Below are 144,179 nucleotides of genomic sequence, written 5' to 3' on the forward strand. Positions count from 1 at the left end.
GCTATTTAAGTCTTGTATTTCCTTATTAATCTCCTATCTAATTGTATGTGTTATTGAAAGTGGGGTTCTGACAGAGGATTAATATCTAGAATGCATAAATAACTCAAAAACTTTACACCAAAAACAAACCAAATTACCAAATTAATAAATGAACAAATGAATTAAACAGATGCTTCTCAAAAGAAGAAATGCAAACAGCCAACAAATAGATGAAAACATGTTCAACATCATTAGTAATTAGAGAAATACAAGTCAAACCTATACCGAGTTTTCATTTCACACCAGTCAGAATGGCAGTTATCAAGAATACAAATAATAATAAATGCTGGAGAGGATGTAGAGAATTATTGAACACTTTTACACTAACACAGTTAGAGGGATTGTAAATTAGTACAACCACTATGGAAACCCAATATGGAGGTTCCTCCATATACTAGGCATGGTACAACCATAGGACCCAGCTACACCACTCTTCAGTATTTATCACAAGGAATGAAACTCATCATACTACAGTGAGACATGCATACCCATATTTATAGCAGCACAATTCACAATAGCTAAATTATGAAACTAGCCTAAGTATTCATCAATGAAAAAAGAATAAAGTAAATGTGGTATAGATAGTCACAGTAGAATTTTTATTCAGTTATAAAGAAAAATAAAAATTAGGTTTACTGTAGATAACACTTCTGTCTTGTAGGTCAAACTAATACTAGTTGCCTAAGTTGTTTTTCTGGAACTTGAAGGTAGCTAAAATATGTTGAAACACACACCTTCCACTCAGCCTTGCAGAGTATAAGAGAGGAGCCCCATTCGCTAGAATGGCACCACTTAAGAATTTGTTCAGAATTTCATGCTTTCTAAATTGAGCAGGGTGGGCATATTATTGGACAGCTGAAATAGATAACATTCCAAATGTACATAGTAGGGGGGATATTATTCCTCTACACTTCCTCTGGCAAGCAGATTCTAATGACTGCAGCTGGCTCTGCCCTGAGAGGTGGGGAGAGAAGGCCACAGAAGGCAGGAAATGATTTCTCTCTATCTTTCCTTGGATTATCTTATTTTTATTTCTCTTCTCCCTTTTTTTCTTTGTTGTCAAACATTGCATACTGGATTTCAAGAGGTTAACAGAATCCCTTAAAGAATAACCTCTTAAACAACATGTAAGCCAGCTTTAAGGAAAAGACTAGTGGTAAATCTGGGGCAAAAAAAACAACTAGCAGTCTTAGCTGTCCCTCACTTTTTAACCAATGGACTGGAAATGTACTGGCCAATCCACAAAGCTTTCAGTCAGAGCCAGGAGAGGGCTGGAAATAGGGTAAGGAAAGTGAGGTACCCTATTTGTACCCTATTGTAAAGGAATACAATGTTGAGCAAATGCTCCTAGGTTCCCTTGTCCCCCCCAGGTCCCTCTCTTACCCAACCCTAGTCCAACCCTTTATGGTCCTGGGTCATAGGACTCTCTCAAGTTTCCCTGGGGAAGTCTACGTGAATTCCCTTTCCTTCAAGGCATCATAAAAAGACCAGAATTGTTCAAGTGGAACTAAAGTTAGCAAATGACAAGAAGGAAAGAGAAAAACAAGTAACAAAAACACCTAGAGAAAACAGCTTAAACACATCTGTGTCAAAACTCACCCTTATTTTTAAATAAGCATTTCCTGGAATTCAGATGAGAGTTGTAAATCAAACTGAAAGTCTGTTTTCAGTGTTGGGGGTAGACCAGCCTTATAGGACATTGTCAAACTGTGGCAGGGCTTTACCAACTTCATTGCTTGATATAACACATAACAAAATCCTCCAATGTACATACAGTGTGCTCTCACTCTGAAGAATTCTCAGGGTGATCAGACACAGACTATCATCTGTGGACTCTTAGCATAGCAACAGAGAACACAGGAACCAGTACACATCTCAGCACAAGAGGACAAGACAATTCTCCCAAGACCTGTATAGAGGCAATGGGAAATTTCCCCTCCGCCCTCATGACAATCACTGGAATGAAACAGACAAAGATTGAACAGGAGAAAAGGCATATGAACTTATTTTCATGCAAAATGGGAAAATCACAGCATGAGGGACAATAATAGGAGTATGATTATCCACCTCTTTAACATTACACACAAACTTACATATCCCATTTTCTATGAGGGAAGGAGAGGTTGGGACAGGTAGATAATTTTGAGAGCTTATAAATTTTTATTAGTCATGAAGGTACTCTCAGAACCATGCCTTTGAATTTTGAGTGAGCTCATGAGTCAAAATCTTGTAAGGAAATTTCATGCAAATGTGGTTATATTTCTCAGTCCTCTTTGAGATAGATAATGGGAATTCAAGGTGGCTATAAAAAGGAATCATTCCCTTTTGCAGTCTGGTCTTAATGCAGATAAAAAGAATTCCAGAGAGGCTTCTCCCTTTACATCAAGTTTCTCAGCATGCCAAAAATTCCATTTTTCAGGAATGTCATTTTCTGAGCCCCGAAAACCAAAAGATTCTGGCAGTCACAGACAAACTCTCAGATATTCAAATTATACTCTTAGAATATTGTAACTGGAATGATCCTTCTCAGTACCTCCTTTTGTGACACATTTGATCTTCAAAGCCAATTCTGTGCTGGGGAGAAAAGAATTCATATTTGAGCATGTGCTTTAGGCCAAGCACTAGGTGAGAGTCACCTACGTGATCTCATTTTGTCCTCACCACTATTATTGATGTAGATAATACTCTGCCACTACAAATGCATATACCATCTAGCTGCTTCTTATTACTTAGGTTGCCTTCTTCCTATATACAGGTAGTGGAAGGAAGCTTTAAATTTATTCTTTTTCCTCCAAAGGTTTTAATAATTGAGTAACATATATACTGTGAGAAATAAATGCAAACAAATTATTAATATGCTTAAGCATGGAATTCATATCAAAGTGTGAGACTCAAAGCAGGCAAGATGGATGAACTTTATGCAAAGCTAAACAAAGTAATGGGGACCTGGACTTTTGGAAGGGAGGGTGACATACATGCTGGAAGGACTGGCAAGGAGAAGCACAGTGAGCCACTCCTGTCAATTTGTTATGTATGTGAAGTTTCCCAGGGATAATCTCTGTCTGGGCCTGGTACCAGACTCCCAATCTCTTCTTTCTGTGAAAAGATATTTCAGAGGTAGGGAGTATCAGATACAAAAGCATCTACCTGCATCCAAAGTGTACTTTACTAGTGCAGTTAGATATAGATTTCGTTTTGCTAAAGGAAAGCTTTCCAGAGGCCTTCCTTTGTCTAAGAGATTTACAGTCTCTCTGAATAACCAACTCAGACTATGCAAAATCAATATGTATTTTGAATCAGATATTTTGTTCTCCCTCAATAGTAACTGTTGAATCCTGGGCTCAGACTTTGACTAATACTAAAACTCTTGCTCATTGAAAAATGTCTATGCTCTCCCTCAAAGAGAAAATATTAGCCTTCTGGTAAGAAACTGGGTCAACAGCCTTATACCCCCTGTGCTCCTTGAGTCAATTCTTGAAATAGCCATTATCATCCCCTAAAGGCACCTTAGGAAAGCAGCTCAGATTCACTCGTTTCCTTATTCAATCATCACACATTGCTTGAACATCCACATATTTAATGTTCTTTGTCTGGTACTCAAGAAATAAACATGAGTAAGATAGAAACTCCCACTAGAGGAAGGAAAACTTGGAATTGTCCTGCTCTGAGGTAAAGTTCAGTCCCTTATCTCACTAAAGAACCCAGAACTGACTGCAGCTGTGAAATCTCTGCCTCCCACACTTGGACAAGGAACCTGCTCTTGGTGGTGCACTTTTCTCTGGAGCAACCTGAAGATAGGCTCTTGGACTTAAAAAGACAAGTAGGTGAACAAGAAGTTAAGAATTGGGGTAGACAGAGAGACATAGCAACAGGCCATGATGGTTCTGAAATCCAGATGGGAAACTGCAGTTAGAGTTCTTTGATTGGGTTTCCAGATTCGAGGGCAATAATGGCTTCTGCTTTGGTTCCCTGGGCACTTGGTTCTGCCCTCAGTGTCATCCTCCTTTTTCATGGAAAGTAATAAATTCTCACAGTTGAGCAGTTTTGTCAGCTTGCTTCCTGCCAGTAGAATTTGGAGGTGGGTGAAAGGGATATATAGCCTCCTTTTATTTTGTTCTCACTGTGTCTCTTTGGGTTCAAGTTGGCAGACTCTCTGTTGTACTAATGATATGGGTCTTGGAGTTTCCCTGGTGTTAAATATTAAACACCCAAGAACTGCCAAGGCAAGCCTAGAAAGCAAATTTTATTTAAGAAAATGATAGAGACAGATTTCTCCTAAGAGACATGGCCCCGGAGCTGAGTATCCATGGGAGGAAGTGTGTCTTGTTCTTATATAGACCCCCAAATTCCCTTTCTCTTCCTTCTCCATGTAAGTGCCTGGGACCAGGGAGGTGGGGGTTAGTTATTAGCAACCCAGAGTGCCCAGAAGCATGATCATAGAGGTTAACAACCCATTGTCCTCTGTGTAATAGCCAGTCCTCATCCTCTGGACCACCATCATTCCTTACCTACACTGACTGCCTGACCTTTGCCCCATGCCTCAGTTTAAGGAAGAATGTGACATAGCCTATTCATTCAGGCCAGGTGAAGCACTAGGCAGATTGCTTTTTGACAAAGAAAGCATGTGTGGTGGGATGATCAGCACCATGGGCCCATATTATAGAATTCTCATCTATCTGTCCCCTTAATGCTAATATTCTCAAGAACTTGTGATATATTCCATTGGGTCCCCACTCCATCAGACTCAAGCCACATCCATCGATTACTTTCAGATAAACTCTCCTATTCATTGGTTTTATGATAGATTTTTAAAGGATGGTATCCCTAAGGCTTCCTCTGAGACTTCTGGTTCGATTGTTAGTACTGTGCTAAATTCTTATTCTCTTAAAAGAATTCTTTATATACTTGATTTCACCAATCTTTTGATATTTTTGAGGTTTTCGCATAATATTGTAAAATCATACCTGTTTTGAATAGCTTAGTCCTTTTTTCTCATACCAATGAAACAATGAGATCATGGTTTTGAGAAAAAGAAAAAAGTTTTTGTTTGTTTGTTTCTTTTTGTTTGTTTTTGTTTTTGTTTTTTTTTTTTTTTTTTTGCTTTGCAAGCAAAGAAGAAGGGCAGGGGTTTCTGTCCTAGAATCTGTGACTCTTCCCTTCAGGGGTAACAGAGGGCTTTTTAAAGAGGTGATTCAAAGGATTCATTTTAGGTGTTCCTTGTCAGTGGTCATAATTCACTTTGGCCTCGAAATATAGCCATTTCTTAGGTCTTCTGTTTCTTCATTCCTGTGGTGTGTGTGACGAAGGATAGATAACTCTGCTTAGGATGGAAGGAATGATAATCTCGCTTTCCCAAAGTCAGGAAGGGAGAGAAAGAGAAGAGAAAGAAAGAGAATTTAAAAATAAGCTGCACTGATAGAGAACTAAGGGTTATGTTCAAAGCATGAAGAAGACCACTGCTTCATACCCAGCAGAGGTTCAAGACCAAATATCTTAATTCTAATGTTCTTTGCCTTTTAGAGAGAATTAGAAATTCAACATTATGCAGTCCTGCTGTCTTTTAGTTTAACAACTCCTTGCTTAGTTTATCTCTCTCCATTCACATTTTAGTAAAACCAGCAAGAAGAAATCAGGAGACCTCTTCAAAATTTTTCCTTGGAGGATCCTTACCTACATAATCAATTTTATTCATTCTGCTGTATACATAACCCCAGGACATAATTTTGCGAGGCTTTCTGCTACACATAACAAGAATCTCCTTTCTTCTGGTTGCAATGCCACTTTCCTCAATTTTTTCCCAAGTTCTTCCTTTTTTCTATAGTTCCTCTCTATAGCAACTTTAGAATCTAGATTTCTATTTATAGTCTATTCAAGGTAATTTCAATTTTCATGCTCTTCCAAATTTTTCTAGTCTCCAGGCATTCACCTGACTACAAATATTTTGCCTTGTTTCTAGGTATTTGTTTAGCAGTACCCAACTGTTTGGTGCTAAAAGTATGTATTTTATAATGCTTTATAACAAGTTATCACAACTTAATATCTTAACACAATAATTTTCTATCTATTTGTCAATCATAATTTCATTCTGGAGTCCAAACACTGTTGAAGATTGGTGCCGAGGAACCCAGAAAGATGAGAAACAGGTCACAGGGAACCCAGAATTGTGGAAAGCTAAGGATTTTTATTTTAAGCAACCCAGCCATTATATTTCCCTTGCGTTATCCTTATGGTTCAGCAAGTTCTTTGAGGTTAACATAAGCAAGATAATAAGAGTAACATTAAAATAATGCAATGTTCATAAGCCACTTCCTTAATCTCTGTCTTAGATCTAAGCCCAATGATTAAGCAAAATTCAAGGGGACTAATCAACAAGAATATCCTCAAAATAAGTTTAGCCACAGGGAAATGCAGTCTCAAGGGGAACTTGTGGCAAGTCTGACCTTGTCAGCAGAGTGTGTCCTGAGAACAGTGTGCTGTTCTTGTTCTCTTGCATGCCTAGAGCTCAGAGGACTTTAACCCTCAGACAGGTGCAGAGCTTCCACAGGCCTTGAGACTTAAACTACTCCATCAAGACACTGCTTAACTGAGTCTTCTACTCAGGGTCTCACAAGGCTGTAATACAAGAGAGAACTAAGCTATGTTCTTTCCTACAGGTTTAACTGTTGGTACAATTCAATTTTTTGTTGTTGTGAGACTGAGGTTCCCATTCACTTAGTTTCTTCATCATTTCCTAGATATTTCTTTGGATTTGAGTTTCTAGCTGGACATGTGGAATTAATATATACAATGGCTTGTTCGTTTACAAAATTGTTCTACTCCACCTCTAGCCATTTGCCCAAATTTTCTTATAGAAAACCTGATAAAGAAAATTTTTAGTTTAACACCTATCTTCCACTAGCTTTTATATTCCACTCCCACAGTACTTTGTGACATCCCTAGAATTTACTACTCTATTTCAGAAATCCAGTTTCCTGTCATTTCTTCACAAATTTATTATTCTTTTTTTAAAAAATATAAAAGCATCTTGCTTTGTTCATTTCTTCAGATTTCTCTCTCTTGTGAGGATACCTACGCCCATGTAAGCTTAATAAAACTTGCAGGCTTTTTAGTTATTCAGTCTTGTGTGATTTTGGTTCCTAGATGTAGCCAAAGAACCCACAAAAGAGACAAAAGTTTCTCTTAGTAGAAGAGATTTCTCCCTGTCTTACATTCCTGAAGAAAAACTGTCCCTAACCTCTTTGGAACAAAAACTCTGCTCTAAATCCTTTTCTTCCTTATTTCTCCTTGGGTTTTGTTTCCCGTGGTTTCAGCACCTGACTTTACTAGTTGTTTCACTTTAAAAAAGAAAATATGCTCAAATCTTCCCATTCTGTTTAAATTCAAGTCAATACGCTCAAGTCTTCCCTTCTTCATATTTCCAATATTGCCAGATTTCTTGCCTTATAATTTATATTAACAGAGACCAGAAAAAATCAATACTTATAAATATTCACATATTGGATAATAGAAATAAGAATGATATTCATTATTACTATTCTTGTCCTATTTCTAGTTAGAAATTTCCCTGTAAGTATAGGGGAAGGCAAAATCTTAACCTTTCTATGGGTTCATATCTAGAGAGTTTTCATTAAGACACATTTTCAAAACAACCCTGGCATTTTATTAAACAGCATAAAATAAAGCAGGCTTTATGTATACTTATAGATTTTTAAAATTTGTTCTTTTTAAAGCTACATGACAGTAGAGTTTAGTTTGATGTATACATACATGAAGTATAACTTACTCTAACTAGTATCCCATTCTTGTGGTTTACATGATGTGAAGTTTCACTGGTGGTGTACTCATATATGAACATAGGAAAGTTATATCTGATTAATTCTACTATCTTTTCTATTTCCATTTCTCTCCCTTACCTTCATTGCCCTCTGTCAAATCCAATGAATTTATATTCCTCCCACTCCCCCTGTCTTGTGTTAGCATCATTCAATCTTTGGATTTTGTGTTTGGCTTATTGCACTTAGAATGAGAGTCTCAAGATCCATCCATTTACTGGCAAAAGTCAAAAAGTCATTCTTTTTTGTGGTTGAGTAAGATTCCATTGTGTATATATACCAGTTTCTTAATCCATTCATCTATCGAAGGGCACTTAGGTTGGTTCCAGAGTTAACTATTGTAAATTAAGCTGCTATAAATATTGATGTGGCTACATCACTATAGTAAGCTGATTTTAAGTCCTTTGGGAATATGCCAAGGAGTAGGATAACTAGGTCAAATGGTCCTTCCATTCCAACTTTTCTAAGTAATCTCTGTACTGCTTTCCATGGTGGTTGCACCAATTTGCAGTCCAAACAACAATTTATGAGTCTACCTTTTTCCAAAGATGCTAATCAACATTGTTATTTTTATTCTTGATAATTGCCATTCTGATCAGAATAAAATGGAATCTCAGTGTATGTTAAATTTATTTTCTCCAATTGCTAGAGATGTTGAACATTTTTTCATATATTTGTTGACCATTCATATTTCTTCTTCTTTGAAGTACCTGTTCAGTTTGTTTATTGGTTTTTTTAATTAGGTTTTTTAAAAAAATTTTTATTGTTTTGATTTTTTCAAATATATTTTTAGTTGTAGATGGACACAATACCTTTATTTTTTATTTATTTACTTTTATGTGGTGTTGAGGATCAAACCCAGTGCCTCACACATGCTAGGCAAGTGCGCTGCCTCAGCTACAACCTCAGCCCTGTGAGTTCTTTATATATCCTGGAGATTAATGCTGTATCTGAGGTATAGGTGGGAAAGATTTTCTCACATCCTGTAGGCTTTCTCTTTATATTGTTTCCTTTGCTGTGAAGAAGCTTTTTCATTTGATATCATTGAAAGTCTGGTAAATTAATTAGTTCTTGATTTTACTTCTTGTGCTTTAGGAGTCGGTTGAGAAAGTTGATTGGTAAGCCAACATGATAGAAAGTTGGGCCTACATTTTCTTCTAGTAGGTGTAGGGTCTCTTGTCTAATGCCTGGATCCTTAATTCACTTTGAGTTTTGGGAAGGGTGAGAGATAGGGATTCAATTTCATTCTGCTATATATGGATTTCAAGTTTTCCTAGCACCATTGGTTGAAGGGGCTATCTTTTCTCCAATGTATGTTTATGGTGAAATTGTCTAGTATGAGATAACCTTATTTATGTGGCTTTGTCTCTGTGTCTTTTATTCTGTTCCATGGTTCTTCATGTTTGTTTTTCTGCCAATATCATGCTGTTTTGTTACTATAGTTCTATAGTATAATTTAAGGTCTGGTATTATGATGTCTTTGTCTTAACCTTTCACATTAAGAATTGCTTTGGCTAGTTTGAGCTTTTTATTTCTCCAAATAAATTTCATGACTGCTTTTTCTATTTCTATGAAGAACATCATTGGCATTTTAATAGGAATTACTATCTGTATAGTGCTTTCAATACTATGGAAATTTTGACAATGTTCATTCTGTCTATGGAAGAACATGGGAGATCTTTTCATTTTCTAAGCTCTTCTTCAATACCTTTATTTAGTATTCTGCAATTTTCACTATAGAGACCTTTCAAATATTCTGTTAGACTGATTCCCAAGTATTTTATTTTCTTTGAGGATTTTGTGAATGGGATAGTTTTCCTAATTTCTCTTCCAGCTGATTGGTCTGTGATATATAGGAATACAATTGATTTTGGGATGTTAATTTTATATCCTGCTACTTTGCTATACTCATTTATGAGTTCTATAACATTTCTGGTGGAGCTTTGGAGACCTTCGAATATAGAACCATGACCTTGGTAAATAGTGATAGTTTGAGCCCTTCTTTTTCTATTCATATCATTTAATTTCTTTGTTTGGTCTAATTGCCCTGGCTAGTGTTTCAAGAACTATGTTGAATACAAGTGGTGAAAGAGGGCATCTCTGTCTTGTTTTAGGTTTTAGAGGGACTGATTTCAAGTTTTCATCATTTACAATAATGTGGACCTTGGGTTTAACAAATAGTTTTTGCAATGTTGAAGTATGTTCCTACTATCCATAGTTTTTCTAATGTTTTGAACATGAATGAATGCTGTACTTTGTCAAATGCTTTTTCTGCATATATTGAGATAACATGTGAGTCTTATCTACATAAGTCAATATATTGATGCGGTGAATTACTCTTGTTGATTTACATATGTTGAAACAACCTTGCATCCCTGGGATAAGCCCCACTTGATCATGGTGCACTAACTGTTTAATATTTTTTGTATATTATTTTTCAGCATTTTATTAAAAATTTTGCATCTATGTTCATCAGAGATTTTGGTCTGAAGTTTTCTTTCCTTGATGTGTCTTTGTCTGGTTTTGGTATCAGGGTGATACTAACTTTATTAAATGAGTTTAAATGGGCTCCCTCCTTTCATATTCCATGGAATGATTGGAGTAGAATGTGTTAGTTCTTCTTTGAAAGTCTGGTAGAACTAGAAACAAAAGTGTAGAAAAAACTTAAGCAGAATTTTCCCATTTTTTTAATGGTCCATGAAATATATTTTATACTTTTCTTTTGTAGCTCAGAAAGAAAGTTGGTTTTCAGCAGAGGTCAACTGCTTTCCTAGAAAGGAATATTTCTCTACAGCTTAAGGGAAAATCTGAAAGAACCTCCAGAGGAAGAGAACAATCATCACAGCTGCCATCTGACATTGCCTCTCTATCCCACAGTTCCAAACACCATTTAGTCCAAGCTGGGGAGGGCTTCCTAGATCATTGGTTCTTGTTCTTCTCCCAGGGGAAAAAAAAAACAATAAAAATGTATACACACACACACACACACACACACACACACAACTTCACAACTTCTCTTAGGGTTATGAAAGAATACAGCTAGAATTCTTCCAAAGGAACTACAACTAGAAACAGGGAAAGAAGCAGTAGAACCCTAGGGACAGAAAAGTTTACAGAGCACATTCTTTGATTCTTGAAAGTTCTCCATCTTTGCTAGCCACTATTTTCTGTCCTCAGGGCTGAAAGTTGAATAAGGCATAGTCTCTACTTCCTGGAAACACAGTCAGTGGTCTAAGGGAAGCATACAGGACCATGAAAGTTCCAATTAATGATGTGTAGTAAATGTTTAACTCTCAGGAAAAGAAAGCTTCTGGTTTGGAATTTTGCTATTGCTGGGGATCAAACCCAGGACCTTATACATGATAGATAGGTAAATACTCTACCACTGAGTTATATTCCCAGCCCAAAATTTCTGGCTCAATGAATAAATAAGTAAATAAAAAATATTTCTGATTCATAGCATTTTCCATTACATAATACATCCTCTGTGGCCAATTTTAAGTGACTGATGCCAACTAAAAATTGGGAAGAGATGCATAGTAACACATCATTATGAAGTACGTCCTCTATACATAGAGAGAGAGAAAAGTAGACTTTATAGCATAAATAATAGTACAATATAATACAATAATTTAGAATATTATCCTTTTTTCATATTGAATTGCTTTTGGTTTCCATATACTTCATTTAATTGGAAATCTACACAATCATATAATACCAAATGAACCATTTTAAATTATACAGGTCACTATCATTTAGTTCATTCACAATGTTATATATCAAGTACCTCCATCAAGTTTCAAACTAATTTTATTATCACAAAAGACAGCCCCATGTTCATTCAGCAATCACTCCTCCTTCCAACCTTCCCTAGACCTCAGAAACCATCAATCTGCCTTCAGTCTCTATAGATTTACTTATTTTGAATATTTCTTATAAAGGAATGACATAATATTTCATTTTTCCCTGTATGGTTCCTCTCACTTAGCATAATGCTTTCAACTTTCATCACACTCAGGTGATGAAGGCTTACCATTTTAAAGTATTTTAACTCTTAAATTTATGTCTTTGATCCATTTGGAGTTAATTTTCATATATTATATAAGTTAGGGTTCTGACTTCATTTGTTTGCATGTGAATATCTAGTTTACTTAATATAACTCATAAAGGAGACTTTTTTTCCCCATTGACTTATTTTGGTACCCTTGTCAAAAATATTGGCTCTACTTGTATAATTTATTTTCTGATCTCTTCATTCCATTTCACTGATCTACATGTCTATTCTCATCATGGTACCACACTGTTATGATATCTGTGGTTTTGTTGTGTTTTGAAATTAAGACATATGAATCTGTTTGAATCCATTAACTATGTTCTTCATTTTAAGTATTGTTTAAGTTAGTTGAGGTCCTCTGCTATTCCACATGAATTTATCATGTTTCTAATTTCTGCAAAAAAAAATTGCCATTGGGTGACATCTCTGTCTGACTTTGGTATCAAGCTAATGTTGGCTATATGGGTGTTAATTTTTTAGTAAAGCCATCTGGTCATATGTAATTTGTTGAGTTACATATTTTCACAATGTCCTTCTAAACTCCTTTTAATTTTATCTCTAAAAAGTTGGTAGTATGCCACAGTTTCATATCTCACTTTGGTCATCTGAGTCCCCACAATTCCTGTCTGTTTGGGTTTTTTTCATAAAGCTATATTTTAGTTGTGTTGATTTTCTCTATTTTCCATTCAATTCATCTCCATTCTAATCTTTATTATTTTCTTCCTTCTGCATTCTTTGTGTTAATTTTACTCTTCTGTTTCTATTTTCTTAAGGCCTGATTTGTTTTACCGATTTGAGATCTTTTATAATTTAGAAATTTACAAGTGTTAGTTTCATGGTATCTTATAAGTTTCAGCATGTTACATTTTAATTTCCAATTATCTCAAAGTATTTTCTAATTTCTATGTAATTTATACTTTAAAATTTTCTTTACTATTAGTGCATTATAGTTAAACCTAATATTGAGGTTCATTTTGAGATAATTACACAAGCATGAAATATAATTTGCTCCATGTCCGTCACCAGTACTTCCCCTTTCCTTCCAATACTCCCTCCCCATTTCCCTTCCTCTATAGGTCTTTCTTATATTTATTTTTAATGTTTTAAAAATTAGTGTTTTATAGTTTTAAAGGTGAAATTCACTGTGGTATATTGATGTATATGCATAGTATATTTTGGTCGATTTAATTCCATATTTCTTCACTGTGCTCTTCCCTCCTCACTCCTCCTCAGTCACAGTTCAGTGATCCACTGATATTCCTTCTCATTTTCATGAGATTCCCCCCATTTTTCCCCTTATTTTGTCAAGCTTCTACATATTAGAGAATATATATTCAACCTTTGATACTCTGAGTCTAGCTTATTTCACTCAGCATAATGGTCTCCAGTTCCATACATTTACAACCAAATGACATAATTTCACTGTTCTTTATGGTGAGTAAAACTTCATTGTATATATATACAACATATATGCAATGGCTTTATCCATTCATCTACTCATGGGCACCTGGGCTGGGGACAAAATTTGGCTATTGTGAATTGTGGTGCTATAAACACTGCTGTGGCTGTATCACCAAATTATGCTGACTTTTGGGGGACACCTTATATTTAACCACAACAGAGAGGATCACAAAACCAGGACCAGAAGATTGGAAACCTTTAAAACATATGACTATATTGGGACATAGGTTCCCTAATCTCACTCAACCATGGTTTCTACAACAGTGAACCTACAGAGGTTGCCACAAAGAGGGATCTGATTTTCCCATCAAGAATAACTAGATGGAGAGAAATGAGAGTCTTGGCATATAAACCACAGGAATTACCAGATGACCAAGGTGTTGCAAATATACCCCTCTGAATTTCTTTTTGTGAGACAGACTAGATGTCAAATTGCACCACACTGTTCAGGGAAAGAAAGTACATGCTCCCTTAAGCCAAAGAAGCCTTGGCTGCTGCTAGGATGGTCCCTCAGTTGCTCCCTTTTACTTATGGGAACAACTACTTTAGTCTTCCCGGAGGCAAATTTATTTACCTCCCATTTCTCTAGTGGTGTTCTCAACCAGCTCACACTTGAAGTGCCACACCTAAACAACCTACAAAGGCTGTTCTCAGGTCCCACCTGAGTTGCAAAATTTGATACCAAAACTCAGTCCTTGTTTTTGATGCACATCCAATAATGAAGACAACGTTTTGAGAAAAAAGAAAAAGGTTTTTAATTTGTTAGCAAAAGATAAATGCAAGAGACTCACATCACAAAGGCAACCATTCTAACTCCCAGGGGAAAAAGAGAGGTTGAAAAGGAAGGCACACCAGGGTTTTTTTCTAAGTATTATTTTCAGTATATCTAATAAATTATATCCCTAAAAGATCTTTTGTTCCAGTTTCAAGTACAGTTTCTTTATTATTATGGAATAATTTGGCTGATAATTTGGCTTAGCACAAAAAGATTATTAATCCTGCTTCCCCCACAGTTGGTGAGGAGAGGAAGAAGAAGAACATGTTATTTTTAAAGTATGCCACTAGTGGTCAAACAATAAGATTTGTATTCAATGCATAAATTGGACCTAGTGACTTGAAATGAACCCTGCATATATTGACTGACAGTTCTAGAGGCTGGAATGTCCAAAATCAAGGCACATATATACAAACAGAGCCTTCTTGCTCTGTTCACGCAAAAAGAAAGCAAAAGTACAAAAAAGACAAAAGAGGTTTGAAATAATCCATTTATAATGGAGTTATTCCCATCGATGAAGGTGCAGGCTTCATGCCAAAATCACCTCTCAAGAGTACCAATGCATAATACTGCTAAATTGCAAATTTAAACAAGAGTATTAGAGGATACGAACATTCAAACCATAGCGGCTAATTCACTGAAGACAAGTGAAGGAAAAATCTAAAAGACAGTGTGTGGGGGTGAAGAGAAATAAGAACAAAGAGAGTTTAAACATCAAGAGTACAAATAACAATAATTGCAAGTGAGAATGTGAAGGAAAAGAAAATTAAACTTACATGTATTTGTTGGTACTACAAATTGTTATATCTACTTTAGAAAGCAGTATGAAGAGTCCTACAAAGACTAACAATAGAACAATTACATGACTGCACTATACTACAACTTTGTATTTATCCCAAATGGCTAAAACCAGCATATTAGGAATAAGCATCCCAATGTTTATAGCAGTGGTATTCATGATAAACAAATTATTGCATCAGGGTAGGTACTGTCAACAGACAAAAGGGTAAAGAAAATATTATTTTATATATATATATATATATATATATATATATATACACACACATACATTACATCATGAGTTTTACTGAGCCATAAAGAACAACAAAATTATATCATTTGCTGAAAAGTAGACAGAACTAGAGTTCATGCTAAGTGAAATAAAGAAAAACAAAGGTTGAATGTTTCTCTCATTGGAGAAAGCCAGAGAGAAAAAAAATGGAAGAAATTTTTAAAAAGTATCTCATGAAAATGGAAAGGAGAATAATAGGGTAGATAAAGGGTATCAAGAAGAAGGGAAGAGGGGATGGTATGGGGAAGTACTGGAGAGCAAAATCTATCAAAGTATGCTACAACTGGATATGATTATTCCACAAAGGATCCCAATTTTATATATTCTACTAATTAAAATTATAATAACAGCAATCATAATAATAATAATAGAAGGGAGATTAGTAGAGTAGAGCAAGTGGATCAGTAGAGGAGTGATGGGAACAAAACGGTATCACAGAATGAGATTGACCAAATTATGTTATGTGCATGTTTGAATGTGGCAGAATGAATCTCGCTATTATGTATAAATATAATGTACCAATAAAATTTTTAAATCAAAAAAGTTAATTAAAAAAATGTTTAAGAGAGATGGTAGCCAGGTGCGGTGGCACACACCATAATCCCAGTGGCTCGGAAGGCTGAGGCATGAGGCTCATGAGTTCAATCCAGCCTCAGCAACAGTGAGGTACTAAGCAACTCAGTGAGATCCTGTCTCTAAATAAAATACAAAATAGGTCTGGGATGTGGCTCAGCGGCTGAAGATCCCTAATTTCAAACCCCAGTACCCCCAAAAAAATAAAAGATAGGTGCTGCAATATGGATGAATCTTGAAAACATTGTCATGAGTGAAATAAACTAATCACAAAAAACCAAGTATTGTATCAATCCATTTATATGAAATGTACAAAAGAGGAAAATTCATAGAGACAGAGAATAGATGCTGAGGCAAGTAGGACTGGATATTGAGTACTGGTTGCCCAAGCTGCAGGAAGGTCTGGGCTTGACCTGTACTCAAGTCATACAACACTTAACAGAAAAAGACCTCCAGAAACTGAAATCCCAGGTACAACATCCATGGGAGAAAAGGGCCCTGGAGAAGCTGGTTGTCCTGTCACACTCAAATAGTCTTCCAGAGTTTCAGGAGTCACCAGTGGAGATGATAATGAAAAAGCAGAAGCAGGCAGAACAATCGCTGCAGGAGCAGGGAAACTTCTTATTAGAAGGGAGGCAGAGACAGGAAGAGGCAGTGAGGAAAAAAGAAGCAGAGCTGAGGCAAGCCATGAAGATCCCTAAAGAATACTGGCCAGTGCCTGAAAAGCACTTAAGGGAAGTCATGGAAATCATGCAGAGACAACTCAGTCCCAAGGAGCAGACACTGTCCCACAGGCAAAACCTCCCAGATAAAGACCTAATAAGATGGGCATCTGGAGGGCTAGCTCTGCAAGGGGTTTACCAAACATGCAACCAAATGGACCTGATACAGAAGAGGGAGGAGCTAATCAGTGTCCCCAGGGATTTCTCCCTCTTTGGCCCTCAGCAAAGCACAAGAATGGAAACAGAACAATTTACATCTTTTCAAGAAGAATCCATGTTCACCCAGACAATAGAAAAGATGGGCTTCAGTGTAAGTGCCTCTGCCTATGGTGGAGGCTGGGGAATTCCAATGGAGACTGGAATGAATAAAAGCAAGCATTCAAAAGGTAGCAGAATACAACAGTCACTAATATGGCATTATGTAAAAATGTGGATGTGTAACTGATGTGATTCTGCAATCGGTATTTGGGGTAAAAATGGGAGTTCAAAACCCACTTGAATCTAATGTATGAAATATTATATGTCAAGAGCTTTGTAATGTTTTGAACAACCAATTAAAAAATGTCAAAAAAATAAAAATAAAAATAAATAAAAGCAAGCATTCAGAATCCAAGGAAATGCAACAAGCAAATTCTGAGTGAACATATTTTTGCTCAACTAAGTTCTGCTGTGTCCCGCTGGCCTCTTGCTACTTTCACATGAATAAGCTTCAGTTATCCATGCCTGCCCTTCAGGAATTGAAATACATGGAAGAAGTCTTAGGTCAGATGGCAGACACAGATAACATCCCCTTATTAAAGGAGAGGACTGAAATTTTCTTCCATAGGTTTGGCTCTAATGTAAACAAAGGCCCTATGCACCTAGGAGGATTCTGGATGGAAGGCTACTTCAGAGGGATTCCAAAGTGACCAGCTGGCTTATGTGAAGCAGCAGGCAGCAGAGGCCCTGGATATTTGTATAAGGGGAAGCTACAAGGGCTATGCAGTAAAAGATGCTTGGGATATGAGTGTGTCAGACTCACATTGCAAAACAGTCTCCCAAAGCCAAATTTTACAAAATCTTCAAACCAAAATCCAACTATCTGTAGCCCAGGTAGGTGGCCCAACAGAAGCAGATGGCCTTGTCCAGTGGAAAGCTGGCCTTAGTTCCAGCAATCAAACCTGGTGTGTCATTGACCAGGGAGTTCAGCTGGTGCCCGTTTGGGACATCATCCTCTCTAGTCACAGAAGTGACATTAAAGATCCCCTTAAGATAGCTAACTGCCTGAAAGACAACTACACTGCTCTGACTGGCCTCAGTGCACAGATCCAGGAGGGAAGTGGATTGTTGAGTGCTGGGAAGGAGGCAAGAGTTTTCCTAGAGGAGGTAAAATCCTGGGAGGTAACTGATCCTGAAGTGTAGCTTCAAGAACTGATAGGATTCATGCAAACACTGAATCAAAAAATAAATGGTTATGACACTTGGATTAACTAATGCCTCACAGACTGGGACCTATAAAATTTTCTAGTAAACACTGTCAATTTTAGCAAAAATTCTTCCAGACATAAAATTACTTTTATTGAATCACAATTGTGCCCTCTTCTGGATCCCTACGTCTACAAAGTGACAAATTTTCCTCAGACTCGCTCCATCACGCAATAGATCTACCTGTCAGAGTCAGAGCAAGAGCAGCTCAACATCTCCCAATTTTCTCAGTTTATTAAAATCTTAAAGGAAACCCAGAATGAACTCTTTAAAGTGAATGTGAAGTGTGAATCCCGAGAAAAGAGAAAGAAGCTCAAAGAAAGGCCACCTATAAGGTCAGCTTAGCTCTCAGCAGCTTCCTGAATCACCTCGAAGCAACAGAGCAGACAGACACATACCTCTTGATACTTTCCATTGCAGCTGGTGCAGGATATCAGGTGGTAAGCAATATTTTTTGGTATCTCCTGGGTCATAATGAGCTAAACTTCCTACTGGATGAAATGCAAACTGCCTTCAATAAATACCAGGAGCTCAAAAATATTTCCAGCTACAAACCTAATACATTCCTCATGATCACAGGTCTGATACCCAAAGCTGGAGTAGTAGCTGTTTCTCCAGAAGAGAAGATACAACACATGGAGTTTATGAGAAAACATATGGGACAATTTATTTCTGAAGAAGTTGTACATGTCCTCACCAAACTTGGGGCAGATCATGATTGGGAAAACCTAGAAAGAAATATGAGGTTGCACATTGATGGGGATTATGGAGCCACCATCTCTTCTTTGAAAATGAATGAGGTCAAAAGACAGCTACAAAGTCTTCTCCATGAAAGAAAACAGCCCTGTGAATCAAATATTAATGCAAATAACACAAGTGAAGTGATAGAAAACAGAGCCTTTCTAGATTTACTCCAGTGTCTTGGCCTAGAACATTACTACCCAAAAAGGATGAGTAGAGCTGACTTCCATTTGATCTACAAGACTTCTGTGTACAACACCCAGCCCAAATCTGAACAGGAACTTCCTTCTATTTCCTTCAGAAGCTACTGATGCTAGATTATGGACTGAGGTACCAGGTCTTCAAAGATGATGAAAACATAGAATATCAGGTCTCTCCAAATGCCTGCAAACAGGAAAATGAGGCTATAGATCCTCATGAAGACTTTTTTGAAGATGGTGATAGTCTTACTAATCCTTTGAGAACAGAGTCCAGGCCCCACATTCACCCCATGGATATTCAGATGGCCATTTTTCACTGTGCAGATGATTTTGCCCGACAATGTATTTTGACCAAATTATCCATCTATCAATTTGCCCTGCCATCTTGCTGCCAAATCCCTGCACTTCTCAAATTGAATTCTCTCACTGGTCTCTCAAACAAATTAGGAGAAATTGGCAGCAAGGAAAGAAATCCCCCCATGGGAAGAACACTCACAAGAATCTTCACATATGTCATGTCTCCACTCCCATTGTGTCCTTCATTAGAGTAGGCAATGGCCTGTCTGCTTTCAAATCTCAGATCATGAACTGTCTTCTCAGTGAACATAAACATGATGTGTTTTTCCACCGACACTGCAGAGAAAGCAGCAAGAATTGCCTCTTGATGCCGGTGTGGTGGAAATCTGCTGATTCTGCCCTGGAGGGGAAGAGGACAGGTTTGACAAGTGTGTGACCTTCGTGAACCTTCATGGAGATGCAAAGGAACATAAGGGGCAACTCACCTTCCTGCAGGAGGTCTCTTCTCTCATTGTGGTCCTCATGTCTGCGTATGGTGAAAATAAAGAAAACAAAAAAATAGTCCATATTCATCAAGTTTAATGTCAACACCATGTGTACTACTTTGCTCATCTCTGGGATGGCAATCCTCCTATGGCCCCTCCCATTCTTAGATATAGCCACAATTTCCAGGAACTGAAAAGTAGAATCCTTTTGCCTGACAAACAGGAATTCAGAGGAAGTATCATGAGGATATCGGACTTACAATTCAGAGTTCAAGATTTGTGGAGAGTCCTGGTAAGTGAGAACTTCATTTTCAGTTTTAGGAACACATGACAGGTCATGGCCCTGTGCAAACTGGAAACCATGTATAACCAGTGGACCTGGGAGCTCCGGAGTCACATGTTGGACTTAACAGAACCAGCTTCACAATCAGATTCAGAATAGAAAAATTCTGACACTTACAACAAGCATGATTGAATATCCAGTTGTAAAGAAATATGAAACCATCAAGCAAGAATTTGAAAAATATTTTACTGAAGAAACAGAGAGTTATATACTCATCCAGTGGAAATCCCATTTTGAAAATAAGCTGCTAGTCTTTAAAGGCTTACTTATTTCAGACACTAGAAGAAAAGCCAATGAGCTTATTAGTCTCAAAAATAGCCAAGAACAATTGGAACGGAAAAAGAAGGTATATCAAAATAAATTATTTGAGAGGAGCCAAAAATTGGCTTTTAGTGTAAAAGGAAAAGAATTGAGTGATGAAGATTTACGTGAGAAACTCAACCAAGTTTGGAGAAAATGGGTCTGTGAAGTGTCCTTAAATGTCCCTCAAGCCATGGAGCCTTGATGTGGACACTGAAAACATCCTTTTGGATTATTTCAAAAAGGAGAAAAACATAATGGAAAAACTAAAGAGAAATACTGGAGAAGATTTTCAAATAGATTTTGGAAAACATGTCAAGATGTGTACAGAATATTGCACTTTTTCAAAGAACTTAGAGGCCTGTGATAAAGTGTCCATTAATATGACTACTGAACTTATTTTTTCAAGATTTGATGAAACGATTAACAGCATTTGGAGTCAACAACGTGATTATGATCAAAGTTACTTCCATAAAATCCTGAGAGTAATAGAAATTAAGTGAATTCTGTACTCACTAAAGACAGATATATATTTACCAGTAAATACAAAATCAAATTATGTTGGTGTTTATTTCGTAGAGTGTCAAAACATTTTAAGAAAATGCACAGAGCATCTAAGACAGAAAATGATCCTGTAAACTATTTAGAAAGCAAGAAAAATGATTTTTTCATGAGTTTCAAGATATCCTGCCAAGGTGCAACCTCTATCACGTCTTTTGTTGATTTTCTGTGGCACAATCTCACCCTGTCTCAAAATAAAATACAAAATAGGGCTGGGGAGGTGGCTCAGTGGTTGAATGCCCTTGACTTTAATCCCCAGTACCTTAAAAAAATAAATAAAAATGTTTGTTATTGAAAAATGATGGAAAATTGCTCTGAGAAGATTTGGAGGAGACCTCTTTTTCTTAGAGACAGTTAACCCAGTAACTTGTAGGGAATGGGGTATGTCCAAATATTGACATCCTTATGTTTTGGGTGCTTTTCTTTTGGACACTAGAGAAAGGTATATGAAATGTACAATTGTCATTTTTCTCCTTCCCTCAGAATGCTCATTCTCTTGATTCCAACTCTTTAGTAAGTTCTGAACAATGAGTCAACCTTTGATATTAGTGCTGTAGTATATGAGTGTGAAATGCAAAGAGTAGGAATATTAAATTATATTATACCATACCATACTTTTGTGATGACTACCAATAGTGCTATCTTTGTAGTAGCAGTTCCTGTGAGAACTCAGATTTATAATTTAGCCATTCATTTATTTAATGAGAACTTTATTGTTGTACTTTTAGGGTACCTGAGCAAACAGAGGCTATCTACAAGGCATGAAGGACAATGCTATACATGGAGTAAGTACTCTGTGTCATTTATGTTATGTCATGTTATGCTGCCTATCCCAAGTTCCCTATTCCTTTGCCTTGAATAAAGTTTTACTAGAAAAACACTAATAGCTGAAGTAGTCTCATCAGAAGTTCGTTGACAATCAGATTCAACTTGGACACTGCGGGAATTTACATTTGAAAATATAGTCTTCAGGATGTGTAATTATGTGACTAAGTCAACTGTTTTAATAAATTGATTATCAGTTGTTAAAAAAAAAAAATTAAGCGTGTGAACCACCATATATCCTTACCAGCAATGTGTGACAGTTCTAGTTTCTACTTTTATTACCAGCATTTGGTTTTATTCCTTATAATTTTTGCCATTCTGATGTAGAAAACATCATTTTAATATGGTTTTGATATGCATTTCCTTCTTCAAAATGAAGTTGTGCATTTTAAATACTCTTGACTGTTTAGATAGTCACTTTTGTAAAATGCTTGCTTGTCTCATCCACTTTAATTTTGTGTTGATTTTATAGGAGTTCTTTACATATCTGTTCACAAGACACTTGAGAGTTTTATGTCTTGTATATGTGCTTTCTCTGTCACTAAAATAATTACATAAAATTAAAATTAAATGTCAATTGATTTATATAGGTTCATTTGTCATTTAACTTTTGTTATATATGACAGAGCAATACAAATTATTTTACAAATATGTGATAATCCTTAAAAACAAAATGTAAATATTTTATTGAAAAATAGATCTTATAAAAACATGGGTAGGGCATAATTTTAACTAGTTCATTTATCCTTCCATAAAAATAATCTCCCATACTAAAATGAGACTGAGTTCAGTTGAGATTAACAACAAAAACAAAACTTACTTAGTCACTTGAAATAAAGGGTTTCTTAAAGGCCACATATAAAGGCTACATATTGTTCTTGAATGCTGGTATCATCTGGTATCTGGGAGCTCCCAGTGGCACTCCTATTGATGAGACTACCCAAATACATATGAATACCTATCCAGCTGTGTCCCAGGTTCCACACAGCACTAGAGATCCAGTCACTTACTGGAACCACAAAGCCACCCAGCCTCTCAAGAGAAAATGGGTGTGGCTTGCCAAGATGCCAAACACCCTGTAGACTCTAAGACATCATGAAGCAAGACTTTACCCACTGAAACCTTATCTTTGCCTTTGATATAGTCTCCCTTAAATAAAGGACTGGAGCCTTGTTTTCAGGTGTTCAGTTCCAGCTATGTGGACTGGATCTATCAGACACTCCGCTTCCTTTTGAAACGATTTTTCTGACTCTGCCTCTTATTCTTCACTATTTCAGATTTTCATTTTCTCAGGTGGCTCATCCCCTTCTGAGCAGAAAACTGCCCAGGTAGGGTGCTGGCCACCTCCTAATATCTGGCGCCTGAACAGGAGGAAATACAAAAGCCATCCCCTCTCAAAGTATAAGAAGGATCCCAATTTGGAAAGAGTGTGGAGGGGGTTAAAGTGAATTTTTACATAGCCTCATATTAAACTGGGGCAAACTCCTTAAAAGAGAAAATTCTATCAAACTCTACTTCAAATCTTTGTTAGAATAACTTCATAGAGAGAAGGCACACCTTCTGCAGTTCTCAAAAGTATGGTGACAAACTTGATGGATTCAAGCTGAGGCAGGTCTCCCACCAGGGATATTGTCAGCATCTCCTTGTGTCCTAGGAATGCTGCAGGAGAGATGGCAGTACTACCTAACTTTAGTAACAGATGCAACCTAAAGGAACTCTTGCTGTGACTGGCATTCCGCTGACTAGAGCCTGCCTTTCGGGTGGGGATTATTTACTGTGGGAATAAAAATTAAATAAAATATTGCCCCAAACAGACAGAAACAAACCAATTGTGTGGAGTCAATATTACCTTAATTCTAACCCCAGACGAAGCAAATAGCAACCACAGGCGGCCCCAAGGAGACAGGGCAACTCCCGTGTTGGAAAGCCCCAGAGCTGCCAGTGTTGTAACTTGCAGCAGGCAGCCCCAGCTGCGGGAAAACTCAGGGGAAAAAGAGGCAAATCGAAGGCGCCCGTGCCACCAGGGAAATTTTAGAACCCGCAGAACAGCTCAGACCACGCACCTTTCAGCTGTCCAAAACAAAAGAAATTCAATTGCCCAGGGTTTCTTCCCAGTCCGGTTCCCGGCGCCCCTCCCCCAGCGGCCAAGGCAGGGCCTTTCCAAACAGGAACTTCCTTCTCCTGGCCCCTGCTCCTCCACGCCTGCGTCAAACAGCTAACTTTTTTTTTTCCTTCCTAATTCAATAACACTCTGCCACACTTTTACTTTCCCAGTTAAATACTCGCTAGTCAAAAGATAACTTTACAGACTAAAGGTCGAACCAACAAACTCCTGCGTGTACAGTAAAACTCAATAGCCACAATCGCTCTCCCCCAATTTCTCTACAGATAAACTAGAGCCAGAATTAAAGGAAAAATTGAAAGGTCAATAAGAGGTATTCTAATTACGCTTTTTAATAGATTTGGGGGGATGTTATTAAAGATAAATCTGACAATTACTAAGACAGAAAGCCTGCAGTCTAAAATAATTTAATTTCACAGTGTTTTCATCATTGCCAGGTTTTATTTATCCATTAAAGCAGGCCTGCCTTTTAATTAAATCTCATAAAAATTTAATTAAAATATAAATAAATAAAAAAATTTAATAAAAATATAAATATATTTTTACTCTTGTATTTTAAATTCCTCAACTCGTTAAATCCAATAGAAATTTTAACATGTTTTTGAACCACCTCTTACAACCATTGGAAATCCACTTAAAAAAGGGTTATAAAGATTTTTCTTTTTTTTATTTGCCTGATTTATGAACGGGTATACACAATGGCTATATTTACATTATGATTACATGACATGATATCAAAATTGGCATAAATTAATGAGTGCACTCATAATTTAAAATTAAAATAAAAAATTGATCCAAATACCTCTAATTCATGTGATTTAATAAGATTCAATTTAAATTGGGTAATGAAATGGAAATAAAGATGTCTTCAACTTATTAATACAGTTTTTTTCAGCTGTTTAATTAGTAAGATTACTAATTTTTAATAGTTAAATTAGATAATGTTTAAAATTTATGTCCATTTGCTTCTAGAGATTTTCTTCAACAGCAAAAGCATAACTAATATTGTTATCTACATTTGTTTGTCACCCTTGTTCAATTAAAAATTAATAAATTAAATTTTAGGTAAATGGAATCAATTACATAGATCTATATTACAGGAGATGCTTATTGAATTACAACATTAAGATGCTAACATCAAGTAATCTTAACTCCTTAAATTTCAGGTGATAACATACTGAAACATTGGTGTTTTCATAAATTGATAAAAAAGAGAGATTTAAAACTGCTTTATGGGCTGGGGATATGATATGCTCGCCTAGCATGCATGAGGCACTGGGTTCGATTCTCAGTACCACATAAAAATAAAATAAAGATATTGTGTCCACCTAAAAGTAAAAAATAAATATTAATAAAAATAAAAAATAAAACAGTTTTATGTCATCACTAAAAACAGAGTTACTAAGATTTTAAAGTCCCAACAAATATAATTCTGTAGACTTGAAAACTGTGTTTTCATAAAATGATAAACAAGTATAATTCTCTATACAGTTAAAAATGTTAACTTCATTTCAATTGGAATATTTCTTCTTATTAAAGTGGAATAATTGGGGCTGGGATTATGGCTCAGCCTTAGAGCACTCATGTAGCACAGGCGGGCCCCGGGTTCGATTCTCAGAATCGAACATAAAAAAATAAATAATAAATAAAGGCATTGTGTTGTGTCCATCTACAAAAAAGATATTCTCTCTCTCTCTCTCTCTCTCTCTCTCTCTCTCTCTCTCTCTCTCTCTCTCTCTCTCTTAAAAAAAAAATGGAATAGTTTGTCTAGATTCAGAGATTTACCAGGATTGTTTCAGAATATGGTCAAAGAGAAGTTTCTACAGATAAGAAAGAGGAATTAGGGGATTCTAGAAGGAAAAAAAGGAAATGTTTCTGGATGGAAAAGTCTTTGATGAAGATTCTAGTGGAAGGAAGGAGAAGATGTCTCTGGATGGGAAAAATCTTTGTATAATATTATACATGAAGGTCTTAAGTAAGTGATAAGGAAGGTTTGAGTGGATAGAGAATAAGTTTGTATGTAACTAAGTTGGTTATGAATATATGGAACAATCAATTAAAATATTTGAGGCTTTTCCTTAAGATCAAATATTGATGTGCTACTATAAACCAAAGTTTAATCCATGCATTGAAATGATAAGAACTTCTTAAAACATTAATCTACTCTCATTCTAATAGAATAATTTCTTATGTTTAGTGAGTTTTACTATTTAAAAAGGCCTAATTTTAATATAATTTGGATTAAACAACTATTATTTAAAGTAGCACCTACATTCCAGATTTCAAATTTTTCTTTAAAAGACAAACCTGATAAATATGAAAGCATCAATGTAATTATGATAATTATTACTAACAATTCATGTATCAATTGTATCTCTGTATCCTAAATATATGTCTTTAAAGTATAAGATTTAAATGAACATTTTATTAACCTGATGCTCTCCAAACTAAAAGTGTACTACAAAGCTCTCTTACAAACTTATATAAAAATTAATCAATTAATTGAAAACTTAATTATATCATTTAATATTCTATAATTAAATAGCTATATTATAAAATTTTTATATTACTATCTACACTGAGAAAGAAATTCAATTGTATTTCTAAAAGGTAATGAAGAGACACTAGCTTATTTAAAGGGTAACAATAAGAAATATAAAAATGTTTTAAAATCTTCCCTCAAGAAAGGATTAAAAGTTCTCTTGTCTGTTTCATGTTTCAGATATAATATTAAATTATATCACTAGTTTATATTAATCCAAAATTATATACAAAAGTTTATAAAATAATATTCAAGTAAGAAACCAAAATTAGTTTCAAAATTAAAACACATTACCTAACTTTTGCCATTTTAGAAAAATTAAGAAGCATATATAAAAATCTTTTAAAATTCTACTATCATAGATAACTACTATTAACATCTAGCCCATAGCCTTCTAAACTGTTTTCTACACATATACTTCGAGTATACATATTTTATAAATATAAAATCATATTAATATTTTTAAAATTCATAAAATTATTTTAAATTACACATAATTAAAGTTCTTTTACAATAACATTTAAATTATTTGCTACCTTAAAAACAGAATTATTAAGAATATTGGGCTGGGGCTGTAGCTCAGTGGTAGAGTGCTTGCCTTGCACATGTGAGGCACTGGGTTCAATCCTCAGTACCACATAAAAGGGAACAAATTAAATAGAGGCATGCTGTCCATCTACAACTACAATAAAATGAAGAATATTTATACAGCTATATCTTTATACATGAAAATTATTTTGGCATAAATCCCTTAAGATATCATTGCTGAATCAATACCATATAAAATTCTAAGTTTTTAAAATAATTTATTAAATTTCTGTCCTGAAAGATTCTGCCAATTCACATCTACCCAACAATATTTGAAAGTACTAATTCCTCATACATGGATCAATATTTGATTTGAAGATAATGGAAATTTTTCCTAAATTGGTAGGTAAAAAGCTATTTCTTCTTCTATTACATTTTTTTATTATTAATAGTAATAGATAAAAGATTTTTTCCTGTGCTCACAGACATATATATTTCTTATTCTGGAAAGGCATCTATTTATATTTTCTGTATCATTGTAGTGACCACCTCTCCTAAGTTAAAAGGTCTGCTTTCATCTCATTTCAAATTAAGATAATCATTCAAGTTTATTTAAAGTTAAGCTCAAAAGATAAATTTTTATTATACAAGTTATATTCCTAAAATCAACAAAAATGTCATATACAACAAAATAAGTATTTAAAATTAGACACAATTATATTGCTTAATTTATAGCTATTATAATCATTAAATATATTTTCACTCTTGTTAATTTTATATTATATTTTCCCTACAAACCTTACAACTATTGTTTGTTATTGCATTACACATGTACCAATTCTAATATAACAACTTAAGTCAATTTAAGATATTAAGGCTATTATCTATAGAACAAACAAGTTGAAAAACTGACTTTTAACATCTATGCTGGCTTCATTTTATAATTTTGTTAGTGTATTACTAGAGACAAACTCAAATCATACATATGGTAAAAACTAGGCTTTCTTTTACTGTAACATCCTTTTCAACTTAATAACATGGACTTGAACAGTCTTCACATGCTTAACAAAGTAACTTTTGCCAATATTTTTGTCCAAATAAAAATATTTATTAAGTTACTTTTTATTGTTTAAATACTTATACAATACTAGATCATTGTCTACATTTAAGGCTAATGATGCTCCTGCTTATATCAACTTTTTCTTTAATTTAAATAATAAAGGGGGGAAAACATAATCCTACATAATCCCATTAACCTCACAAAGTTATTTTTTAAAAATTTCTTTATTGTGATATTAAAAGTCTCACTGCCATTAAGCAACACACAGAGCAATAGAATAAACCAAATTCCATAGAGCACAGGCTATATTTTCAGAAACAACAACTTGTCATCCTGGAAAAACTGAAGAACCTGACACTTCAAGCTGAATAGATAGCTCAACAACAGAGAGGAAATAAGACACCAACCACAATGTTTACAGTCATTCTGGCTTTGTTGAGCTCTTGGGTAAGTAGAATCTATGGAAAGACTCATTGGACCCATTTCCCAGATCCCATGTACCTAGCAATGTGGACTAGGGAATCCATCCCAGTATTTACTAATGATACTTACATGATGGGAGATTTTACAGATTCATGCTACTAGATTTAATTATATTGGCTACAGTAGAAACCTATCTATGTCAGTCCTATAATAAACATGCTGGCTATTTAAAGGTAACTTTTGAGGAAAAGACAACATAGCAAGGACCTAAATCAGCCAATCATATTTGCCCTTAGAACTTATAATTATATATCTGGATGATTATTAAAGTGGAACATTCTCATAGTAAGCCACTTATTTCCAAAGAATATCCACAAATATTTTATTGCCCTAATCATTCTGCAATAAAATTTGACATCTTTTCTGAATGTATGAAATATACAAATGCCTTGCCAAAGCAACATAAAATCTCTAGAAGTGAATATGTTTTGGATTGATCTGCAAAACTTTTAAAAGACAGCTATATTAAGATGCCACTTTCTACAGAAAGTCCAAAGCCAGAAGGGCTTAAGGTGGTAACACTGCCACTAAATGTGTTTCACTTTTACTTCTTGAAAGGAATTTACAGGCAACCATGTCTAATTTGAATTTTTAATATAGTAAAAAATCTAAGAAGCTAGGAAAATAATTGAGGTATCCAGAACTATTTTCAGAACACAAAAATAAGATTTAGATTTGCAAACATTCTGATTTTTTTTTTGAAACTGTGATTTAGATTACTCCCTTTTGCTGGGTATTATTTTGCAACCATGTGATGAAGTCCAGATTAAAGCCTGGCAAAGGGTTGATGTTGCACTATAAAGCTCAGTAATTCACAGCAGCTGCCTGCTCCTCAGCCCACCTCCCCAGCCAGCCAGCCTAGCCATGGATCACCCATAGAGCAACAGCTTGCTTCAGAGTCTGTCTGAGGCCTTGAAGGAGGCCACCAAGGAGGTGCACACTCAGGCAGAGAATGTCGAGTTCATGAGGAACTTCCAGAGGGGCGAGGTGACCCTAAAGGCTTCAAGCTGGTGTTGAGGTCCCTGTACCACGTCTACATGGCCCTGGAGGAGGAGATGGATCACAACAAGGACATCCCAGTCTTCCCCCCTCTACTTCTACGAGGAACTGCAGGGCTGCACTGGAGCAGGACATGGCCTTCTGGTAGGAGCCAAGCTGGCAGGAGGCCGTCCCCTACATGGCTATGCACCCCTATGTGGATGGGCTCCAGCAGGTGGGGCGCAGGGAGCAAGATTTTACCCACTGAAACCTTATCTTTGTCTTTGATGTAGTCTTTCTTAAATAAAAGACTGGAGCCATGTTTTTAGGTGTTCAGTTCTAGCTCCTACATGAACTGAGTCCATCAGACACTTTGCTTCCCTTTGAAACTATTTTTCTCACTCTGCCTTTTATTTCTTCACTAACCATTTCAGACTTTCATTTTCTCAAGTGGCTCATACCCTCCTGAACAGAAAACTTTGCTGGCAGAGTGCTGGATGCCCTGTGATACTTGAACACATTATTTTCAGTAGAATTAAAAATACATGCACTTTTTTTTCTGGCTTTGTTGGTCAATATATGGTGATATACTATCCTGTTCATACTCCTGAATTTCCACCACTCCATTGTGTTCATTATAGCAGCAGAAGCATTTGTTGTAGCTGTAGATAAAACTGCATCACTTACTCATAAAAGGCTACCATGGTTTCATATCTCATGTTGATTTGGCCATTGTTTATATCTTTGAACTGACTCGTACAATTCAATAGTTAATGACAGGCAGCTAAAGATTACTCTTCACTTACAGTGACATCACAATGAATTACCTATGAGACTGGAATGGGAAGAAATCGGGTAGTTACACACTGGGTTAGGTTATAACTAGGCTAGATTATAACAGAATATATGCACTGATAAATATAAATATTGTGATATATGGTGGATCTGTTAATTATGTTTTAGTTCCATCAAGGCCATTTTTGAGAAATATGGATGGAAAGTGATGAGTATCTGTTTCCTCTTTTCCTGTTCCCAAATAGATGGTTCAGAGTCCTGTTTTGCAAGGCATTGCACATGGATTCCAAATAAGTGATCCTGTAGTAGCCAATTCAATGATGGCTCTTCCTTCATTTCTTGCTTCTCTTATACTTTATTCTTTCTTTCTAAGTTTATATATGAAGAGCTTAAGTATAAGTTTGTATTTTGTTTTTAGCCAGAGCAATTAAACAAGAAAAGGAAAAAATAGAAGGGATAAAAATAGGAAGAAGCCAAATCATTGTTTGCAGATGATTTGAATCTTGGATAGTTCGAAGATTCAAACAGCACACCAGATGACTGCTAGAGCTAATAAATTCAGCAAAGAACAAAGGTCCAATATCAGCATACAAAATGCAATAATTTTTCTATATACCAGTAATAAATCTGCTAAGAATAAAATTAGGAAAATAATCCCATTCACAATAGTCTCCACAAAACAAAAAATAGCCTAAGAATAAACCTAATTAAAGAGGTGAAAGTTCTCTACAATAAAAACTGTAAAATATTAAAGAAAGAATCCAAAGAACACATAATAAGATCAAAAGACTTCCCATTTTTATGCATAGGAAGAATTAATAGTGTTAACATGGCCATACAACCCAAAGCTACATACAGATTCAGTGAAAATTCTGTCAAAATATCAGTATCATTCCTCACCGCAGTAGGGGGAAAAAGTCTAAAGATATTTAAAAAAAAAGTCTGAAGTTCATTTGGAAGAATAAAAAATTTAGAATAGCCCAAGCAATTCTATGCCAAAATAGCAATGTTAGAGACATCAATACACTTACTTGCAAATTATACCACAGAGTTATAGCTCCATGGTACCAATATAAAAACAGACACATGGACCAATGTTACAGAATAAAAAGGACAGAGACAAATCCACATAGATATAGTCACCTGATCATTGACAAAGGTGCCATAAGTAAGTAACTTTTTCACAAATGGTGCCAGGACAACTTGTTATCCTTCTGTAGAAGAATGAAACTAGATCCTTATTTCTCACCTGCCCCCAAAATCAACTCAGGATTGATCAAAGACCTATAAATTAGACCAGAAACTGTGCAAGTCTTAGAAGAAAATATAGGGTCACAGCTCCCGATTTGAGGCACAGACAACAATTTTCTCTATAGGACTCTGAAAGCTCAGGAAATAATTCCAAATGTTAATAAAACCAAAAATCTTCTGTATAGCAGAGGGGAAAAATTAAGAACGAGAAGAGAGAACCTGCAGAATAGGAAAATAATCTTTTCTAGTTATGCTTCTGACAGAGAATTAATATCCAGAAAATATAAAGAACTCAAAACACCAAAAAACCCCAGTTAATGAATAGACAAATGGACTCAATAGATACTTCCCATTAGAAAAATTACAAATCACTTAAAATGTATAAAAAAATATTTAACATCGTTACTATTTAGAAAACTACATGTCAAACTACACTAAGATTTCATTGATCTCCAGTCAGAATGGCAGTCATCAAGACATACATACAATAATAAGTGCTATATAATAATAATAAGAGGAGGTGGAAGGAAAGGAACATTTTCACACTGTTAGTAGGATTGCAAATTAGTACAATCACTGTGGAACTCAGTATGCAGTTTCCTCAGAAGTCTAAGAATGAAAATACCATAAGACCCAGCTATACAACTCCTAATTTTAGAGATTTTTCCTAAAAGTTTAAAGTTGTCATCTTATAATGATATATGTATACACGTGTATATAGAGGCATAGTTTATATTAGCCAAAATATGCAACAAACCCTGTTGTCTGTCAGTGAATGAACAGATAATGAAAATGTGGGACATATACACAATGATGTTTTATTTGGCCATAAAGAAAAATGGTATTATGTCATTTTCAGGAAATTGAATGGAATTTGAGAACATTGTGTTAAGCAAAAGAAGTCAAACTCAGATAGTTAAGGGTTGTTTGATTTCTCTCATATGTAGAACCTAGAAAGAAAAAATAAATAGAAAATGGGTGGTTATTATCATGAAAATCAAAGGGTGACCTTTAGAGTAGAGGCAAGAGGTAAGGGGGAGGGAGGAGAGAACCAAAAGAGGAAATATTGGTGAATGATATTGCTTAGATTATATTGTTATATTGTGTGCTTGTACAAATGTGTAAGAACATCCCACCATTATGTACCAATAAAAATTTGAAAATAAATAAATAAATATGATTTTAGAAGAGTGTGCCAAAGCCAGGAATATTGTATAGTAAAAATTCTATGTCACAAACAGAAAAAAAAATGAAAGAAGGAAAAAGTAAAGGAAACAGAGAAATACCTTAATTTTTGGACTCTACTTAGGATAGAATACAGGTAGGGATACTGAGTAAATTGTACTTGATGATATTTAAAATTAAATTTCTGAGTTTTTTCAATATGGTAGAATAGAGAAGTTTGCTTCCCTGAAACCTCCATGGTGTGATACCAAGAAAGCAGATAGGCAGTTTCTCAGCAAGCTGGGTGGGCAAAAAATGGTGGAAGGACTGTACTGGTATTTAATACTGGACATTCAAAGTAGATTGGGGAGTATCATGAGGTCAAAATTAGGATCAGCAACTTAGCAAGACCCTAAGCAACTTAAGTGTGACTGAACAGTTCATGGGCACATAACCATTTTCATACTTGTTTTCATGAGTATTTTGAGGACTAGGATGTTTGATTAGTATATTTCAGTTTTGGTTTGAATTATTTTATTTTTATTTTATTTTTTAATTAAAAACTTTTAATCTCGGCATTTTTTCCTCTCACTCATCTGTTCCTCTCAAATGAGATTTTTTTAAAAAATTACATGAATGTAGAAGAGGGACTATTATGGGAGGGTAAGGTTTGCCCTGGTTGGGAGAGGGGGATTAGAAATTGTATCCTTCCAACAGTTGATCCACTTCCTCTAAGTTATCAATTTTTTTGGCATATGGTTATCCATAGGCTTGTGTACCCTCTATTATCCTTCTATCCTTCCCTTATTATCTTTTTAATGTCTATAAGATCAGTAGCAATGGACCCTTTATTATTTTTCATATTACTAATTTGTGTCTTCAATTTTGTTTCCTTAAGCTGTTTTACCCATTTTTCTTGGAACTTTTCAAAGACCCAGATTTTGGTTTCATTGATATTCTCTAGTTATTTCCTATTTCCCATATCATTGGTTTCTGCTTTACGTTTTGTCACCCCTTTCCTGATGCTTCTTTGGATATAACTTTCTCTTCATTTCTAATGGAAATGGAGAAATGTTTCCAAGTAGAAGTATAAATTACTATTTTCAGAGGTTTTTTCCCTAATACATATATTTCATGCTATAAAATTCATGCTGACCACTACTTTCACTATATCTCACAAATATTGATTAACTTCTGCTATGATCTGAAAGTGTTCCAATATTTATACATTACAATTTAACCCCCATTGTGGTGATGTGAACCTTAGGGTAGTAATTAAGTGATGCAGGTGCTTCATGAATAGATCAGTGTCATATAAAAGGGCTAGATGGAACAAGTTAGGTACTTTTTCATCAGCACAAGATGAGAATGATTATAAGATGGTATCTTAGTTCATTTTGCATTGCTCTAACAGAATACCTGCAATTGGTCATTCATAATGAACAGAAACATTTGGATCATAGTTCTGGAGGCTGGGATTTTCAAAATCAAGATGCTATCATCTGACAAAGACCATCTTTCTAGGGCATCATGTGGCTGAAAGCAAAAGAAAAAGGAGGCAAAGGGAAACTAAAATCACTCTTTTATAATGACATTAATCCCGCACATGAGGATACAACCATGACTTTGAATTCCCACATGAGTTCTAGAGGACACAAACATTCAAACCACAGCATTTTACCCTGACCTCCTGAAATGCATGTCCTTTAACATACAAAATATGTTTATTTCTTCCCCATAGCTCCCAAAGTCTTAACTCATTCCAACATCAACTCATAAGTACAAAGTCTAGAGTCTCCTCTAAACTGGATATGGGAGAAATTAAAAGCACACTCTATCCTCAGGAAAATTTTCCAGGTGTGAGCCTCTGAAAACAAATAAGTTTTCTACTTAACAAAATGCAATGGTGAGACCAGAAGTCTCATCACACAAGAGAAAAACAAGGAAAGAGAGAGAGAGAGAGAGCGAGAGAGAGAGAGAGAGAGAGAGAAGCAGAAGCCAAGTACATCCTATAAATGTCAGAACCCTCCAACAGGCTGAACAACACTGAATCATGTTACCAAGTGAACGGTTTCTTTATTTTTGTCTCTCTGCAAAAAAGACTTCAGTTAAGAGAGACACACATAGAAAAGGTACAAAAGGTTTATTTAGTGAATGAAAATATGTTTAGGGGTGCATGGAGCAGGCCACCTACAAGAAACAAAACAGCCTGGCGTTTCCCATGAAGTGAAATACTTAGTCTCAGAACTTCCCTGGATAGTGTCATGGCCATTTGGGTACCACCAAGGGGCAGAGCCTAAATTTTCTTTCCCCATCTCCCTTGCTCATATAATTCTGGCTATTTATTCTACAAGGCTTGGGGAAAATCTCCCTTGACTCCATGTCCAGCCTCTGGCTATTATGGTATAGAAAGTGGATGCCGCAGTCTGGCTGCAGCAAAATAACCGGGGGTGACGAACAACTTGTGTACATTGATACAGCAGGAGTAGGAGCCGTTTATTGTAGGACAACAGAGCTATTTATACATTTTGCACAGCTTATCTTAATTAACATAAACTAAATACATCAGTCAACCAATAAGGAATCTCCACACTTAATGGCTCCCTTTTGTTACTTCTCAAACCACTCCCTCTGGCATTTTGCCAGGCACCATCCAGACTTGTTTATGAACTCTAACATTTCTCTGGCAAAATGCCAGGCGCAGTCCTGACTTGTTTACAGACTCTAACAAGTGGATCCCCAAATCTTTGGGCAGTTCTGTTCCTGTGGCTTTGATAGGCTCAGCCCAAAAAGCAGCATTCATTGCCTGGAGTCTCATGCATGAAGCTCCCTCAGGCTGGCATTGCACACTTGTGATGTTACTGGAGGTTTATGCAGTGGATTGATTGCCCTGGCACCTTGAGTGAATGGCCTTAAAATTGCTACCTAGACCCCCAAAACAATGAGGCAGACATGACCATTCAGAGCAGGTTTATTGCAATATGGGAACAAAGGCAAGAGAAATGAAAAATGATGTATGCCTTGGGTGGACTTTAGGTTTTGTTAAAATAGTGCATGGGAACTTGGAGCAGCATGAAACCTAGGTTCATGGATAGCCATGCCTTTCAGAGCCTTGCATGTGCACAGCAGCTGCCCTGTGTGAGAAGTCTCTCTCTCTCTCTCTCTCTCTCTCTCTCTCTCTCTCTCTCTCTCTCTCTCTCCCTCTCTCGCTCTCAAACACACACACACACACACACACACACACAAACTAACTAACACACATTTACAATGTTAAAATGAGAGCACATTCTGCACATTTGTGTCATTTGGCCATGTCTGGCCTAGCACCACAGGCAGAAACTCATATAGTCACCAACTGACCCTTCTGAGCAGCTCATGGGCCAATATAGAAGCTTAGGGTCCTGTTAAGTTCCTGTTAATCTCTCAGTTAACAAGTGGTGGCTCACCTTTTGTGAAATAAGGAGACAGCTGGTGATTCCATTCATAGTTATGAATAATCAGACCAACTTTCCATAATGGATTTCTTCCACGGTGCCACCCACACAAAGGTAGGGCCTATTAATATCTTTATGGGGTTCCCTCCTTAATGATAGTGTCAGTTCATGTTGAGTACTAGTTATTTCATATCAAACAAAAACAAAACAAAACAAACAACAACAACAACAACAACAAAAAGAAACATTACAGGTAAATTATACTATGTATAAAATGGACTTTACAGGCATCTAGCCAGGCTTTAGAGTACACATTCATTTATCTGCTTATGAAACTTATTTGAAAATAGATAATATTTTAGCTCATAAACAAAGTATTTAAAATGATTAAAATAATTTATTACACTTTATTGGATTATAATGGAATGAAATTAGAAAGCAACAGCTAAAGAAACGACAGAAAATATTGGTACACATGCAGATTGCAAAATGCAATTTTGAATGCTCTTTGGGTGTTTAAAGAATTGGGAGGAAGGGATTAGAAAAGTCCTAGTGTCAAATTTAAATTAAAACACAGCATAATAGAGTCTGGGGGATGCAGAGAAATAGATACAAAGAAAAAAGTTCATAACCATGAGTGACTACATTTAAAAAACTGAGAGACATCAAATAACCTATTGATGTACCTCAAGGTCTTAAAAAAATAAGACCAAAACAAAACCAAAATTGGCAGAAAGAAAGAAATATGAGATTTGAACTGAACTAAATGACATAGAGACTAAAAAATTACAATTGATCAATAAATCCAAGAGTTTACTCTTCTAAAAGATAAGTAAGCACGACAGACACTTAGAAGCCATACTACAAAAGAAAGAGAGAAGACCCAAACAACATTGAGTACAGGACACCCAATGGGTTTGAGTTAATGTCACTCTGCTGAACCAAATTGGTTTCTCTAGACAGGTATCCAATCAAGTACAGTGAAATGTCTATGGAGTCCCAGATATAAGAATATGCTGGGGTTTCTAATCCCTATAACAATTCAAACTCAGAAAGCTTCTCCATTTTAAAGATGACTCCTGGCTACAGTACCTGGGGGTTCACTGGGAAATAATGTGAGATCCTTTTTCAAAGTATTTCTAGTTCACAAATTTTACCTAGATACCCATTATACCCATTACCTTAGTCCTTCTCTGTGAAGAGAAGACAAGTACTTACAACCTCTATTCAGTCATCTTGTCCTCCACCCTGATATTCTTCACCAGGGTCTCAGGACAAGATGGTCTAAATAATAGGTTTAAGTCTCAAAAGTATGGAAAAGAAAAGGACTACACTGACAGGTACTCAGCTCTGGAGCTGAGGAAAATATCCTCCCAAGAGAAATGTCAGCAAAGGGAGGAACTACACTAAAGGAAAGGCCAATAATAGAAGCAACTAAGCAAGTTAAAAACCAAAAATAAACAAAAATGACTGGGAATACAAATCATGTTTCCATAATAACCCTGAATATGAATGGCCTAAAATCATCACTTAAAGACATAGAATGGCAGATTGGATGGAACAACAACAACAACAACAACAATATGCTGCCTTCAAGAAACTCATCTCACAGGAAAAGACATCTACAGACTCAAAGTAAAAGGGTGGGAAAAAAACGTACCACTCACATGCACCATGTAAACAACTAGGGTTTCCATCCTCATATAAGATAAAGTAGACTTCAAACTAAAGTTAGTGAAAAGGGAAAAAGAAGGACATTTCATACTGCTTAAGGGATTCATACATCAACAAGACATAACAATCATAAACATCTATGTCCCAAACAATAGGGTATCTATGTATATCAAACAAACTCTTCTCAACTACAAGAATCAAATAGAATAGTACTGGATGACTTTAATACATCTCTCTCACAACTGGATAGATCTTCCAAACAAACACTAAACAAAAAAAAAAAAAACTAGAACTCAATGATACAATCAATAAATTGGACTTAACAGAAATATATAGAATATTCCATCTATCAATGAGAGACTACACTTTCTTCTTAGCAGCACATGTGTTTTTCTCCAAAATAGACTATATGCTATGCCACAAAGTAAATCTTAGCAAGTACAAAGAAATGGAGATACTACCCTGCATTCTCTCAGACCATAATGGACTAAAATTAGAAATCAATGAAAAAATAAAAATAGAAGCTACTCCAACACCTGGAGACTAAATAATGTGCTACTGAATGATGCATGGATAACAGAAGACACCCTGGAGGAGATAAAAAAAATATCTTAGAAGCAAATGAGAAGCCTGATACAAATTATCAACATCTATGTGACACTTTGAGGGCAGGGCTATGAGGTAAGCTCACTGCATGAAGTCCATTCATTAAAAGAAGAAAAAGTTAACAAATAAATGACCTGACATTTACAGCTCAAAGTCATAGAAAAAAGAGGAACAAACCAACACCAAAAGTAGTAGAAGACAGGAAATAATTAAAATCAGGGCAGAAATCAATGAAATAGGAAAAAAGAAACAATTAAAAAATGGATGAAACAAAAATCTGGTTCTTTGAAAAAATAGATAAAATTAACAAACCCTTAGCCACACTAATTAAAAGAAGGAGAGAGAAAACTCAAGTCATTAAAATTCATGATAAAAAAGGAAATATCATGACAGACACTATTTCAATACAGAAGACAGTTAAGAACTATTTTGAAATTTTATATTCCAGTAAAATAGAAAACCTCAAAGACACTGACAATTTCCTGAGACATATGGTCAACACAAACTGTGTCAAGAGAATGTATACATTTTAAAACATCAATTTCAATCAAGGAAATTCAAGACATCATCAAAAACCTATGAACCAAAAAAAACCCAGGACCAGACGTATTCACAGCTAAGTTCTATAAGACCTACAAAGAAGAATTAATATCAACACTCCTCAAATTATCCAATGAACTAGAAAAGGAGGAACCCTTCCAAACTCACTCTGTGAAGCTAGTATTTTAGACAAATATTTCTGATTAGCATTGATAGAAAAATTCTTAATAAAATTCTGGAAAACCGTATACAAAAACATATTTTAAAATATCATGCACTGTGATCAAGTGGGGTTCATTCCAGGAATGCAAGTTTGGTTCAACACACAGAAATCATTAAATATAATTCAGTGCATCAATCAACTTAAAGATAAGAATTATATAATTATATCAATTGATACAGAGAAAGCATTTGACAAAATACAGTACCCTTTCATGTTCAAAAAATATAAAAACCTGGGTTAGTAGCAACATACCTCAACATTTTAAAACCTATCTATGCTTAACCCAAGGCCAGCTTCATCCTAAATGGAGAAAAATTGGAAGCATTCCTTCTAAAAACTGGAACAACAGAGGGATGCCCTCTTTCACCATATCTATTTAACATAATCCTTGAAACTAATCAGAGCAATTAGATGACAAAAATTGAAGGGATATAAATAGGAAAAGAATAACTCAAACTATTATTAATTGCTGATGACATAATTCTATACTTAGTGGATCCAAAGCTCCACCAGAAAATTTCTAGAATTAATAAATGAATTCAGCAAAGTAGCAGGGTATAAAATCAAAACCCATAAATCAAATGCATGTCTAAACATTAGTGATGAATCCTCTGAAAGAAAAATTAGGAAAAGTACCCCATTACAATAGCCTCAAAAATAAATAAGTAAATTAAATACTTGGGAATCAACTTAACAAAAGAGGTGAAAGAAAACTACAGAACACTAAAAAAAAAAGAATTGAAGATTTTAGAAGATGCAAAGATCTTACATGCTCTTGGATAGGCAAAATTAATATTGTCAAAATGGCCATATTACCCAAAGCGCTATACAGATTCAATGCAATTCCAATGAAAATCTCAACATCATTCCTGATAGAAATAGAAAAAGCAATCATGAAATTCATCTGGAAAAAATAAGAGACCCAGAATAGCCAAAGCAATCTTTAGCCAGGAGAGTGAAACATCACCATACAAGACCTTAAACTATACAACAAACCTACACTAAAAAATCAGCATGGTATTGGCACCAAAATAGATATTTAGATGAATGGTACAGAATATAAGACACAGAGACAAACTCACATGAATACAGTTATCTCAGATTAGACAAAGGAGCCAAAAATATACATTGAAGAAAAGACAGTCTCTTCAAGAAATAGTGCTGGGAGAACTGGAAACCCAAGGCAGCAAAATGAATCTAAACCCCTATCTCTGACCATTCACAGAACTCAACTCAAAGTGAATCAAGGACATAGGAATTAGAACAGAGACCCTGCACCTAATGAGAAAAAAAGTAGTTCAAATTTTCATCATGTCAGATTAGGCTCCGACTTCCTTTACAAGACTCCTAAATCAGAAGAAATACAATCAAGAATTAATAAATGGGATGAATTCAAACTAAAAAGCTTCTTCTCAGCAACAAACAATTAATGAGGTGAAGAGAGAGCCTACATTTGCAGAGCAAATTTTTGCCACATGCATGTCACATAGAGCACTAATCTCCAGGGTATATTAAGAACTCAGAAAACAACACCAAAAAACAACAACCCAATGAATAAATGGGCCAAGAAGCTTAAAAAGACACTTCTCAGAAGAAGATATACAATTGATCAACAAATATATGAAAAAAATGTTGAAAATGTCAAGTAATTTGAGAAATGCAAATCAAAACTACTCTAAGATTTCATCTTACACCAGTCAGAATGGCAGTTATCAAGAATACAACATACTTTATATATAAACAGAGATACAAAAATTGTGGAATATATGTGTATTAAGAATTGTAATGCAAAAAAAATAGCATTACCTTAGATTAGCTAGAAGGAAATGAAAGGAGGTGAAGTCAGGGGATGTGGGGATAAGAAAAATAGTAGAACAAAACAGACATTATTACTTTATGTATGTATGTGACTGTATGACCAATGTGATTCTACAATATGTATAATCAGAAAAATGAGAAATTATATCCCATCTATGTATATCAAAGTATATAAGTGCATTCTACTGTCATGTATAACTAATTAAAACAAATAAAAGTTTAAAAAATACAAACAAATATAAATGTTGGTGAGGACATGGGGGGAAAGGCACATGTTGTACCCATAATGAAACTTACACAATGAAAAATTAGCTAGCTTTACTTGTTCCTACAGCTAGCTAATGTTTCATTGTTCAAGTTTGTTCAGCTACATATTGCTGTTGTCTAGTGCTGCCTTTGCATTCATCCAAAATTGTTCTGGCTTGAACAACTCTGAAGCCATGGGAGGGCAAGCCCTGGGGTAAAGATGAAACATTTCCCTCAACAACATCACCCACGGAAGGTCAATATTTGAAAGTGTGCTGCCACCCAGAACAAGGTGTTCTGTTTTGTTCACCTGAGTTCTTGGTAGTGGTCAGAACAGAATTAGATAAGAATTGCAAAATCCTGGTCCCAAGCCAGAGTGGTCACCAATATCATGAAAATCTGTATGCAATTTGCAGGTGATAAAGACATAGGCTACCAGGCTCCAGGGGAGAAGCAAGTCCTCTTTAGTTGGATTAGACTGGGCTTTACAATGTGAGAATTGGAGCCAAGGAGAAAGGATCGAATTGCTTTATCCCAACTTGTGACACCTGAGTTCCTGTGGCACATCCTAAGAATAGGTACTGCTGAGGCAAGCACTTCCTATGCTGCTGCTCTTCTTGCAGCTTTGGTTTCTCATTTGCCAACCACTTGACAAACAACCACTTGAGATATATTGGAAAGGGAAGCAGCAGCCAGTGATATGGGTACAAAAGGTCACACTCAAATCTTTACCAGTAAGAATCGGTAAGGCAAAAAAACAAAAGGCCATTCCATACTACCAGGAGCAGGTCAGGAAAACATCCAGAGAAAGAAAAAAAATGCATATACTATTTTCAGCTGCATAGAAATTCACGTCATCATAAGATTTTCCTAAAGGAAAAAACAAACAAACAAAGTTACAGGACATCTACTCATAGAAGCCTGTCCAAGAGAGAGAGAGCTTACTTCCTAGAAGCACTGGTTTCTTTCCTCTTCCCTCTTTTACCTTTTCACAGAGGCAGAGATTAAGGACTTTGACTTCAGATATTAAAAGTCTAAAAAGAAAAATACACAACAACACATGAACAAATAAATAGGAAAAGAAGAAGAGACAGAGAGCGAAACTACTCCTTTAGGTGATTTTAATATCAAGACCAAAAAAAAGTGAAAGAACTGAGGAAGCCCCAGGTCCAACAAACTTAATGCTAGCTTTAAATGACCAATTGATTTATAAACCAATATAGGAGGAAATAAAAGTAATTAAATAAGATATATATCCAATATTTTTTAAAAATATGTAATAGATTTATAAAATGTATATTTTCCAAAGGTTGATTCAAAATTCATATACTAAATTATATGTTAAAGAACTTACATAAAAATTAAGGCATTGTGCCTCTACAACATAGGTTTTGATTTTATTTTAACATTTGTAAGAGGTACTAAATGACCAAAATTCAGGGATTTAATACCTGAGCTCAAACATTTTTCTTATACCTGGGGATCCCACTAAATTTAAAATACTTTGAATTCACAATCTTGACAAAGGTCATTAAGTGTTTTTTAAATAAGTACAGCTCACTTTAAGTGTAGCTTTGCCTGGGCTTCCTGTAGTCATGCATCCATTGCTATAAAATATCCTAGGTTTTAAGGTTCTGGCACTTGCAATTTGCTTGATGAAATGGAGCCTCATAAGCTTCCAGTGAAGATACATAATCTGGCTCAATGTAAATTAAAGCAAAGCCTTAACTATTATTTTTTAAATGAACCCTTAAAAAGTAACGATTTTCCCTTCTTCTCCATTTAACAGCCCCATTTATACACTATTACTAATTGCAAAAGAAAAATACATATGAAAACACTGAGTGATGGTTACAACAATCTTAACACTATGGTCTCATTCATTATTATAACACTATGGCCTCATTTAATATTATTAAAGCTAATAATTTTTTTCAATTGAGAACTGGTGAATATTTTGCTCCTATATAAATAGATAGCATGGGAAGAAGCGAAGATGGCGGAGTGAGGAGCACCTCAGCCATCTGGCCATTTGGCCTCTAGGCCAGGGATGTGCAGGCCCCCAGGGAAGCCATGTGAGAATTCCTGTCACACAGGATGAATGCTTTCCTGACATTTAGGTGCTTTTATATTCTTCTCAAAACAAAATTCTGAACTCAAGATGTGGCAGTTGTTTCTATGTTGTCTTCTAGAGAGGGTAGCCCTGCTTCTTTTATGCAGCCACTTTCCCTACTGAAATATGGATACCTTTCTATACATTACCTCCAAGGTTTGGATTGGAAAAGACTGCTTTTCTTTTGTTCCACCTTTCAGATTCAATACACAAAGAAGCCCTTAGGGTGCAGTTATCCTGCTGACTTCTCCAGGAAACAAAAAAGCAATTAATGGGTCTTCTGCAATTTGATTAATTATCAAAAAATTATTTTGCAAGCTGAAGGCTGAAGTTTAATTTGAAACAGGTGCTTAGATCGTGGTATTTGTGAATTCTTAGCCTTTTGCTCCAAGCAAGAAGACTAATAAATGGCAAATATGGATAACTTCAGGGTTTTTTAAAAATGTCTTCCAGTTTCGGCCACTATTATGATAAGCACATTTGAGACTGCAGCAATAAATTCCAAATATTTATTGTAATTTGAAAAAAAAAAGATGTTAAAAAGTCACATATATCTCTATATCCTGGTCCATCTTGTGACAGATTTACTGGAGAGAAATGAAGGTCCAGTTTTGCAGCTAACCTTTAGTGTGATAAAGAAGCATAAAGATAAGATGTCAAGATTGATTTCATATCTGGTACCTAAATAGATTCTGTACAAATACATATTTTTACATGTTTAAATCCATATTTTTGGATGAAAGGAGGGGTTTTTCTCCTGGAGACAGAACCTTTTGTTTACTTTTTCAAGTCTTGGAACATTTCCTGTTTTATTTTTTTATTATTTTTTTCAGGTTTTTTTTATTGTTCAAAACATTACAAAGCTCTTGACATATCATATTTCATGCATTAGATTCAAGTGGGTTATGAACTCCCATTTTTACCCCAAATACAGATTGCAGAATCACATCGGTTACACATCCACATTTTTACATAATGCCCTATTAATAACTGTTGTATTCTGATACCTTTCCTATCCTCTACTATCCCCCCTCCCCTCCCCTCCCATCTTCTCTCTCTACCCCATCTACTGTAATTCATTTCTCTCCTTGTTTTTTTTCCCATTCCCCTCACAGAATCTTATATGTAATTTTGTATAACAATGAGGGTCTCCTTCCATTTCCATGCAATTTCCCTTTTCTCTCCCTTTCCCTCCCACCTCATGTCTCTGTTAAATGTTAATCTTTTCCTCCTGGTCTTCCTCCCTGCTCTGTTCTTAGTTGCTCTCATTATATCAAAATAGACATTCGGCATTTATTTTTTAGGGATTGGCTAGCTTCACTTAGCATAATCTACTCTAGTACCATCCATTTCCCTGCAAATTCCATGATTTTGTCATTTTTAGTGCTGCGTAATACTCCATGGTGTATAAATGCCACATTTTTTTTTTATCCATTCATCTATTGAAGGGCACCTGGGTTGGTTCCACAGACTAACTATTGTGAATTGTGCTGCTAGGAACATTGATGTGGCAGTATCCCTGTAGTAGGCTCTTTTAAGGTCTTCAGGGAATAGTCTGAGAAGGGCAATAGCTGGGTCAAATGGTAGTTCCATTCCCAGCTTTACAAGAAATCTCCATAATGCTTTCGAAATTGGCCGCACCAATTTGCAGTCCTACCAGCAATGTACAAGTGTACCCTTTTCCCCACATCCTCGCCATCACTTGTTGTTGTTTGACTTCATAATGGCTGCCAATCTTACTGGAGAGAGATGGTATCTTAGGGTGATCTTGATTTGCATTTCTCTGACTGCTAGAGATGGTGAGCATTTTTCCATGGACTTGTTGATTGATTGTATGTCCTCCTCTGAGAAGTGTCTGTTCAGGTCCTTGGCCCATTTGTTGATTGGGTTATTTGTTATCTTATTGTCTAATTTTTTGAGTTCTTTGTATATTAGGGCTCTATCTGAGCTGTGAGGAGTAAAAATTTGTTCCCATGATTCAGGCTCCCCATTTACCTCTCTTATTGTTTCTCTTCTGAGAAAAAAACTTTTTAGTTTAAGTAAGTCCCATTTGTTGATTCTAGTTATTAACTATTGTGCTATGTGTGTCCTATTAAGGAATTTGGAGCCCGGCCCCACAATAAGTAGATCAGAGCCAAGTTTTTCTTCTATCAGACACAGAGTCTCTGATTAGATATCAAGCTCCTTGATCAATTTGAGTTAACTTTTGTGCATGGCAAGAGGAGGGGATTCAGATTCATTTTGTTGCATATGGATTTCCAGTTTTCCCAGCACCATTTGTTGAAGATGCTATCCTTCCTCCATTGCATGCTTTTAGCCCCTTTATCAAATATAAGATAGTTGTAACTTTGTGGATTAGTCTCTGTGTCCTCTATTCTGTACCATTGGTCCACCCGCCTGTTTTGGTAGCAGTACCATGCTATTTTTGTTACTATTGCTCTGTAATATAGTTTGAAATCTGGTATCGCTATACCACCTGATTCACACTTCCTGCTTAGAATTGCTTTTGCTATTCTGGGTCTTTTATTTTTCCATATGAATTTCATGATTGCTTCATCTATTTCTACAAGAAATGCCATTGGGATTTTGATTGGCATTGCATTAAACCTATAGAGAACTTTTGGTAATATCGCCATTTTGATGATGTTAGTTCTGCCTACCCATGAACAGGGTATATTTTTCCATCTTCTAAGATCTTCTTCTATTTCTCTCTTTAGGGTTCTGTAGTTTTCATTGTATAAGTCTTTCACCTCTTTTGTTAGGTTGATTCCCAAGTATTTTATATTTTTTTGAGGATATTGTGAATGGAGTGTTTTTCCTCATTTCTGTTTCAGAAGTTTTGTCGCTGAGTATTTTTTTTTTGAGGATATTGTGAATGGAGTGTTTTTTCTCATTTCTGTTTCAGAAGTTTTGTCGCTGATATACAGAAATGCCTTTGATTTATGCATGTTGATTTTATATCCTGCCACTTTGCTGAATTCATTTATTAGTTCTAGTAGTTTTTTTGTAAACCCTTTTGGGTCTGCTAGGTATAGAATCATGTCTTCTGCAAATAGTGATAATTTAAGTTCTTCTTTTCCTATTTTTATGCCTTTAATTTCTTTCGTCTGTCTAATTGCTCTGGCCAGTGTTTCGAGAACTATATTGAATAGAAATGGTGATAGAGGGCATCCCTGTCTTGTTCCAGATCTTAGAGGGAATGCCTTCAATTTTTCTCCATTCAGAATGATGCTAGCCTGAAGCTTAGCATAGATAGCTTTTACAATGTTGAGGTAAGTTGCTGTTATCCCTAGTTTTTCTAATGTTTTGAACATAAAGGGATGCTGTACTTTGTCGAATGCTTTTTCTGCGTCTATCGAGATGATCATATGGCTCTTATCTTTAAGTCTATTGATGTGGTGAATAACATTTATTGATTTCCATATATTGAACCATCCTTGCATCCCAGGGATGAATCCTACTTGATCATGGTGCACAATTTTTTTGATGTGTTTTTGTATCCGATTCGCCAGAATTTTATTGAGGATTTTTGCATCTAGGATCATTAGATATTGATCTGTAGTTTTCTTTCTTTGAAGTGTCTTTGTCTGGTTTCAGAATCAGGGTGATGTTGGCCTCATAGAATGAGTTTGGAAGAGCTCCCTCTTTTTCTATTTCCTGAAATAACTTGAAAAGTATTGGTATTAATTCTTCTTTAAAGGTTTTGTAAAACTCTGCTGTATACCCATCCGGTCCTGGACTTTTCTTGGTTGTTAGTCTTTTGATTGCTTCTTCTATTTCATCCATTGATATTGGTCTGTTCAAGTTGTGTGTATCCTCCTGACTCAGTCTGGGCAAATCATATGACTTAAGAAATTTATCGATGTCTTCATTATCTTCTATTTTATTGGAATATAGGTTTTCAAAATAATTTGTAATTGTTTTCTGTACTTCTGTAGCATCTGTTGTGATATTGCCTTTTTCAACCCATATGTTAGTAATTTGAGTTCTCTCTCTTCTTCTCTTCATTAGCATGGCTAAGGGTCTGTCGATCTTATTTATTTTTTCGAAGAACCAACTTTTAGTTTTGTTAATTTTTTCAATAGTTTCTTTTGTTTCAATTTCGTTGATTTCCACTCCGATTTTAATTATTTCTTGCCTTCTGCTACATTTGCTGTTGTTTTGCTCTTCCTTTTCTAGGGCTTTGAGATGAAGTGTGAGCTCATTTATTTGTTGTTTTTTTCTTTTTCTTTTTTTTTTTTTTTGAGGAATGACCTCCAGGCGATGAACTTCCCTCTTAAAACTGCTTTCCTTTTGTCCCATAGATTCTGATATGTTGTGTCTGTATTTTCATTTATCTCTAAGAATTTTTTGATTTCCTCCTTTATGTCTTCTGTAACCCATTGATCATTCAATAACATATTGTTCATTTTCCATGTGATGTAGGATTTTTCCTTCCTTCTTTTATCATTGATTTCCAGTTTCATTCCATTATGATCAGATAAAATGCATGGTATTATCTCCACCCCTTTATATTTACTGAGGGTTGCCCTATGGCATAATATATGGTCTATTTTTGAGAAGGATCCATGTGCTGCTGAGAAAAAAGTATATCCACTTGATGATGGTTGATATATTCTATGTATGCCAGTTAAGTCTAGGTTATTGATTGTGATATTGAGTTCTATAGTTTCTTTATTCAACTTTTGTTTGGAGGATCTGTCCAATGGTGAGAGAGGTGTGTTGAAGTCACCCATAATTATTGTGTTGTGGTCTATTTGATTCTTGGACTTGAGGAGAATTTGTTTTATGAACATTACAGCACCATTATTTGGTGCATAAATATTGATAATTGTTATGTCTTGTTGGTGAATGGTTCCTTTTTCATGCTGATCATGTTACTTCTTGTTCTGTTTGACTGCTGAGTTACTGTTTACTCCTATAAATTTATTTGATGCTTGGGAGGAAAGGTATTAGGAGGGAAGGGAAGAAGTCACTAAAGAGAATAAGAGTAAGCAGGTAGAATTCAAGGAAGGGGGAATAAAAAAATTGAAAAAAATGAAAAGACAAAAGAAAAAAATAGAAAAGAAAAAAAGAAAAAAAATTTAAAAAAATCAAAAAAATAAAAATTAAAATTTAAGAAAAAAATAAAATAAAAATTTAAAAATTTAAAAAACAACAAAAATAATGAAAATGAAAAAAAAAACCCAAATTAAAAAAATAATAATAAATGCAGTATTAGAGTTTGATTACCTTCTCTTCCAGTAGGTGGAGCTGTGCCCACCGGGCCAAGCTTCTCCTCTCAATATGCGGGAACCAATCACTGTGCAGCAGCTCCTCCTCCCGGACTGGGCGGGTCTCCAATCCTGAGTGCCTAGGGCCTTCTCTTGTGTCTAGTCACTTCCCCACTTTTCCTCAAGCCAGGTCCCGCTCACTGGTGACGCTCACCACAATACTGGCTACATGCCAGGTCTGCTGCTCCCAGGAACCTTGTTTTTATGAATGACTGGGCACACTCTCCCTGTTTGCCATTCCCTCAGACCCTACGTTTGTAGAGGTTGGGGCTGAGAACCCTCATGAATTTTGCTTGCCCTCCAGTAGCCACGCCCCCAGTAACTGGTGCAAGAGACCCCAGTTGTCAGCACTGGTGGGAGCAGTAGCCTGGAGTTCCGGGCCTCGGGTCCCGCACCACTCCTGATTCCCTTGGTCTGGCTATGGAGCTCACGGGAGAGCTGGGAGGGGCCCTTAAGGTTTCCCCGCTGAGTGGAGAGGGAAGGCTAGGGGATTACACACCTGTCGCCACAAGTTTCAATGAATTTATCTCCTCCACCGCAATCTGGTGACGTCAGTTCTCTGCCATGGTGGTATCCCATGCAAATGGTGACAGTTCGTTCCCTTTGCTGGGTGACCAATGCAACGGGTGGGTCCTTACTGTCTCTCCCAAACCTCGTTTCAATCCTGTGGCCACTGCCTATGAAGGCTCAGTTGGCATTAACCTCCGTAGGATCCCAAAAGTTGTTTCATCGGGATCCTTTAGTGCTGAGTCACAGCAGTTTGTCTGCCAGAAGCAAGCGAACGGGAGCTTGAATTCAGCTGATCCAGGCTCATATTTGCTTTTTTAAATTTTTTCATTCTTCTACAGAAGGACCAGGTTGTGTAGCAGCTAAGTGAGTACACACTAACATTTAGTTAAAGGAATGGTAAAAGTGAACCCAGTTTGAGTCCATGATGGAACCCTGTTCACCGTCCTAAGATGAGAGGCTGCTGTATTACAGTTTTATTCATCCTGTTTTGTGGAGTCATATAGCACAATAGAATTAGTTTTCCATGTAGCCAAAGCTGGAAGAAAAGTAGGATGAGTAGCTTTTTAGACAAGAAGGTATGATTACCACTAAATAGGGAAGAGAGATGGAAGGGAAATGGAGGGAGAAGGGGAATTGCACGGAAGATTGAAGGAGAACCTCATCTTTATACAGAATACATGTATGATGTTTTGAAGAGGAAAAAAAAGTGTGTCACATTAGATTGGTAGAGAGAACTGATGGGAGGGGAGGGGAGGAGAAGGGAGAATAGGAAGGGAAACAGAATAGAATAGACATCATTATTGCTGTATGTATATAGGTGACTTATGACCAATGTGATTCTGCAACCTGTACAATCAGAAAAATGAGAAATTATACCCCATTTGATTCAAATGTATGAATTGTCAACATCATTGTACTGTCATGTGTAGCTAATAAAAAATATTCATAGCAATTTATTGGTAATAGTCAAAACCTGGAAGTTCACTGTAGGTCAATAAAGTGGTCCCTTAAAATGTTAAAAAAAAAAGGTGTGATGGACCCTATAGTATGACCTGCCTTCAACTTTGGACGTAAAAGAGAAGAAAAAAATACTGAGAAGTTTCCATATAACTCTTTTTTCCTAAGAAAAAGAAAAATGTCTTATGTAGCACCATTTGACTTTTTTGGAATTTAACATTACATAGTTCCATTTTTTATAAAGTCACAAGTAACTCTTTTCCTTCAACCCAGATGGGTACTTGGATTTATTTTTCTAGATGGTAGATGTAATGTTAAACTGAAAAGGCTGGGACTCAGGTAAATTTACCCAGTTGGAATTGGACTTTCTCACTACCAAATGGGTCTATCTCAGAACCAATGTTTCTAATCCACTGGTTGTTTCATTGTAGATTTAGAAGAAATCCAGGGTCTGAATAAAAACCTCAAATAAGAAAAATAGTTCCACTAAGAAATGTGGATTTTGTGTTTCGTTCATTATAGATTGAGAAGAAATTTAGATTGAAAAAAAAAACTCAAGAAATATGGATCTTCCTTTTTCCCCTTTAACAGTTATATGACAAAGACTAGAGTCGAAAACTCTTCTTGCTTCCAAACAAACATGACCATTGTATGATGTCAAGCCTTTTATAAGAAGCATGAACACTTTATTAATGATTCTTAATAGAGAAAGAATTTTAAACTTACTAGATGAAATTAAGAACAGGTAGTATAATTAGATCATCTTTGTTTTCTGGAATGGTTGCTGAGGGCCATGGGTGTGATGATGCTGGGAACACAGGGCAGATTTGCCAAAAATTAAGAGTATTAGAAATTGCCAAAAATGGGAAATGTTGAGCATTGTTATGATAGATTGAACTAATTTGATTTAGAATAAAAAAGCTTTTTCACAATAAAGAGAGAGAGAGAGAGAGAGAGAGAGAGAGAAAGAGAGAGAGAGAGAGAGATAGATAGTGGATAAATAGATAGATAGCATGTTCTTTGCAAAGCGTTTTTCATAGTTGCCCAGCTGCAATTTTCCTCTGCCTTTTAGGACACAGTGCACCTTTCCAGACTCCCAGGGGGATATTCCACAGTTTTGTCATCACACATACATCTTTAAAACAAGATATTAACAACATTCACCTTGTCCAGGAGAATAGCAATGGCATTGTATTGAGACTTCTGCCTCTTCCTCAAAGGAGATTGATTTAATACTTGCATTAAAGACAATTAAGTACAATATTTTCTAGTACTTTTGGATTCCTGGGGCAACGTATTTCTCTTTTACAAATTTTATTTGTATCTTAAAATTAGTGGATAACTTGGTTAATGATCTCAAAACGTTCTCTACTATTGAGGCTTTGGTAACCTTGGTCATGTCTCCTGGAGTCTCTGGGCAACATAGAAAGGCCATTGTTGCCCCAGGGTTTCTGATTTAAAACATTGCCTTCCAGGTCTCATGCAAAAAAGGTCTCATCCTTAAAGCAACAAATGTCTGGATACTGAACTTTCTGGGAAATAGAGAAATCGAGATTCTAACAGACTCTGGGTCTCTGATTCTCCATCTCTAGCAATTCCTTATTTTTGAGTGTTGGAGACAACATTCCACAAGTTCAGCACAACTACTAAGGCCATCCAAATCAGGATGGAGCCAAACCTGTGCCTTTAATATATCCCATCAGCAGGACATAGTGGTTCCCCTTGTCTTCTGTCTCTTGTCAGTCACCAGGGTAATGGAGATGGGAATTCCTCCCTGTGAAGATCCTTGGGACTAACTGAGCAGTAAGGGGGGTATAGGCAATGCAAAGAGCTGAAGCAGGAAATATTCAAGGTTCACAAAAGAATGGAGAACACTCTTCCTTCTGCCCTCCTCTGGCAAGCAGAGTCTTACCCATTGCAGCTGGCACATCCCTAAAAGGTAGGGAGAAAAGTCCTTAGCAGGCTAGAACTGAGGCCTCTGTGTCTTTCCCTGAGTTGTCTGATTTTTATTCCTCTTCTCCTTTCTTTCCTTGTTGACAAGGATCTCTCTAGATTTCAGAAGAGATTAATAGAGTCCCTTGAGGTAAAAAACCTCTTAGACAAATTTTGAGCCTGCTTTAAGGATGGATTAGGGGAAAATTCCAGATAAAAGAAATCCTGCAATTTTGTCAGCCCTTCCTTCTTCAAACAATGCATTTGGGATCTGGGAGTCCTATTCACAAAGCTTGCAGTCAAAGCTGAGCTAGGAGTGGAAATAGAGTGATGCAACTGGTACAATACTGAAGCACTCTCAGGTGTCTCTTTTTCCTCTTACTAGACCTTCCCCTACATGGTCCCTGGGTGACTGGGATCTCTCTAAGGTTCCCTGGGAAATTCAAGAAGAATTTCCATTTATTCAATGTATCATAATAAGGCTAGATTTATTCATATCAAATTTAAGTTAGGAAACTGACAAGAAAAAAGAGAGACACAGGAACACTTAGAGAAGATAGGTGACAAATAACCTTCATTTATCAACAAACATGCCTGTCATCACTCATGCTACAAATAGCATTTCTGGGAATAGAGATTGAGACTGGGAAATGAAACTGAAAGTCTGTTTTCAGTTTTGGGGGTGGTCCAGCATTGCATGACACAGCCAAATGGTGGAATGAAGGGCTTTACCCACTTCATCAATTAAGAAAACACTGAGATTGAACCATGCACAGGCAGTGTGTTCTCACTCTGAAGAAATCTCAGGGAGATCAGACAACAGTCTATCACCTATAGACTCCTAGCATAGCAATGGGAAAAAGGGCACCAGTACAAGCCTCAGCACAAGAGGACAAGACAATCCCCCTAGAGCTGTGCAGGGAAAGATTCCCTTCTAACCTCTCAAGAGTCATAGGAATGAAACCAAGAAAGATTTAATAGGAGAAATGTCATACAGAATTATTTTCACGTAAAATGGGAAAACCACAGTGTGAAGAACAATCACAGGAAAATGTTTAACATTAATCATATATATCATATATGATTATATATTCACATATTCCCTTTTCTATAGAGGAGAACAAAGGAGCTGAGTAGAGAAAAATATTCAATATATATCATATATACCCTTTTGTATATAGGGGAGCAAAAGAGCTAAGTAGAGAAAATATTTAAGGGCTTATAAATTATTATGAGGTGAAAGAAGAGTCTCAGGGATGGTCACTTTTAATTTTGAATGAGCCAAAGGGACAGAACTTTGTAAGAGAAGTTCTTGCAAGTGTAGTTATATTCTTCAGTCCTCTTTTTGAGATAGATTAATGGAATTTCAGGATATGGTGGAAGGCATCCTTTACTTTTGCAGTCTGGGCTTAATGCAGATAACAGGAATTCCAAAGAGTGCTTCTCCCATTACATTAAGTTGGTCAGCATGCCAAAAATAACAGGATATGTAATAAAAATGAATAAGAGAGAACCTCCCACCACATAAAAGGAGAACTGGGAGATGCCTTTATCTCAGTATAAATTCAGCTCCCTCTTGCCTGCAAGGAGCCAAAGCCTGAGCTACAGCTGTGAGTCAGCTGCATACCAGATCTGGGGAAGGAACCTATTCTTGGTGCACTTCTCTCTGAAGTAACCTGAACATAAACACTTGGAGTCAAGGAGATAAGCAGCTGGAACAGAAGGTAAGAAATGGGGCAAACTGAGAGCTACAAGGAGAGGCTCAAGACTGAAATGTGAACAGAAATTGATGGAAACAGGCATCAGAAACTGTAAGTGACACAGAAACTATGACATGCTAAGAACACAAATATAAATTTGGCATCTCAATTGTTCCAAAAAAGAGCTACAAATCTCGGATAAAAGACAAGAAAAATTGGTCATTTGTTTTATCAAATAAAAACAAATCAGATTTAGGTAAAGAGAGACTGTATTTAAAAGGTTGATTGTTGTTACATTGAAAAGTCTTGAATATCAAGTAGTTTTTATTGTACCTTAATAGAATTAATAGAATTGCGTTCACAATTTTACACCCAAGTAGTAAATGATTCAAATATGCAGTTTTGGATGCAATGTGAAAGATGAACCTAAAAAACAGAAGCCAAAAGTAGATTCAAGAGTTATTGCTACACTGAAGTCAAATAGGAAAAACTAATTTCCAATATGTAATAGGTAACAGGGAGCATAGTTATAGGGGAATAAATATGAAAAACCAAGTTCCAAGACATTAAATGTTCTCATTTCACCATTCACCCAATAGATCTGGGGAGATATCTCCATCACCAATTTAAAAAAAAAAATTTAGACATAGAACTAGAACTGGAAATTCAGGATGACTTTCTAAATAAGCCAGGATGAATTTCTAAATAAATCATTCTTAATATTTAATCTGTGACCAGAGAGCAGCTCCAGGTCCAAACACACAATAATATCTTGGATAGGAGACAGTCTAAGAAGCAAACTAAAATTTAAAAGAAACTAGAAAAAACAGAACAGTTTAAACCATCCCATGACAAGCAGTAGAGTCACACCTCCTCAAAGATGGGTTCCCTGACCACACAATCTAATGTCATCTCAAGCTACTTTATTCCATTCCCTGCTTCCTCCTTGCTTAACACTTAAAACATATCTTATATGTTCATGTGTGTGCATGAATATGGAATATAAAATCTCTAAGGGCAAGGAACCAGTTTGTCTTGAACATCAACCAGCAAACAGCACCAAGAACATTTCCCAGTGTATTAAAAGCCCTCTATAAACATGTGTGGAATAAATTCCGGGATTTTTAGAACTTCTTTGTTAAATGTCTAATCCATATTAGTTGTGGAATCAGGATTTCTTATAGACCCATTGTCATGATGGATAAAAGGAAAAAAAAAGATAGCTGACAAATCCCTGTGAATGGACACTATGAAAATGTTGGGGAGAAATCCCAACTTAAAATCTCAAGATATCAGATTTATAGAGAATTTATTTTAGAATAAAGACAGGGCAAAAGTGAGACTAAATAATGAGACTACTACTGGATGCCATCATCATTACATTTCATCAGCAATCATTTGTTGAGCCAGATATACTGACATCAATAGTTTTTTGGGTAAAATTTGTTGTGCAAAGTGAAGTCTCTATGAAATTGAGAGGCTCAATATATAGAAAACAAGACTCAAGTGAAGTAAGCAGGAGAGAAGAGCAGGATTTAGAGGACAGACAGTTAATAATGCCAAGAGGTTAGGAACACTCCCTTGGAGATGTAGGACAGGGAGAAATCCCCTATACAAAAGCCTTACTTTCTATGTGGATTCCTTGACTAGATCTAAGAAACAAATTAATAAAATGCAGATTGAAAAAAGGAAAGCAGAAAGTTTTATTAAACTTACATCAGCATGGAGATCTTCACAAGGGAGTGAAGTACAATGAAATGACCAATTCTTTTCATACTCTTTAAAGAAAAAAATACATTTAGAAGGGATGCCAGGACAAATGGATCTCTGGACTAGGATAGAAATTCTAGGAATATCATGAAGCTTTATGGCAGGAGAATAGAAAAGGTAGTGGAAGATAAGTGTTACTCCAAAGAGTTTCTTTGTCAGGTTCATGACCACCCTAACTACTAGTGTTTGGTGATTAAGGCTATTTTTCCACCTTGGCTTGGTGACAGTTCTCTGAAGACAATTGTTATGGCTTGCTGCATGCAGGAAAAGACAGACCAAGTGGCTCTTTTTTGAAGTCACTGTTTTAAGGCAATTTGAAATAATCAATGTACCAATTCAGCATATTTTGAGATTACCTATTCCTAACTTTTTGAGGGACCAGAGAGAAAAACATAAAAATAGATTGCTGCAATCTTAAATTTGAAGGTGTGAAAGGTCTGGCCAGGTAGCTTCCCCATTACTTAGAATCAGAAAATGAAATCAGCAAAGGTGAGAAAAGCCTCAAGCAATACTTTAGTTGATGTAGCTCTTCCTGTGCCCCTAGCTTCCTTCAGAGCTTCTGGGTTGTAGGTTAAAGGGAACTTTAACCCTCTCAGACCTTTTATAATCTCTCTCCAACTTCACTGAGTAAAAAAGGGGTCAGCACTTAAAGTTCAATAGCTGTATAACTTAGATATTCAATTATGAATATATGAAGTTTAGTGGTGCAGATTAGAAGAATGGGTAAAGTCAAGACATTCTTTGGAATGTCACTCTTTGGAGTCCAAAGAGTGGAAGATGGAGATATTACAAGTTATTTTTTGAAACATTTTTCTGTCTTTATGGAAAAGCATACATTATACATTTTTTGTATTGACTTCAATATTGTGAGTTTAAGCCACATTGTTATGGATAGCTGCGATATTTGTTTTCATTGTTGTGTAACATTTTATTGTATAGATGTGTCACAACTTATGTACTCATCTGGATGTGGATGTACACTTGGGTTGTTTTGTTTGATTTTTATGAATAGTCCTTCCATGGACTTTTTCATGGATGTGTCTTGATGTATATATGCACATATTGGCATATACCAAGAGATAGAAATCTTAGCTATTTATCACAATTTTATTTTATATATATTCATGATTTCTTGATCAATTTGTAATTTTACCTACTTTTGAGGCCCTTACTGAGTTTTATTTCATTTTATTATTCCATTTAGTTTGGATGTATCATTCTTTTTGAATGTGTCATGACTATTCTCCATTGATTTTCAATACATTAAAAATCATTTTCTATCAAATTCACACATATTCACTCTCACCACATGCACACATGTGTGCGCGCATGCACACACACACATACACACACACACACACACACACACACACACACACACACACACAATCCCCATCCGTGCAATACCATATCTTGCATTGAACCAACTGGAATTTTAATAACAGTTTTTAAATTTCCACATTATACAATAATAATTATTCATACTAATAATTTTACTTGTTCTTTTACAAATTTAGTATCTATATAATCTTAAGTTTCTAATCATAGCCATTAAAAATGGTGCTATATTATCATGGAGTAGCCAATACTGGTACTTGCATTCCCATATCAGTCAGCTTTTAAGGTCTCTGAAAATAAGAGTTTGGTCTTTAGTGTATCCACTAAATTTTTTTGTGGAAGAGGATTAAACCCAGTGGCACAAAACCGCTGAGCCACATTCCCAGATCTTTTTTATATTTTGTATAGAGACAGAGTCTCACTAAGTTGCTAAGGGTCTCACTAAGTTTTTGAGGCTGACTTTGAACTTGTTATCTTCCTGCCTCAGCCTACCAAACCACTGGGATTACAATCATGAGCCCCCTTGCTTGACTTCACTCAGCCATTTACTCTAAGATTAGGGAATTTCTATCCGGACATATAAGCAAACTATAAAATCATTGTTGTTATTTATTCTGATCAACATTTGATGCATATTTTTAACATGAAGTATCATACCATTTTGCTCTGGAAAATGTTCTTATACTGTAAATATGATCTTTTTTCCTCCCATTTTCTTACTAATCTCTGCCTCACTCCCAGTGCTGGCTTTATGAAAGAAGGTTTGATTCATAAGTAATTGCTAGGGAGTTTTAAATTAAAGAGACAAGACTCTCATTACCTTTAATACCAGCTCTGGGATAGCTTCTCCTAGCTCCCGCCTCCAGCCACCTAATGAGGTAGCGAGGTTTACAGAAGAAGACTAGTGAGAGAGAGAGAGAGAACACACCAGGGAGTGGGCTTTTATTGGGGAACAAAAAATTCAATGGATAATCCCATCCAATGAGGGTTAAGAGGGGGCAGCATCTGAAAGCCAACAGGGACGATTGGGTCTTCAGGGCAGTGTCCATACACGCCTCTGCATGACAAGGCTTAGGACCTGGGAAGGGGTGGGGAATAGCTTTGTCACAGCTGTGTCTAAGTGCCTCTCACCCAGCCAGGGAGGTAATACAAATCATGTCTGAGGATGGCCTCCCACAATAATGTCTCCTCGGAATCGTAGCACAGTCACTCAGAGTTGACAGCATTGTTGGATCTATGCTGGATGTTTCTTTATAGTTCACATTTTCCATTTCTTTATCCTTGAGTTTAAATTCCAGAACACCCTTCAGTTGAACATTTTAGCACAGTGATTGAAGCCTCAGGTATATTTACACAAATAGTCTGCCAGAAAGAATACTTCAGGATAAACTAGGATAGAAATAATCTCAGATTAGTGGTTTTCATGTCCAGACCATCCAAATGCCAAATATATGTATTTTTACACTGTTATATTTTCTCCACTTAAAATAGCTGCTTAGGACAGCATTTTTTTCAAAATGTAGTTGACCAATTGATAGCATTTCTCAAATGAAATTTTAAATGTTTATGAAAAAATAAATTCCTAAACAGTAGCTAGATCTTCCCTGTCAGAATCTCTCTAAAGATAGGAATTAATTTTTTGAACGTTTTTGAGTTTTTAAGGTATTTTGTTTGTTTGTCCCCGATGCTAATAATAATGAGGACACAGTTTTGGTGAAAAGGAAAAATAAGTTTTATTGCTCTGCTGAAAATAGAAAAAAGGGACCCCTCTCCCAGAGGCTGTGATTTTGATCATCAGTGGGAACAACTTTTAAAAGGATGATTCTAAGACTACTTTACAGGTGTGCCCTGTGAGTGGTCAATAATTCACTTGTAGTTAAATGTTTCTTAGGTTTTATGGCACTATCCCCAAAGTCTCAACTACTTCATTCCTATTGGTGTGCTTATGGAAAAATAACTAAGCCTAGGATGGGAAGAAGGGTAATCTTGCTTCCCTCAAACTTAGGAGGGGGAGAGGGAGAAGAGAAAGGGAAAATTAAAAACATGTTGGTTTTTAAATAAGCCACTGTATCAGAGCAGTAAGCATTAGTTTCAAAGCATGAAATGTGCCCTGGTTACACAAATAAAACTGCTTAGTTGTGAACCTTGTCTACTTTTCATGGAAAAGGAATACTGATACAGAAGGCAGAGTCAAAAGCCCAGGGAGCACAACAATAAACTATTGAGTTTTTCACTCAAACTAGGAAACCTAATTGAGAAACTCCAATTGAAATTTTCCCAGCTAGATTTCAGAACTGTCATGGACAAGTGATTTTTTTTAAATTATTTTATTAGTTGCTCAAAACATGACAATGATCTTGACATATCATACATTTGATTCAAGTGGGGTATGTAATCTTATTTTTCCATGTGTACAGATTGCAGGATCACATTGGTTATACAGCCATATTTATACTTAGGGCCATACTAGTGTCTATTGTATTCTGCTACCCTTCCTATCTCCCCATCCCCTCCCCTCCCCTCCCATCACCTCTTTCTACCCAATCTATTGTGACACATTTCTCTCTCTCTCTTTTTTCCCCCTCACACCATCTTATATGTAATTTTGCATAACAATGAGGGTCTCCTACGATCTTCAGTGCAATTCCCCTTCTCTCTCCTGTTCTCACGCACCTCTCATCCAATTTTAATGGTAATCTTCTTCTCATGCTCTTCCTCCCTGCTCTGTTTTGAGTCACCCTCCTTATATCAAAGAAGACATTCGGCATTTGTTTTTTAGGGATTGGCTAGCTTCACTTAGCATAATCTGTTCTAATGCCATCCATTTCCCTGCAAATGCCATGATTTTGTTATTTTTTAGTGCCGAGTAATATTCCATTGTATATAAATGCCACATTTTTTTATCCATTCATCTATTGAAGGGCATCTGGGTTGGTTCCACAGTCCAGCTATTGTGAATTGTGCTGCTATGAACATTGATGTAGCTGTGTCCCTGTTGTATGCTCTTTTAAGGTCTTTTGAGTATAGTCCAAGAAGGGGAATAGCTGGGTCAAATGGTGGTTCCATTCCCAGCTTTCCAAGGAATCTCCATACTGCTTTCCAAATTGGCTGAACCAATTTGCAGTCTCACCAGCAATGTACAAGTACTCTTTTCCGCACATCCTCGAAAGCACTTGTTATTGTTTGACTTCATAATGGCTGCCATTCTTACTGGAGTGAGATTGTATCTTAGAGAGGTTTTAATTTGCATTTCTCTGATTGCTACAGAGGGTGAGCATTTTTTGTGTATTGGTTGATTGATTGTATATCCTCCTTTGTCTGTTCAGATCTTTGGCCCATTTGTTGATTGGGTTATTTTTTTTCTTGTTGTTTAATTTTTTGAGTTCTTAGTATACTCTGGAGATTAAAGCTCTATCTGAAGTGTGAGGGGTAAATAATTGTTCTCAGGATGTAGGCTCCCTATTTACCTCTCTTATTGTTTCTCTTGCTGAGAAAAAACTTTTTAGTTTGAATACATCCCATTTGTTGATTCATGATTTTAACTCTTGTGCTATAGGTGTCCTATTAAGGAATTTGGAGCCTGATCCCATGAAATGGAGATTAGGGCTAACTTTTTCTTCTATTAGACACAGAGGTTCTGGATTGATTCCTAGCTCCTTGATCCATTTTGAGTTAAATTTTGTGCAAGGTGAGAGAAAGGGATTCAATTTCATTTTGTTGCATATTGATTCCAGTTCTCCCAGTATCATTTGTTGAAGATGCTATCCTTTCTCCATTGCATGCTTTTGGCACCTTTGTCTAATATAAGGTAGTTGTAACTTTGTGGATTGGTCTCTGTGTCCTCTATTCTGTACCATTGGTCTACCCACCTGTTTTGGTACCAGTACCATGCTGTTTTTGTTACTATTGCTCTGTATTATAGTTTAAAGTCTGGTATCGCTATACCACCAGTTTCACTCTTCCTGCTTAGAATTGCTTTTGTTATTCTGGGTCTTTTATTTTTCCAGATGAATTTCATGATTGCTTTTTCTATTTCTGTGAGGAATGCCGTTGGGATTTTGATTGGCATTGCATTAAACCTATAGAGAACTTTTGGTAATATGGCCATTTTAATGATATTAGTTCTGCCTATCCATGAACAAGGTATATCTTTCCATCTTCTAAGGTCTTCTTCTATTTCTCTCTTTAGGGTTCTGTAGTTTTTGTTGTATAGTTCTTTCACCTCTTTTGTTAGGTTGATTCCCAAGTATTTTATTTGTTTTCAGGATATTGTGAATGGGGTGGTTGTTCTCATTACCATTTCAGAGGATTTGTCACTGATATACAGGAATGCCTTTGATTTATGTGTGTTGATTTTATATCCTGCCACTTTGCTGAATTCATTTACTAGCTCTAGAAGTTTCTTGGTAGAACCTTTTGGGTCAGCTATTGGATCATGTCATTTGCGAACAGTGCTAATTTAAGTTTTTCTTTTCCTATCTTTATGCCTTTAATTTCTTTCATCTGTCTAATTGCTCAGGCCACTGTTTTGAGAAGTGCAACACCCAGCCCAAATCTGAACAGGAACTTCCCTTCTATTTCCTTCAGAAGCTACTGATGCTAGATTATGGACTGAGGTACCAGGTCTTCAAAGATGATGAAAACATATAACATCAGGTCTCTCCAAATGCCTCCAAACAGGAAAATGAGGCTATTGATCCTTATGAAGACTTTTTTGAAGATGGTGATAGTCTTACTAACAATCCTTTGAGAACAGAGTCCAGGCCCCACATTCACCCCATGGATATTCAGATGGCCATTTTTCACTGTGCAGATGATTTTGCCCGACAATATATTTTGACCAAATTATCCATCTGTCAATTTGCCCTGCCTCTCCTGGTGCCAAATCCCTGTACGTCTCAAATTGAATTCTCTCTCTGGTCTCTCAGACAAATTAGGAGAAATTGGCAGCAAGGAAAGAAATCACCACAAGGGAAGAACAGTCACAAGAAACTTCATATGTGTCGTGTCTCCACTCCCATTGTGTCCTTCATTAGAGTTGGCAGTGGCCTCTCTGCTTCCAAATCTCAGATCATGAACTGTCTTCTCAGTGAACACAAACATGATGTGTTTTTCCACCTACACTGCAGAGAAAGCAGCAAGAACTGCCTCTTGATGGGGGGTGTGGTGGAAATCTGCTGGTTCTGCCCTGGAGGGGAAGAGGACAGGTTTGACAAGTGTGTGACCTTCATGAACCTTCATGGAGATGCAAAGGAACATAAGAATCAACTCACCTTCCTGCAGGAGGTCTCTTCTCTCATTGTGGTCCTCATGTCAGCTACTGATGACAACAAACAAAACCAAAAAAATAGTCCATGATCTCTGGCAGTCATCAAGATCTCTGATCTTTTTACTTGATGACAAAGAAAAATCCAAAGCCAATAATGGTGGTAGAAGCCTGAGGAATACAAATGAGGCAGAATTGACAGAGGAGCTCATAACTACCATCAGATGTTTGCTAGAGCTCTCTGACACAGCTCTCAGCATGGAGCACTGCTCTCCAATTGCTCGCCAGCAAGGATTTCTTATTGATGAAGACCAGAAAAATTGCAAGGAAGCCAAACAAAAGGCAGGGGCTATCATGACTTCCTAAAAGAAACAGGGTTGTCTCAGATGAAGGAAAGATTTCTACCCCTTCAGGGTCAACTATGGCATCTTTGGTGTAAGAAGGACAAACAACTATATCATTTGAGAGAAAAAGGGAGTAGAAGCATTGAACAACACAAGAGTGATGTTGAGACAGATAAACAAATAATACGACATCAGCAGTTGACAAGAGCCTTTCCTCTTAAAGATATAATGGGATTTGTCCTTCAAATTCTCCATGAATATTCAGAAACTCACACTGTACTCTACTTCTTGCAATGGATGAGTGTGTTTTTGGATAGCCTGACTGCAGAGCATTTGGAAAACTTGCATGAAAAACTAACTCATTTGTGGTCAATTGTGAAAACAGAAAAGCAAAAATCCCAAACCAGCAACTTGAAACTCTGGCAAAATAAAATAGAAGCCATATCTACTGAGATTACTGACTGTACCTTGGGAATTGAGCAATTTCTCAGAGAAGTTGGCCAGATCTATGAAGCTCTGGAAGAAACTTCTGCCAAAAGAGAGACAATTTTTCTCTCCCTTCCCCAAATTGCTGCAGACCTGATGATAGCTGGTGTCCCCATAGAGCTGATGGATGGAGATGCTTCCTATGTGCCCCTAAAGTGGGTGACAGCTGTTCTTGACAAGCTCTCTGAGAAACTTGGAGACAAATTGCTCTTTGTTCTCTCTGTCCTTGGGGAGAATCCATCAGAAATGCAAGACATCCTACAGATAGCTGTCCAAGCCTTTCTGAGGATGAAACAAGTGAAAATATCCTCAACTTGCATATTTGTGCATCAGAATGTAGGAGAAATGACAGCTAAAGACCAAACTACAGAAGGACGAAGGTGGTTACAGCAGAAGCTAGATGAAATGGCAGCACAGGCTGCTAAACAAGAAGAGTGCTCAGATGTAACCAGTTTCAGTGACATCATCAAATTTGATGTCAATACTCACGTGTACTACTTTGCTCACCTCTGGGATGGCAATTCCCCCATGGCCCCTCCCAATCCTCACTATAGCCACAATGTCCAGGAACTGAAAAGTAGAATCCTTTTGACTGACAAACAGGAATCCAGAGGAAGTATCATGAGGATATCAGATGTAAAATTCAGAATTCCAGATTTGTGGAGAGCCCTTGTAAGTGAGAATTTCATTTTCAGTGTCAAGAACACACAAGAGGTCATGGCCATGAGCAAACTGGAAACTATGTATAACCACGGGACCTGGGAGCTCCGGAGTCACATTTTGGACATGCAGAACCAGCTTCATAATCAGATTCAGAATAGAAAAATTCTGACACTTACAGCAAACATGATTGAGGATCCAGTTATAAAGATATATGAAACCATCAAGCAAGAATTTAAAAAATATTTTGCTGAAAACTCAGAGTTATATATTCATCCAGTAGAAATCCCATTTTGAAAATAAGCTGCTAGTCCTTAAAAATTTACTTATTTCAGACACTAGAAGAAAAGCCAATGAACTTATTAGTCTCAAAAAAAGTCAAGAACAATTGGAATGGAAAAAGAAGGTATATCAAAATAAATTATTTGAGAGGAGTCAAAAATTGGCTTTAAGTGTAAATGTTAAAGAATTGAGTGATGAAGATTTATGTGAGAAATTCAACCAACTTTGGGGAAAATAGGTATGTGAAGTGTCCTCAAATATCCCTCAAGCTGTAGAGCCTAACATTGATGTGGACCTGAAAACATCCTTTTGGATTATTTCAAAAAGGAGAAAAACATAGTGGAAAAACTAAAGAGAAATACTGGAGAAGATTTTCAAATAGATTTTGGAAAACAAGTCAAGATGTGTACAGAATATTGCACTTTCTCAAAGAACTTAGATGCCTGTGATAAAGTGTCCATTAATATGACTACTGAACATAGTTTTTCAAGATTTGATGAAACGATTAACAGCATTTGGAGTCAACAACATGATTATGATCAAAGTGACTTCCATAAAATCCTGAGAGTTACAGAAAATGAATTGAATTCTGTACTCACTAAAGACAGATATATATTCACCAGTGAATACAAAATCAAGTTATGTTGGTGTTTATTTTGTAGAGCATAAAAACATTTTAAGGAAATGCACAGTATATTTCAGACAGTAAATGATCCTGTAAACTATCTAGAAAGCAAGAAAAATGATTTTTTTATGAGTTTCAAGATATCCTGCCAAGGTGCAACCTCAATCACATATTTTGTTGACTTTTTGTGGTACAAGCTCACTCCTGCTGTCTCTGACACCATACGGGAAAAAAATCATTATTAAAATAACTGGGGGCATGAGAGTTACATTCCCTGCATTCAATGGAAACAGGTCTAACCTGGAGAAACACATTCTCATCTCTCTCGCAAAAGAAGAAAATTCTGAAAATTACTGGCCATACATTCACAATCCAAAATCATTTTGTAGGAGTTACATTGAGAACTATACCAAAAAGTACTGTTCAGACAACAGAGATAAAAAAAAAATAAAAACTTTTTTCAAAATCTGTTTAGATGACATCAAGAATGGCATTCTCTCTGCCACTCATGAATGCACAGCAGTAGCTAAAGATACAAGCAGCACTGCATCTGAGTGGCTGGATTTGTTCTGTGACTACCTGGGGAACAAGTTGATCTTCCCATGAAGAGACTTGATAAGCATTGAACACCAGGAAATAAAAGATATGGAGTTTCTCAAAGAAGCCATGAGTACAGCTTTGGATCCTGCAATGAAAAAAGTAGAACAAAATTTTTCAAGTAGGAATATAGATGAAATGTTTCCTGAAATTGGAAAAATCCTCTCTAAACATCTCTGTGGCTGCTGGAAACAGTGTCCCTTCTGTAAAGCAATATGTACAAACACAATTCCTAAACATGATGGAGACCACAGTGTTCCATTTCATCGTCTTCAGGCTGTCAATTGATCTAACTGGTATAGAACATGCCACTTTGCCATTGATTACTGTTCTAGTTTAGTTGCAAGTGATCATTTGTTTGCTTTGACAGATGATTGTAATATTTCTTATAAGAACTATCGGCAGGCAGGAAGGAATTATGCCACATGGAGCATCACCCCAGACTCATCCACCCAGCCCATACTGGAAATGGTTTATCTGTAATTTCAGAACAAAATTGGAAGAAAAATATCAGCTAAAATTTGCAAATAGAGGTCAAATCCCTGATGAATGAGCAAAAAATCACAAAGCAGTATGTGCTTTATGAGTCGAAAAAGCAATAATCCCCAATGAACACATAAGAATCTTAGCATCTGAACAAAAATCAGAGTACAAAACCAATTTTAAAACACATCTTCCTTATAACTAGAACTTTAAATAGTCACTTTGTGATTAAAGTATGTAAAAATGGATGCTTAAATTTGGGGAGTTTGAGTGCCTGTAAAATGACTTTATTTTTCTCTGCCTAAATTCCATCTGGATGAGAAAAAAATTACTAAAAGAGGATCATATGACAAAATTGTAAAAAAGTACTTAAAATACCTATGTAATGCTTTGAAATAGTATTCTGAATTTTTAAAAAATCTATCTCAAATAAACATCATTTCACAAGAAACTAAAAGCCATTGTGTGTTTCTACAAATTCCTATAGAGTAACTGCATGGCAGCTGAACAAATATACAGGTCTTGACCGGAAACTATTAATGGACTTTAACTCCTTGATTGAATATTTTTCACTCTTTCAATTTATGAAGAAAATTCACTCTTTTTAAAATCTTTTAAAAATAGCTTTATTAAGATAGAATTCACATATCATAAAATTCACCCAATTAAAGTTGTACAATCTAATGTTTTTTTCCCTTTGTATTGGCACATTATAATTATACATAACAGTGTGATTTGTTATAATGTATTCATATGTGCACACAATAAAACAGTATAATTTGAACAATTTATTCCCTAGTATTTCCCCTTTCCCTCCCCTCCCTCTCTCTAATCCCCTTCCTCTATTTACTGGTCTCCCTTCTATTTATTTTTTAATTTGTTTATACATGACAGTAGAGTGCATTTTGACACATTGTACAGAAATGGAGCAAAACTTCTCATTCCTCTGGGTGTCCATGGTGCAGAGTCACACCAGTATGTTATCATATGTGCATATAGGGTGATAATGTCTGTCACATTCTATTGTCCTTCCCATCCCCACAGCTCCACCCCTCCCCTCACTCCCCACTGCACAATACAAATTTCCTTCATTCTTCCCTACCCTACCCCCTACTATGAATCAGTATCTGCTTATCAGAGAAAATAGTTGGCCTTTGGATTAGGGGGGATTGGCTTATTTCATTTAGCAGGATGTTCTCTAGTTCCATACATTCTCTTGCAAATGCATGATTTCATTTTTTCCATTGTGTATACCTACCACATTTTCTTTATCCATTTATTTGTTGAAGTGCATCTAGATTGCTTCCATAGTTTAGCTATTGTGAATTGAGCTGTGATAAATATGTGGAAGTGTCACTGTAGTATGCTGATTTTAAGTCATTCTGACAGGAATGAGATGAAATCTTACAGAAGTTTTGACTTGCATTTCTCTAATTACTAGAGATGATGAACATTTTTTCATATGTTTTTTGATTGTATTTCTTCTTCTGTGACATATCTTTTCAGTTTCTTAGCGCATTTATTGAGCTGGGATAATGATGTCTATCACATTTCACCATCCTTGCTAACCTCCTTCCCCCTCCCTTGCCCTCCAACCCCTCTGCCCTATCTAGAGTTCTTCTATTCCTCCTATGTTCCCCCTCCCTACCCCACTATGAGTCAGCCTCCTTATATCAGAGAAAACATTCACCATTTGGTTTTTTGGGATTGGCTAACTTCACTTACCACTATATTCTATAACTCCATCCATCTACCTGAAAATGCCATGATTTTATTCTCTTTTATTTGCTGAGTAATATTCCATTGTGTATATATGCCACATTTTTTAATGGATTCATCTACTAAAGGGCATCTAGATTGGTTCCACAGTTTAACTATTGTGAATTGTGCTGCTATAAACATTGATGTTGCTGTGTCCCTGTTGTATGCTGTTTTTAAGTTCTTTGGGTATAGATCAAGGAGAGGGAGATCTGGGTCAAATGGTGGTTCCATTCCCAGATTTCCAAGGAATCTCCATACTGCTTTCCATATTGGCTGCACCAATTTGCAGTCCCACCAGCAGTATATGAGGGTACCATTTCCCCACATCCTCACTAATACTTTGTCTCCATAATAGCTGCCATTCTCACTGGAGTAAGATGAAATCTTAGTGGTTTCTTTTTTGTTGTTTTTTTTTAATTGATTTAAAAAAATGACAGCAGAATGCATTACAATTCTTATTACACATACTTAGCACAATTTTTCATATCCCTGGTTGTATATAATGTATGTTGATACCAATTCGTGTCTTCATACATGTACTTTGGATAATGATGTCTATCACATTTTACCATCCTTGCTAACCCCCTTCCCCCTCCCTTGCCCTCCAACCCCTCTGCTCTATCTAGAGTTCTATTCCTCCCATGCTCCCCGTCCCTACCCCACTATGAGTCAGCCTGCTTATATCAGAGAAAAAATTCGCCATTTCGTTTTTGGGGATTGGCTAACTTCACTTAGCATTATCTTCTCCCGCCATCCATTTACCTGCAAATGGCATGATTTTATACACTTTTATGTTGAGTAAAATTCCATTGTGTATATATGCCAAATTTTTTTTTATTCATTCATCCACTGAAGGACATCTAGTTTGGCTCCACATTTTAGCTATTGTGAATTGTGCTGCTATAAACATTGATGTGGCTGTGTCCATGAAGTAAACTGTTTTTAAGTCTTTGGGGTATAGACCAAGGAAAGGGATAGCTGGGTCAAATGGTGGTTCCATTCCCAGATTTCCAAGGAATCTCCATACTGCTTTCCATATTGTCTGCACTAATTTGCAGTCCTACCAGCAGTGGATGAGTGTACCTTTTTCTCCACATCCTTGCCAACACTTATTGTTGTTTGTCTTCATAATAGTTGCCATTCTGACAGGAATGAGATGATATCTTAGAGTAGTTTGATTTGCATTTCTCTAATTGCTAGAGATGATGAACATTTCTTCATATATTTGTTGATTGGTTGTATATCCTCTTCTGAGAAGTGTCTGTTCAGGTCCTTGGTCCATTTGTTAATTGGGTTATTTGTTTTTTTGGTTCTTTATGTACCCTAGATATTAGTGCTCTAGCTGATGTATCAGAGATAAAAATTTGCTCCCAGAATGTAGGCTCTCTATTCACCTCACAGGTTGTTTCTTTTCCTGAGAAGAAACTTTTTAGTTAGTTTGATTTTATCCCATTTATTGATTCTTGGTTTTAACTCTTGCACTATAGGAGTCTTGCTAAGGAAGTTGGGGCCTAATCCCACATGATGAAGATTAGGGCCTACTTTTTCTTCTATTAGTCGCAGTCTCTCTGGTTTAATTCCTAGGTCCTTGATCCATTGAGTTTTGTGCATGGTGAGAGATAGGGGATTAATTTCTTTCTTTTTTTTTTTTCTCCAATCACCTTTCTTTTTTTATTTTTTTTATTGTTGGTTGTTCAAAACATTACATAGTTCTTGATATATCATATTTCACACTTTGATGATTAATTTCTTTTTGCAGCATATGGATTTACAGTTTTCCCAGCACCATTTATTGAAGGTTCTATCTTCTCTCCAGTGCATGTTTTTGGCACCTTTGTATAATATAAGATAATTATAATTTTGTGGGTTAGTGTCTATGTCCTCTATTCTATACCATTGGTCTACCAGTCTGTTTTGGTGCCAATACCATGATGTTTTTGTCACTATTGCTCTGTAATATAGTTTGAGGTCTGGTATAGTGATGCCACCTGCTTCACTCTTCCTGCTATGGATTGTTTCAGCTATTCTGGGTCTCTTATTTTTCCAGATAAATTTCATGGTTGCTTTTTTTTATTTCTATGAGGAATGTAATTGGGATTTTGATTGGAATTGCAATAAATCTGTACAGTGCTTTTGGTAGTTTGGTCTTTTTGATAATATTAATTCTGCCTATCCAAGAGCAAGATAGATTTTTCCATCTTCTAAGGTCTTCTTTGATTTCTTTCCTTAGAGTTCTGTAGTTTTCATTGTATAGTTCTTTCATTTCTTCTATTAAGTCGATTCCCAAGTATCTTTTCTTTTCTTTCTTTTTTTTAAAATTTTTATTGTTGGTTATTCAAAACATTAAATATTTCTTGATATATCATATTTCACACTTTGATTCAACTGGGATATGAACTCCCATTTTTACCCCGTATACAGATTGCAGAATCACATCGGTTACACATCCATTGATTTACATATTGCCATACTAGTGACTGTTGTATTCTGCTGCCTTTGTTATCTTCTACTATCCTCCCTCCCCCCCTCCCCTCCCCTCTTCTCTCTCTACCCCCTCTACTGTAATTCATTTCTCCCCCTTGTATTTTTTTCCTTTCCCCTCACTTCCTCTTGTATGTAATTTTGTATAACCCTGAGGATCTCCTTCCATTTCCATGCAATTTCCCTTCTCTCTCCCTTTCCCTCCCACCTCTCATCCCTGTTTAATGTTAATCTTCTTATCATGCTCTTCGTCCCTACTCTGTTCTTAGTCACTCTCCTTATATCAAAGAAGACACTTGGCATTTGTTTTTAAGGGATTGACTAGCTTCACTTAGCATAATCTGCTCTAATGCCATCCATTTCCCTGCAAATGCTATGATTTTGTCATTTTTTAATGCAGAGTAATACTCCATTGTGTATAAATGCCACATTTTTTTATCCATTCGTCTATGGAAGGGCATCTAGGTTGGTTCCACAGTCTTGCTATTGTGAATTGTGCTGCTATGAACATCCATGTAGCAGGGTCCATGTAATATGCTATTTTTAGGTCTTTAGGGAATAGAACAAAAAGGGGAATAGCTGGGTCAAATGGTGGTTCCATTCCCAGCTTTCCAAGAAATCTCCATACTGCTTTCCAAACTGGCCGCATCAATTTGTAGTCCCACAAGCAATGTACAAGTGTACTCTTTTCTCCACATCCTTGCCAGCACTTGTTGTTATTTGACTTCATAATGGCTGCCAATCATACTGGAGTGAGATGGTATCTTAGGGTGGTTTTGATTTGCATTTCTCTGACTGCTAGAGATGGTGAGCATTTTTCCATGTACTTGTTGATTGATTGTATATCCTCCTCTGAGAAGTGTCTGTTCAGGTCCTTGGCCCACTTGTTGATTGGGTTATTTGTTATCTTATTGTCTAATTCTTTGAGTTCTTTGTATACTCTGGATATTAAGGCTCTGTCTGAAGTGTGAGGAGTAAAGATTTGTTCCCAGGATGTAGGCTCCCTATTTACCTCTCTTATTGTTTCTCTTGCTGAGAAAAAACTTTTAGTTTAAGTAAGTCCCATTTGTTGATTCTTGATTTTAACTCTTGTGCTATGTGTGTCCTATTAAGGAATTTGGAGCCCGACCCCACAAGATGGAGATCGGAGCCAACTTTTTCTTCTATCAGAAACCGTGTCTCTGATTTGATATCAAGCTCCTTGATCCATTTTGAGTTAACTTTTGTGCATGGGGAGAGAAATGGATTCAGTTTCATTTTGTTGCATATGGATTTCCAGTTTTCCCAGCACCATTTGTTGAAGATGCTATCCTTCCTCCATTGCATGCTTTTAGCCCCTTTATCAAATATAAGATAGTTGTAGTTTTGTGGATTGGTTTCTGTGTCCTCTATTCTGTACCATTAGTCCCCCTGCCTGTTTTGGTACCAGTACCATGCTGTTTTTGTTACTATTGTTCTGTAGTATAGTTTGTTTTTTTTTTATTGGTCGTTCATAACATTACATAGTTCTTAATACATCATATTTCATAGTTTGATTCAAGTGGGTTATGAACTCCCAATTTTACCCCGTATACAGATTGCTGTATCACATCAGTTTCCCTTCCATTGATTGACATATTGCCTTTCTAGTGTCTGATGTATTCTGCTGTCTGTCCTATTCTCTACTATCCCCCCTCCCCTCCCCTCCCCTCCCCTTTTCTCTCTCTACCCCTTCTACTGTAAATCATTTCTTCCATTTGTATTATCTTGTCTTACCCCTCCTTTCCTCTTATATGTCATTTTGTATAACCCTGAGGATTGCCTTCCATTACCATGCGATTTCCCTTCTCACTTCCTTTCCCTCCCACCTCTCAACCCTGTAAATGTAAATCTTCGTCTCAAGCTCTTCGTCCCTACCCTCTCCTTGTTTCCTCCCCTTATATCAAAGGAGTCATTTGGTATTTGTTTTTTAAAGATTGACTAGCTTCACTTAGCATAATCTGCTCTAATGCCATTCATTTCCCTCCAAATTCTATGATTTTGTCATTTTTTAATGCAGAGTAATACTCCATTGTGTATAAATGCCACATTTTTTTTTATCCATTCATCTATTGAAGGGCATCTAGGCTGATTCCACAATCTTGCTATCGTGAATTGTGCTGCTATGAACATCGATGTAGCAGTGTCCCTGTAGCATGCTCTTATTAGGTCTTTGGGGAATAGACCGAGAAGGGGAATAGCTGGGTCAAATGGTGGTTCCATTCCCAGCTTTCCAAGAAATCTCCATACTGCTTTCCAAACTGGCCGCACCAATTTGTAGTCCCACAAGCAATGTACAAGTGTACTCTTTTCTCCACATCCTTGCCAGCACTTGTTGTTATTTGACTTCATAATGGCTGCCAATCATACTGGAGTGAGATGGTATCTTAGGGTGGTTTTGATTTGCATTTCTCTGACTGCTAGAGATGGTGAGCATTTTTCCATGTACTTGTTGATTGATTGTATGTCCTCCTCTGAGAAGTGTCTGTTCAGGTCCTTTGCCCATTTATTGATTGGGTTATTTGTTATCTTATTGTCTAATTTTTTGAGTTCTTTATATATTCTGGTTATTAGGGCTCTATATGAAGGGTGTGGAGTAAAGATTTGTTCCCAGAATGTAGGCTCCCTGTTTATCTCTCTTATTGTTTCTTTTGCTGAGAAAAAACTTTTTAGTTTGAGTAAGTCCCATTTGTTGATTCTTGTTGTTAACTCTTGCGCTATGGGTGTCCTATTGAGGAATTTGGAGCCTGATCCCACAGTATGTAGATCATAGCCAACTTTTTCTTCTATCAGATGCCGTGTCTCTGATTTAATATCAAGCTCCTTGATCCATTTTGAGTTAACTTTTGTGCATGGCAAGAGATAGGGATTCAGATTCATTTTGATGCAGATGGATTTCCAGTTTTCCCAGCACCATTTGTTGAAGATGCTATCCTTCCTCCATTGCATGCTTTTAGCCCCTTTATCAAATATAAGATAGTTGTAGTTTTGTGGATTGGTTACTGTGTCCTCTATTCTGTACCATTGGTCCACCCGCCTGTTTTGGTACCAGTACCATGCTATTTTTGTTACTATTGCTCTGTAGTATAGTTTGAAGTCTGGTATCGCTATACCGCCTGATTCACACTTCCTGCTTAATATTGTTTTTGTTATTCTGGGTCTTTTATTATTCCATATGAATTTCATGATTCTTTTATCTATTTCTACAAGAAATGCTGTTGGGATTTTGATTGGCATTGCATTGAACTTATAGAGAACTTTTGGTAATATCGCCATTTTGATGATGTTAGTTCTGCCTATCCATGAGCAGGGTATATTTTTCCATCTTCTAAGGTCGTCTTCTATATCTTTCTTTAGGGTTCTGTAATTTTCATTGTATAAATCTTTCACCTCTTTTGTTAGGTTGATTCCCAAGTATTTTATTTTTTGGGGGGATATTGCGAATGGAGTAGTTGTCCTCATTTCCGTTTCAGAGGGTTTGTCGCTGATATACAGGAATGCCTTTGATTTATGCGTGTTGATCTTATATCCTGCCACTTTGCTGAATTCATTTATTAGCTCTAATAGCTTCTTTGTAGACCCTTTTGGGTCTGCTAGGTATAGAATCATATCATCTGCAAATAGTGATAATTTAAGTTCTTCTTTTCCTATTTTTATGCCTTTAATTTCTTTCGTCTGTCTAATTGCTCTGGCCAGTGTTTCGAGGACTATGTTGAACAGAAGTGGTGAGAGAGGGCATCCCTGTCTTGTACCAGATCTTAGAGGGAATGCCTTCAATTTTTCTCCATTCAGAATGATGCTAGCCTGAAGCTTAGCATAGATAGCTTTTACAATGTTGAGGTATGATCCAGTTATCCCTAATTTTTCTAGAGTTTTGAACATAAAGGGATGCTGTACTTTGTCGAATGCTCTTTCTGCATCTATCGAGATGATCATATGGTTCTTATTTTTAAGTCTATTGATGTGGTGAATAACATTAATTGATTTCCGTATATTGAACCAGCCTTGCATCCCATGGATGAATCCTACTTGATCATGGTGTATAATTTTTTTGATATGTATTTGAATCCGATTCGCCAGAATTTTATTGAGGATTTTTGCGTCAAGTTTCATTAGAGATATTGGTCTGTAGTTTTCTTTCTTTGAAGTGTCTTTGTCTGGTTTCGGAATCAGGGTGATGTTGGCTTCGTAGAATGAATTTGGAAGTTCTCCATCTTTTTCTATTTCCTGAAATAGCTTGAAAAGTATTGGTGTTAGTTCCTCTTTAAAGGTTTTGTAAAACTCTGCTGTATACCCATCCGGTCCTGGGCTTTTCTTAGTTGGTAATTTTTTGATGGTTTCTTCTATTTCCTCTATTGTTATTGGTCTGTTTAGGCTGTCTATATCCTCCTGACTCAATCTGGGCAGATCATAAGACTTAAGGAATTTATCTATGCCTTCACTATCTTCTATTTTATTGGAGTATAAGGATTCAAAATAATTTCTGATTATCTTCTGTATTTCTGAAGTGTCTGTTGTGATATTGCCTTTTTCATCCCGTATGCTAGTAATTTGGGTTCTCTCTCTTCTTCTCTTCGTTAGCATGGCTAAGGGTCTGTCAATTTTATTTATTTTTTCAAAGAACCAGCTTTTAGTTTTGTCAATTTTTTCAATTGTTTCTTTTGTTTCAATTTCATTAATTTCAGCTCTAATTTTAATTATTTCTTGCCTTCTACTTCTTTTGCTATTGTTTTGCTCTTCTTTTTCTAGGATTTTGAGATGAAGTATGAGATCATTTATTTGTTGGTTTTTTTCTTTTTTTGAGGAATGAACTCCAAGCAATGAATTTTCCTCTTAGAACTGCTTTCAATGTGTCCCATAGATTCCGATATGTTGTGTCTGTGTTTTCATTTGACTCTAGGAAGTTTTTAATTTCCTCCTTGATGTCTTCTAAAACCCATTGATCATTCAGCAACCTATTGTTCATTCTCCAAGTGATGCTTGATTTTTCCTTCCTTCTTTTATCATTGATTTTCAGTTTCATTCCATTATGATCAGATAAGATGCATGGTATTATCTCTACCCCTTTATATTGTCTAAGAGTTGCCCTGTGACATAATATATGGTCTATTTTTGAGAAGGTTCCATGTGCTGCTGAGAAAAAAGTGTAACTACTTGATGTTGGGTGGTATAGTCTATATATCAATTAAGTCTAGGTTGTTGATTGTGTTGTTGAGTTCTATAGTTTCCTTATTTAACTTTTGTTTGGTAAATCTGTCGAGTGGTGAGAGAGGTGAGTTGAAGTCTCCCATGATTATTGTATGGTGGTCTATTAGACTCTTGAACTTGAGAAGAGTTTGCTTGATGAACACAGCTACACCATTATTTGGGGTATAAATATTTATGATTGTTATGTCTTGTTGGTGTATGGTTCCCTTGAGCAGTATGAAGTGTCCTTCTTTATCCCTTTTGATTAACTTTGGCTTGAAATCTATTTTATTGGATATGAGTATGGACACTCCTGCTTGTTTCCGCAGTCCATATGAGTGGTATGATTTTTCCCAACCTTTCACTTTCAGTCTATGAATATCTTTTCCTGTCAGATGCGTCTCCTGTAGGCAGCATATTGTTGGGTCTTCTTTTGTGATCCATTCTACTAGCCTGTGTCTCTTAATTGGTGAGTTTAAGACATTAACATTTAGGGTTATTATTGAGATATGGTTTGTTCTTCTATCCATATTTGTTTATTCATGTTACTAAACCTGATTTGTTATCCTCTTTGACTACTTTCCCCCCTTTATTGTCCTACCTCCCATTGTTGGTTTTCAATGTTATTTTCCATTTCCTCTTCCTGTAATGTTTTGCCAAGGATTTTTTGAAGAGATGGTTTTCTAGCTGCAAATTCTTTTAACTTTTGTTTATCGTGGAAGGTTTTAATTTCATCTTCTATCCTGAAGCTTAATTTCGCCGGATACACGATTCTTGGTTGGAACCCATTTTCTTTCAGTGTTTGAAATATGTTATTCCAGGATCTTCTAGCTTTCAGAGTCTGTGTTGAGAGATCAGCTGTTATCCTGATTGGTTTACCCCTAAATGTAATCTGCTTTCTTTCTCTTGCAGCTTTTAAAATTCTCTCCTTATTCTGTATGTTGGACATCTTCATTATAATGTGTCTAGGTGTGGATCTCTTATGATTTTGCACATTCGGCGTCCTGTAGGCTTCTAGGATTTGGGATTCTGTCTCATTCTTCAAGTCTGGGAAGTTTTCTCATATTATTTCACTGAATAGACTGTTTATTCCTTTGGTATGGAGCTCTGTGCCTTCCTGTATCCCAATGACTCTTAAATTTGGTCTTTTGATATTGTCCCATAATTCTTGGATGTTCTGCTCATGGTTTCTTAGCAGACTTGCTGAGCTGTCTATGTTCTTTTCAAGTTGAAATACTTTGTCTTCATTGTCTGATGTTCTCTCTTCTAGGTGATCTACTCTGCTGGTAGTATTCTCAATTGAGTTTTTAAGTTGGTTTATTGTTTCCTGCATTTCTAGGATTTCTATTTGTTTGTTTTTTATTACCTCTATCTCCCTGTGAAATTGATCTTTTACTTCCTGGATTTGTTTGTCAATGTGATCTTTCATTATCTGATTTTGCTGTCTCATGTCTTCCTTGAGACTCCAGATCATCTGAAGCATGTATATCCTGACCTCTCTATCTGACATTCCATCTGTTGCACCTATTACCTCTTCTAAAGTTGAGTTGACCTGCATTGCCTGTGGTCCTTTCTTTCCTTGTCTTTTCATACTGCTGGCGTTTCTTTTTGCTTGGTGAAACTGTTGTGTTTTTGAAATTTTCCCTCTATTTATTTATATTGCTCTTGTATGGTTGAAAGATCACCTTGCAGGGCAGGTAGTGGCTGTGATCCTCCTCCAATTTGTGTGATCCGTCTACTACGCTGGCAGGCCCTAGGTCTGCTCTGCTGGTCGGTCAAAGGTCCGCCTACCCAGCAGGCACGAGGGGCACCTCTGTCACTCCGCAGGTTGCTGGGCCTAACCTCCCGATGGGTCGAAGGTTCGCTTAGCTTGCCGGCACTGGGGGAGGGGCCGGTTCCACCCCTCAGTAGGCCGCTCGGCCCAATCTGACAGTGGTCACAGCCCCGCCTACCTTGCAGACACTGGGGGAGGGGACGGGCCTGCCCCTCAGCAAGCCGCCGGCCCTGTCCTACTTGTGGGACCTGTCCGCGTTCCCTGCAGGCGCGTGTAGCTGTTCTCTCACTCGGCAGGTTGCTGGACCTGACCCGCCCGTGGGTTGCAGGTTCGCCTAGCTTGCAGGCACTGGGGGAGGGGCCGGTTCCACCCCTCAGCAGGCCGCTGGGGCCATCTGCCAGTGGTCAGGGTCCCGCCTACCTTGCAGACACTGGGGGAGGGGACGGGCCTGCCCTTCAGCAAGCCTCCGGCCTTGTCCTACTTGTGGGTCCTGTCCGCGTTCCCTGCAGGCGCGCGTAGCTGTTCTCTCACTCGGCAGGTTGCTGGACCTTCTGTAGTATAGTTTGAAGTCTGGTATCGCTATACTGCCTGATTCACACTTCCTGAATAGCATTGTTTTTGCTATTCTGGGTCTTTTATTTTTCCGTATGAATTTCATGATTGCTTCATCTATTTCTACAAGAAATGCCATTGGGATTTTGATTGGCATTGCATTAAACCTATAGAGAACTTTTGGTAATATCGCCATTTTGATGATGTTAGTTCTGCCTACCCATGAACAGGGTATATTTTTCCATCTTCTAAGATCTTCTATTTCTCTCTTTAGGGTTCTGTAGTTTTCATTGTATAAGTCTTTCACCTCTTTTGTTAGGTTGATTCCCAAGTATTTTATATTTTTTTGAGGATATTGTGAATGGAGTGGTTGTCCTCATTTCCATTTCAGAGGATTTGTCGCTGATATACAGGAATGCCTTTGATTTATGTGTGTTGATTTTATATCCTGCCACTTTGCTGAATTCATTTATTAGCTCTAATAGCTTCTTTGTAGACCCTTTTGGGTCTGCTAGGTATAGAATCATGTCATCTGCAAATAGTGATAATTTAAGTTCTTCTTTTCCTATTTTTATGCCTTTAATTTCTTTTGACTGTCTAAGTGCTCTGGCCAGTGTTTCGAGAACTATGTTGAACAGAAGTGGTGATAGAGGGCATCCCTGTCTTGTTCTAGATTTTAGAGTGAATGCCTTCAATTTTTCTCCATTCAGAATGATGCTAGCCTGAGGCTTAGCATAGATTGCTTTTACAATATTGAGGTATGTTCCTGTTATCCCTAGTTTTTCTAGAGTTTTGAACATAAAGGGATGCTGTACTTTTTTGAATGCTTTTTCTGCATCTATGGAGATGATCATATGGTTCTTATTTTTAAGCCTATTGATGTGGTGAATAACATTTATTGATTTCTGTATATTGAACCAGCCTTGCATCCCCGGGATAAATCCTACCTGACCATGGTGCACAATTTTTTTGATGTGTTTTTGTATCCGATTCTCCAGAATTTTATTGAGGATTTTTGCATCTTGGATCATTAGAGATATTGGTCTGTAGTTTTCTTTCTTTGAAATGTCTTTGTCTGGTTTAGGAATCCGGGTGATGTTGGACTCGTAGAATGAATTTGGAAGTTCTCCCTCTTTTTCTATTTCCTGATAGCTTGAAAAGTATTGGTATTAGTACCAAAGGTTTTGTAAAACTCTGCTGTATACCCATCCGGTCCTGGGCTTTTCTTAGTTGGTAGCCTTTTGATGGTTTGTTCTATTTCCTCAATTGATATTGGTCTGTTTAGGTTCTTGTATGTAGAGTAGTTTTCCTCATTTACTTCTCAGAGGATTTCTAATTGATATATAGAACTGCCTTTGATTTATGGATGTTGATTTTATATCCTGCTACTTTGCTGAATTCATTTACTAATTCATTTACTAGCTTAGCATAGATAGGCTTTATGATGTTGAGATATGTTCCTGTTATCCCTAGTTCTTCTAGTTTTTGAACATGAAGGGATGTTGTATTTTGTCAAATGCTTTTTCTGCATCTATTGAGATGATCCTATGATTCTTATCTTTAAGTCTATTGATGTGATGAATTACATTTATTTATTTCTACATGTTGAACCAACCTTTCATCTCTGGGATGAATCCCACTTGATCATGGTCCACAATCTTTTTGATATGTTTTTGTATTCTATTTGCCAGAATTTTATTGAGAATTTTTGCATCTATGTTCATTAGAGATATTGGTCTGAAGTTTTCTTTCTTTGATGTGTCTTTCCCTGGTTTTGTGATCAGGGTTATAGTGGCCTCATAGAATGAGTTTGGAAGTACTGCCTCTTTTTCTATTTTTTGAAATAAATTGTAGAATATTGGCATTAGTTCTGTAGAACTTATCTGTGTATCCATCTGGTGCTGGGCTTTTCTTAGTTGGTAAGCTTCTAATGGCATCTTCTATTTTGTCACTTGATAGTGGTCTGTTTAAATTTATATCTTCCGGATTCCAACTTGGCAAATTATATGACTTAAGAAATTTGTCAATGCCTTCAATGTTTTCTATTTTATTGGAGAATAAGTTTTCACAATAATTTCTAATTGTTCTTTGTATTTCTGTAGTGTCTGTTGTGATATAACATTTTTCATCATATATGCTGATGATTTGAGTTTTCTCTTTCTCTTCATTAGCATAGATAAAGGTCTGTCATTTTTATTTATTTTTTCCAAGAACCAACTTTTTGTTATGTCCATTTTTTCAATTGTTTCTTTTGTTTCTATTTCATTGATTTCAGCTCTGATTTTAATTATTTCTTACCTTCTACTGCTTTTGCTGCTGATATGTTCTTCTCTTTCTAGGGCTTTAGATGTAATGTGAGGCCATTTATTTGTTGACTTTTTCTTCTTTTAAGGAATGAACTCCATGCAATGAATTTTACTCTTAGTACTGCTTTTATAGTGTCTCACACATTTCAATATGTGCGTCTATGTTCTCATTTACCTCTAAGAATTTTCTAATCTCCTCCTTGAGTCTTCTGTAGCCCATTGCTTATTCAGTAGCATATTGTTTAGTCTTCAGGCGTTGGAGAAATTTTTATTTTTTATTTTGTCTTTGATTTCTAATATCATTCCATTATGATCTGATAAAATCTCTACTTTTTGTATTTGTTAAGAGTTGTTTTGTGGCATAGTATATGGTCTATTTTAGAGAAGGGATGTGCTGCTGAGAAGAAAGTTTATCCACTTGATGCAGGTTGAAATATTCTATATATGTCAGTTAAGTCTAAGTTATTGATTGTATTATTGAGTTCTATAGTTTCTTTATTCAACTTTTGTTTTGAAGATCTATCCAGTGGTAAGAGAGGTGTGTTAAAGTTCTCCAAGATTATTGTGTTGTGGTCAATTTAACTCTTGAACTTGAGAAGAATTTGTTTGATGAACATAGCTGCACCATTGTTTGGGGCATATATATTTATCATTGTTCTGTTGTTAGTGTATGATTCCCTTGAGCAGTATGTAATGTCTATCTTTATACCTTTTGATTAACTTTGACTTGAAGTCTACTTTTTTTGATATGAGGATGGAAACTCCTGCTTGTCTCCGCAGTCCATGTGAGTTGTATGATTTTTTCCAACCATTCACCTTCAGTCTGTGGTTGTCTTTTTCTATGAAATGAGTCTCCTGGATGCAGCATATTGTTGTTGTTGTTGTTATTTTATCCAATCTGCTCGTCTATGTCTTTTGATTGGTGAGTTTAGGCCATTAACATTCAGGGTTATTATTGAGACATGATTTGTATTCCCAGCCATTTTTGTTTATTTTTGGTATTTAACATGACTTGCTTTCTCCTCTGATTATTTTTTCTTTAGTGTAATCCCTCCCTCTGCTGATTTTTCATCATTGTTTTCCATCTCCTCTTTGTGGAATATTTTGCTGAGAATGTTCTGTAGTATGGCTTTCTAGTTGTAAATTCTTTTAACTTTTGTTTGTCATGGAAGGTTTTTATTTCATCATCAAAACAAAAGCTTAATTTTGCTGGATATATGATTCTTGCTTGGCATCCATTTTCTTTCAGAGCTTGGTATATGTTCTTCCACAATATCCTGGTTTTGAGGGTCTAGGTTGAAAAATCTGCTGAGATCCAAATTGGTCTCACTTATATTGTAATTTTGTACATTTGGTGTCCTGTAAGCCTCATGTATTTGCTTTTTCAATTCATTCTTCTGCTTGAGAAATTTTCTTATATTATCTCATTAAAGAGATTGTACATTTTTTGGTTTGAAGCTCTGTGCCTTCCTCTATCCTAATAACTCTTAGATTTGGTCTTTTGATGCATTCCCATGATTCTTGGATGTTCTAATCATGGTTTCTTACTATCTTCACTGTGTGAACAACTTTATTTTCCAGATTGTATATTTTGTCTTCATTATCTGATGTTTTATCTTAAAAGTGATCTAGTCTGTTGATTATGCTTTCTATTGAGTTTTTTATATGATTAATTGTTTCCTTCATTTCAAGGATTTCTGACTAGTTTTTTTTTCCACCTTTCATCTAAGCATATGCACTGCAGTGTCAGTGGCTGCAAACACTAAAAAAAAATCTTGGATTGAGGAAATCATCCTGAGCTACATACATAGAATTGGATGATGTCTATATATAAATAATTATTTATAAAATAAATAGAAATATTAACTAGGTGAAGATGAAATATAAGAAGTTAGAGGTGAAAATAAGATTAGAAGTTTATTTTAAACTGCAAGAAAGTAAATAAGCATTATATAACTTAAGATGAACTGACAGTGATAGGAATGAAGCAATCCAAAGGAAAAATATAGAATAAAGATAACCAAATGGTGGTATTGCACTATTTAAAAAAAATAAGCATCAAGCTTAGAAACACATGGATATTGGCAAACTCCATGCCCCAACCTCATACTTTCCATGCAACTGAGCTTGTATAGTAAGTGCCCAAAGCAAGCTATTATCTTGAAATATACCATAGCACATTTTTTTAAAAATAGGTCTATCTTGACAGTACACTCAATTATGTCAAGAATATGAACAAAAAAGTTTTGATAAAAATGTATTTTATACAAGTAAAGCAGGAGATGAGAAGAACTTTGAGACTAGATTTACTAATACATTCATGCTTTTCATCATGTGAATGACACTTCCTAATCTCAGGACCCAGTCAATACTAACTGAATGTCTTTTTTTCACATAGCCATGGACACAAGCAAGCAGACTGCTGATGAGACACTCCTCAGAAGCAAAAGGAGGCAAGATCTTCCAGAGATGCTCAGAGAAGTGGGACTGGAAGTTGAGTACTGGTTGATCAAGCTGAAGAAAGTCCTGGGTGTGACCTGTGCCCAGTCATTACAATATTTAAAAGGAAAAGACCTCCAGAAGCTGACATGTGAGGTAAAATATCCATGGGAGAAAAGGGCCCTGGAGAAGCTGCTTGACCTGTCCCACTCAAATAGTCTTGCAGAGTTACAGGAGTCACCACTGGAGAGGAAAAAGGAGACACAAGCAGAACAAGCAATGAAAGAGCAGAGGAACTTGCTGTCAGAAGGGAGACAGAGACAGGAAGAGGCAGTGAAGAGAAAGAAAACAGAGCTGAGGCAAGCCATGGAGATCCCTGAAGAGAACAGGCTGAAGCCTCCAAAGCCTCTAAGGGAACTCATGGAAATCATGAAGAAAGAACTCAGTCCCACAGAGCAGATACCATCCCACAGGCCAAACCTCCCAGATAGAGATCTGGTAAGATGGGCATCTGGAGGGCTGGCCCTGCAGGGAATATACAAAACCTGCCACCACATGGACCTGATACAGGGGAGAGAGGAGCTGCTCAGTGTCCCCAAGGAGTTCCCACTCTTTGGCCCTCAGCAGGGCACATTGGTGCAATCTGAAGAATTTATATCTTCTCAAGCAGAAGTCATGTTCACCCAGTCTATGGAGAATTTAGGCTTCAGTTTAACGACTTCAGCCAAGGTTGGAGGTTGGGGATTTAGTTTAGAAACTGAACTGGATAAAAGCAAACATTCAGAATCCAAGGAAACCCACCTAACAAATTCTAAGTGCTCTTATTTCTGCTCAACCCAGTTCAGATACACTCCCATGGCATCCTGCCACTTTCCCATTGATCAACTCCAGTTGTCCAATGCTTTTCTTCAGGAATTTAAATGTCTTGAAGACCTTCTGGATCAGACTGCAGACCTTCAGGAATCCGAGGTGCTGAAACACTGGAGTGAAATATTCTTCCACAGGTTTGGCTCTCATGCTAACCAAGGCTCTCTGCACCTGGGAGGAATCTACTTGTGGAAGGCTATCTCAAAGGATTTCCAAAATTATCACCTAGTTGATATAAAGCAGCAGGCAATAGAGGCACTGGATGTTTACATAAGAGGCAGCTACAGTGGCTTTGGAATGAATGTTGCTGCAGGTACAAATGTGTCAGATTCATATTCAAAAGCAGATAATCAGAACAAAACTTCTCAAAACCTCCAACCCAAATTCCAATTATCTGTGTCCAAGACAGGTGGACCACCAGAAGCAGATGACCTTGCTCAATGGAAATCTGGCCTTGTTGCCAGCAATCAAACCTGGTGTGACATTGACAGGGGATTCCAGCTGGTGCCTATTTGGGACATCATCCTCTCCACACACAGAAGTAATTTTAAGGATCGATGTAAGGTAGCTAAGTGTCTAAACGACAACTACACTGCTCTGACTGGCCTTGCTGCTCAGATCCAAGAGAGAAAGGAGTTACTGAGTGTTACGGAAGAGGTTAGAGTTTTCCTAGATGCTGTGAAGTTGTGGGAAGTCTCTGATCCCAAGAAACAGATTCAAAAGCTGATAAATTTCATGCAAACATTGAGTCAAAAAACAAAAGGTAATTACACTTGGATTAACCTATGCCTCACAGATAAGCATCTGCAGACTTTTCTAGTCAATACTGTCAATTTTTGTAAAATCTCTATCAATTTTAAAACAAATTATATTGAAATTCAGTTGTGCAGCCTTCTAGATCCTCACATCTACAAAGTGGAATATTTTCCTCAGACTCACTCCATTATGCACTGGATCAAACAGTCAGTATCAGAGCAAGAGCAAGTCCACATCTCCGATTTTTCTGAATTCATTAAAAACTTAACAAAAACACAGGAAGAATTCTTGGAAGTGAAGGTCCAAGAAAAAGTAGAAGAAGCTCAAAGAAAGGCCACATATGAGGTCTGCTTGGCTCTCAACAGCTTCTTGAGCCACTTGCAAGCAACAGAGCAGCCAGACACAGAGCTCTTGCTACTTTCCATTGCTGCTGGTGCAGGATATCAGGTGGGAAGCAATATTTTTCAGCCTCTCCTGGGGCCTGGTGAGTTAAACTTCCTCCTGGATGAAATGCAAACTGCCTTTAATGAATACCAGCATCTCAAAAGTATTTCCAGCTATAGGGCCCATGCATTCCTAGTGCTCACAGGTCTGACAGCCACAGCTGAATTAAGAGCTCTATCTGCAGAAGAGAAGACAAAACGCATGGAATTTATAATAAAACACATGGGACAATTATTTCCTAAAGAAGTTGTACATGTCCTCACTAAATTTGAGGAAGATCATGATTGGGAAAACCTAGAAAGAAACTTGAGATTACTCATTGATGGAGATTATGAAGCCACCATCTCTTCTTTGAAAAGGGATGACGTTGAAAGAGAGCTACTAAAACTTTTCCATGAAAAGAAATGGCCCTGTGAACCAGATATTAGTGAAAATAACACAAATAAAGTAATAGAAAATGAAGCCTTCCTAGACTTACTCCAGTGTCTAGGCCTACAACATTACTACCCTAAAAAAATGAGTAAAGCTAAATTTCATCTGATCTACAAGACTTCTCTTTACAACACCCAGCCCAATTCTGAAAAGGAACTTCCCTTTTATTTCCTTCAGAAGCTAATGTTGCTGGATTATGGACTGAGATACCTCGTCTTTAAAGACTATGGAAATATAGAATCTAAGGTTTCTTCAAGTGCCTGCAATCAGGAATATGAGGGTTTTGATCCATATGAAGACTTTGTTGAAGATAGTGATACTTTCACTGATCCTTTGACTACTCAGTCAAGGCCCCACATTCATCCCATGGATATCCAGATGACCATTTTTCACTGTGCAGATGACTTTGCCAGACAATATATTTTGACCAAACTTTCTACTTGTCAATTTGCCCTGCCTCTCCTGGTGCCAAGTCCTTGCACTTCTCAAATCGAATTCTCTCTCTGGTCTCTCAGAAAAGTTAGGAGAAGTTGGCAGCAAGAAAAGAAATCACCACATGGGAAGAACACATATAAGTGTCAGCAGATGTGTTGTGTCTCCACCCCCATTGTGTCCTTCATTAGGGTGGGCAATGGCCTGTCTGCTTCCAAATCTCAGATCATGAACTGTCTTCTCAGTGAACGTAAACATAATGTCTTTTTCCACCGACACTGCAGAGAAAGCAGCAAGGACTGCCTCTTGATGGGAGGCGTGGTAGAAATCTGCTGGTTCTGCCCTGGAGGGGAAGTGGAGGACAGGTTTGACAACTGTGTGACCTTCATGAATCTTCATGGAGATGCAAAGGAACATAAAAGGCAGCTCAGTTTCCTGCAGGAGGTCTCTTCTCTCATTGTGGTCCTCATGTCAGCTTCTGATGACAACAAACAGAACCAAAAAATTGTTCGTGACCTATGTCAGTCATCAAGATCATTGATCTGCTTGCTAGATGACAAAGAAAAACCCAAACTCAGTAGTGCTGGTACAAGAGTGAAAATTGGCCTGAGGAATAGAAATGAGGCAGAATTGACAGAGGAGCTCACTACTACCATCAGACGTTTGCTAGAGCTCTCTGACACAGCTCTCAGCCTAGAGGACTGTTCTCAAATTGCTCGCCAGCAAGGATTTCTTATTGATGAAGACCAGAGAGAATGTAAGGAGGGCAAAGAAAAGGCACAGAATGTAATGGCTCTTTTAAGAGGAACAGAGTTGTCTAAGGTGAAGGAAACCTTCCTACCGCTTCAGGGACAACTGTGGCAACTTTGGTGTAGGAAGGACAAAGAACTTTATCATCTGAGAGAGAAGGGAAATCAAAGCATTGAACAGCACAAGAGTGAGCTTCAGACACGTAAAGAAATAATTCGGCAACAACAGGTGCAAAGAGCTTTTCCTCTCAATAATGTAATGTTCTCTGTGCTTCAAATTCTCCACAGCTATTCAGAAACTCACACCACACTCTATTTCTTGCAGTGGATGAGTGTGTTTTTAGATAGGTTGACTGCAGAGCATTTGGAGAACCTACATGAAAAACTAATCCATTTGTGGTCAATTGTGAAAACAGAAAAGCAAAGCTCCCAAAGCATCAAATCCTTGGAACTCTGCCAAAAGAAGATTAGTGACTATACCTTAGGAATTGAGCAATTTCTCAGAGAGGTTGGCCAGATTTATGAAGCTCTGGAAGAAACTTCCTCCACAAATGAAATAATTTTTCTCTTCCTTCCCCAAATTGCTGCAGACCTGATGATAGCTGGTGTCCCCATAGAGCTGATGGATGGAGATGCTTCCTATGTGCCCTTAAAATGGATGGCAGCTATTTTTGACAAGCTCTCTGAGAAACTTGGAGACAAACGGCTCTTTGTCCTCTCTGTGCTTGGCCTGCAGAGCTCTGGGAAGTCCACCCTACTGAATGCCCTTTTTGGGCTGCAGTTCAGTGTAAGTGCAGGCAGGTGTACCAAGGGGGCCTACATGCAGCTCCTGAAGGTAGATGAGACATCCACAGAGGAACTTGGCTTTGACTTTGTGCTGGTTGTAGACACAGAAGGACTTCGGGCCCCCGAAATCAGCAACAAATCCCAGAACTGGGACAACGAGTTAGCCACCTTTGTCATTGGGCTTGCAAACTTGACTCTGATCAATATATTTGGGGAGAATCCATCAGAAATGCAAGATATCCTACAGATAGCTGTCCAAGCCTTTCTGAGGATGAAACAAGTGAAAATTTCCCCCAGGTGCATATTTGTTCATCAGAATGTAGGAGAAGTGACAGCTAAAGACCAAACTACAGAAGGACGTAGGCGGTTAGAGCAGAGGCTAGATGAAATGGCAGTACTGGCTGCTAAACAAGAAGAGTGCTCAGATGTAACCTGCTTCAATGACCTCATCAAGTTTGATGTCAATACTCACGTGTACTACTTTGCTCACCTTTGGGATGGCAATCCCCCCATGGCCCCCCCCAATCCTCGTTATAGCCACAATGTCCAGGAACTGAAAAGTACAATTCTTTTAACTGCCAAACAGGAATCCAGGGGAAGCATCATGAAGATATCAGATGTGAAATTCAGAGTTCAAGATTTGTGGAGAGCCCTGGTAAGTGAGAACTTCATTTTCAGTTTCAGAAACACCCGGGAGGTCATGGCCATGAGCAAATTGGAAACCATGTATAACCACTGGACCTGGGAGCTCAGGAGCCATATGTTGGACTTGCAGAACCAGCTTCACAATCAGATTCAAAATAGAAAAATTCAGACACTCACATCAAGCATAATTCAGTGTCCAGTTACAGAGAAATATGAAACCATCAAGCAAGTACTTGAAAAATATTTTACTGAAGACCCAGAGAGAGAGATACTTGTCCAATGGAAAGCCTATTTTGAAAATAAGCTACTAATCCTTAAAGAGTCACTTATTTCAGACACCAAGAGAAAAGCCCATGAACTTATTCATCTCAAAAAAAATCGAGAAAAACTAGAACAGAAAAAGACTGTATATGAAAATGAATTACTGAAGAAGAGCCAAAGCTTGGCTTTAAAAGTAAAAGGTAAAAAATTGAGTGATGAAGAGTTATATGAGAAATTCAGTCAACTTTGGGGAAAATGGGTTTGTGAAGTGTCCTCAAATGTCCCTCCAGCGACAGAGCCTAAAATTCAACTGGATGCTACAAACATCCTTTTGGAACATTTCAGAAAAGAGAAAAACATAGTTGAAAAACTAAAAAGAAATATTGGAAAGAATTTTCAGCTAGATTTTGGAAAACATGTCAAGATGTGTAAGGACTATTTCTTTCTCACAAAGAGTTTTGAGGCCTGTGATAAAGTGTCCATTGATATGATTACTGCTTGTATTTTCTCAAGATTTGATGAATGTATTGATAGTATTATGAATCAACAACGTGATTATGATCAAAATGACTTCCATCAAATCCTGAGAATAATAGAAGACGAAGTGAAATCTGAACACACCAAGAATAGATATATATTTACGAGCGAATACAAAATTGAATTATCTTCATATTTATTTAAAAAAGCAACAGAGCATTTTAAGGGTATGCATAGGGCATTTAGAAGAGCAAATGATCCTGTAAAATATCTAGAACAAAAGAAAGATGATTTTTTCATGAGTTTCAAGATCTCCTGCCAAGGTGCAACCTCCATCACATGTTTTGTTGATTTTCTGTGGCAAAAGCTCACTCCTGCTGTCTCTGCTACCATCCAGGGGAAAATGGTCCCTAGAATAGCTGGGGAGATAAGAGCCTCCTGCCCTGCATTCAATGGAAACAGGTCTAACCTGGAGAAACACATTCTCATCTCTCTAGCAGAAGAAGAAAATTTTGAAAATTATTGGCAATACATTCACAATCCAAAATCATTTTGTAGGAGTTACATTGAGAACTATACCAAAAAGTACTGTTCAGACAACAGAGATAAAAAAATAAAGACTTTATTCAAAACAAGTCTTGATGACATCAAGAATACCATCCTCTCTGCCATTCATGAATCCACAGCAGTAGCTAAAGACAGAAGCAGCACTGCATCTGGGTGGCTGGATTTGTTCTGTGATCACCTGGGGAACAACTTGATTTTCCCACGAAGAGACTTGGTAAACATTGAGCACCAAGAGATAAAAGATATGGATTTTCTCAAAGAAGCCATGAGTGCAGGTTTGGATCCTGCAGTGAAGAAGGTGGAACAGAACTTGTCAAGTATGCCTATAGATGAAATGGTTCCTGAAATTGAGAAAATCCTCTCTGAACATCTCTGTGGATGTTGGAAACAGTGTCCCTTCTGTAATGCAATTTGTACAAACACAATTCCTGAACATGATGGAGACCACAGTGCGCCATTTCATCGTCCTCGGGCTGTCTGTGGAGGCAAGTGGTATAGAACAGACCACTTTGACATTAATTGTTGTACTAGTTTAGTAGCAAGTGATGATTTGCTTTTTTTGAGAGATGATTTGAAAATCCCATTTAAGAACTATAGGGAGGCAGGAGGGGATTATGCTACATGGAGCATCACCCCAGATTCATCCACCCAGCCATACTGGCAATGGTTTGTCTGTCACTTCAGAACAAACTTGGAAGAAAAATATCAGCTAAAATTTATAGATGAAGGTCAAATCCCCTATGAATGGAGCAAAATCACTAAGCAGGAAGTGCTTAATGACTTGAAAAAATAATCTTCAATGACCACATAAATATCTTAGCATCTGTACAAAGTCACAGTACCAAACAACCTCAAAATATATCCTCCTTACAACTACAGCTTTACATATTCCACTTTGGAAAGGAAATGTTTAAAAAGCATTTAAATATCAATTCAAGAATTTAAGAGTTCCTGGAAAAGTACTTGATATCTCTCTGCCTCAATTCCATTTGGATTAGAAAGAAATTATTAAAATAGGAGGATATGACAAAATCCAACTATCTAGTTCCTATTTTGAAATATTGGTCTACATGTTTTAAAATATGTAATACCCTCAGAAAAAATCATCTTCACATGGAAAATTTTAAGTCATTTCATGATACTACAAATTTCTCTACAGTAACTGCATAGCTGTTGAACTAATATACAAGTCTTGACAAGCAACTACATATAAAATTTCTCCATGAATTTTTTCACTCATTCAATCCATGAAGAAAATTTACTCACCCTTAAACACAAAAGCATTCATGGAAATTTCATGATTCCCATGTATAGTATTTTATAGGGATATTTTATTCTAACAGAGAACAAACCAGAGACTTGACAAAGATAAAGTCTTCATCAAGTCAGGAAACATTATCAGGCAAACATAGGAAACAGAAGTTAAATCACTGCTTCATTTAATCAACATTCTCTTCTGTCTGGTTTCTTGGAACTTCTTTGTCATGCTACAAAAAGTTGAGTTATTCACATAGTTTAGATCTTCAAAGCTGGTGTCATCTGCCTGAGATTACCTCCTGAAACAAGTGTAATGATAACCATGTAAATGGGACCCTATCCATCAAATCTGTGGACAAGGGCAAAATACATAAAGCCATTAATGATTATAAACACCATCCCCTAAAGAAAAACATGAAAAAATATCTACTTTTTATAAAAATTTCATAATTATTAATTAATCTTAATTGGGTTCTCACTTTTTAATAAAAATTTATATTTCTTGTATAAATATATATTTCATGTAAAAAATGCAGAGGAGTGCTTATCTCTAATCAGACATATTTTTGCTTCCTTATACTTTTTGGGTGCTAGGGAAAACACCATTCTACAAACCTATACCTTATGCTCAGTTCTCAAAGCTGATGATCTGAAAGAATGCTGATGCAAGAAAAAAATGTCCTCATTTTAGACATAAAGATACCCTTTGGTTTCCATTTACTGCTGCAGGCTCTACCTATCCATGGACAGTGAAAAGACACAACCAAAGCCACAGTAGTTAAACAACATAGATCTTCAGAAATGTGAGATGCTGACTCTGTCATCTTTGTCCACCACAGGACTACAAATATATTATCAGTTTCAGATCTACTGGCTAGAATCTCCATAAGTTTTCTGTTTGTTTTTGCTGTAGTACTGTGGATTAAACCCTGGCATTACACAAGTCAGGAAGCACATTATTACTCAACTACAGCTTTTAATTTTTTTAAATTTCAGAGATGGAGTTTCATTAAGATGCAACCTGTGAGCCTCCTGCCTCAGCCTCTCAGGTTGCTGGGATTAAAGGTATCAGAAGTCTTGAAAAAAAAATGTGAAGGATATAGGTGTTCTTGAACAGAATGATTTTTTTCTGAAAAATAGTCTTGGTGAGAGTTGGGAAGATCTCTTAATGAGATCAACCTGATATAGTATTGGGAACAGAAGCTCTGCACAGCATGGTGCCTGTCAGATTCATCACTGCAAGCTTTGGAAAGGCTTAATGTTCAATTGACATTAGCTGAATGCTTTTTATATTGAATGAATCAATATAGCCATCAACTAATAAGTCTCAAATATTACTTTTGATTTTAAAGCCAAAAATATTTTACAAAAGTAAAAAGGCCTCTAATAAATTCCTCAGGTATGTTAGCAGTGTGATTCTTACATGAGATCCCAAGGAAAAACTAGAGAGATGACAAAAATATTGGGAAGAGGTAGATTAGAATAAAAGAAGATGGCTATGTAGAGATGGTGTTTTCTGTGATAAAATTAGGGGAAAATAATCAAGTTGGTGTCAGAAATGGGAGAGATAATAGTGTTAGTATTTGGGTCTCATTAGGGAAGAGACCTCAGGAACAGTGGAGCAGAGGAGAGGAGTCAGTGGGGATGAGAACATCATGATGTAGAGCACTGGGTCTGACTGAAGGTCACAAAATTAGAGTTAAATAGGTGCAAGGTTAGTAGGGGTAGGGTTCTCATGGGTAGCAGAATGAGTCTCAGTCACTGAGGTGAGGAGCAGAGAAAAAGGAATGGGGGTCACTACATGAGCAGATTTCAGATGTTCCAGCCATTAAGGCAAAGGTGCCAAGTAGCGTGGTAAAGGAATCACAAGGCCAAAAGAGATGGAGCAAGGATGGTAATGGACCTATAAGAGTATGGAAATTCATGACTGGATGTAAGTTATTCACTTATATGTGGACTCCAAAAATGAGAACTCATAGAAATAGAGAGTAGAATGCAGGTTATCAGAGACTGAGGACAGAGTAGGGGATAAGGGGAAAGTTTGGTCAAAAGGGAAAGTTTCAGTTAAAGAAGAGGAAAAATTCTGGTGATCGATAAACCAGGTGACTAGTAATTATGCTAATTATTATCATTATTATTATTGCTATCTTACTGAAATGTGGTTGTGTTTATAGTCTGCTCACTTGCAAGAAGCAAGTCCAAGCTTTCTATTTTAATCCAAGTATGAGTTGCATAAGTGTTTGTAGTAATCTTTTCTCAGTCTGTGTTTTATTTTCTCTAAATGTAATCTTAAAATAAAGTAGAATTAAATAATCATGCTTAATGAATTATACAATACAAAATTGCAAACAGTGAATTTTAAGTGTCATAACCCCAAAAAAATAGATAAGTATATAAAGTTATGGATATGTTAATTTGCCTAATTTGATTATCCCTCAATCTATACATGTATAAAAGCATCAAATGGTACCTCATATTATGTACATTTATTATGTCAATAAAAATTAAAAATAAACTGAATTAAAAAATGATTTACATAAAATACAATGGAAAACACTTCAAGATTTTTTCAGGAGATCTCTTTTTCTTAGAGACAGATAATATGAACCTAGTAACATCTACAGAATGTGGCATGTCTAAAAATTGACCCCTTTAAATTTGGGGGTGCTTTCATTGGAACACTGCAGATAGACTTGTGAAATGCATAATTGTCATTTTATTCTTACCTTTATTCTTACATTGAGAGAATGGTTATTCTCTGAATTCCAACTTTCAGTAAATTCTAAACAAGCTATTCAAACCTTTATTATTGTTGTACATGAGTTTAGAGTGCAATAAAGAGTATTACATTACATTATATTGTTTTGTATTATACTATATCATATGTTTGTGATGAAAACCAATAGTGCTATCATTGTAGCATTGGTATCTGGGTGAACTTGGACTTGTAATTTAGCCCCTGTGTCTTCAGGCATCCTAACTCTGCAATGACAGGATTCTCATTAATAAATGAATGGCTACTTACAAGGCATGGAGGACAATGCTACACATGGAGTAAATACATTGTAAGTGTCAGTTGTTATGTCATGCTGTCTATCCCAGGTTCCTTTTCCTTTGCTTTTGAAAAAATTTTACTAGAAGCACACCAATAGATGAAGTAGTCTCACTGGAAGTTCATTGACAATAGTATTCAACATGGCCTCTTTGGGAACTCACACTTGATAATATAGTCTTTAAAAAGTCTAATTAATACTTAATAACTCAAATGCAGTTCAGAATATCAAAGTTCTTCAGTACTTTATTAATAGCTATATGTATTTCAAACACAAATTAACCAAAGACAACCAAGTCAATTTTGTAATGTTTTTGTCATTGTGAAATAGATCTCAGGTTCCCCATGACTTAGATAGATCTTAGGTTTCTCATGCATGAGAAATAAATTTGCATGCACACAATTTGTTTTAGAAGTTATTCCTGTAAAAAAAAAATGAATAATGGAGAGAGGAAACAAGAAGAGGTGGGATTCAAGATGAAGAAGGGAATTAGTGGATTTAAGTCAAGTGTTGACTATTAGGGAATGCTAGTTTGCTACTGTAGTTAAGAGCAGGAACTTAGCATCAAGACTGCTTAGATGTGTATGTAAATAAAGACCCCATCACTTTGCTAGCTATCTGACCTGGGATAAGTCAGCATGTGTCTGCTTGGAGTGCTTCTTCTATAAAATTCTGCTATCTCATAAAGGTGTGAAGATGACTTGGAAATAATATGTATGCCTGGCTCTTGGTATATGTTCCCGTATTAGCTGGTTGTAGTACCAGGGAACAACATCATGTTAATAGAAGTCATTGTGCCATTATTATTACTGCAATGAAGTGCAGTGAGATCTCCACTCAAGGCTCAGTTGCAACTTCCTGAAGATGCAGATCCAACTTTCATATTTTGAGCCAAGTAAGGTTTATAAATATGTTTGTCTGACTGTTTTCTCTATATTTTATATAAATAGAATATTAAAAAATATAATAAAAACCATAAAGAAAAAATGTATGAGGAACAGAAGGAAGAAAGGCTAAGTAAGAGCATTATAAGGTTCTTTTGACAATAGCCAATCACCTCCAATGTAATTATTTTTAATGCAATGCAAGGGATTTACATAAATTGGGAAAAAAATGTGAACCTGATCATGTTCTCCTAGAAACAACAGCCCTAGTTGTTAAATATCTTTATTCTTCTCCTTTGAACAAAGAAAAGTATCAGGTATATCTGTTACTTTACCCTGTAATTCCCTTTATCTCCACTGTGGGGGAACATAAGTGTACCACTCAGATCCTTCTTCAAGGAAGGGTTTGCTGCCCACATGAGGGGAGTAAAGTAAGCAGCCACTCATCAGTTGTCACATCTGCCTCAATTGAAGAGAGCCTTTTCCCTGGGGTCAGGCTCTCCTGAGCAACTTGCATCCATGATTGAGTGAGACACAGAGGCCCTGCCATGTTGGCCTGACACAGGATGCTCTGATGGGCTCCACTCACTCCAGAGTTTCTGCCTTGTCCTGGAAGCATCCTGAGGCCTGCACCACAGTTCAATTTCTCCCATGACCAAGTCCTATTACTCCCCATTCTTTTGTAAGTGTTTACCACTAACAAATATCTTTCACGCTGTTTCAACATCTGCTTCTGGAAAAACAAAACTGTGGCATCATTCAAGGCCTTGGTACATATTGCTGAGTGCAGATGGATTTGAACAATAGGTTTGTGAATAAGAAAGAAACTGAAAAAAAGAAAATAAGTGCTACATAATATTCTCTTCCCAAAACCAGTATGAAGAGAGCAGCAGAGAGGATGAAGGCCTTTCAGAATAGACTAGCAGACAGGAAAGCAAAGAGAAGAGAGAAGCATTAGACAGTTGGTAGATGAGCCACTCATTAGTCAGTAATAATTAGTAAATAGAAAACTGATAATTTTTTTTAAAAAAGAGGAAAACTAACGAGGAGAAGAAGAATAGATATTTTTCCATTTGGCCTTCAAATTGGTAGTTGGAGGGGAATGTAAGGGTTCTGTGTTTGGGATTGAGGTCTCTGATGGTTCATGACTGTGGCATGCTTAGTGACTAGGAAGAATCTGTGCAAAAACACAGAATGTATGGCTGCTAGGAAAACCTCTGTGCAAAAACACAGAATGCCTACCTGCTGTAGCAATACCCTGCATGAGGAGGCTCTGTGTTAGAATTAGAGTCTTATCAGCCTCAAACTTGATTTCAGGCACACAGCTCCTGTTTCACCAAGCTCTGCTGAGCTTGAACCTGCCCACATAACAGTTAACTTTAAACAATGGATTTTCTTGAGAGCTACACAAAGCTCCTCACAATGCACATTGCAACTATATTATGTAACTGAGGAATAAGCTGCATAATGTTGCTAACTCTGTAACCTGCCTAATGACACAATGAAGAATAATGTACTACTGATACCAGTGACCTAATGTGACATATTAATATAAATAAATCTGGGATCTAGGCCATCTTGCCATTCTGCCATCTTTCCTGCCTCTGCATCTTGTCTCTGTGTCTCTTTTAATTTTCCTTACAGTGGGGGTCAAGGAAAGAACCCTAGGTCTTGCAAATTCATTCCTTGGAGTGAAATAGTGAAATAGAAAAATACTGAACCAAAAGAAGGAAGGTACCATGGTCCTTTGTGCTCCAGGTTGTAATTCATCCTGGAAAATTTAAAGTTTCATCATCCTATTGAGAGACGACCATGGGTGCAAGTACAGATTCTTCCCTTCTATCCACCAAGTTAAATCTACAAAGTTTATCCCAATACATTCCTGCCTTGATACTCATTTCAATCATCTGACTTGTGGTTGAAGATACATGAAATTTGAAGGCACTTCACCACCATCAAGTGGTGATAATGTGCCTAATGAGGTTAAAGACTCCCAAGATATCTCAACTAAGCAATATTAACATTTAGAGTCAGAAAACTCTTTGTTGAGAGGGAATGTGCAGTGTCTTACAGTATGCTTAGCTGCAACTCTATGATTCACCACTGGATGCCTTTACCTCTCTCAGCAGAAAGGGCACCAAAAATGTTTCCAAACATTGCCAAATGTATCTGAAATCTTTACAATGCTCCAAAAGAGATCCACTATGCAATGAGCCCCTAAATAATTTTGTTTAGAAAAAAAATCAAATGTTGATAAAAATTTTATAACTGTATTTTAAATAAATAATGAATTTTGGACAAAACTTTAAAATTTGGAAAAATAATATAATTACAAATATCATCTTCCATGAATATTTTCACAACCACTTCTGCCACCAGGCATGTGGACACAAAGTAAAATATACATCATTTTGCGCACAGGAAAATGTATAGTATGCATACTCCTTTAATCTCCTATCACATAGCTATTATGGATACTTTTATGTCAGCAAATATTGGTGTATTTAAATAATTAATTTAAATACCTACATAAGATTCCTTTGAATGTAGTCATTCAGGATCCTATCCTAGGCTAGGGAAGTTCAAAATTTTTCACTACTATAAATAGTGCTATAATTGTTAGCATCTTTGAATATACATTTTGGAACAGCATGAATTTGACACTGAATCTTACTCAATGTTGGTGACATATCTAGACTATTTCAAGGACATAGAACTTTATAGAATGAACTAGACATAAATATTCTTCCAAAGAGGTACAAAACCTGATTGAAAGAATATAAACATCGGACACAATAAAACGTGAGTAGTGACCTTACAATTTAAGTTGCAAATACTGGGAAACAATTGAAGGGAGAATTGATTGAAGGTCAGGGATGTCAACAGACATGTGTCTAGGAAAATTAACAAAAGTACTTCAGCAACTTCTTCTTCAATGATAATATGCATAGCAACAATTAATATAAATGCCTATTGCCTTTGTTCCCTGTGTACAGGCCAGGGCCAGATTTTGCTTTCATATATGTCCTGTATGTACTAAAAGGCTTTGATTTTAATGAACCTGCAGTAACTTCACACTTCATGGGAAATTTTCCTGTCTAGATAACTTCTTCTAAAAGAAAGAGAAGAGGGTTATGGATGCAAGCTCAAATTCCCTCCAAATTCCCTCACTCAATGAAAAATCAGGGAATAGGGAAAGAAAAGAGAGGAGACAGGAAGAGAAAGGAAAAGATGATAGGCAGTTCTTTGATCCACTCTTTTCTTTCTCAAAACTTATTCAAGGAGAAATCTCAACAAATTTGCAGAAGGCTTACACTACACTTCAAATGATGTACATAAATATTTTACTCTCTTTATTACAGACTCTAATCTGATACATCTCACAGGTCCTTTTCCATTGGTAGCATGAGGGAAAAAAATAAGTTTCAAATTTCAAAATTAACCCAACCTGACAATTTAAATAAGAAGTTTTTAGTTTCTATTGGATAACAGTGCTTAATCAAGCAAAGTTCACTTTTTTTCCTGCTTCTTTTTTCAGTGTTTTCTGGAAGGCTGTGTCTTATGTAAACATTTTTCTGGCATTGAGAAAGGGCCTAGTCTTCTGCTGGCTTATTTTATAGCATTGTCATCATCTGGAGCTTGGTACACAGCTCTTTGTGTACATTCTGCTGGACATCACTTCTGAATTGGCTAGCTGATGTGGCTCTTAACAGACACAATGTCTCTCAGCTTATCTCACTGTTCCAAGGATTCTGCCGGCTCCAGAATTTTGGCTTTACTCCTACACTCTCCATCCCTCACATTGGTTCAGCAGTCTGTACCACCTATGTTTGGTTCAAGTTACCCTGTCATACTAGGCCAGTGGCAGCCAGTTGGATTTCATTTCAATATCCATGCCATATAAAAACTTAGGAAATTATTGTAAAGAGAAACCCAGGATCTTTCTCCATCTGACCAGGATGTGCTATATTTCTGTAACTGCAACCTAAAGTTGATACACGGCAAAATCCATTTTAGATGTCAAATGACTAATATTACTTCAATCCTATTATCCTCCATTTCTGTAAAAAAAAATCTTTTCAGGGGCTGGGGATGTGGCTCAAGTGGTAGCGCGCTCGCCTAGCATGCATGAGGCACTGGATTCGATTCTCAGCACCACATATAAATAAAAAATAAAAATATTGTGTCCACCTAAAAAACTAAAAAATAAATATTTTTTTAAAAGTTCTTTTCACCTTCCAGACACATGAATTCCTCAGATGGACTAAGGCGAAACACTAATCATGCCATCTTTATCCACATCCTTGTCCTCAGTTTGTTTTGTCTGATGAATACAAAGACTCTGCTCTGTCTACTTCAACTCCAGGCCTCCGAAGTCTGAAGATCAGAGAAAGAGAGGGACTGGAAGGCAACTGCATTGTGGTGGCAGCTGATACCATTACTGGATTCTCACAGAGGGACACTTATTTATAACATCACTTCATCAAAATTAGGATTCTGACATTTGGGGACTGTCAGCATTCATTCAATACACATTCATAGAGTAATCATGTGACATATGCTTTCACAATTACAATGTGTGGCTCACTGATAGCTTCCTCTTCATGTAGCAACAAACTCACCAACATGGTTTGAAACAACAAATTTATCTTCCAGTTCTGGAGGCTAAAGTCCAAAATTAGGTCTCATGGAACTGAAAACAAGGTATGGCAGGACTTCATTCTCTCTGGTTTCATTAGGGGAAAATCCATTTTCTTGTCTTTTCCAACTTCTAGAAACTGCCTGCATTCCTAGACTCATGACCTCTGCCATCTTTAGCACCAGCTATGGCCAGCCAAGTTGTTGCCACGCTGCTTCACTAACTCTGACCCTGCTGTCTCCTTCTCTTGAGGACCTGGAATTTATGTTGGGCCCCTGGATAACCCAGGAGAATCTTAATTACTTAAAGACATCTGCAAAGACATTTTTGCCATAGAACATATTCACAGGTTCTGGGTACTAAGATGTAGATATCTTTAGGAGAAACCTCTATTTATACTAGACTAAAGAAAGAATGACTCTCAGTGAGTCAGAAGGCTACAAAACATGTGGTTAATCCTTTTTTTTTCTTTTTACTTTAAAAAAGGAAATATAACAGATATACTAAAAACAATACAGAGATTGCATGTGAACAGCTCAGATTAATTTGTCAGGAAGCAAACACACTCCAGTAACCATCATCCAGATCAAGTTGTAGAATATTATCCAGAATCCCACGTTTCTCCCCCGCCTCACATGCCTCTTCATAAGCACTATACCCTCTTTATTCCAAATAGGCAAATTAACACCATAGATTAGATTTTGCTTGGAATGATAAAGTATTTGTGTTTTGTGCCAGATATCCTTCACTAAATAATCTGTTTGTGAGATTTATCCACATTACTACCTGAGAACTTGGCTCATTTTCATTGTTGCACAAATTTCCTACTATATGATCACAATGGATATTATATTATTCATTTTACCATTGATGAACACTTTATTTTAAGCTTGGGGAGATATTAAATAATGCTGTAACAAACAATTTTTGCATATTTTTTGCACTTACATACCATTAAGTATACACTAGGAGTCAAAATGGCTAAGTTGTAGCATACACTTATTTTAAAGATCAGTAAAGAATACCAAACAGCTTTTAAAATGTGTGAGCAGCTTTTGTTTTTTGTTTTAGTTTGGTTTTTAGAGAGTGATGTGGGTGTGGTGCTACAGAACACCATTCAGTTTGCTTATGCTGCACACTCAAGGCTGTTCTCTCTTGCCAAGGAATAAATCCATCAGGAGGCTGCAGCACAGCCATGGCATCTAAAAATACTGGAAAGACACCCCTGCAACCTGAGGTGTCAAGTAAGAGAACTAGAATTACCCTCACCACTTGCAATGTGAAATTGCTGGAGAAAGTGTGTACTCACTTCATCAGAGGCACAAAGGAAAAGAATCTCAAAATGAAAGCATCTGTTTGCACGCCTACCAAGATTAAGAAGGGCTGCAAGAAAAGGCTTGTGGTGTGTTCCAAGTCATGGGATCACTTCCACAGGAGAATCTTCAAGTGACTCATTGACTTGTACAGGACTTCTGAGATTGGTTAAAAAAAAAAAAAAACTCCATCAGTATTTAGCCAGGAGTGGAGGTTGAAGTCAACACCACAGATGCCTATGCCAACACTTGTAAAAAAATCGATTGTCAGTTTTTAAAAATTAAAATTTTTTAAAAGTGTCAATTTATGTCAGCAATGTATGAGAGTTCTAGTATCTATTTATATTGTAATAATTTGGTTAATTCTTTCAAATTTTTTGCCATTTTGATGTGTACAGTGGTATTTTAGTATTTAATATTTAATATAGTTTTGATAAGAAATTCTGTTCTTAATAATAAAGTTGGGCATTTTAAATACTCTATTGAATATTTGGATATTCATTTATATAAAGTGTCTGTTTATCTTTCATCCATTCTTATTTTGGGTTGGTTTTATTGAAGTTCTTTACATATTCTGCTTGTAAGACTGTTGTAAGATTTTTCAAATTTTTAAAAAATTTTTAGTTTTATTGATTTTATTCTTTAAATACATGACAGCGGAATGCATTACAATTCTTATTACACATATAAAGTACAATTTTTCATATCTTTGTATATAGAGTATGTTCACAACAATTCATGCCTTTATACATGTACTTTGTTTTTGTTTTTTTTTTGCATTACAATTCTTATTATACATATATACCACAATTTTTTCATATCTGTTTATATATAAAGTATGTGTTGACACCTAATTCAAGTCTTGTACATGTACTTTGGATAATGATGTCCATCACATTCTACTGCCCTTGCTAATCCCCTTCCTCCTCCCTTTCCCTCCCACCCCTCTTCCCTATCTAAAATTCATCTAATTCTTCCATGCTCCTGCTCCCTCCCCCACTATGAATCATCTTTCTTATAGAAAACATTTGGCATTTGTTTTGGGGGGATTTCACATAGCATTATCTTCTCCAATGCCATCCATTTACCTGCAAATGCCACAGTTTTATTCTCTTTTAATGCTGAGTAAAATTCCATTGTGTATATATTCCACATTTTTTTTATCCATTCATCCACTGAAGGACATCTAGGTTGGCTCCACAGTTTAGCTATTGTGAATTGTGCTGCTATAAACATTGATGTGGCTGTGTTCCTGTAGTATGCTATTTTTAAGTTCTTTGGGTATAGTCTGAGGAGAGAGATAGCTGGGTCAAATGGTGGTTCCATTCCCAGATTTCCAAGGAATCTCCATACTGCTTTCCATATTGGTTGCACCAATTTGCAGTCCCACCAGCTGTGCATGAGTGTAACTTTTTCCCCACATCCTCGCCAACACTTGTTGTTTGTATTCATAATAGCTGCCATTCTGACTGGAGTGAGATGATATTTTAGAGTATTTTTTATTTGCGTTTCTCTTATTTCTAGAGATGATGAACATTTTTCATATATTTTTTGATTGATTGTTTATCCTCTTCTAAGAAGTGTCTGTTTAGATTGGCCCATTTGTTGATGGAGTTATTTGGTTTTTTGGTACTTAGCTTTTTAAATTCTTTATATACCCTAGACATTCATGCTCTATCTGATGTGTGAGGGGTAAAAATTTGCTCCCAGGATGTGGGCTCTCTGTTCAACTCACAGATTGTTTCTTTTGTTAAGAAGAGACTTTTTAATTGTTTGATTCCATCCCATTTATTGATTCTTGGTTTTAATTCTTGTGCTATAGGAGTCTTATTAAGGAAGTTGGGGCCTAATCCCACATGATGAAGATTAGGGTCTATTTTTTCTTCTATTAGATGCAGTCTCTGGTTTAATTCCTAGACCCTTGATCCACTGAGTTGAGTATTGTGCATGATGAGAGATGGGGATTTAATTTTATTTTGTCACATGAATTTCCAGTTTTCCTAGCACCATTTGTTAAAGGTGCTATCTTCTCTCCAGTGAATGTTTTTGGCACCTTTGTCTAATATAAGATAATTGTAATTTTGTGGATTAGTCTCTGTGTCCTTTATTCTGTACCATTGGTCTACCAGCCTGTTTTGGTGCCAATACCATGCTGTTTTTGTTACTATTGCTCTGTGGTATAATTTAAGATCTGGTATAGTGATGCCACCTGTTTCACTCTTCCTGCTATGGATTGCTTTAGCTATTCTGGGTCTCTTATTTTTCCAGATGAATTTCATGATTGCTTTTTCTATTTCTATGAGGAATATCATTGGGATTTTAATCTGAATTGCATTAAATCCATATAGTGCTTTTGGTAGTATGGTCATTTTGATAATATTAATTCTGCCTATTCAAGAACAAAGTAGATTTTTCCATCTTCTAAGGTCTTCTTTGATTTCTTTCATTAGGGTTCTGTAGTTTTCATTGTATAGATTTTTCATCTCTTTTGTTAAGTTGATTCCCAAGTATCTTTTTTTTTTTTTGAGGTTATTGTGAATGGAGTAGTTTTCCTCATTTCCTTCTCAGAGGCTTTGTCACTGTTACATAGAAATGCCTTTGATTTATGGATGTTGATTTTATATCCTGCTACTTTCCTGAATTCATTTACTAGTTCTAGTACTTTTCTGATGGAGCTTCTTGGGATTTCTAGATATAGAATCATATTGTCAGCAAATAATGCTAATTTAAGTTCTTATTTTCCTATACATATCCCTTTGATGTCTTTCATCTGAATAATTGCTCTGGCCAGTGTTTCAAGAACTATGTTGAATAGAAGTGGTGAAAGAGGGCATCCCTGACTTGTTCCAGTTTTCAGAGGAAATGTCTTCAAATTTTCTCTGTTTAGAATCATGTTGGCCTGAGGCTTAGCATAGATAGACTTTACAATGTTCCTGTTATCCCTAGTTTTTCTAGTGTTTTGAAGATAAAGGAGTGCTGTATTTTGTCAAATGCTTTTTCTGCATCTATTGAGATGATCATATGATTCTTATCTTTAAGTCTATTGATGTGTGAGGAATTACATTTATTGATTTCCATATGGTGAACCAATCTTGCATCCCTGGGATGAATCCCACTTCATCATGGTGCAAAATCTTTTTGATATGTTTTTGTACTCAATTTGCCAGCATTTTGTTGAGAATTTCTGCATCTATGTTCATTAGAGATATTGGTCTGAAGTTTTCTTTCTTTGATGTGTCTTTGTCTGGTTTTGAAATCGGGGTGATATTGGCTTCATAGAATAAGTTTGGAAGTGGTCCCTGTTTTTCTGGTTCCTGAAATAAATTGAAGGGTGTTGGTATTAGTTCTTCTTTAAAGGTCTTGTAGAACTTGGCCGTATATCCATCCAATCCTGGGCTTTTCTTTATTGTTAATCTTTTAATGGCTTCTTCTATTTCCTCACTTAATATTGGTCTGTTTAAGTTATGTATATCTTCCTGAATCAATCTGGACAGATTGTATGACTTAAGAAATTTGTTGATGCCTTCAATATCTTCTATTTTATTGGAGTATAAGGTTTCAAAATAATTTCTAATTTTCCTCTGTATTTCTGTAGTGTCTGTGATGATATTGCCTTTTTCATCACGTATGCTGGTAACTTGAGTTTTCTATCCCCTTCTCTTCGTTAGCGTGGCTAAGGGTCTGTCAATTTTATTTATTTTTTTCAAAGAACCAACGTTTTGTTTTGTCATTTTTTTCAATTGTTTGTTTTGTTTCTATTTCATTGATTTCAGCTCTGATTTTAATTATTTGTGCCTTGTACTGCTTTTGCTGCTGATTCATTCTTCTTTTTTTAGGGCTTTGAGACGTAGTGTGAGGTCATTTATTTGTTGACTTTTTCTTCTTTTAAGGAATGAACTCCATGCAATGAATCTTCCTCTTAATACTGCTTTCATAGTGTCCCAGAGATTTCAATGTGTTGTGTCTATGTTCTCATTTACCACTAAGAATTTTTTAATCTCCTCCTTGATGTTTTCTGTAACCCATTGTTCATTCAGTAGCATATTGTTTAGTCTCCATGTGATGCAGGAATTTTTATTTTTTATTTTGTCATTGATCTCCAATTTCATTCTATTATGATCTGATAAAATGCATGGTAGTATCTCTACCTTTTTTATTTGCTAAGAGTTGCTTTGTAGCATACTATATGGTCTATTTTAGAGAAAGATCCATGTGCTGCTGAGATTAAAGTGTATCTACTTGATGCCAGTTAAAGTATTCCATATATGTCAGTTAAGACTAAGTTATTGATTTTGTTATTGAGTTCTATAGTTTCTTTATTCAACTTTTGTTTGGAAGTTCTATCCAGTGGTGAGAGAGGAGTGTTAAATTTCCCCAAAATTATTGTGTTGTGGTCAATTTGATTCATACCATGTGAATGGTATGATTTTTCCCAACATTTCACCTTCACTCAGTGTATGTCTTTTCCTATCAGATGAGTCTCCTGGAGGCAGCATATTGTTGGATCCTTTTTAATCCAATCTGCTAGCCTATGTCTTTTGATTGGTGAGTTTAAGCCATTAACATGTAGGGTTACTATTGAGACATGGTTTGTATTTCTAGCCATATTTCTTTATTTTTGTTATTTAACTTGACTTGGTTTTCCTCTTTGATTAGTTTTTCCTTTAGTGTACTACCTCCCTCTGCTGGTTTTCATTGTTGTTTTTCATTTTCTCTTCATGAAATATTTTGCAAAGGATATTTTGTAGTGCCAGTTTTCTAGCTATAAATTCTTTTAACTTTTGTTTATCATGGAAGATTTTTATTTCATCTTCAAATCTGAAGCTTAATTTTGCTGGATACAAGATTCCAGCAAAAGGTATATTATGCTTCCAGTCATCCTGTGGGATATCTATGTGGGTCTAAGTATGATGTTACTATACTAAATCCAGAGATATCTTTTTCCATAAATGTGATTTAGCACCCTTACATCATGCTATAAAGGGTCCTCAAAAAAGTCAGTCTCCCACTGAACCTTGTTCAGAAGCTAAACAAGACTTAGAGATGAATAAATTTAAATGAACTCTGCTCAACTGCCACTAGGTGGCCCTGTTTCCCAGCCACTATATTGGATCTGTGGAGAATTACTTTGTTCTGCCTCCTGGGTTTCCAGTCTTTCTATTTGAGCCTGGCTCACTCCTGATTTTGGAATAGCTTTCTCTGAAAGTTCCCATAATACTTCCCATAATCAATGCCAGAGTATTCAACAACTGATATTAATACCAAATTCAAAAAGATAAGAAAATTTCCACAGAGAAAGGAATTGAAAGAGTGTTTACTCTTGTCAGTAGTTGGGGTGCAAGTTGTATGGAATTTGAAGTTCATCAGTAAATTGAGAAAAATACTGAATTTCATAGCTAATCAGACCTCCCAAGGGTTCACACAAGTAGAAGCCACTCTATGAATGGTGGATGAGAACAAAAAAAAAATTCAATCAAATGTCACACAACTTAGCTTTAGATCTCCTCTTTACCCATTTTGGGGGCTTGTGTGTAGTGTTGAAGAAAACAGTGTGGCAATTTCTTGCCTCTGGTTTTGACCACTACAGAAACCCTAATTTAAAACACAGCTGGTAATGCTGTTTCTCTAGACACTGACTCAAATACATTAAGAAAATTTTTAGGGGGAAGGAACTCAAGATATATTTATAGGAACAATTAACAGGTGTTTGCAGGTATCCTGAATACTAGATGACAAACCTGACCATCCCAAGATTTTCTAATGTTTATATTTCTTTTAATGGGTCTCCAGGTTTCTATGATTTGTTGCTAGGATAACAACACAAACTTATGCCTCAAAATCAGACCATTTTTATGGGAAACTACTGTCTTGAACTTCACATTAAACAAAGATTATGACTAATTGGACCCAAATACTGTTAAGATATCTTTATTGCCTGAACTTTGAGTTGTTTGATTTTGGTCGGTTAGGTTTATGGAGGGTCTTGTCAAGAGTGTACTTCTTGAGTAATTTTTAAACCCAGGAACCATAATAATACAAAATATCATGATAAGACTTTTCAGAAATGTGAAATTAGTCTTTTATTTCCTGCTATGAGAATGAATTCATACCTCTCTCTCACGTAAGAAGTCAAAGTCTGAGCAGTAGGGGAAGGAACCTACTCTCCATGTAGGTCTCTCTGGAGCAACCTGAAGACAGGAACTTGGCCTCAAGGAGACAAGTGGGTGAAGAAGAAGGTGGGAAATGGGATAGATCAAGATACAACAAAGACTAAAAAGGAAGCAGAAATTGATGGAAATAGTCATAGGGAACAGCCAAATAAAAAAGAAGATTAAAACATGCCAAGAGCATCTCAGAAAAGAGGGAGTACATAGTCTCAATAGTCGAGAAACAAGTTGATAATCTGTATTATCAAATTTAAAAAAACAACCCCAGAATTAAGTTAAGAGAGACTTAATTTGACAGGATTATTGCAACAAAGGGACTATTGCAATAGGGAGAACAATCCAAACATAAGAGTACAAACATCTCAAAGGCCAAATAGAAAGGTATTTTATTTTATGGGGAAGGGTCAACAAGGCTAGAAAGTTCTGCTATGAATATAGTGAAATAATGAAGGAAAGTTTCCCTGAGGTTAGCATATTTTTGTGAGGGTTCATTTACCCATTAATTCTGTATAGGACATAGGAGGATGCGGTGTATTGAGAAAAGGGGAGGGTAGGTCAACCTTTATAAGAACAGAGGAAGAGGAGCTTAACTAATGTGTGGTCAAGTTAACAAGTCCTTAGTTTCTACCTATATGTGGATAAATTTCAGTTAATCATTCATGAGACAAAGAATGAGAATTTAAAGTGTCTATGTCTCCTCTGTCCAAAAAAGAAGAAGACATGAGTCATATCTAAGTCCTATGAGACTCACTTCAGTAAGCTCTTTTTCAAAAAATAAAAGGATAAATGGGTTTTTTCAGTCATCATTGTTTTCTAGGAACAAAGGGCTTAAAGCATAACAAGGCTAGTGTGACTCATGATTAGCAAGTGTGATTACTACAATCTCTGAAGGGAAACCATCAACTTGACCTAGAAGATTTATGAAAGTCTACACAAATATAAAGAAACTTGAACTGAACTAGGAGTACAGAGCCCCAGGCAGAGAAGGAGGGGAAGGGCTCAGCAAATATAATATGCAGAGTCAAGGAACACCTAGAGATGTCAGGAAAATAGCTGAGGATGTCTTTGAAAGGTTTCAGAAAATGAACTATATGGTAAGAAAAGGAAAAAATGGTTGTAAAAAGAATTATAGAGGTTAGTTGCTGCTAGTTTATGAGGGATCTTGAATATGAAGGAATAGCTTGGCCTTGAATATGAAGGCCAAGTAATTTGGATTTTATCATAAACCTATGTTTAATATTTTCAATTTCTTGTTAAAAATTATTTAAATGTTATTTTCAGGATGCCATGTGGAATATGAACTACAAAAGGGAGAGAGGAAACAGACTCAAGGACTACTTGTATAGAGTACAATGCATTATATAATGAAATAGTTATAGTTATAATGGAAGAACTAGGAAAATCACTGTCTCAAGACTTAAAAGTTGACTACTACAACATTTCCCCATCAAAACTGGTTGAATTTCTGGGTGTGGTGGTTCATGCCTATAATCCCAGCTATTTGGGAAGTTGAGGCAGGAGGACTGCAAGTTAAGGGACAACCTTGAAAACTGAGCAAGGCTCCCAAAATAAAAGGGCTGGGACTATGGCTCAGATATTGAATATCCTGGGGTTCAGTCTCCAATACAAATAAATAAATAAATAAATAACCTTTGATGGATTTCCCATCAAAAATTTTCCTAGAAAAATGTAGCTAGGGTCAGGAATTTAGGGTATGTTGCAAACTGAATTAACTGATTTATATAATTAATTAAAGTCCACAGAGCAGCTCCAAATCCAAATAAATAGTAAGATCTCAGGAGATAGAGACAGACAAATTAAACTTTGATAGAACCTAGAAAAAGCAAGAAGAGCCTAAAGCATCCCATGATTATTAGCAGCAGAATCACAACTCCTCAAAGCTGTATTCCTGTATCACATAATCTAAAGCAGTCTTCAGCTACTTCACAGCCCATTATGTGCTTATTCCTTTCTTAACACTTAAAATATTCTGAAAGTATGTTAGTTATTCATGTGTTTGCTCATGGTCTGCTTCCCCTATGAAAATGCAAACTCCCTAAGGATTGGAATCTTGTATGTCTTATTCATCCCTCAACATACAACTCAGAGAACATTTCCTAGCACACTTAAATCCCTCAATAAATACGTGTAGAATAGATCTGGAACTTTTAAAACCTCTTTGCTAAATCTCTAATCCATATTACTATGTGATCAGCTTTGCTTGAAAGTCACACTATTCTGAAGGACACTGAGAAAGGAGAGAGAATGAACAAAGAAAGTTCCCTACAATGAGTTTGGAGAGACATCCTGACTTGGTAAATTGGATGTGTGTATCATGTTTACTAGGGAATATTTTCTAGAAAAGAATGAGGACAGAGGCGAAACTAAACAATGAGAAGTGGAACATATACATTCATCAACTCATTCTATCAACAAACATTGAGACAGATATGTTCATTTCAAATACTTTGAAAAATTTAAAACCTTATAGTTAACATCCAATCTTCATTTAAATAGGATGGGAAGACTGGAGCATGTTTTCTTGTCCAAAATACAACAACAGAAAACAAGGCATTCGAGATATCTTAAACTTTAGATACAGAAAATAATACCTAAAGGTAAGTAATAACAGGATTTAGAGGACACAGAGTTAGTTTTGCCAAGAGGTTAGGGACCAGAAGGAAGACACAATGATGATTATTAATATAGTCTTAAATGTGAAACTCAAAATATAAAAGAAGATAAATGCCTGACCAGATGGTCCTACTCTCTAGAATTATAAAATGAGGTGAGAGGAGCCTCATTTAATATTAGTTTGATGCAATTATCTTCCTGCAACTCTAACACCCTCTCTATGCTGCTAAACTGTAGTTTCAAGCAAACCTCTCAGATCTTTTCTTATTTATTTCTCCAACCTCATTGTCTAACAAAATCAATTAGGAAGAGATCAATAAATATGTGCAAATATTTTTAGATGTAAAATTATGAATATGTGATGTATGGTTGTAGGGATTGAAGGAAATAGAAGAGTCAAAGATGATTATCTTTGGGTCCTGAGACAGTGAGACGATGAGAATATTATAAATTATTTTTGCCAGATGTTAATACCTCTTTTATGTGGAACCATACAATGTATATTCTTTTGTATTTGTCTTTCTTCTCACAACTAATGTTCTGATATTAATCCACATTGTTGTACATAGCTGTGATGTTTGTTTTCATGGTTGCATTAGCATTTCATTGTATGAATATGCCACAATTTATTCACTCATTTGGTTGTGGATGGATATTAAGGTTGTTTGCAACTTGAAACGTTTGTGAATAATGCTTCCATGGACATTCTCATGGATGTGTCTTGAGGTATGTGTGCACATATTGGCACATAGCTAGAAATGGAATTCTTGACTTGTTTCTGGCATTTCATTTTATGTGTATCCATGATTTCTTGTTTCGTTTGGATTTTTTTCTTTCCCACCTTTGTGGTATTGATTGAGGTTTCTTTCATTTTATCGTCCCATTATTGAGTTTATAATTATCCTGTTTTATGTATCATAGTTACCCTCCATTGTTATCTGACACATTAAACAATAATTTTCTACTGATTTTGCACATATTTGCTGTCACAACCACTACCACAAACACTGTCCTTATTCATACAACACTATCTACTATATTAAATCAGCCCCAATTTTAATTACAGACTGTTGATAAATTTTACATTACATAAAATTATTCAGAATAGTTTTACTTGTTCTTTATTAATTTGGAATGTTCCATGTGTTCTGTAGAAGAATTTGTATCTTGTTGTCCTTGGTTGGAGTGCTGTGTGTGTGTGTGTGTGTGTGTGTGTATGCATATTTGTCAAGTCTTGATTTCAGTGCTATTTAAGTCCTCTATTTCCTTATTAATCTTCTATCTAATTGTATGTGTTATTGAAAGTGGGGTTCTGACAGAGGATTAATATCTAGAATGCATAAAGAACTCAAAAACTTTACACCAAAACAAACCAAATTACCAAATTAATAAATGGGCAAATGAATTAAACAGATGCTTCTCAAAAGAAGAAATGCAAACAGCCAACAAGTAGATGAAAACATGTTCAACATCATTAGCAATTAGAGAAATACAAATCAAACCTATACCGAGTTTTCATTTCACACCAGTCAGAATGGTGGTTATCAAGAATACAAATAATAATAAATGCTGGAGAGGATGTGGAGAATTATTGAACACTTTTACACTAACACAGTTAGTGGGATTGTAAATTAGTACAACCACTATGTAAACCCAATATGGAGGTTCCTCCATATACTAGGCATGGTACAACCATAGGACCCAGCTACACCACTCTTCAGTATTTATCACAAGGAATGAAACTCATCATTATACAGTGATACATGCATACCCATATTTATAGCAGCACAATTCACAATAGCTAAATTATGGAACTAGCCTAAGTATTCATCAATGAAAAAATGAATAAAGAAAATGTGGTATAGATAGTCACAGTAGAATTTTTATTCAGTTATAAAGAAAAATAAAAATTAGGTTTACTGTAGATAACACTTCTGTCTTGTAGGTCAAACTGATACTACTTGCCTAAGTTGTTTTTTTGGAACTTGAAGGTAGCTAAAATATGTTGAAACACACACCTTCCACTCAACCTTGCAGAGTATAAGAGAGGAGCCCCATTCGCTAGAATGGCACCACTTAAGAATTTGTTCAGAATTTCATGCTTTCTAAATTGAGCAGGGTGGGCATATTATTGGAAAGTTGAAATAGATAACATTCCAAATGTACATAGTAGGGGGGATATTATTCCTCTACACTTCCTCTGGCAAGCAGAATCTAATGACTGCAGATGGCTCTGCCCTGAGAGGTGGGAGAGAAGCCCACAGAAGGCAGGAAATGATTTCTCTCTATCTTTCCTTGGATTATCTTATTTTTATTTCTCTTCTCCCTTTTTTTCTTTGTTGTCAAACATTGCATACTGGATTTCAAGAGGTTAACAGAATCCCTTAAAGAATAACCTCTTAAACAACATGTAAACCAGCTTTAAGGAAAAGACTAGTGGTAAATCTAGGGCAAAAAAGAACTAGCAGTCTTAGCTGTCCCTCACTTTTTAACCAAGGGACTGGAAATGTACTGGCCAATCTACAAAGCTTTCAGTCAGAGCCAGGAGAGGGCTGGAAATAGGGTGAGGAAAGTGAGGTACCCTATTTGTACCCTATTGTAAAGGAATACAAAGTTGAGCAAATGGTCCCAGGTTCCCTTGTCCCCCCAGGTCCCTCTCTTACCCAACCCTAGTCCTACCCTTTATGGTCCTGGGTCATAGGATTCTCTCAAGTTTCCCTGGGGAGTTCTACGTGAATTCCCTTTCCTTCACTGCATCATAAAAAGACCAGAATTGTTCAAGTGGAACTAAAGTTAGCAAATGACAAGAAGAGAAAAACAAGTAACAAAAACACCTAGAGAAAACAGCTTAAACACATCTGTGTCAAAACTCACCCTTATTTTTAAATAAGCATTTCATGGAATTCAGATGAGAGTTGTAAATCCAACTGAAAGTCTGTTTTCAGTGTTGGGGATGGGCCAGCCTTATAGGACATTGTCAAACTGTGGCAGGGCTTTACCAACTTCATTGCTTGATATAACACATAACAAAATCCTCCCATGTACATACAGTGTGCTCTCATTCTGAAGAAATCTCAGGGGGATCAGACACAGAGTATCATCCGTGGATTCCTAGCATAGCAACAGAGAACACAGGAACCAGTACACATCTCAGCACAAGAGGACAAGACAATTCTCCCAAAACCCATATAGAGGCAATGGGAAATTTCCCCTCCACCCTCATGACGATCACTGGAATGAAACAGACAAAGATTGAACAGGAGAAAAGGCATATGAACTTATTTTCATGCAAAATGGGAAAATCACAGCATGAGGGACAATAATAGGAGTATGATTATCCACCTCTTTAACATTACACACAAACTTACATATCCCATTTTCTATGAGGGAAGGAGAGGTTGGGACAGGTAGATAATTTTGAGAGCTTATAAATTATTATTAGTCATGAAGGTACTCTCAGGACCATGTCTTTTAATTTTGAGTGAGCTCATGAGTCAAAATCTTGTAAGGAAATTTCATGCAAATGTGGTTATATTTCTCAGTCCTCTTTGAGATAGATAATGGGAATTCAAGGTGGCTATATAAAGGAATCGTTCCCTTTTGCAGTCTGGTCTTAATGCAGATAAAAAGAATTCCAGAGAGGCTTCTCCCTTTACATCAAGTTGCTCAGCATGCCCAAAATGCCATTTTTTCAGGAATGTCATTCTCTGAGCCCCAACAACTAAAGAATTCTGGCAGTCACAGAGAAACTCTCAGAAGTTCAAATTATACTCTTAGAATATTGTAACTGGAATGATCCTTCTCAGTACCTCCTCTTGTGACACATTTGATCTTCAAAGCCAATTCTGTGCTGGGGAGAAAAGAATTCATATTTTGAGCATGTGCTTCAGGTCAAGCACTAGGTGAGAATCACCTACGTCATCTCATTTTGTCCTCACCACTATTATTGATGTAGATAATACTCTGCCACTACAAATTCATACACCATCTAGCTGCTTCTTATTACTTAGGTTGCCTTCTTCCTACATACAGGTAGTGTAAGGAAGCTTTAAATTTATTCTTTTTACTCCAAAGGTTTTAATAATTGAGTAACATACATACTGTAAGAGAAAAAAATGCATACAAATTATTAATATGCTTAAGCATGGAATCCATATCAAAGTATGAGACTCAAAGAGGACAAGATGGATGAACTTTATGCAAAGCTAAACAAAGGAATGGGGGCCTGGACTTCTGGAAGGGAGGGTGACATACATGCTGGAAGGACTGGAAGGAGGAGCACAGTGAGCCACTCCTGTAAATTTGTTATGTACATGAAGTTTCCCAGGGGTAATCTCTGTCTGGGCCTGGTATCAGACTCCCAATCTCTTCTTTCTGTGAAAAGATCTTTCAGAGGTAGGATGGGAGTATAAGATACAAAAGCATCTACCTGCATCCAAAGTGTACTTTACTAGTGCAGTTAGATATAGATTTCGTTTTGCTAAAGGAAAGCTTTCCAGAGGCCTTCCTTTAAGAGATTTACATTGAATAACCATCTCAGACTATGCAAAATTAATATGTATTTTGAGTCAGATATTTTGTTCTCCCTCAATAGTAACTGTTGAATCCTGGGCTCAGACTTTGACTAATAAAACTCTTGCTCATTAAAAAATGCCTATGCTCTCCTTCAAAGAGAAAAGATCAGCCTTCTGGTAAGAAATTGGGTCAACAGCCTTATACCCTGTGCTCCTCGAGTCAATTCTTCAAATAGCCATTGTCATCCCCGAAAGATACCTTAGGAAAGCAGCTCAGATACACTAGTTTCCTTATTCAATCATCACACATTGCTTGAACATCCACATATTTAATGTTCTTTGTCTGGAACTAAAGAAATAAACATGAGTATGATAGAAACTCCCACTAAAGGAAGGAAAACTGGGAATTGCCCTGCTCTGAGGTAAAGTTCAGTCCCTTATCTCACTAAAGAACCCAGAACTGACTGCAGCTGTGAAATCTCTGCCTCCACAACTTGGACAAGGAACCTGTTCTTGGTGGTGCACTTTTCTCTGGAGCAACCTGAAGACATGCTCTTGACTTAAAAAGACAAGTAGGTGAACAAGAAGTTAAGAATTGGGGTAGACAGAGAGACCTAACAACAGGCCATGATGGTTCTGAATTCCAGATGGGAAACTGCAGTTAGTGTTCTTTGATTGGGTTTCCAGATTCAAGGGCAATGATGGCTTCTGCTTTGGCTTTCTGGGCACTTGGTTCTGCCCTCAGTGTCATCCTCCTTTTTCATGGAAAGTAATAAATTCTCACAGTTGAGCAGTTTTGTCAGCTTGCTTCCTGCCAGTAGAATTTGGGGGTGGGTGAAAGGGATATATAGCCTCCTTTTATTTTGTTCTCACTGTGTCTCTTTGGGTTCAAGTTGGCAGGCTCTCTGTTGTACTAATGATATGGGTCTTGGAGTTTCCCTGGTGTTAAAGATTAAACACCCAAGAACTGCCAAGGCAAGCCTAGAAAGCAAATTTTATTTAAGAAAGTGATAGAGACAGATTTCTCCTAAGAGACATGGCCCCGGAGCTGAGTATCCATGGGAGGAAGCGTGTCTTGTTCTTATATAGACCCCCAAATTCCCTTTCTCTTCCTTCTCCATGTAAGTGCCTGGGACCATGGAGGTGGGGGTTAGTTATTAGCAACCCAGAGTGCCCAGAAGCATGATCATAGAGGTTAACAACCCATTGTCCTCTGTGTAATAGCCAGTCCTCATCCTCTGGACCACCATCATTCCTTACCTACACTGACTGCCTGACCTTTGCCCCATGCCTCAGTTTAAGGAAGAATGTGACATAGCCTATTCATTCCGGCCAGGTGAAGCACTGGGCAGATTGCTTTTTGACAAAGAAAGCATGTGTGGTGGGATGATCAGCACCATGGGCCCATATTATAGAATTCTCATCTATCTGTCCCCTTAATGCTAATATTCTCAAGAACTTGTGATATATTCCATTGGGTCCCCACTCCATCAGACTCAAGCCACATCCATAGGTTACTTTCAGATAAACTCTCCTATTCATTGGTCTCACGCTAGATTTTTAAAGGATGGTATCCCTAAGGCTTCCTCTGAGACTTCTGGTTTGATTGATAGTACTGCACTAAATTCTTATTCTCTTAAAATAATTCTTTATATACTTGATTTGATCAATATTTTGATATTTTTGAGGTTTTCGCATAATATTGTAAAATCATACCTGTTTTGAAAAGCTTAGTCCTTTTTTCTCATACGAATGAAACAATGAGGTCATGGTTTTGAGAAAAAGAAAAAAGATTTTTTTTTTTTTGGATTTGCAGGCAAAGGAGAAGGGCAGGGGTTTCTGTCCTAGAGTCTGTGACTCTTCCCTTCAGGGGTAACAGAGGGCTTTTAAAGAGGTGATTCAAAGGCTTCATTTTAGGTGTTCCTTGTCAGTGGTCATAATTCACTTTGGCCTTGATATATAGCCATTTCTTAGGTTTTGTTTCTTCATTCCTGTGGTGTGTGTGATGAAGGACAGATAACTCTGCTTAGGATGGAAGGAACGATAATCTCGCTTTCCCAAAGTCAGGAAGGGAGAGAAGGAGAAGAGAAAGAAAGAGAATTTAAAAATAAGCTGCACTGGTAGAGAACTAAGGGTTATGTTCAAAGCATGAAGAAGACCACTGCTTCATACCCAGCAGAGGTTCAAGACCAAATATCTTAATTCTAATGTTCTTTGCCTTTTATAGAAAATTAGAAATTCAACATTGTGCAGTCCTGTTGTCTTTTAGTTTAACAACTCCTTGCTTAATTTACCTCTCTCCATTCACATTTATTAAAACCAGGAAGAAGAAATCAGGAGACCTCTTCAAAATTTTGCCTTGGAGGATCCTTACCTACATGATCAATTTTATTGCTTATCTGTTCTGCTGTATACATAACCCCAGGACATAATTTTGCCAGGCTTTCTGCTACACATAACAAGAATCTCCTTTCTTCTGGTTGCAATGCCACTTTCCTCACTTTTTCCCCCAAGTTCTTCCTTTTTTCTATAGTTCCTCTCTATAGCAACTTTAGAATCTAGGTTTCTATTTATAGTTTATTCAAGATAATTTCAATTTTCATGCACTTCCAAATTTTTCTAGTCTCCAGGCATTCACCTGACTACAAATATTTTGCCATGTTTCTAGGTATTTGTTTAGCAGTACCCAACTGCTTGGGGCTAAAAGTATGTATTTTATAATGCTTTGTAACAAGTTATAACAACTTAATATCTTAACACTATAATTGTCTATCTATTTGTCAATAATAATTTCATTCCGGAGTCCAAACACTGTGGAAGATTGGTGCCGAGGAACTGAGAAAGAGGAGAAACAGGACACAGGGGACACAGAATTGTGGAAAGCTAAGGATTTTTATTTTAAGCAACCCAGCCATTATATATCCCTTGCTTTATCCTTATGGTTCAGCAAGTTCTTTGAGGTTAACATAAGCAAGATAGTAAGAGTAACATTAAAATAATGCAATGTTCATAAGCAACTACCTTAATCTCTGTCTTAGATCTAAACCCAATGATTAAGCACAATTCAAGGGAAACTAATCAACAAGAATATCCTCAAAATAAGTTTAGCCACAGGGAAATGTAGTCTCAAGAGGAACTTGTGGCAAGTCTGACCTTGTCAGTAGAGTGTATCCTGAGAACAGTGTGCTGTTCTTGTTCTCTTGCATGCCTAGAGCTCAGAGGACTTTAACCTTCAGACAGGTGCAGAGCTTCCACAGGCCTTGAGACTTAAACTACTCTATCAAGACACTGCTTAACTAAGTCTTCTACTCAGGGTCTCACAAGGCTGTAATACAAGAGAGAACTAAGGTATGTTTTTTCTTACAGGTTTGACTGTTGGCACAATTCAATTTTTTTGTTGTTGTGGACTGAGGTTCCCATTCACTTAGTTTCTTCATCATTTCCTAGATATTTCTTTGGATTTGAGTTTCTAGTTGGACATGTGGAATTAATATATAGAATGGCTTGTTCCATTACAAAATTGTTCTACTCCACCTCTAGCTATTTGCCCAAATTTTCTTACAGGAAACCTGATAAAGAAATGTTTTAGTTTAATACCTATCTTCCACTAGCTTTTATATTCCACTCCCACAGTACTTTGTGACATCCCTAGAATTTACTACTCTGTTTCAGAAATCCAGTTTCCTGTCATTTCTTCACAAATTTATTGTTCTTTTTCTACAAAATATAAAAGCATCTTGCTTTGTTCATTTCTTCAGATTTCTCTCTCTTGTGAGGATACCTATGCCCATGTAAACTTAATAAAACTTGCAGGCTTTTTAGTTATTCAGTCTTGTGTGATTTTGGTTCCTAGATGTAGCCAAAGAACCCACAAAAGAGACAAAAGTTTCTCTCTTAGTAGAAGGGATTTCTCCCTGTTATTACATTCCTGAATAAAAACTGTCCCAAACCTCTTTGCAACAAAAACTCTGCTCTAAATCCTGTTCTTCCTTATTTCCCCCTTGGGTTTTGTTTCCAGTATTTTGAGCAACTGACTTTACTAGTTGTTTTACTTTGAACAAGAAAATATGCTCAAGTCTTCCCATTCTGTTTAAATTCAAGTCAATATGCTCAAGTCTTCCCTTCTTCATATTTCCAGTATTGCCATGTATCTTGCCTTATAATTTATATTAACAGAGACCAGAAAAAATTAATACTTATAAATATTCACATATTGGATAATAGAAATAAGAATGATATTCATTATTACTATTCTTTTCCTATTTCTAGTTAGAAATTTCCCTGTAAGTATAGGGGAAGGCAAAATCTCCATCTTTCTATGGGTTCATATCCAGAGAGTTTTCATTAAGACACATTTTTCAACACAACCCTGGCATTTTATTAAACAACATAAAATAAATCAGGCCTTATGTATACTTACAGATTTTTTAAATTTGTTCTTTTAAAAGCTACATGACAGTAGAATGTAGTTTGATGTATACATACATGGAGTATAACTTACTCTAATTAGTATCCCATTCTTGTGGTTTACATGATGTGAAGTTCCACGGGTGATGTATTCATATATGAACATAGGAAAGTTATATCGGATTTATTCTACTATCTTTTCTATTTCCATTTCTCTCCCTTCATTTCATTGCCCTCTGTCAAATCCAATGAATTTATATTCCTCCCACTCCCCCTGTCTTGTGTTAGCATCATTCAATCTTTGGTTTGGGGTGTTTGGCTTATTTCACTTAGAATGAGAGTCTCAAGATCCATCCATTTACTGGCAAAAGTCAAAAAGACATTCTTTTTTGTGGTTGAGTAAGATACCATTGTGTATATATACCAGTTTCTTAATCCATTCATCTGTTGAAGGGCACCTAGATTGGTTCCATAGCTTACCTATTGTAAATTAAGATGCTATAAACATTGATGTGGCTACATCACTCTAGTATGCTGATTTTAAGTCCTTTGGGAATGTGCCAAGGAGTAGGATAACTAGGTCAAATGGTCCTTCCATTCCAAGTTTTCTAAATGATCTCTGTACTGCTTTCCATGGTGGTTGCACCAATTTGCAGTCTAACCAACAATGTATGAGTCTACCTTTTTCCACAGATCCTCACCAACATTGTTACTTGTATTCTTGATAATTGCCATTCTAACTGGAATGAAATGGAATCTCAGTGTAGTGTTAAATTTCTTTTCTCCAATTGCTAGATATGTTGAACATTTTTTCATATATTTGTTGACCATTCATATTTCTTCTTCTCTGAAGTACCTGTTCAGTTCCTTTACCAATTTATTGATTGGGTTTTATTTTTGAGTTAAGTTTTTTATTGTTTTAATTTTTTCAAACATATTTTTAGTTATAGATGGACACAATACTTTTATTTTTATTTATTTACTTTTATGTGGTGCTGAGGATCAAACCCAGTGCCTCACACATGCTAGGCAAGTGCTCTGCCACTGAGCTTCAACCTCAGCCTCCTGAGTTCTTTATATATCCTGGAGATTAATGCTCTATCTGAGGTACAGGTGGTAAAGATTTTCTCACATTCTGTAGGCTCTCTCTTTATATTGTTTCCTTTGCTGTGAAGAAGCTCTTTCATTTGATATCATCCCATTAATTAATTATTGATTTTACTTCTTGTGCTTTAGGAGTGTGTTGAGAAAGTTGATTGGTAAGCCAACATGATAGAAAGTTGGGCCTACATTTTCTTCTAGCAGGTTCAGGGTCTCTGGTCTAATGCCTGGATCCTTAATCCACTTTGAGTTGAGTTTTGGGCAGGGTGAGAGATAGGGGTTCAATTTCATTCTGCTATATATGGATTTCAAGTTTTTCCAGCACCATTGGTTGAAGAGGCTATCTTTTCTCCAATGTATGTTTATGGTGGATTTGTCTAGTGTGAGATAACCATATTTATGTGGCTTTGCCTCTGTGTCTTTTAATCTGCTCCATAAGTCTTTGTGTTTGTTTTTCTGCCAATATCATGCTGTTTCTGTTACTATAGTTCTGTAGTATAATTTAAGGTCTGATATTATACTGTCTCTGTCTTCACTTTTCTCACTAAAAGTTGCTTTGGCTAGTTTGTGCTTTTTATTTCTCCAAATAAATTTCATGACTGCTTTTCCTATTTCTATGAAGAACATCATTGGCATTTTAGTAGGAATAACTGTCTGTATAGTGCTTTCAATAGTATGGCCATTTTGACAATGTTCATTCTGCCTATGGAAGAACATGGGAGATCTTTTCGCTTTCTAAGCTCTTCTTCAATGCCTTTACTTAGTGTTCTGAAATTTTCACTATAGAGATCTTTCAACTATTTTGTTAGACTGATCTCAAGTATTTTATTTTCTTTGAGGATTTTGTGAATGGGATAGTTTTCCTAATTATTCTTCCAGCTGATTGGTCAGTGATGTATAGGAATACAATTGATTTATGGGTGTTAATTTTATATACTGCTATTTTGCTATATTCATTTATGAGTTCTATAAGATTTCTGGTGGAGTTTTGGGGACCTTCAAACATAGAACCATGACCTTGGTAAATAGCGATAGTTTGAGCCCTTCTTTTTCTATTCATATCAATTAATTTCTTTGTTTGGCCTAATTGCCCTGGCTAGAGTTTCAAGAACTATGTTGAATAGAAGTGGTGAACGAGGGCACATCTGTCTTGTTTTAGGTTTTAGAGGGACTGCTTCCAAGTTTTCTCCATTTATAATAATGTGGGCCTTAGGTTTAACAAATATAGTTTTTGCAATGTTGAGGTATGTTCCTACAATCCCTAGTTTTTCTAATGTTTTGAACATGAATAGATGCTGTACTTTGTCAAATGCTTTTTCTGCATGTATTGAGATAACATATGAGTCTTATCTATATAAGTCTATTGATGTGTTGAATTACTCTTGTTGATTACCGTATGTTGAACCAACCTTGCATCCCTGGGATAAACCCCACTTGATCACGGTGCACTAACTTTTTAATATGTTTTTGTATATTATTTTTCAGCATTTTATTAAAAATTTTGCATCTATGTTCATCAGAGATTTTGGTCTGAAGTTTTCTTTCCTTGATGTGTCTTTGTCTGATTTTGGTATCAGGGTGATACTAACTTTATAAAATGAGTTTAAATGGGATCCCTCTTTTCATATTCCATGGAATGATTGGAGGAGTATGTGTGTTAGTTCTTCTTTGAAAGTCTGGTAGAACTAGAAACAAAAGTGAAGAAAGAAACTTAAGCAGAATTTTACCATTTTTTTAATGGTCCATGAAATATATTTTATAGTTTTCTTTTATAGCTCAGAAAGAAAGTTGGTTTTTAGCAGAGGTCAACTGCTTTCCTAGAAAGAAATATTTCTCCACAGCTTAAGGGAAAATCTAAAAGAACCTCCAGAGGAAGAGAACAATCATCACAGCTGCCATCAAACATTACCTCTCTATAGCACAGTTCCAAACACCATTTAGTCCAAGCTGGGGAGGGCTTCCTAGATCATTGGTTCTTGTTCTTCTCCCAGGGGAAAAAAATAAAATAAAAATGTAAACACATACACACACACACACACACACACACACACACACACACCACAACACAATTTCTCTTACGGTTATGAAAGAATTCAGCTAGAATTCTTCCAAAGGAACTACAACTAGAAACAGGGAAAAAAGCAGCAGAACCCTAGGGACAGAAAAGTTTGCAGAGCACATTCTTTGATTCTTGAAAGTTCTCCATCTTTGCTAGCCACTATTTTCTGTCCTCAGGAATGAAAGCTGAATAAGGCATAGTCTCTACTTCCTGAAAACACAGTCAGTGGTCTAAGGGAAGCATACAGGACCATGAAAGTTCCAATTGATGATGTGTAGTAAATGTTTAACTCTCAGGAAAAGAAAGCTCCTGGTTTGGAATTTTGCTATTGCTGGGGATCAAACCCAGGACCTTGTACATGATAAGTAAATACACTACCACTGAGTTATATTCCCAGCCCAAAATTTCTGGCTCAATAAATAAATAAGTAAATAAAAAATATTTCCGATTCATAGAATTTTTCATTACATAATACATCCTCTGTGGCCAATTTTAAGTGACTGATGCCAACTAAAAATTGGGAAGAGATGCATAGTAACACATCATTATGAAGTGTGTCCTCTATACATAGAGAGAGACAAAAGTGGACTTTATCGCATAAATAATAGTACAATATAATATAATAATTTCGAATATTTTCCTTTTTTCAGTTTGAATTGCTTTTGGTTTCCATATACTTCATTTAATTGGAAATATACATGATTTCTTTTTTAATAAGGTAAAAATTACATAATACCAAATGAACCATTTTAAATTATACAGGTCACTATCATTTAGTACATTCACAATGTTATATATCAAGTACCTCTATCAAGTTTCAAACTAACTTTATTATCACAAAAGACTTCCCCATGTTCATTAAGCAATCACTCCCCCCTTACAACCTTCCCTAGACATCAGCAACCATCAATCTGCCTTCAATCTCTATAGATTTACTTATTTTGAATATTTCTTATAAAGTAATGACATAATATTTCATTTTTTCCTGTATGGTTCCTCTCACTTAGCATAATGCTTTCAATGTTCATCACACTCAGATGATGAAGGTTTACCCTTTTAAAGTATTTTAGCTCTTAAATTTATGACTTTGATCCATTTGGAGTTAATTTTCATATATTATGTGAGTTAGGGTTCTGACTTCATTTGTTTGCATGTGGATATCCAGTTGTTTTAACATCACTTATAAAGGAGACTTTTTCCCCCATCGACTTATTTTGGTACCCTTGTCAAAAATACTTGGCTCTACATATATAATTTATTTTCTGATCTCTTCATTCCGTTTCACTGATCTACATGTCTATTCTCATGATGGCACCACACTGTTATGATATCTGTGGTTTTGTTGTGTTTTGAAATTAAGAAATATGAATCAGTATGAATCCATTAACTATGTTCTTCATTTTAAGTATTGTTTAAGTTAGTTGAGGTCCTCTGCTATTCCACATGAATTTATCATGTTTCTTATGTCTGCATAAAAAAATGCCATTGGGTGACATCTCTGTCTGACTTTGGTATCAAGCTAATGTTGGCTATATGGGTGTTAATTTTTCAGTAAAGCCATCTGGTCATATGTAATTTGTTGAGTTACATATTTTCACACTGTCCTTCTAAACTCCTTTTAATTTTATCTCTAAAAAGTTGGTAGTATGTCCACAGTTTCATATCTCACTTTGGTCATCTGAGTCCCCACAATTCTTGTCTGTTTGGGTTTTTTTCATAAAGCTATATTTTAGTTGTGTTGATTTTCTCTATAGTCTTTCTATTCTCCATTCAATTCATCTTTATTCTAATCTTTATTATTTTCTTCCTTCTGCATTATTTGTGTTAATTTTACTCTTCTGTTTCTATTTTCTTAAGGGCTGGATATGTTTTACTGATTTGAGATCTTTTATAATTTAGAAATTTACAAGTGTTAGTTTCATGGTATCTTATAAGTTTCAGCATGGTACATTTTAATTTCCAATTATCTCAAAGTATTTTCTAATTTCTATGTAATTTATACTTTAAAATTTTCTTTTCTATTAGTGAATTATAGTTATACCGAATATTGAGGTTCATTTTGAGATAATTACACAAGCATGAAATATAATTTGCTCCATGTCCGTCATCAGTACTTCCCCTTTCCTTCCAATACTCCCTCCCTATTTCCCTTCCTGCATAGGTCTTTCTTATATTTATTCTTAATTTTTTAAAAATTAGTGCTTTATAGTTTTAAAGGTGAAATTCACTGTGGTATATTGATGTATATACATAGTATATTTTGGTCAATTTAATTCCATATTTCTTCACTGTGCTCTTCCCTCCTCACTCCTCCTCAGTCACAGTTCTGTGCTCCACTGATATTCCTTCTCATTTCCATGAGATTCCCCCCATTTTCCCCTTATTTTGTCTAGCTCATACATGAGAGAATATATATTCAACCTTTGATATTCCGAGTCTAGCTTATTTCACTCAGCATAATGGTCTCCAGTTCCATACATTTACTAGAAAATGACATAATTTCACTCTTCTTTATGGTGAGTAAAACTTCATTGTATATATGCGTATATATGTGTGTATATATATATATATATATATATATATATCTCACATGTATGCAATGTCTTTATCCATTCATCTACTCATGGGTACCTGGGCTGGTGACATAACTTAGCTATTGTGAATTGTGCTGCTATCCACACTGCTGTGGCTGTATCACGAATTATGCTGACTTTTGGGGGACACCTTATATCTAACCATAACAGAGAGGATCACAAAACCAGGACCAGAAGATTGGAAACCTTTAAAACATTTGACTAAATTGGGACAAATCTCATAGGTTCCTAATCTCACTCAACCATGGTTTCTACAACAGTGAACCTATAGAGGTTGCCACAAAGAGGGATCAGATTTTCCCATCAAAAATAACTAGATGGATAGAAATGAGAGTCTTGGCATATAAACCACAGGAATTACCAGATGACCAAGGTGTTGCAAATATATCCCACTGAATTTCTTTTTCTCAAATAGACTAGATGGCAAATTGCACCATACTGTTCATGGAAAGAAAGTACATGCTCCCTGAAGCCAAAGAAGCCTTGGTAGCTGCTAGGATGGTCCCTCAGTTGCTCCCTTTTACTTATGGGAACAGCTACTTTAGTCTTCCCGGAGGCAAATTTATTTATCTCCCATTTCTCTAGTGGTGTTCTCAACCAGCTCACACTTGAAGTGCCACACCTACACAAGGTGCAGAGGCTCTTCTCAGGTCCCACCTGAGATGCAAAATTTGATACCAAAACTCAGTCCTTATCGTTTATGCAGATCCAATAATGAAGACCAAGTTTTGAGGAAAAAGAAAAAGGTTTTTAATTTGTTAGCAAAAGATAAATGCAAGAGACTCACATCACAAAGGCAACCATTCTAACTCCCAGGAGGAAAAGAGAGGTTGAAAAGGAAGGCACACCAGGGTTTTTTTCTAAGTATTATTTTCAGTATATCTAATAAATTATATCCCTAAAAGATCTCTTGTTCCAGTTTCAAGTACAGTTTCTTTATTCTTATGGACAATGAGTGGCTGATAATTTGGCTTAGTACAAAAAGATTGTTAATCCTGCTTCCCCCACAGATGGTGAGGAGAGGAAGAAGAAGTACGTGTTATTTTAAAAATAAGCCACTAGTGGTCAAACAATAAGATTTGTATTCAATGCATATACTGGACCTAGTGACTTGAAATGAACCCTGCATATACTGACTGACAGTTCTAGAGGCTGGAATGTCCAAAATCAAGGCACATATATACAAACAGAGCCTTCTTGCTCTGTTAGCACAAACAGAAAGCAAAATTACAAAAAGACAATGGGGTTTGAAATAATCGATTTATAGTGGAGTTATTCCCATCCATGAAGGTGCAGGCTTCATGCCAAAATCACCTCTCAAGGGTACCAATGCATAATACTGCTAAATTGCAAATTTCAACAAGAGTATTAGAGGATACGAACATTCAAACCACAGTGGCTAATCCACTGAAGACAAGTGAAGGAAAAATCTAAAAGATAGTGTGTAGGGGGTGAAGAGAAATAAAAATAAAGAGAGTTGAAACATCAAGAGTACAAATAACAATAATTGCAAGTGAGAATGTGAAGGAAAAGAAAATTAAAATTATATGTACTTGTTGGTACTACAAATTGTTATATCTACTTTAGAAAGCAGTATGAAGAGTCCTACAAAGACTAACAATGGGACAATTACATGACTGCACTATACTACAACTTTCTACTTATCCCAAATGGCTAAAACCAGCATGTTAGGTACATGCTTGTACCAATGTTTATAGCAGTGGTATTCATGATAGACAAGTTATTGCTTCAGGGTAGGTATCTGTCAAGAGACAAATGGGTAAAGAAAATATGATATATATATATATATATATATACACACACACATATATATATATATACACATTACATATATATATATATATACATATACATTACATCATGAGTTTTACTCAGCCATAAAGAACAACAAAATTATATCATTTGCTGAAAAGTAGACGGAACTAGAGTTCATGCTAAGTGAAATAAAGAAAAAACAAAGGTTGAATGTTTCTCTCATTGGAGAAAGCCAGAGAGAAAAAAATGGAAGAAATTTTTGAAAAGTATCTCATGAAAATAGAAAGGAGAATAATAGGGTAGATAAAGGGGATCAAGAGGAAGGGAAGAGGGGATGGTATGCTATGGGGAAGTACTGGAGAGCAAAATCTATCAAAGTATGCTACAACTGGATATGACTATTCCACAAAGAATCCCAATTTTATATATTCTACTAATTAAAATTATAATAACAGCAATCATAATAATAATAGAAGGTAGATTAGTAGAGTAGAGCAAGTGGATCAGTAGAAGAGTGATGGGAACAAAACAGGTATCACAGAATGAGATTGACCAAATTATGTTATGTGCATGTTTGAATGTGGCAGAATGAATCCCACTATTATGTATAAATATAATGTGACAATAAAAATTTTAAATCAAAAAAGTTAATTAAAAAAGATATTTAAGAGAGATGATAGCCAGGTGCAGTGGCACACACCATAATCCCAGTGGCTCGGAAGGCTGAGGCAGGAGGCTCAAGAGTTCAATCCAGCCTCAACAACAGTGAGGTACTAAGCAACTCAGTGAGATCCTGTCTCTAAATAAAATACAAAATAGGTCTGGGATGTGGCTCAGTGGCTGAGGATCTCTAATTTCAACCCCCAGTACCCCCCAAAAAATAAGATACGTGCTGCAATATGGATGAACCGTGAAAACATTGTCATGAGTGAAATAAACTAATCACAAAAGACCAGGTATTGTATCAATCCATTTATATGAATTGTCCAAAAGAGGAAAATTAATAGAGAGAGAGAATAGATGCTGAGGCAAGTAGGACTGGATATTGAGTACTGGTTGCCCAAGCTGCAGCAAGATCTGGGCTTGACCTGTCCTCAAGTCATACAACACTTAACAGAAAATGACCTCCAGAAACTGAAATCCCAGGTACAACATCCATGGGAGAAAAGGGCCCTGGAGAAGCTGGTTGTCCTGTCACACTCAAATAGTCTTCCAGAATTACAGGAGTCACCAGTGGAGATGATAATGAAAAAGCAGAAGCAGGTAGAACAATCGCTGCAGGAGCTGGGAAACTTCTTATTAGAAGGGAGGCAGAGACAGGAAGAGGCAGTGAGGAAAAAAGAAGCAGAGCTGAGGCAAGCCATGGAGATCCCTGGAGAGTACTGGCCAGTGCCTGAAAAGTCCCTCAGGAAAGTCATGGAAATCATGAAGAGACAACTCAGTCCCAAGGAGCAGACACTGTCTCACAGGCAAAACCTCCCAGATAGAGATAATAAGATGGGCATCTGGAGGGCTAGCTCTGCAAGGGGTTTACCAAACATGCAACCAAATGGACCTGATACAGAAGAGGGAGGAGCTAATCAGTGTCCCCAGGGATTCTCCCTCTTTGGCCCCAGCAAAGCACAAGAATGGAAACAAAACAATTAACATCTTTTCAAGAAGAATCCATGTTCACCCAGACAATAGAAAAGATGGGCTTCAGTGTAAGTGCCTCTGCCTACGGTGGAGGCTGGGGAATTCCAATGGAGACTGGAATGTATAAAAGCAAGCATTCAGAATCCAAGGAAACGCAACAAACAAGTTCTAAGTGTGTGTATTTCTGCTCAACCAAGTTCTGCTATGTCCCTCTGGCCTCCTGCTACTTTCACATGAATGAGCTTCAGTTATCTAAGCCTTCCCTTCAGAAACTGAAATACATGGAAGAAGTCTTGGATCAGATGGCAACATCCCCTTATTGAAGCAGAAGACTGAAATTTTCTTCCATAGGTTTGGCTCTCATGTAAACCAAGGCCCTATGCACCTGGGAGGAATCTGGATGGAAGGCTATTTCAGAGGGATTCCAAAGTGACCAGCTGGCTGATGTGAAGCAGCAGGCAGCAGAGGCCCTGGATATTTATATAAGGGGAAGCTACAATGGCTATGCAGTAAAATATGCTGGGGATATGAGTGTGTCAGACTCACATTGCAAAACAGTCTCCCAAAGCCAAATTTTAAAAAATCTTCAAACCAAAATCCAACTATCTGTAGCCCAGATAGGTGGCCCAACAGAAGCAGATGGCCTCATCCAGTGGAAAGCTGGCCTTAGTTCCAGCAATCAAACCTGGTGTGTCATTGACCGGGCACTTCAGCTGGTGCCCATTTGGGACATCATCCTCTCTAGTCACAGAAGTGACTTTAAAGATCCCCTTAAGATAGCTAACTGCCTGAAAGACAACTACACTGCTCTGACTGTCCTCAGTGCACAGATCCAGGAGGGAAGTGGATTGCTGAGTGCTGGGAAGGAGGCAAGAGTTTTCCTAGAGGAGGTAAAATCCTGGGAGGTAACTGATCCTGAAGTGCAGCTTCAAAACCTGATAGCATTCATGCAAACACTGAGTCAAAAAATAAATGGTTATGACACTGGATTAACTAATGTCTCACAGGCTGGGATCTACATAATTTTCTAGTAAACACTGTCAATTTTAGCAAAAATTCTTCCAGACATAAAATTACTTTCATTAAATCACAGTTGCTCACTCTTCTGGATCCCCACGTCTACAAAGTGACAAATTTTCCTCAGGCTCACTCCATCATGCAATGGATCTACCCTAAGTCAGAGTCAGAGCAAGAGCAGCTGAACATCTCCCAATTTTCTCAGTTTACTAAAATCTTAAGGGAAACCCAGAATGAACTCTTTGAAATGAATGTCAACTGTAAAGCCCAAGAAAAGAGAAAGAAACTCCAAGAAAGGCCACCTATAAGGTCAGCTTAGCTCTCAGCAGCTTCCTGAATCACCTCCAAGCAACAGAGCAGACAGACACACACCTCTTGATACTTTCCATTGCAGCTGGTGCAGGATATCAGGTGGTAAGCAATATTTTTCGGTATCTCCTGGGCCACAATGAGCTAAACTTCCTACTGGATGAAATGCAAACTGCCTTCAATCAATACCAGGAGCTCAAAAATATTTCCAGCTACACACCTCATGCATTCCTCCTGCTCACAGGTATGACAGCCAAAGCTGGAGTAGTAGCTGTTTCTCCAGAAGAGAAGATACAATGCATGGAGTTTATGAGAAAACATATGGGACAATTTATTTCTAAAGAAGTTGTACATGTCCTCTCTAAACTGGGGGCAGATCATGATTGGGAAAACCTAGAAAGAGACTTGAGGTTGCTCATTGATGGGGATTATGGAGCCACCATCTCTTCTTTGAAAATGAATGAGGTCAAAAGACAGCTACAAAGTCTTCTCCATGAAAGAAAACAGCCCTGTGAATCAAATATTAATGCAAATAACACAAGTGAAGTGATAGAAAACAGAGGCTTTATAGTTTACTCCAGTGTCTTGGCCTAGAACATTACTACCCAAAAAGGATGAGTAGAGCTGACTTCCATTTGATCTACAAGACTTCTGTGTGCAACACCCAGCCCAAATCTGAACAGGAACTTCCCTTCTATTTCCTTCAGAAGCTACTGATGCTAGATTATGGACTGAGGTACCAGTTCTTCAAAGATGATGAAAACATAGAACATCAGGTCTCTTCAGGTGCCTCCAAACAGGAAAATGAGGCTATTGATCCTCATGAACACTGTTTTGAAGATGGTGATAGTCTTACTAATCCTTTGAGAACAGAGTCCAGGCCTGACATTCACCCCACAGATATTCAGACAGCCATTTTTCACTGTGCAGATAATTTGGCTAGACAATATATTTTGACCAAATTATCCATCTGTCAATTTGCCCTGCCCCTCCTGGTGCCAAATCCCTGCACTTCTCAAATCGAATTCTCTGTCTGGTCTCTCAGACAAATTAGGAGAAATCAGCAGCAAGGAAAAAACAGTCACAAGAATTTTCACATGCGTCGTGTCTCCACTCCCATTGAGTCCTTCATTAGAGTAGGCAATGGCCTGTCTGCTTCCAAATCTCAGATCATGAACTGTCTTCTCAGTGAACACAAACATGATGTGTTTTTCCATTGCCACTGCAGAGAAATCAGCAAGAATTGCCTCTTGATGTGGGGTGTGGTGGAAATCTGCTGGTTCTGCCCTGGAGGGGAAGAGAACAGGTTTGACAACTGTGTGACCTTCATGAACCTTCATGGAGATGCAAAGAAACATAAGAGGCAACTCACCTTCCTGCAGGAGGTCTCTTCTCTCATTGTGGTCCTCATGTCTGCTTCTGATGAAAATAAAGAATACAAAAAAATAGTCCATGACCTGTGGCAATCATCAAGACCTCTGATCTGCTTACTTGTTGACATAGAAAAATCCAAAGCCAATATGGTGGTAGAAGAGTGAAAATTGGCCTGAGGAATAGAAATGAGGCAGAATTGACAGAGGAGCTCATAACTACCATCAAATGTTTGCTAGAGCTCTCTGACACAGCTCTCAGCATGGAGCACTGCTCTCCAATTGCTCGCCAGCAAGGATTTCTTATTGATGAAGACCAGAAAAATTGCAAGGAAGCCAAACAAAAGGCTGAGACTATCATGGACCTCCTAAAAGAAACAGAGTTGTCTCAGATGAAGGAAAAATTTCTACCCCTTCAGGGACAACTATGGCATCTTTGGTGTAAGAAGGACAAAGAACTGTATCATTTGAGAGAAGAGGGGAATAGAAGCATTGAACAACACAAGAGTGATATTGAGACAGATAAACAAATAATACGACATCAGCAGTTGACAAGAGTCTTTCCTCTTAAAGATACAATGGGATTTGTCTTTCAAATTCTCCATGAATATTCAGAAACTCACACTATACTCTACTCCTTGCAATGGATGAGTGTGTTTTTGGATAGCCTGACTGCAGAGCATTTGGAAAACTTGCATGAAAAACTAATTCATTTGTGGTCAAATGAACAAAGAGAAAAGCAAAAATCCCAAACCAGCAACTTGAAACTCTGGCAAAATAAAATAGAAGCCGTATCTACTGAGGTTACTGACTATACCTTGATAATTGAGCAATTTCTCAGAGAAGTTGGCCAGATTTATGAAGCTCTGGAAGAAACTTCTGCCAAAAGAGAGCAATTTTTCTCTACCATTCGCAAATTGCTGCAGACCTGATGATAGCTGGTGTCTCCATAGAGCTGATGGATGGAGATGCTTCCTATGTGCCCCTAAAGTAGTTGGCAGCTGTTCTTGATAAGGTCTCTGAGAAATTTGGAGACAATTTTGGTCTCTCTGTCCTTGGCCTGCAGAGCTCTGGTAAGTCTACTCTGATGAATGCTCTTTGGGGGCTGCAGTTCACTGTAAGTGCAGAAGTGCAGGCAGGTGTACCAAGGGGGCCTATATGCTGTTCCTTAAGCCACTGAGTCATCCAGAAAGGAACTTGGCTTTGACTTTGTGCTTGTTGTAGACACAGAAGGACTTCGGGCCCCAGAACTCAGCAACAAGTCCCAGAATTGGGACAATGAGTTAGCCACCTTTGTCATTGGACTTGCAAACTTGACTCTGGTCAATATATTTGGGGAGAATCCATCAGAAATGCAAGATATTCTACAGATAGCTGTCCAAGCCTTTCTGAGGATGAAACAAGTGAAAATCTCCCCAACTTGCATATTTGTTCATCAGAATGTAGGAGAGATGATAGCTAAAGACCAAACTACAGAAGGATGAAGGCGGTTAGAACAGAGGCTAGATGAAATGGCTGCACTTGCTGCTAAACAAGAAGAATGCTCAGATGTAACGTGCTTCAGTGATGTCATCAAGTTTGATGTCAACACCATGTGTACTACTTTGCTCACCTCTGGGATGGCAATCCCCCCATGGCCCCTCCCAATCCTCGCTATAGCCACAATGTCCAGGAACTGAAAAGTAGAATCCTTTTGACTGACAAACAGGAATCCAGAGAAAGTATCATGAGGATATCAGATGTAAAATTCAGAGTTCAAGATTTGTTGAGAGCCCTGGTTAGTGAGAACTTCATTTTCAGTTTCAGGAACACACGAGAGGTCATGGCCATGTGCAAACTGGAAACCATGTATAACCACTGGACCTAGGAGCTCCAGAGTCACATGTTGGACTTGCAGAACCAGCTTCACAATCAGATTCAGAATAGAAAAATTCTGACACAACAAGCATAATTGAGGATCCAGTTGTAAAGAAATATGAAACCATCAAGCAAGAATTTGAAAAATATTTTACTGAAGACACAGAGAGTTATATACTCATCCAGTGGAGTTCCCATTTTGAAAATAAGCTGCTAGTCCTTAAAGACTTACTTATTTCAGACAGTAGAAGAAAAGCCAATGAACTTATTTGTCTCAAAAAAAAAAAAAAAAAAGGCCAAGAACAATTGGATCGGAAAAAGAAGGTATACCAAAATAAATTATTTTAGAGGAGCCAAAATTGGCTTTTAGTGTAAAAGGTAAAGAATTGAGTGATGAAGATTTACGTGAGAAATTCAACCAACTTTGGGGAAAATGGGTCTGTGAAGTGTCCTTAAATATCACTCAATCTGTAGAGCCTAGCATTGATGTGGAAGCTGAAAACATCCTTTCAAAAAGGAGAAAAACATAGTGGAAAAACTAAAGAGAAATACTGGAGAAGATTTTCAATTAGATTTTGGAAAACATGTCAAGATGTGTACAGAATATTGCACTTTTTCAAAGAACTTAGAAGCCTGTGATAAGGTGTCCATTAATATGACTACTGAACATAGTTTTTCAAGATTTGATGAAAAGATTAACAACATTTGGAGTCAACAACGTGATTATGATCAAAGTGATTTCCATAAAATCCTGAGAGTAATAGAAAATGAAGTGAATTCTGTACTCACTAAAGTCAGATATATATTTACCAATGAATACAAAATCAAATTATGTTCGTGTTTCTTTCATAGAGCATCCACACATTTTAAGGAAATGAACAGGGCATTTAAGACAGAAAACGATCCCATAAACTATCTAGAAAGCAAGAAAAATGATTTTTTCATGAGTTTCAAGATATCCTGCCAAGGTGAAACCTCTGTGTTGATTTTCTGTGGCACAAACTCACCCTGTCTGAAAATAAAATACAAAATGGGCTGAGGAGGTGGCTCAGTGGTTGAATGCCCTTGACTTTAATCCCAAGTACCTTAAAAAAATAAATAAAAATGTTTGTTACTGAGAAATGATGGAAAATTGTTCTGAGAAATTTTGAAGGAGATCTCTTTTTCTTAGAGACAGTTAACCCAGTAACATGTAGGGAATGGGGTATGTCCAAATATTGACATCCTTATGTTTTGGGTGCTTTTCTTTTGGACACTAGAGAAAGGTATATGAAATGTACAATTGTCATTTTTCTCCTTCCCTCAGAATGCTCATTCTCTTTATTCCAACTCTTTAGTAAATTCTGAAAAATGAGTCAACCTTTGATATTAGTGCTGTAGAATATGAGTGCGAAATGCAAAGAGTAGGAATATTAAATTATACCATACCATACTTTTGTGATGACTACCAATAGTGCTATCTTTGTAGTAGCAGTTCCTGTGAGAACTCAGATTTATAATTTAGCCTCTGTTTGCACAGGTATCCTCAAAGTGCAACAATAAAGTTCTCATTAAATAAATGAATGGCTATCTACAAGGCATGAAGGACAATGCTATACATGGAGTAAGTACTCTGTGTCATTTATGTTATGTCATGTTATGCTGCCTATCCCAAGTTCCCTATTCCTTTGCCTTGAATAAAGTTTTACTAGAAAAACACTAATAGCTGAAGTAGTCTCATCAGAGGTTCATTAACAATCAGATTCAACTTGGACTCTGTGGGAATTTACATTTGAAAATATAGTCTTCAGGATGTGTAATTATGTGACAGAGTCAACTGTTTTAATAAATTGATTATCAGTTGTTAAAAAAAAATTAAGCATGTGAACCACCATATATCCTTACCAGCAATGTGTGACAGTTCTAGTTTCTACTTTTATTACCAGCATTTGGTTTTATTCCTTATAATTTTTGCCATTCTGATGTAGAAAACATCATTTTAATATGGTTTTGATATGCATTTCTCTTCTTCAAAATGAAGTTGTGCATTTTAAATACTCTTGACTGTTTAGATATTCACTTTTGCAAAATGCTTGCTTGTCTCATCCACTTTAATTTTGTGTTGATTTTATAGGAGTTCTTTACATATCTGTTCACAAGACACTTGAGAGTTTTATGTCTTGTATATGTGCTTTCTCTGTCACTAAAATAATTACATAAAATTAAAATTAAATGTCAATTGATTTATATCGGTTCGTTTGTCATTTAACTTTTGTTATATATGACAGAGCAATACAAAGTATTTTACAAATATGTGATAATCCTTAAAAACAAAATGTAAATATTTTATTGAAAAATAGATCTTATAAAAACATGGACAGGGCATAATTTTAACTAGTTCATTTATCCTTACATAAAAATAATCTCCCATACTAAAATGAGACTGAGTTCAGTTGAGATTAACAACAAAAACAAAACTTACTTGGTCACTTGAAATAAAGGGTTTTTTAAAGGCCACATATAAAGGCTACATATTGTTCTTGAATGCTGGTATCATCTGGTATCTGGGAGCTCCCAGTGGCACTCCTGTTGATGAGACACCCAAATACATGTGAATACCTATCCAGCTGTGCCCCAGGTTCCACACAGCATTGGAGATCTAGTCACTTACTGGAACCACAAAGCCACCCAGCCTCTCAAGAGAAAATGGGTGCCAATCAACCTGTTGACTCTAAGACATCATGAAGCAAGACTTTACCCACTGAAACCTTATCTTTGCCTTTGATATAGTCTCCCTTAAATAAAGGACTGGAGCCTTGTTTTCAGGTGTTCAGTTCCAGCTATGTGGACTGGATCTATCAGACACTCCGCTTCCTTTTGAAACGATTTTTCTGACTCTGCCTCTTATTCTTCACTATTTCAGATTTTCATTTTCTCAGGTGGCTCATCCCCTACTGAGCAGAAAACTGCCCAGGTAGGGTGCTGGCCACCTCCTAATATCTGGAGCCTGAACAGGAGGAAATACAAAAGCCATCCCCTCTCAAAGTACAAGAAGCATCCCAATTTGGAAAGAGTGGGGAGGGGGTTAAAGTGAATTTTTACACAGCCTCATATTAAACTGGGTCAAACTCCTTAAAAGAGAAAATTCTATCTAACTCTACTTAAAATCTTTGTTAGAATATAACTTCATAGAGAGAAGGCACAGCTTCTGCAGTTCTCAAAAGTATGGCGACAAACTTGATGGATTCAAGCTGAGGTAGGTCTCCCACCAGGGAGATTGCCAGCATCTCTTTGTGTCCTAGGAATGCTGCAGGAGAGATGGCGGTACTACCTAACTTTAGTAACAGATGCAACCTAAAGGAACTCTTGCTGTGACTGGCATTCCGCTGACTAGAGCCTGCCTTTCGGGTGGGGATTATTTACTGTGGGAATAAAAATTAAATAAAATATTGCACCAAACAGACAGAAACAAACCAATTGTGTGGAGTCAATATTACCTTAATTCTAACCCCAGGCAAATAGCAACCACAGGCGGCCTCAGAAAAAACTCTCTGAGTGTTCACCCCAAGGAGACAGGGCAACTCCGGTGTTGGAAAGCCCCAGAGCTGCCAGTGTTCTAACTTGCAGCAGGCAGCCCCAGCTGCGGGAAAACTCAGGGGAAAAAGAGGCAAATCAAGGCACAGGTGCCACCAGGGAAATTTTAGATCCCGCAGAACAGCTCAGACCACGCACCTTTCAGCTGTCCAAAACAAAAGAAATTCAATTGCCCAGGATTTCTTCCCAGTCCGGTTCCCGGCCCCCCTCCCCCAGCGGCCAAGGCAGGGCCTTTCCAAACAGGAACTTCCTTCTCCTGGCCCCTGCTCCTCCACGCCTGCGTCAGACAGCTAACTTTTTTTTTTCTTCCTAATTCAATAACACTCTGCCACACTTTTACTTTCCCAGTTAAATACTCGCTAGTCAAAAGATAACTTTACAGACTAAAGGTCGAACCAACAAACTCCTGCGTGTACAGTAAAACTCAATAGCCACAATCGCTCTCCCCCAATTTCTCTACAGATAAACTAGAGCCAGAATTAAAGGAAAAATTGAAAGGTCAATAAGAGGTATTCTAATTACGCTTTTTAATAGATTTGGGGGGGATGTTATTAAAGATAAATCTGACAATTACTAAGACAGAAAGCCTGCAGTCTAAAATAATTTAATTTCACAATGTTTTCATCATTGCCAGATTTTATTTATCCATTAAAGCAGGCCCGCCTTTTAATTAAATCTCATAAAAATTTAATTAACTGTATTTTAAATTCCTCAACTCGTTAAATCCAATAGAAATTTTAATATGTATTTGAACCACCTCTTACAACCATTGGAAATCCACTTAAAAAAGGGTTATAAAGATTTTTCTTTTTTTTATTTGCCTGATTTATGAACGGGTATACACAATGGCTATATTTACATTATGATTACATGACATGATATCAAAATTGGCATAAATTAATGAGTGCACTCATAATTTAAAATTAAAATAAAAAATTGATCCAAATACCTCTAATTCATGTGATTTAATAAGATTCAATTTAAATTGGGTAATGAAATGAAAATAAAGATGTCTTCAACTTATTAATACGAATTTTTTCAGCTGTTTAATTAGTAAGATTACTAATTTTTAATAGTTAAATTAGATAATGTTTAAAATTTATGTCCATTTGCTTCTAGAGATTTTCTTCAACAGCAAAAGCATAACTAATATTGTTATCTACATTTGTTTGTCACCCTTGTTCAATTAAAAATTAATAAATCAAATTTAAGGTAAATGGAATCAATTACATAGATCTTTATTACAGGAGATGCTTATTGAATTACAACATTAAGATGCTAACATCAAGTAATCTTAACTCCTTAAATTCCAGGTGGTAACATACTGAAACATTGGTGTTTTCATAAATTGATAAAAAAGAGAGATTTAAAACTGTTTTATGGGCTGGGGATATGATATGCTCGCCTAGCATGCATGAGGCACTGGGTTCGATTCTCAGTACCACAAAAAAATAAAATAAAGATATTGTGTCCACCTAAAAGTAAAAAATAAATATTAATAAAAATAAAACAGTTTTATGTCATCACTAAAAACAGAGTTACTAAGATTTTAAAGTCCCAACAAATATAATTCTGTATACTTGAAAACTGTGTTTTCATAAAATGATAAACAAATATAATTCTCTATACAGTTAAAAATGTTAACTTCATTTCAATTGGAATATTTCTTCTTATTAAAGTGGAATAATTGGGGCTGGGATTATGGCTCAGCCGTGGAGCACTCATCTAGAACAGTCGGGCCCGGGTTCCATTCTCAGCACCACATAAAAAAATAAATAATAAATAAGGGCATTGTGTTGTGTCCATCTACAAAAAAGATTCTCTCTCTCTCTCTCTCTCTCTCTCTCTCTCTCTCTCTCTCTAAAAAAAAAAAAAAAATGGAATAGTTTGTCTAGATTCAGAGATTTACCAGGATTGTTTCAGAATATGGTCAAAGAGAAGTTTCTACAGAAAGAGGAATTAGGGGATTCTAGAAGGAAAAAAAGGAAACGTTTCTGGATGGAAAAGTCTTTGATGAAGATTCTAGTGGAAGGAAGGAGAAGATGTCTCTGGATGGGAAAAATCTTTGTATAATATTATACATGAAGGTCATAAGTAAGTGATAAAGAAGGGTTGAGTAGATAGAGAATAAGTTTGTATGTAACTAAGTTGGTTATGAATATATGGAACAATCAATTAAAAATATTTGAGGCTTTTCTTTAAGATCAAATATTGATGTGCTACTATAAACCAAAGTTTAATCAATGCATTGAAATGATAAGAACTTCTTAAAACATTAATCTATGCTCATTCTAATAGAATAATTTCTTATGTTTAGTGAGTTTTACTATTTAAAAAGGCCTAATTTTAATATAATTTGGATTAAACAACTATTATTTAAAGTAGCACTTACATTCCAGATTTCAAATTTTTCTTTAAAAGACGAACCTGATAAATATGAAAGCATCAATGTAATTATGATAATTATTACTAACAATTCATGTATCAATTGTATCTCTGTTTCATGTTTCAGATACAATATTAAATTATATCACTAGTTTATATTAATCCAAAATTGTATACAAAAATTTATATAATAATATTCAAGTAAGAAACCAAAATTAGTTTCAAAATTAAAACATCTTACCTAACTCTTGCCATTTTAGAAAAATTAAGAAGCATACATAAAAATCTTTTAAAATTCTACTATCATAGATAACTACTATTAACATCTAGCCCACAGCCTTCTAAACTGTTTTCTATACATATACTTCGAGTATACATATTTTATAAATATAAAATCATATTAATATTTTTAAAACTCATAAAATTATTTTAAATTACACATAATTAATGTTCTTTTACAATAACATTTAAATTATTTGCTACCTTAAAAACAAAATTATTAAGAATATTGGGCTGGGGCTGTAGCTTAGTGGTAGAGTGCTTGCCTTGCACATGTGAGGCACTGGGTTCAATCCTCAGCACCACATAAAAGGGAACAGATTAAATAGAGGCATGCTGTCCATCTACAACTACAATAAAATGAAGAATATTTATACAGCTATATCTTTATACATGAAAATTATTTTGGCATAAATCCCTTAAGATATCATTGCTGAATCAATACCATATAAAATTCTAAGTTTTTAAAATAATTTATTAAATTTCTGTCCTGAAAGATTCTGCCAATTCACATCTACCCAACAATATTTGAAAGTACTAATTCCTCATACATGGATCAATATTTGATTTGAAGATAATGGAAATTTTTCCTAAATTGGTAGGTAAAAAGCTATTTGTTCTTCCATTACATTTTTTTATTATTAATAGTAATATATAAAAGATTTTTTCCTGTGCTCACAGACATATATATTTCTTATTCTGGAAAGGCATCTATTTATATTTTCTGTATCATTGTAGTGACCACCTCTCCTAAGTTAAAAGGTCTGCTTTCATCTCATTTCAAATTAAGATAATCATTCAAGTTTATTTAAAGTTAAGCTCAAAAAATAATTTTTTATTATACAACTTATATTCCTAAAATCAACAAAAATGTCATATACAACAAAATAAGTATTTAAAATTAGACTCAATTATATTGCTTAATTTATAGATATTATAATCATTAAATATATTTTTACTCTTGTTAATTTTATATTATATTTTCCCTACAAACCTTACAACTATTGTTTGTTATTGCATTACACATGTACCAATTCTAATACAACAACTTAAGTCAATTTAAGATATTAAGGCTATTATCTATAGAACAAACAAGTTGAAAAACTGACTTTCAAAATCTATGCTGACTTCATTTTATAATTTTGTTACTCAGTCTATTAGAGACAAACTCAAATCATACATATGGTAAAAACTAGGCTTTCTTTTATTGTAACATCCTTTTCAACTTAATAACATGGACTTGAACAATCTTCACATGCTTAACAAAGTAACTTTTGCCAATATTTTTGTCCAAATAAAAATATTTATTGTTATTTTTTATTGTTTAAATACTTATACAATACTAGATCATTGTCTACATTTAAGGCTAATGATGCTCCTGCTTATATCAACTTTTTCTTTAACTTTAAATAATGAATTGGGGGGGGGGGACAGAATCCTACATAATCCCACTAAATCTCACAAAGTTATTTTTTAAAAATTTCTTTATATTGTGATATTAAAAGTCTCACTGCCACTAAGCAACATACAGAGCAATAGAATAAACCAAATTCCATAGGGCACAGGCTATATTTTCAGAAACAACAACTTGTCATCCTGGAAAAACTGAAGAACCTGACACTTCAAGCTGAATAGATAGCTCAACAACAGAGAGGAAATAAGACACCAACCACAATGTTTACAGTCATGCTTGCTTTGTTGAGCTCTTGGGTAAGTAGAATCTATGGAGAGACTCATTGGACCCATTTCCCAGATCCCATGTACCTAGCAATGTGGACTAGGGAATCCATCCCAGTATTTACTAATGATACTTACATGATGGGAGATTTTACAGATTCATGCTACTAGATTTAACTATACTGGCTACAGAAGGAACCTATCATATGTCAGTCCTATGATAAACATGCTGGCTATTTAAAGGTAACTTTTGAGGAAAAGACAACATAGCAAGGCCCTAAATCAGCCAATCATATTTGCCCTTAGAACTTATAATTATATATCTGGACGATTATTAAAGTGGAACATTCTCATAGTAAGCCACTATTTCCAAAGAATATCCACAAATATTTTATTGCCCTAATCATTCTGTAATAAAATTTGACATCTTTTCTAAATGGATGAAATATACAAATGCCTTGCCAATGCAACATAAAATCTCTAGAAGTGAATATGTTTTGGATTGATATGCAAAACTTTTAAGACAGTTATATTAAGATGCCACTTTCTACAGAAAGTCCAAAGCCAGAAGGGCTTAAGGTGGTAACACTGCCACTAAATGTGTTTCACTTTTACTTCTTGAAAGGAATTTACAGGCAACCATGTCTAATTTGAATTTTTAATATAGTAAAAAAATCTAAGAAGCTAGAAAAATAATTGAGGTATCCAGAACTATTTTCAGAACACAAAAATAAGATTTAGATATGCAAATATTCTGATTTTTTTAAAAACTGTGTGATTTAGATTACTCCCTTTTGTTGGGTATTATTTTGCAACCATGTGATGAAGTCCAGATTAGAGCCTGGCAAACTGATTGATGTTGCACTAGAAAGATCAGTAGTAATTCACAGCCGCTGCCTGCTCCTCAGCCCAAGCCAGCCAGCCTAGCCATGGACCGCCCACAGAGCAACAGCTTGCCTCAGGATCTGTCTGAGGACTTGAAGAAGGCCACCAAGGAGGTGCACACTCAGGCAAAGAGTGAGTTCATGAGGAATTTCCAGGGGGGCCAGTGATAGACCCAACCTGATCTTTTCTTAAAATTGGGAGCCATCTCACCACAAAGCCATGAAAAGATAATTTCGGCTTTACTATAAATTACTGCAAATTCTGAACCTGCTTGGAATGCCTGTCCATGCCTTGAACTCACCCATGCCTGGCTCTCTGACCAGAGAGCAGCCCTCTCTGAAACCTTATTGATGCCTCACAAATCTTGGCCTTCCCTGGCCAGACAATGACCCTCTCTGAGGCTCTAATGATCCTCATAAATTCTGATGTTGGGGCCAGCAAAAAATGTAAACTACCATTAGTGTGATGCTTGTCAGAGTTCTGTTATCTGTAACCCCGCTTTGTGTAACTTTCTGGGCTATAAAGTTGGGCTGCAGGAAAGCTGCTGCTGCTGTCTTGTTCCCACGGTTTTGGGAGGGAGAAGCAGCCCAGCTGGTTGAAATAATAAGCTTGCTTTAATTTGATTTTAATTGGAGTCAGTGGTCTTTTGGGATTTTAATTGGAGTCACTGGTCATAGGATTCTCCAATGTTCCCTGGGGAGGTCTAGGTGAATTCCCTTTTCTTCAATGCATCATAAAAAGGTCAGAATTTTTCGAGTAGATTTAAGTTAGGAAACTGACATGAAGAAATAAACAAAGAAGAAAAGAAAAGACAGGTACACCTAGTGTAACTGCTTACAAGGAAACAAGTCATCAGTCATGTTAAATATAAGCCTTTCTGAGAATTGTAAAAGAAACAAAGTCCATTTTCAGTTATGGGAATGAGCCAGCATTTGAGGACACAGACAGATGGTGGAATGGTGGGTTTTACCAACTTCATCAATTGATAAAACCCTTACTGAGATCCGACCATGTACAGGCAATGTGCTCTCACTGTGAAGAAATCTAAGGAGTATCAGACACAGACTATCACCTGTGAACTCCTAGCACAGCAACAGAGAACACAGGCACCAATAAAAGCCTCAGCACAAGGGGTCAAGACAATCCCCCCCCCATGAGCTGTGTAGATGCAATGTGGAATTTCCCCTCAGCCCTCTTGAGGACCACTGGGAAGAAACAAGATTAGATAGGAGAAAAGGCATATGGATTGATTATGATGAAAACTAGAAAAATCACAGCATGAGAGACAATCACAAGAGTATGATTACCCACCTGTTTAGCATTATGCACAAAGTTACATATCCCTTTTTCTATAGGCAGGGGGAGGTTGGGACAGGTAGATATTTTGGAGAGCTTATAATTATTATTAGTCGAGAAGGTGGTTTCCAGGAGGGTGTCTTAGAATTTTGAAAGAGCCCAAAGGACAGAATCTTATAAGGAAAGTCCATACAAATGTAGTTGTATTCCCCTGCAACAGAGAACACAGGCACCAATAAAATCCTCTTGCTGTATGTATATAGGTGACTGTATGACCAATGTGATTCTGCAACCTGTACAATCAGAAAAATGAGAAATTATACCCCATTTGATTCAAATGTATGAAATGTCAAGATCATTATACTGTCATGTGTAACTAATAAAAAAAAATTAAAAAATTAAAAAAATCTTCAGCACAAGGGGTCAAGACAACCCCCCCTATTTTTCACATAGATAATGGGATTTTAGGGTGGGAGTGAGGCAATCATTCCCTTTTGAGTCTAGTCTTAATGCATATAAAAAAATTTCCAGGTGGCTTCTCCTTTTACATGAAATTGCTCAACAAGCCAAAAAAAAAAAAATCAATCTTTGGGGAATGACATTTTCTAAGCCCCAACAAATCGAAGATTTTGGCAGTCATAGGAAAAGTGTCATAGGCTTAAATTAAACTCTTAGAATATGATAGCAGGAGAGAGCCTCCCCAGTACCTCCTCTTCTGACACATTTGATCTTCAAAGTCAACTCTGTGCTGGGGAGAAAAGAATTCATATTTGAACATGTACTGCAGAACAAGGACGAGATAGAAGTCATCAATGTCATCTCCTTTTGTCCTCAAGACTGTTACTGAGTTAGATAATAGTACTGCCACTAGCAAATTCATCCACCATTTAGTTTCTTCTCAATATTTTGCCTGCTCTTTTCCTACAGACAGGTAGTGTAGGGAAGCTTTAAATTTACTCTTTTTCCTCCACATATTTTAATAAGTTTAGACAGAAAAATAAATTTACAACATACATACTGTGCAAAGAAAAAATGCCTACAGGATATTAATGTGCTTAAGCATCGAATTCATAACAATATATGAGACTCAAAGAGGGCAAGATGTTGTGAACTTCATGGAGAGCTGAACAAGGGTATAGGTGCTGGACTTCTGGGAGGGGGAGTGTCACAGGCACTGGAAAGGTAGGGAAGGAGGAGCACAGTGTTATCTTTCATGCAGGTGAATTTTCCAGGTAGCAGTCACCACTAGTAACTTTTGTCTGGGCCTGGTGTCAGACTCTCAATCTCTTTTTCTTGTGAAAAAGATCTTTTGTAGATAGAAAGAGGGTATTCAGATAGAAAAACCTCTGCCTGAGTCCACAGTGTACTTTACTAGGGCAGGTACATGTAGAATACTTTTTACAAAAGGAAAAGTTTTCAGATGCCTTCCTTTGTTTAAGAGATCAGCAGTCTCTGAATAACCAACTCAAACTATACCAAAGAAATACATTTATAGTTGGGCTGGGGCTGTAGCTCAGTGGCAAAGTTCTTGCCTTGCAAATGTGAGACACTGGGTTCGATCCTCAGCACCATATAAAAATAAACAAATAAAGGCATGCTGTCCATAAAAAAAAAAAAAAAGAAATGCATTTACAGTGAGATATTTTGATTTCCCTCATTAGTAACTTGAATCCTGGGTTAAAACTTTGACTAATACTAAAACTCTCCTCTTTAGAAAGTGCTCCTATGAAAAGGGAGATCAGTCTTACTGGTAAGACACTGTGTCAGCCTCTTTATATCCCCTGTGTTCCTCACACCAGTTTGTCACAGGAAAGCAGGGATATGAAACTCCAAACCTTGGTTTGTGTGTTCCAATGACAGAATATTTAAAGTCAGACACCAAAAGTCACTCAGGAGAATTTTATTAGACGTGAAAGTAAAATAAAAGAAAAGTGAGGCTTAAGCAAAAAGCACTCTCAAGGGAGAGAGTGGGATACTCCAAGAAGACAATGACAAAGAGAAAATGCTGTCCCCAATTTTATCACTGTTTGATGTTTACCAGGAGAACTGGGGGCCACCTTCTGTTCTCTTTGTCAATCAGGTGTTCAGTTCCTGGGCCTTACAGTTTTTGACCTTAGTTGGTCCTCCCTGAAACTGTCATGGTGGCCATCCTATTTAGGGGGGCTTTATCTACAAGTCAATCCCATGTTAATGTGGGCACTGGGGAAAATAGCTGATCAGAAGTTACCTTAGTGCACCTGCATTACTAAAGGAAACTGTCTTCCCAGACAATTGGAGTCACTTAGAGCCATAATTCCTAGCTTTATGTCAGCATCAATGGATCCTGTCAAGAGTTAGTCCCATTAATCCTTTTCTCTTGACATATTTCCCAATTAGCTCCTTTTGCTTCTGTTTATTTTATACAAGTTAACTACTACCCTTTGCTTTCTTGTTTATTCTGGAAGTAGTTTAAGAAGAACATAAAGTTATTTAAAGAACACTTGTGGCTTTGTCTGCATTTTACTGCTCAATGTAGCTACTATATAACAAATTCATCTCCACAAACAAAAGCAGAAACCAGTTCAGATATGAAAGGTTTTTTTTTTTTTTCAATCATCACACATGGGTTGAACATACATTTAATTCACTTTGTGTAAGACTAAGGATATCACATGCATAAGAGAGAAACTCCCACAACAGAAAGAGAAACTGGGAGGTGCCTTGCCCTGAGATTAAGTTTAGTCCCCTCTCCCAGGAAAGAAGCCAGAACTGAATGCAACTGTGACTCCTCAGTGTGCCACACTTGGGGAAGAAAACAGCTCTCAGCAGTGCACTTTTTTCCTGGAGCAACATGAAGATAGACTGTTGGCCTTAAGGAGACAAGTAGGTGAATAACAAAGTTGAGCAATGGGGTGGACAGAGAGATTTAAAGAACCAGACTTGATGATTCTGAAATCCAGATGGGAAACTGTAGTTGGAGTTCCTCAATTAGTTTTTCATATCCAAGGGCAATAATGGCCTCTGCTTCTGCTCTCTGAGCT

At 36.5% G+C, this 144,179-nt stretch overlaps 1 protein-coding gene and 3 pseudogenes across 1 annotated transcript; all 4 read left to right on the top strand.

Annotated features, from left to right (window-relative positions):
* The first annotated feature begins 16,151 nt into the window (after positions 1–16,151).
* On the top strand, positions 16,152–65,663 carry LOC144254703 (interferon-induced very large GTPase 1-like; annotated as a pseudogene).
* Positions 53,552–95,264, top strand: LOC144254702 (interferon-induced very large GTPase 1-like). Its single transcript, XM_077798192.1, has 2 exons — positions 53,552–53,717; positions 82,022–95,264. The coding sequence occupies exon 2, from the start codon at positions 82,024–82,026 to the stop codon at positions 89,269–89,271; it is 7,248 nt and encodes a 2,415-aa protein (XP_077654318.1). The 5' UTR covers positions 53,552–53,717; positions 82,022–82,023; the 3' UTR covers positions 89,272–95,264.
* A 4,242-nt stretch (positions 95,265–99,506) lies between these two features.
* On the top strand, positions 99,507–99,919 carry LOC144254268 (small ribosomal subunit protein uS10 pseudogene; annotated as a pseudogene).
* A 25,977-nt stretch (positions 99,920–125,896) lies between these two features.
* Positions 125,897–132,103, top strand: LOC144254269 (interferon-induced very large GTPase 1-like; annotated as a pseudogene).
* Positions 132,104–144,179: the final 12,076 nt, after the last annotated feature.

This window comes from Urocitellus parryii, chromosome 4 (assembly GCF_045843805.1).
Source record: "Urocitellus parryii isolate mUroPar1 chromosome 4, mUroPar1.hap1, whole genome shotgun sequence".
Taxonomy (NCBI): domain Eukaryota; kingdom Metazoa; phylum Chordata; class Mammalia; order Rodentia; family Sciuridae; genus Urocitellus; species Urocitellus parryii.

Excerpts from the sequence above, each read along its gene's own strand:
- LOC144254702 (XM_077798192.1), top strand. The coding sequence starts at position 82,024 with ATGGACACAAGCAAGCAGACTGCTGATGAGACACTCCTCAGAAGCAAA.